At 38.4% G+C, this 141,628-nt stretch overlaps 9 protein-coding genes, 2 long non-coding RNA genes and 1 pseudogene across 18 annotated transcripts in view; 5 read left to right on the top strand and 7 right to left on the bottom strand.

The window, feature by feature from the left end:
- Nucleotides 1-16,556: 16,556 nt before the first annotated feature.
- Nucleotides 16,557-18,259, bottom strand: LOC109093923. The gene is made up of 3 exons (XR_002018457.2): nt 18,183-18,259; nt 17,209-17,318; nt 16,557-17,052 (listed from the first exon to the last, which is right to left on the bottom strand). It is a non-coding gene; the product is annotated as an uncharacterized LOC109093923 (long non-coding RNA).
- Nucleotides 18,260-21,801: 3,542 nt separating this feature from the next.
- pwp2h (PWP2 small subunit processome component) lies at nt 21,802-33,860 on the top strand. The gene is made up of 21 exons (XM_042756468.1): nt 21,802-21,967; nt 22,155-22,267; nt 22,406-22,500; nt 24,199-24,298; nt 24,401-24,544; nt 25,386-25,521; nt 25,654-25,922; nt 26,075-26,218; nt 27,188-27,258; nt 27,345-27,481; nt 27,554-27,702; nt 28,222-28,369; nt 28,680-28,830; nt 28,945-29,125; nt 29,664-29,811; nt 31,102-31,210; nt 31,355-31,420; nt 31,556-31,774; nt 31,871-32,021; nt 32,472-32,546; nt 32,696-33,860. Exons 1-21 carry the CDS (start codon nt 21,950-21,952, stop codon nt 32,874-32,876), a joined length of 2,805 nt encoding a protein of 934 aa, XP_042612402.1. The 5' UTR covers nt 21,802-21,949; the 3' UTR covers nt 32,877-33,860.
- A 427-nt stretch (nt 33,861-34,287) lies between these two features.
- Nucleotides 34,288-36,649, bottom strand: zgc:64002 (uncharacterized protein LOC393330 homolog). 2 transcript variants are annotated; one of them, XM_042756482.1, is made up of 3 exons: nt 36,271-36,649; nt 35,985-36,192; nt 34,288-35,409 (listed from the first exon to the last, which is right to left on the bottom strand). In XM_042756482.1, exons 1-3 carry the CDS (start codon nt 36,617-36,619, stop codon nt 34,983-34,985), a joined length of 984 nt encoding a protein of 327 aa, XP_042612416.1. In that variant the 5' UTR covers nt 36,620-36,649; the 3' UTR covers nt 34,288-34,982. The 2 variants fall into 2 exon arrangements, with proteins under 2 accessions (XP_042612416.1, XP_042612408.1); XM_042756474.1 differs by having other exon boundaries at nt 34,288-35,412; nt 36,271-36,637.
- A 1,501-nt stretch (nt 36,650-38,150) lies between these two features.
- Nucleotides 38,151-51,896, bottom strand: LOC109090334 (glycerol kinase). Of its 5 annotated transcripts, none has more exons than XM_042756434.1 (21): nt 51,705-51,896; nt 49,935-50,008; nt 49,237-49,343; nt 49,065-49,142; nt 46,753-46,832; nt 46,327-46,464; nt 45,947-46,056; nt 45,183-45,249; nt 44,792-44,809; nt 44,126-44,161; nt 43,860-43,927; nt 42,922-42,964; nt 42,712-42,792; nt 42,557-42,635; nt 42,353-42,449; nt 42,053-42,137; nt 41,723-41,843; nt 41,445-41,588; nt 40,779-40,865; nt 40,095-40,181; nt 38,151-39,511 (listed from the first exon to the last, which is right to left on the bottom strand). In XM_042756434.1, the coding sequence occupies exons 1-21, from the start codon at nt 51,795-51,797 to the stop codon at nt 39,498-39,500; spliced, it is 1,707 nt and encodes a 568-aa protein (XP_042612368.1). In that variant the 5' UTR covers nt 51,798-51,896; the 3' UTR covers nt 38,151-39,497. The 5 variants fall into 5 exon arrangements, with proteins under 5 accessions (XP_042612368.1, XP_042612376.1, XP_042612390.1 ...); XM_042756442.1 differs by having other exon boundaries at nt 38,151-39,508; XM_042756456.1 differs by lacking the exon at nt 40,095-40,181.
- Nucleotides 51,897-58,165: 6,269 nt separating this feature from the next.
- Nucleotides 58,166-65,869, bottom strand: timmdc1 (translocase of inner mitochondrial membrane domain containing 1). 2 transcript variants are annotated; one of them, XM_042756426.1, is made up of 8 exons: nt 65,760-65,869; nt 64,876-65,074; nt 64,464-64,629; nt 62,775-62,863; nt 61,161-61,228; nt 60,943-61,021; nt 58,732-58,842; nt 58,166-58,634 (listed from the first exon to the last, which is right to left on the bottom strand). In XM_042756426.1, exons 1-8 carry the CDS (start codon nt 65,767-65,769, stop codon nt 58,487-58,489), a joined length of 870 nt encoding a protein of 289 aa, XP_042612360.1. In that variant the 5' UTR covers nt 65,770-65,869; the 3' UTR covers nt 58,166-58,486. The 2 variants fall into 2 exon arrangements, with proteins under 2 accessions (XP_042612360.1, XP_018963110.2); XM_019107565.2 differs by having other exon boundaries at nt 64,876-65,094; nt 65,760-65,864.
- Nucleotides 65,870-66,570: 701 nt separating this feature from the next.
- On the bottom strand, nt 66,571-72,134 carry LOC109093877 (protein O-glucosyltransferase 1-like). Its single transcript, XM_042756409.1, has 11 exons — nt 71,978-72,134; nt 70,942-71,032; nt 70,713-70,836; nt 70,462-70,617; nt 70,082-70,203; nt 69,917-69,976; nt 69,739-69,838; nt 68,939-68,997; nt 68,663-68,830; nt 68,115-68,171; nt 66,571-67,186 (listed from the first exon to the last, which is right to left on the bottom strand). The coding sequence occupies exons 1-11, from the start codon at nt 72,051-72,053 to the stop codon at nt 67,030-67,032; spliced, it is 1,170 nt and encodes a 389-aa protein (XP_042612343.1). The 5' UTR covers nt 72,054-72,134; the 3' UTR covers nt 66,571-67,029.
- A 2,960-nt stretch (nt 72,135-75,094) lies between these two features.
- On the top strand, nt 75,095-85,596 carry LOC109090329 (calsequestrin-2-like). Its single transcript, XM_042756399.1, has 11 exons — nt 75,095-75,455; nt 76,188-76,272; nt 76,427-76,527; nt 77,031-77,142; nt 82,373-82,446; nt 82,620-82,750; nt 82,847-82,892; nt 83,003-83,057; nt 83,188-83,288; nt 83,379-83,453; nt 85,081-85,596. The coding sequence occupies exons 1-11, from the start codon at nt 75,219-75,221 to the stop codon at nt 85,270-85,272; spliced, it is 1,209 nt and encodes a 402-aa protein (XP_042612333.1). The 5' UTR covers nt 75,095-75,218; the 3' UTR covers nt 85,273-85,596.
- Nucleotides 85,597-87,261: 1,665 nt separating this feature from the next.
- Nucleotides 87,262-89,331, top strand: LOC109062920 (annotated as a pseudogene).
- Nucleotides 89,332-92,640: 3,309 nt separating this feature from the next.
- On the bottom strand, nt 92,641-96,264 carry LOC122144871 (vang-like protein 1). Its single transcript, XM_042756279.1, has 4 exons — nt 95,909-96,264; nt 94,439-94,586; nt 93,595-93,829; nt 92,641-92,868 (listed from the first exon to the last, which is right to left on the bottom strand). Exons 1-4 carry the CDS (start codon nt 95,916-95,918, stop codon nt 92,641-92,643), a joined length of 621 nt encoding a protein of 206 aa, XP_042612213.1. The 5' UTR covers nt 95,919-96,264.
- Nucleotides 96,265-96,347: 83 nt separating this feature from the next.
- Nucleotides 96,348-97,520, top strand: LOC122145049. Its single transcript, XR_006160063.1, has 3 exons — nt 96,348-96,528; nt 96,655-96,712; nt 96,818-97,520. It is a non-coding gene; the product is annotated as an uncharacterized LOC122145049 (long non-coding RNA).
- A 39,182-nt stretch (nt 97,521-136,702) lies between these two features.
- Nucleotides 136,703-137,972, bottom strand: LOC109086291 (helix-loop-helix protein 2-like). Its single transcript, XM_042756376.1, has one exon. The coding sequence runs from the start codon at nt 137,607-137,609 to the stop codon at nt 137,202-137,204; it is 408 nt and encodes a 135-aa protein (XP_042612310.1). The 5' UTR covers nt 137,610-137,972; the 3' UTR covers nt 136,703-137,201.
- A 2,784-nt stretch (nt 137,973-140,756) lies between these two features.
- LOC122145048 overlaps nt 140,757-141,628 on the top strand; it is a 2,256-nt gene continuing 1,384 nt past the window's right edge. Inside the window, exons 1-4 of one of the 2 annotated variants that reach the window (XM_042756366.1) lie at nt 140,757-140,892; nt 140,976-141,163; nt 141,257-141,398; nt 141,546-141,628. The exon at nt 141,546-141,628 is cut by the window's right edge and continues 57 nt beyond it. In XM_042756366.1, coding sequence (XP_042612300.1) covers nt 140,829-140,892; nt 140,976-141,163; nt 141,257-141,398; nt 141,546-141,628 — 477 coding nt within the window. In that variant the 5' untranslated portion in view covers nt 140,757-140,828. Of the gene's footprint in view, nt 140,893-140,975; nt 141,185-141,256; nt 141,399-141,545 lie in introns of both variants that reach the window. The other variant, XM_042756361.1, reaches the window with a different exon arrangement.

The raw sequence follows: 141,628 nt of genomic DNA, 5'->3' as shown, positions 1-141,628 counted from the left end.
TTGCCTGATTACCTGTTATTGAAGTCAGGTGGCCATGCCTCACTATTTAGCAGACCGAAACTGGGCAGTCCCGCGATAGGCAAACGCAAATCCAAGCGCCACTTCAGCACGTATTTACCAGGGTAAGACACATAGTAAATAAAACAAAGTTTCCTAGCAACGACAATCACGCAGTAGTCTAATGGGAAAACGAGGCAAAACACTCGACTGTTTCTTCAGGTGTATAGATTCAGGAAGACACAAAAAAATTTTTGGAAGATAAAATCATAATGAAATCACTCATTATATCTATACATAGTTACATTAGTCATGCTTAGTTACTTTAGTCACATAGAGTGTCATGCTGTCACTCTGCTCATGAACTACATTACCCTGCATCCCACATCATTCCCATCTGCTATCACCTGCACCCAGTGGCATGCACTGGGGTGGAGGGGATTGGGGAGGGGGGGGGTGTGAAAGTGCCCTTTCGGTGTGATTTAGGTACCCTCTCGGAAGTGTCCTTGATTTCTACTGAGGGAGATCCAGGACAGCGATTTCTACTGAGGGGGGCCCCTCCACCCAAACAGCAAATTTGCTCCTCCCCCTCATCAGCACTCCAATCACTTATTTACAAAGTACTTACAGTATTTTGTCTGGCCTCAGCTAGAGATATGGACTAACACTTACCTTGTGATATTTACCGCAGATTTGTCTTGGGTTACTTGACTGTAACCCTTTTCTCTGAAAAAGTGGGAACGAGATCAATAACGTATATGAGAACATTCTTTGTTCGATCAGTTGTGAAGCACGTGTCTCAAACACGCCAAGAATTGACTTAAATAACCCCGGTGGGTGACGTCATTTGATTAAATGCACCTGCGGGGTTATAAATAGAAGTGAACTGGACACACCTTCAGGTTATACCTTTGTCTAAATTGGACGTCCAGGCACACCTACAATATGGCATTGAGGCACAGCATCTTGTTCCCTCTTTTTCAGGGAACAGGGTTACAGTCAAATAACCCGAGTTGTTCCCTTACAAAAGCTACTCTCAATGCTGCGTTTCAACAATGCATATGGGAACGAGAATACCAAAGCCGCCGCACTGGAAGTGTCTGGACCCCTCAAGGTTGTGTAGTGTGGGCACTGAATTGAAGAGGTCTCAGACATGACTTTGGGATGTTGACACAAGGACATGCAAGCCCAGAGTAGCATGGACATCCAAACTATAGAATCTGATAAATGTGTGCGGGGAGGACCAACCTGCCGCATCACACATTTGCTGCAAGGGGACACCTCTTGCCAGAGCCACAGAGGATGCAACCCCCCTGGTTGATTGGGCCCTAACTTACAGAGGTAAAGCTTGACTGTGCGCCTCGTAGGCTAGGGCAATAGCATCCCTTACCCCAAGTTACATAGTTTGGCTCGTGGCAGCCGCCATAGTATATGAAAAGCTGCTCTAACTTACGCTACTAGCTAGTGTGGCAGAAGTAAATCTGAAGAGCACAAACTGGATATAGTAAGTGAAGACTTTTGTTCTGGTGTCGTAAACAGTGGAGGGCAGAAGGCTTCAAGAATGACTGGATTAAAGGTCAAGAATGGAACTTTGGGAAGATAATTAGGATGAGGATGTAAATAGCTTTGACCAGGCCAGGGGCAAAGTCTAAGCAAGGATGGCGAGACTGACAGAGCATGCAAATCCCCAATTCTCTTCAGAGAAGAAAAAGCCATGAGAAAAACCATCTTTTAGAGTCAGAAACCTGACAAGTGCTGACTCTAGTGGTTTGAAAGGGGTCCCAACCAGAACCTCAAGCACTATAGGTAAGTCCCACAAAGGTACTGTCGCTCTGGTGGGCAGCCTCAACCTCTTACCTCCATGAATGAAGTAGGAGACTAGAGGGTGCTTTCCACAGAGACCCAGTCAATCAGAGTGTGGAAATAGCGGCCACATAGACTCTGAGAGTACCAGGACATGTACCTGAGAACAGTTTTTCTTGCAGGAACTCCAGCACAGAAACAACTTGGCAGTGAACTGGGTCTGCATGGTGTGTCATACACCAACTTTCGAAAACGCACCATCTCAGAGCAAAACTTCTTCTAGTGGAGGGAGCCCTATCACTCAGAATAGTCTGTACTACATCATCTGGAAGCCTAGCATCTCTTAGTTGGTCCATTTCAGGGGCCAGATATGAAAGTTTCAGAGTTCAGGCTGGGGATGAAACACCAGGGCTCCAGATTAAAAATAAATAAATAAATAAAAAGGAGCCATTGGCTCCTATAGAATTTTTTAGATGCCAGAGAATAAACGTGTTTTATTTAATTTTTTTAACACTTAACATTTCAGTCATACTGTCATGTCTCATCTTTTCCTGACTAAATTGGGAACTAAATGCCTTTTCCAACTTGAGAAATATACAGTCACAAAGAATTCTTTATTACAGAGAATCTGTGCCAATATCACAGACCATAACCAATGTTCCCTCTAATTTTTTTTCTTGCTGAGCAAAACTTTTCTCCATTTAGCGGCCATTTTGGGCACCTGAGCAAAAACATTCATCTTTAAACCCTGTGTAGCGCACACACAAAAAATTGTGTAACTTTTAACTTTAATGTTCTATATTTGATTTGACCCTTGATGTAACTAAATGATGTACATTTAGGTTACCTGAGAAAACATTTTTTACAGTAAAATACACTGCCTTTCAAAAGTTTATTATGCTTGTTAAGGCTGTAGCCTATCTATTTAATAAAAAATACTGAATATTATTTCAAAAAATAATATTGTGAAATATTATTGCAATTTAAAATAAACATTTTCTACTTTAATATACTTTAAATATAATTAATTCCTGTTAAGCAAAGCTGAATTTTTAGCATCATTACTGCAGTCTTCAGTGTCACATGACCCTTCAGAAATCATTCTAATATGCTGATTTCTAATCAATGTTGGAAACAGTTGTACTACTTAATATTTTTTGGGACCTGTGTAATTTTTGACATATAAAAAGTTAAAAAGAAGTGTTCATTTAAAATAAAGATTTTGTGTTACAATTTACACAATTTAAAAGTTTGGGGTCAAGATTTTATTTTCTTTCTTTTTTAAAGAAACTTAAAAATATTCAAAGAAAGTTAAAGAAACTTTATTCAGCAAGGATGTGTTAAATGGACAAAATTGATAGTAAAGACTTATATTGCTAGAAAATATTTCTATTTTGAATAAATGCTGTTCTTTTTAACTTTTTATTAATCAAAGAAAAAAGTAACAGGTTCCAAAAAAAAAAAAAATATATATATATATATATATATATATATATATATATATATATATATATATATATATATATATATATATATATATATATATATATATATATATACACATTACGCAGCACAACTGTTTCAACAATGATAATAAATCAGCATATTAGAATGATTTCTGAAGGATCATGTGTCACTGAAGACAGGATTAATGATGCTGAAAAATCAGCTTCGCTTCAAATGAAAAAATTATATTTTAAAGTATAGGTATTGAAATAGGAAACCAATATTAGAAATTGCAATAATATTTCATAATATCACTTTTTTTCTGTATTTTTGAAATAAAAACATCCTAGATGAGCAAGAGATTCATAGAATAGAATAGAATAGAAAACAAACTGAAGCAAAACGAAAGCTGAGATCTGTAAGTAAAATAAAACAAATAATAAAAAAACTTGAACAAGTGAATTCTTCTATAGTTGTCTAAACATCACTATGAAGTAGTTTACACAATACACCTGTGTGTGACTGTAGCTAAATGTCTCGGAATGTTGTTACCAATCTTTGTCCGCTATTTCTAGCACTTAATCAAGCCACTGTTCTTTAATACATGATGACACGTTATTGCATTTGCGTTGGCTCTCGTGTTGAGCGCACCACAACCACTGAAGTATTCGGTTTCTACAGCGACTCATTTAGTGCACATCATTCTCTTTCTAAAGCCCCTTTCACACTGAGATTCTGGATAATACATGGGTAATGTGTCCCGGCAATTGTTCCCGGATCGTTAGATTTGGTTCATTCACACTGCCAGTGGTTTCCTGGAATATGTGCGTGCGTTCATACACAACCCGTAAAGGTCCCATAATGACACGTGACATTAGGATGTGATGTGTAATGTACAAGTCGAAAACGCTAGGCACGTTAACTTTCAATTAAGCTGGCGAACGATCTCAGCTTCAGCGTGGATAGTAAGGAACTAACTGATCTTTGCTTCATTACAGTTTGCACATATTTTTTTGTCGCGAACATTGATCTGCCTTCAAAACACCCAGTAAAAGATTTGCACGATAATGTGCGTCATCACTACGACACACCCTATACGGCATTGGTTCTGGCTTTTGTTCACACAGAGCTTGTTCCGGGACTGAACCCGGCAATGTTACTAGGTCCCCAACCCGGGATCGATCCCAGAATCAATCCCAGGACGTGTTTGCATTCACACAGAAGGCGATCTGAAAATTTTCCAGGACCAACATGCAGTGTGAAAGGGGCTTAAGAAACCTGTAAACCGGATTCACCAGTTCTAACTCTATAGCGGTTTGACTGAGCATTGCGATTCTTTCGCTTTTACTAGAATTCAATCAAATAGCTTTCCCAACTAATTTTTTTTGTGTGTGCGCGTCACATTATTTCTTCTGTGCGGCCGTATGTGCGCAGCTTAGAGGGAACATTGACCATAACTATATCAGCATCACTTGGTCATTGTAGTCTGGGGTCCTCCCCAATGCATCCTATAAATGTTGTCTTGTCTTGCACACATCCAGTCTGTTTTTCTCCATCAGTAACATGCAATTTTATAGGAGGTGTTGAATTTTACCTTTAGCTCCTTGTATTCTTTCTTATGCAAAACAGGTTAAGTAAAAAAAAAAAAAATTAATATAGTGCATAATTTTAGCAAAATGCTCATCTTTATAGTTATTTTTTTCGACATGACTAATGAGCTTATGACACCGAATGGTTATTCTGAGGTAAATGTATTTTTACGTGGCATTGTTTAAAAGCTTTACGCGTTTTCCGCAGTTTGAAATACTGAATGTGCGATTACATGAGACATTTGAGTAGCATGTACTGTATCTTATAATGTACCTTTGATGCCCACTCAGGTTCATTTCATACTATAGTTGTCACAGTATGGCATATTAGAGATCAGGCAGGACAACGAAGATAAAGAATACAATACTTTCATAAAACAGGGTAACATCCATAATAACTGACAAACTAGAACAAGAGACAGGAACTAATGTAGGGCAGATAATGAGGGGTGAGCACAATGAAGGTGATTAACTAATAATGAGAACAGGAACAACCAAATAAGGACACAGAGGGAGAAACCACTATCAACAGTCTACAGGGTTGTGACAGATCGCCCCCCTCCCGGAAGGTGCGTTCTCGCGCTGTGGAGATTGAGGGAGGGATGGAGGGGGACTTAGGAGGAGGACAAAGGAGTGGATGTGGGATGGTAACAGAGGAAGGCAAAGGGCTAGCGGAGGACGGACTACCAGGAGGAGTATGATTAACAGAGTCCAGGGTGGTGATGGATTGAGGAGCCAGGAAGACGACTGGAGGGAACTGGAGCAGGAGGAGGAGCCGGGCAAGACCCAGGCCACAGCCATGATAGCAGCCCATGGTGGAGCTGATGGTGGAGGAAGGACTGACAACTCAAAGGATCCAGAGGGCCATGGTGGAGCAGATGGCACCAGTGACCGAGGCAGGGATCCGGAAGGCCGTGGTGGAGCCAGAGCAACAGAGGACTGAGGTGGAAACGGAGGGAAGGAGGAGCCTGAAAGAGCCTGAGGGACGGCTGAGGTGGAGCCGGAGGAGTGAAGTCCCGAGGCGGTGGACGGTCAACGACTGACCAAGGCGAAGCAGGAGGGACGATTGAGCCCGGTGGAGCTGGTGGACTGATGGGCCATGGTGGAGCCACTGTGGTCGAAGGGCCGAGGTGGAGTCAGGGACTCAGAGGCTGGAGGAGGAGAAGAGGGATCCACCAGCCATGATGCCGATGGAGACTGGCAGACCCACGGCGATCCCACCGCACAGATGGTGGGCTGAGGGTGAGCAACAGGGCAGACAGGAAGCAGCGGCAAAGTGGCAGATGATGGCAGGGCTGATGCATCAGTGACAATATGAGGCTGGAGAGGACGGGTGGGTGGGGATTTGTGGGTGTCCACATATAAATCCATGTTTAAGTCCATAGATTCCCCAGAGTTCAGCGGCTGTTCACCCTCAGCGGTGGTGCAGTGGGATTGGTTCTCTTCCAAGCCCTCGTGCTCCCTTGCATCTGCTACCTGCGCACGCTCATTTGCCGGCTCACGCACCTGGTCAGACAGGTCCAGTTCAAGCTCCAAGGCGATCCTCAGCTCGGTCGCTCTCTTCGGCGATGGCTCGTCGGCCGTGGTGGGCTCTAGGTCTGGAGTGGGACTGGTGAGATGCTCCTTGGCAGGTCCATATGTGATTTGTTGCTCACCAGCACCCACTCCACAAAGGCGGCGAATGATTCCCGAGGTCCACCTCTAGACAGCTGCGCTCTGCACTCCTCGTTGAGGCTTGACAGGTAGAATCCACAGAGGCTACTATCTGGGTTGCTGAAATGATTGGCGATCTCTACAAAGATTGCAGAGTGGACCACCAGAGGCATCTCCTTCTAAAGAATTTCCTTCTGCGCCAGCAGCAGGAGGAGGACATCTGGATGGTGGCTGAGTTGAAGGACGGGAAGGAGATCTTTTAAATAATCCATGACTGAAAAATAAAAACTGGAAAAAAAATGGAAACAAAACGGAGAGAAGGGTGTCGCTATTTTATACTTTTTTCAGGGTCGGTAATTCTGCCACGGTATGGTGTGCTAGAGATCAGGCAGGATGACAAAGATGAAGAATATAATAATACTTTAATAAACCCACAAAACACACACACACACACACACACACACACACACACACACACACACACACACACACACACACAGGGTAACATCCATAATAATCAACAAACTAGAACACAAGAGACAGGAACTAATATAGGGCAGATAACGAGGGGCAGACAGGTGAGCACAATGAAGATGATTAACTAATAATGAGAACAGGAATAACCAAATAAGGACACAGAGGGAGAAACCACAATCAACAGTCCACAGGGGTGTGACAATAGTAGTAAAGAGAAAGATATGATGGGTTCATGTGCCACTTGAACTGAGTCACTAAAGCCATTGTTCAAGTTGCCCTGCCTCTGAGATAGGAGATCTCTCCTGACCGAAATCACTCACAGTGAGCCCTTGAGGAGGGATAATAGATCTGAGAACCACACTCTGGTTAGCCAATGAGGTGCTTTTAACAAGAAGCAAGACTCTTGTTGATGACCATGGCCAGGACTCTTGGGAGCACAGCGATCAGGAGAAATGTGTCATGATGCAGCCTGGACCACATATGGTTCATCGTGTCCAGATCCAGGGGAGCCGGAAGAGTCAGAGAAAAGTAGAGGGGACATTGTTATGTTTTTTGTAAAGCAAAGAGGCCCTCCTCTGCTTTGTAAATTTTCTCAAATTTATCTGACTATTTCGGGGTGGACAACTTGTCTGGACTGCAGGTCTGCTCCCACATTAATATATCCCAGAATGTAAATTGCCCTGATAGACAGGAACTTGTCCTGTGCACAAAGCAGAACCTGGTGCACTGGCTGTACAGGCAATTTATGTAACGGACTACTGCAGTGTTGTCCACCTGCACCAGGACATAGAAAGGGTACGAAGCCCCTAGCTTAACCCTTATAGATGAAATCCCTGGCCCTTAGCCACAACTGAAACTGTCTCATGTTCAAGACGCCCAAAGTTTTCACATGGATTCAGTCGCCATGAGTCCTAGAACCTTCTGAAAGTAATGTACAGTAACTTTCTGGCCTTGCCTGAAATCCTTCTGGGTGTTTAGAATGGATTTGACACGTGCAAGAGACAGCTGTGCCCACAGTGCAATCAAATCCAACACAACCCCTTAATACATTGCCTCTGGGCAAGAGAGAAAATGCTCTCCTTAGAGTCTCAACCCCAGAGATTTGAGATGAGCTAGGATGATAACCCGATGTTGAAGCGCAAGCTCTTGAGACTGGGCCAAATCAGCCAGTCATCGATGTAATTTAAAGTGCAGATGCCCTGCAGTCACAGAGGAATCAGTGCTGCATCCATGTACTTTGTGTATGTGCGGGGTGATAAGTCTAGGTCGAATGGAAGAACCCAATACTGGTAAACCTCGCCCCCGAAAGTGAACCTCAGGAACTCCCAGGATTTCTAGGTGAACGTATGTATCCTTGAGGTCGAATGTCACAAACCAATCCCCTGATTGGATCTGAGAAACAATCATTTTGATTCTCAGCATTTTGAACTTGTATGTTCTGAGCGGTTCAACCCACAAAGATCTAAAATTGGACTCAACCCCCCATCTTTCTTGGGAACCAGAAAATACTGTTTGTAATAGCCTGACTCTCTGTCTGGTGGGGGAACATTTTCTATGGCGCCCTTTATCCAGCAGAGCTTGCAATTCCGGTGTCAACAAATGCGGTCCCCTAAGGTTGCCAGGAAGGAGCCCCTACTCTGCTGGATTTTTTTCTGCCCCTCCCTGAGGGGACACACCCCCATGGTCCTGGGTGCTCCACCCTCAGGAGTTCTTTTTAGAGGAGAGGAAGCTCCTCAGGTCTGGCTTCCTAGTTGTGATCTGTGGAGTGCGATGAGCCGTTCCCCAGTCTTTGCTAGGAGGTACACAACTCTTTCTCTTTCTGGGTTTCTCGCCCCAGAGAAACCAGATCTGGTCAGGACTGGGTGGCCAACAATCTTGACGCTTGAGCATGGCAGGGGAGAAACTTTAAAAAAACATCTTAATAACACTTCGCCTCCCAGAACCTACTGAAGACTGTGTTCACAGAGCTGCCAAATAGGCTGGAAGGCAAGATGGGGGCATCAAGGAGAAATGCCTGGTCCCTCCCCTTGATGCATGTGAGATTCCAGGTTCAGATGCCTCTCCGTGGAGACCATAGCATCTATTGAATGGCCGATGATGTGGGCCGTCTGCTAAGTAGCATAGAGAGACAGGTCTGTGGCCCGGTGAAGTTTGGAAAATGCTTCCTAATCAATGCCCCTGCTGAAATCCTTGAGCAGGACAGCATGGTACGCCTGCAAAACCGCCATGCTGTGCAGGGCAACACCAGCCAGACCAGCTGCTTGGAATGCTTTCCCCACCAGCGAGGATGTCATCCCTTGATGGGGAGTGTTGTTTTTTTCAGAGAGGATGAGTACCTAGGGGAGAGATAGCCCGTGAGCGTCTCCTGCCTTTGCATCCATAATGGTCGAATAAATTTATGTCAATGGCACAAAGACACGGGGCAAATAGGGCTTACTCCATGAATGAGATAACTCGTCATGGAGATCACCAAAGAAGGATAGAGACTATCGCTGATGTCCCTCCCCTTTGCCACCTGACAGAAGTCTGCCACCGAGCTCTGAGCATTTGGGGTTATCCTGTTCTTGTGGCCAGTCAAGCTTTAGTCTGTCCGAGTCTCGAGTAACTCCTCATATGCTTTGTCCATGTGAGAGGAGTGCTCTGAGGTGGCGCTCTCAATCTCCATCTCCGCAGAGGCAAGAGATGAAGTGTCGCCCGCCCGTTCTTAAGAAGTGGGCGCGAGGGCCTCTCGATCCAGTGAGAGCATGAGAGAAATGGGTGGACCCATCTCTCGCACCTTAGTCAGATCGACACGCGACCCCCACAATCTCAATGAGGGAGTGGCAGCTCGCTTGTCTTTGAAGCAAGCTGCATTGCGAACCACTTTGATGAGCAAAGTATTGCAGTGCTCGCAATCTCCCTCAAGGGTAGCATGCTCATCACCTAGACACTCAAAGCAAAAGTTATGTGGGTCATTGTCACGGGAAGAGCAAACGACAGACACAGTGGGTATAGTGTCAGGCCTCAGAGAGGCTTTTATTATAAGAAAATCAACATAAAGTCTAAAAAAGGGGTAAAAGTGTCCAAAGGGAAAGAGTGTTCAAAATAAATAGGGGATCTAGTGTCCTCGTAGTGCTGTGGGGTTCATGAAGGTGGGGCAGTGTTCCGGAAGGAAGGGTCCAGGTAAGGGGAGTGAGGGGCTGCGGCTTCTTCCAGTGGCTTCAACCTTCTCTTTGCCCACAGTAAATACTCTACTTCAAAATTTACAAAATTTATTAGCAATATCTGTGGGCTATTAAAGGTGCGGTAGGACATTTTGGAAAAAGCTAACTTTAGCCTGATGGCACTGAAAGCATACGTCCCACCCTCCCTGGAAATCACAGTCCAAAGCCACGCCTCCTGAATGCATGAACACGCACAGACCAGACGACCAGAGACAACATTACTACAATACATCATGTGTCATTCACCGGTGAGAAAACTTTATAGTACAGTTACTAACAGTACTACAATACCAAGGAAGGAAGGAAGGTCAGGTTGTTGTTGTTGTTTGCCTGCCATTCTCACTCTGTCTGCACAGCGTACATGAACTCGCTAATGACGTATCCTGTCTGTGCGAACAGAGTGTGCAGAGGTATGCAAATACATATGTTGACAGGCCGCAAATTTTGATTGAACAAACATTTCTTGGTCCTACTCCTTCCACAGAATATATAAATACATTTAGACCACGTAACTTAATGATTGCTATCGGGATGTGAAAAGACTTTCAACCAGCATAACAAAAAATTTTTTTGAAGACAATCACCTATCGCACCTTTAAGTAAGATATTATGTATAAGCATTGCATTAGTTTATTTAGGCAGACTGAACTTTATACTGAGTACAGACATATATTAATGTGTAGCAAATGATAATTGCTTTTTTCAATATGTTGACATCCAGACAAACAAATGGTTCCTAACATGAGTAAATATGGCGCAAATAATAAACCTCTTAGGGGAGTCACTGGGTAGAGATACAAGAACCCCAATTAAGATCAGATAATTTCTCTGTCTGGTTTTTAAAGCATGGGCATAAATGAGGAGTTAATATCTTGACACATTAAGAGAGTTAACGCTGATATAGGGTCAGCAACACATTAGATGGATCCTAGATTGTGCAGAATGCCTTGTGCTAATTAAAGTCTTCTCGACATGAGGCATGCACCGTTTTAATAACGGCCTGTGGTTAATTAAGCTGCAGTCTCTCTTCCTTGACACTTTTTTCAATGTAATTAACATACATTACATTGTGGCTTGCACTTTAAAGAGGTCCCTGCAAATGTGCTTTGAATATTTTGGTATACTTAAATGCAGCAGTATTTAGCAAGACAAACATAAGCAAAGTGCATAATAATAAGTTTATTATCATGTCCAGTGTGATATGAATAGCCATAGGCTCATCTACCTTCTAACAAGTCAAGCCACCTTTATTTCAATAGCATGTCATACAAAACATTTTCTCAGTGCAGAAGGAAGTGACTGTTTAAAAATTGAGAACAGTGAATGTTTGTGTTGTCATGTATCTATGAGGAAGGAGACAGTTGTTTCAGTGGTCAGCAATGAACAGTATCCCACATACGCACTCCATGCATTGCACTGCAGAGTGAAATTGTAGTTGTTTAAGCAAATGCTGCTGACTCATGGACTTCTAAGAACTAACAATTGCTGCTAATCTTTAGGAGATGCGGTGATGAAGCAGCTTATAATGGTATTGGACTGAGTGAAGCAGACATGTAGTTTTGCAACTCCATAATGGGTGAGTCTCTCACCACAGTACTGGCTTTGAGTCTGTCAAAGCAGTATTATTGATTAGTGTTCCTGACAGTCAGCACATCAGTTCAATACATCAGTGTCCATTCGACAGCTGCTGCACTGATTTATGTTCAGCTGGCAGAGCTTAAGAAAGAACGCTCTGTTTTTGATGTACTGTATCAAAATTGATCTTATATCCTCACACATCACTACAGTATAATACCTGAAAACTCTCTGTGCCTCTCCCATTTTTTTTGGAAATGGTATTAAAAGCGCACACTATAAAAACCATTCAATAGATTTTATTGCATGAGCTGGGATTTCAAAGGCAGGGCAGACAGGGCGGAAAATGTTAATTTTGCAAGCTTAATATTGTGATGAAATCGAAGTTATCAAAAGATTATCAAAAAAGAGGGCGGGTTTTATATGCATCAGTTGTTGATTGGCTGTTGATATGTGCTCACAGTAGTGTTTGCAGATGAGTGTGACTTTGAAGGGACAGAGCTAAAGAACATTAAATGATCAAAGAAGTCCTGTGTACATACCAGAGAAAAGACTGATGTTTCACTTACTGGAAGATCCAGTTATGATGTTCCGATCTAAACACTATGAGGTCAAAAATAAATAAATAAATAAAACAAACAAACCTATGCAGAAATTATTCACAATAAGATCTATAATATGCTTGCAGAAAATAGGGGTAAACTGTTTAGAATGCTCCAACATACCAAAAACAATATACCAAAAAATCTACTATAATGTAAGTAAATATTTGTGATATATTGTTTTTGCCCCCAGAATGATTTAGTTACAGCATGTGGATTACAATGTATTTATGTAATTTTTTCCCCACTAAACCACAAGGTCTTTCTATATACACTCTTAGAAAAGTCTGTAAAAAAATATGGCCCAATGTACTGTTAATATGTTAATATGAATGGATTTTCTGTATCGATATTTTGAATTACACATTGCATTGTATTGTGTTTTAGGGTTAAAGGAAATGTCCATAAACTTAGCAGAAAAGTTACTGGTCATTTGCTCCAAGGACTTTATCTGTTTTTCTCTGTTACTCATAAAACATACATGTGTAGTAGTAGAAAACCAGTACACTGTGGAAGCCAATGATTGAGCAAAACATCTTGGCTGTGGTTATGGTCGTTATTGCATATATTTTACGTTTTGTCTCTTGCTCAAAAGGGAGGCTATAGCAAGCAGAACAAAAGAAACCACAGGAATGATATTGAGTGAGGTCATGCAACACAGCTGTGTAAATGTCATGTCAGTCTATTAACTGTATGATTTGTGTAATAGAACATTGCAATTTGCTGTGGTGTTTCTAGATCAGATGATGAAAAATCCAAATTGACAAAGAATGTTGCTCAAATATGGAATATTTAATCATGCCTTCAATTACCACAGACTGTATTGTTGTTTTGCTATTTACAAGCATAGCGCTTTGTAATCCTGAAATTGTAAACATTGTTAAGACACTCACAACATTACACAACACTAGTCCAGCACATGAATCAGGCAGTTAAATAGAATATGGCTGAGATGAGATGATTCAATTACTTTGAATTCCTTCAAAGAAAAGGCTAATTAACATGTAAGTCATGTAATTCTGGTTACTGTGGAAACAGCAGCAGGCCTCTGTTTACCTTGGCTAATACTGGAAACAACTGTGATCAACAGATGGAATGCAGCAGTGATTGGATATGTTATAGTCTCATATTGGCTGTTTAAGATAATGGAGCCAACCTAATCTCTTATATCTTTTACCTTATTCTACTTAATGAGAACCATGCAACTGTTATTTTGCCTATTTAAAATTTTGCTCATTTAAAATAATATGAAATCCGAAGGTTTGAAATAATCCCCTTGGAGGTCCCTCTCCAATGCACTCTTCATTAAGTCATCCAGCATCCCAAAGGCTCAACTTCATTTGTCTGTCTCAGCCAAGCACTGAGACATGAAAGATCACTGAACCACAATTGTATGTGCAACGGCTTGTGAAAAGCTAAATGGCCTCCCATTGGCTTTAGTCGGGACACACTGGAACGATCAATGGGCCAAACAGGCTGCAGCTTTCTGCTGAGGTCACACAGTGGGGCAGCTTTGAGACTGTGCCTCAACAGATGTCAGTAACAGTTGGGAGAGAGGAGGCTTGATTTTGCATTCCACATAAAAGTACTGTAGGTCACAATATGGATACATATGCAGTTTAAGTTTGCGGCCATGCTTTCTTGGAAAGTGCTCAAGTAATCACACATTTCATAACATTCACAGCATTATACTGTACACCGTTATTCTTCTGCTATCCACCTTATTTTTAATGTAAGAGCAGGGCAAGTCATTTGTAACTTGAATGTGCATGGCTTCTGTTGTCAATCTCTTCCAGTTATTTTAGTTGTACAAAAACAGTCCTTTATGCTGTTTGAAACTGCAAACTGGTATTTCTTATATTATTTTAATTTAATAATCAAAATCATGAACACTGTTTTATATGCCAAATAATAACCCAATCTCGGGACCTTAAATTCCTTCATCTCTCCCCATGTTCAAAATCTGGGTGTGGTGTTTGATAATTCCTTAAAATTTGATAAATAAATTAGTGCTGTAGCAGGTTCTAGCTTCTTCCATCTTTGCTCCCTTTCTAAAACCAAGTCATTTCTCACAAAAAAAAAAAAAAAATCTCTCTAGAGGTTGCTATCCATGCCTTTATTAAGTCTTGGCTGGATAGCAACGTTATTGCAACGCCCTCTATTTTGGTATATCAAAGTCCCAAATCAAACAAGTAGTTCAAAATGCAGCAGCTAGATTCTTGAAGGGGTATTAAAAGTTTGATCATGCCACTCCCCTTTTTGCGATCACTGCATTGGCTGCCAGTTCACTATCGACTTGAGTTTAAAATCTTGCTTCTTGTCAATAAATTACTTAACAATCAAGCTCCAACTTATTTGTCTGATTTATTCCACCCCTACTCTTCGACGAGGGGACTAAGATCAGAGGGCAAATTTCTCCTCCAGACCCCTAGAGCCCTCTTAAAATCCAGAGGATCTAGAGCCTTTGAAGTGGCTGGTCCCACCCTCTGGAACATCTTTTCTCTCTGGCTTTTAGAATGTAGTAATATGTGCCTTTGAATTGTTTTAATCTGCTTTGTTTACTGATTTTCTCCTCATTATATATTATTGTTTGTTGTGCAGCACTTTGGTCAGCCCTGTTTCGTGCTTAAATGTGCTCTAGAAATAAAACTGAACTTGAACTTGAACTTGAAGTTCAAAATCAATTCCACTTTATGGAGAAAACCAATGGCATTTTTACTTCAAGAATCCAACTGTTATACTATTCATTACATTCTCACACAATCATACGGCAAACAGCAGCTTCTTAAACAAAGCCCATAAGGCTTTGTTCAACAGAGTATTCCATTCAATGAATGTACTACAAGTTATGTAGCAGAAGCCCAGAGGAACTAGCCAATAATATACTCTGCTCAAACAGCTATTGACAGATTCTGTGGCATGCCTGAATTTGCACTTAATTTAAGCATCAGGCGTTGGCATTTCTTGTTTTTACCAGGACATGAATGCCTTTTTTTCTGAAATCCTTGTATATGACATGACATATAACTGTTTGGAATTAGAAAGAAGACTTACAGATGCAGAAGAGCTTTATGAATTTATCTGCTTGTAATGCCACTGACATATAATAGACACACAAACACAGAATCTTCTAGCCCATCGCTTCCAACCAGTGCTATTTCCAAGAGATTAATACAGTATTAAGTGTAAATGACTTAACATCAATCCACTTACAAGGGCACATGCTAAAATCATGATGGTTAGTCTGTCAAACAGTTCTACTGCAGAGAAAATCACCAGAGAAGCTGCTTGTTCTATCAAGGCCATTTTAATTTCACATTAAGAGGAAACACTGTGCTGTCCTCTTTAATTGCATGCATAATTAGGCTGTCCATAAAGACAGTTTGGAAAGTAATCATAATAATAACAGTTATGGTGTAGGTTAACAAGTCTAATTATTAATGAGAAAAGCTGATTTTTCAGTGTCAAGATAGAGCTAAAATGGTTTCTACTGTACTGTATGTACTTCTAACATTTTTTTTAAACCAGAGATTTGTTTTTATACTTGTTGATATATGGAATCTGTGTCAGCATGCTAATGTAATTAGGTTTCAGAGGAGACACTAATCCATGGTGCAGAAGGCAGCTTCAGAAATCCCCACCATAAGAGATCATGATCACAAGCAATAGTAATTACATGTTCAGTGAATGAAGGGTGAAATATTTACACATTAGCATTCCCAGCGAACTTGATCTATTTTCAGATCTTGCAAAAGGGCAAATGACAAATTAAGACTAAACAAAGTTTTTTTTTTTTTTTTTTTTTTTACAACGGTTTCGATTTTCCATTATTGATAAATGGTTTGTGGCAATAACATGGTTGCTGAGGTTTAATCCTTTTACAAAACCCAAGAAAAAAAATGATCTACAGCTGAAAGCGATCACATTGCATTTACATTTTGAAAGGTGATAACCACCGTACAAGACAACCAAAGACAGGGTGCGACACAAAGCAACCCCGAAACCACATCAATAAAAAAAAAAAAAAGGGCACAATCAATTAAAATACAACACCGGTCCTTAGAAGTGTTTTCACATCTAGATTGAATTTGCTTTTTTCCTCTTCCTCTTTCTTACCAATAATAATAAAAAAAGCATTTCACTGAAGCAGCACTAACAAGGTGTTAATCATAATTACCAAACATAAAAACCAAAGATTGTGCAGTTTAGTCTAAAATTGAAAAAAAAAAAAAAAAAAAAAAAAAAAAGATGCCATAACTTTGTGAGCTGGTCACTTGTCAACAAAAAGCCACGCCTCAACCGGATGATAAAAATTTGGGGATATCCGCTAGGCCACGCCCCCTTGTCCTATGGCAACAATCGAAACCAATGCAAAACAGCCCACCGTAGCCAGTGGCCACCAGATGAATCCATGCATCATGCTCCTGGAATCAGAAGTGTTCTGTTCTCATCACTGGACTGGACAAGGGAGGCGGTCCGAATGCATCTAGATGTTGCTAGAGGGGTTTGGCTCATCCCATCTGACAGTGATGCAGCTTTAGATTATCTTTTTTTTTTTTCGTTTCATATTTTCTTTTTTGACATTTTGGTTACAAAGTTATACTGCTAAAAGAAGTGAATGAAAAGGCAATGCAGGGAAGGGAGTGTGCACAGTGCATGATGGCAGCTTGAGTTTTCACGAGGCCGCCTGCTTCTCCTGTTCAATGGCTGCAGACAAAGAAGAGAGTAAAATTCAGTTCGATTCTGTGTAAACGTCATTTGATAGCACTCTAAAAGAAAATTATGAATTATAAACTAAGGGCATAGATATCATAGCTTACTGTAGCTATGTAATACCAGCCAGTTTTGTGTTGTAATTCTTACTTTCTTTAGATGGCAGTGGGTTTTTCTCCTGAGTCTCAGTCTTCTTCAGCTTGGTTTTGTCAAAGCTGGTGACCTCCTCAAGGTTTGGTTTGTCAGACATGATTGGTTGTCTGCTCAAGGAACAAAAGAGAATACAAATGTGATATCTTTCTTGTCTGCAAAAAGCTAGAGTTGCTTCTCGAAACACCAGAGGCAATGAAGCTCTAGAATCCTATTGTTCATTTAGTGGAGATTTGCATCACATCCCGCTAATGTTCCTGACACTGCTACACAGCACTGAACAAAACCGCACCCTTTCTGCATGGCGTCTGAGGCAGCAAAAAATGAATATTTACATAACAAAAGCAGTTCCCACGCTGAGGTTACAATATGAATAATTAAATGTGATAGCATTTATGTTTTCTTTCTCTTTCTTTCTTTCTAAGGTAAAAATCCTACATACTTTTGCTCAAGATTCTATTTCTTTCGTGTGCACGGCCAGGCAAAGCATTCTGACTGCCTTTCGCAAAATGTGATTGCATTGTGGAAAACCACCGCCCTGTACTGCTTTATCACCCACAGCACACAATGCTGCCGTTTCTTTCAACGCCCTCTTCACCAATCACACTTTATAACGCATTAACAAACTGTGCTTTTGATACAAGGCAGCAATTGTGCCATATGACATAATGAGTCACATCCTTATTAATGCATTTGCAGCACGAAGAGGCTTAACAAAGAAAATAGGTTAACCGCCTTGATCGCCTTAAGGTATCGAGTTTAAAGCAACATTTGCATATTCTTTATTAATATTTGTAACATTCTGAAGATGTTTGAACACACCGCGTCTTCAAATACAAAAGCATATACTTTTTCCCCAGAATTATTTGGAGAAGAACAGATTTCACGGTCAATAAAAATAGTGCTACAACGATTTGCATTTTTAACACGACACCAGTTGCATTATTTCATATGCGTAACTCTGAAACACGTACCTTTGTAGACGGATTACAGTTTGAAGTCTTCAGCTGAATAACGTTGCAGTACTGTGGCGCGCCAATGCGCAAGCATCTAATATATAGAGGGCGATATGCTAATCAAACGCTGACGTCACTTCTCTCTTCTCTTGGAGAACAGAACAGGGTCAGTTAAAAGGAATTTTACATTATCCGAATTATTCGTTTTAATCAGAGATATTCTTAAACTGAAAGACAGAAGTGACATGGTTTATGACAACGAGATCAATTCATCTATCATTTCTTTTTCCTTTGTTTCTTTTTTGAGTTCTACGTTGAAATGATTTCAGCATCGTGCCAAGACACCATCTGGTGGACACGTTAGAATTTAACTTTACATTTCATGCACAAACTTTATTTATTTAGCATGGACCAAATAACAGCTTACATACGTATGTACGTGATTTTTTAATACATAAAAAGGTGGTTGATTACTATCTACAAATGATAAATTAAAACACATTAAGAGTGAAATATAGTCCATATTCAGTATAAAAATTTTCTTTTTTCTCCACCGTTCGTACCTACTTATTGTCACAATATTTTTATTATATACCTTTCGCAATAACCTTTGGGAGAGCCAACCTCCATAAAACATTCAAAGAAGAAGAAGAACCCTTGGGAGGTAGAAGAAAGTCAAGACAAGAGGAAGGCATGGATAGAGAAGAGGAAAATGGTGACATTCTTAGCAGGGGTAATAAATGCGACATTTGAAATCAAATCAAAAACAGAAAGGATTCAGGTTATTGTTAAAGCAGCTGAACATCATCTGAACATGATTGGATTGAAATGGGAGGGGATAAATGATGAGCTGAGAATGCAGGCCAGTCAAGAATCAGTATGTGGTGGAAGCTAATACTAATGGTGTTCATACTACAATGGAATGCGAGAAGTTTGATAGCTAATGGACAGGATTTTAAACAGTTTGTATTAGAAAGAGAGGAAAGGCCAGATGTTGTATGTATTCAGGAAACGTGGTTAAAGTCAGGATTAGATTTTATACTATATGGATATGTTGCAGTAAGGAAAGATATAAGGAAAGGTAGGGGAGGAGGATGTGCTACATTTATAAAACAGGGAATACCATATAGAATAATAGATGATAGGAATAAACAAGAATGTATAACAGTGAAGGGATGGGCAAGAAATAAAGAAATTATAATAATTCATTATTATAATCCATGCCAGAGATTAGAACTAAAAGAACTAGAGGAAATAGGAAGTCAGAATAATGGTAATATTGTATGGTGTGGTGATTTTAATGGACATAATACATTATTGGGTAGTGAAAGAACAGATAGCAATGGACAGATTTATAGACGAGATATAGATGAGATGAATTTAATATGCTTAAATGATGGTAGGGGCACAAGGATAGATCTCAAGACAGGAAAAGAGTCAATTCTTGATCTTTCACTGGTATCAAGTAGTATAGCAAACCAGAAAACTACATGACAGCCAACTAGAAAACTATAGGCCTATAGCACTGACATCGCATTGTTTGTAAGATAAGATAATGTAAGATAATGGAACATATGATAAATGAAAGATTAATACACTTTCTGGAAGCTACTGTAAGAGCTTAATAGCTACGTACCAAAGTGGTTTTAGGAAAGGAAGAGGCACAATGGATGCAATGTTTTGAGGATGAAGTGAGAAAAGCCCAAATAAAATGGAACACCCCAAGGAAGCGTTTTAAGCCCAACGCTGTTCTCCATTATGATAAATGATGTATTTGCAAATATACCAATAAATATGGGTAGGTCATTGTTTGCTGATGATGGAGCATTATGGAAAAGAGGAAGAAATGTTGAATATGTAGTTAGAAAACTGCAAGATAGAATCAGCCAAGTGGAAAAATGGGGTGACAAATGGGGCTTTAAATTCTCAGTTGAAAAGACTAAGGTTGTGTTTTTCACAAGGAAAAAGGTAGGAGAATACCAGTTAAAGCTGTATGGGAATAACTTAGAGAAGGTTGAATGTTTTCACTTTCTTGGTGTATTTTTTGATGCTAAGCTAACATGGAAGCAACATATAAGACAGGCTGTTGACAAATGTAAGAAAGTAATAAATATCATGGGATGCCTTTCAGGACTACAGTGGGGAGCTAGCATTACAGTTTTGAGCTATATCTACATAGCATTAATAAGGTCAAGACTAGATTATGGATGTATAGCATTAAAGATCAGCATCAAAAACTATACTAAAGGAGTTAGACATAATGCAAGCCCGAGCTTTAAGAATTTGTATAGGAGCAGTAAGAACTACGCCAGTATGTGCAATGCAGGTAGAAGCACTAGAGTTACGCCAAAACCAACTAGCAGCTAACTACTGGATCAACTTAAAAGGACATAGGGACAGCCACCCAACAAAAAAGGTTTTGCAAGCAAGCTGGGAGAAGGAGAAAGTATACAGAGAGAGCTTTGGATGGACATGAGATCAAATAGCAACAGATATGGGAATAAATAACAAAGAATTTGAGGAAAATAATATATGGCCAAATAGACCAGTCTGGATATTAGAATACCCAAAAGTAGATAAAGAATTACTGAATACTAGACAGAGTGATAAGTCATCTGACACAGTAGCAGAGTATTATAGAAGAAGGGATGCCTATATAAGGAGTATATTCAGATTTTTACAGATGGATCAAAAGAAGGAAATGCAACTGGCCTAGGAATGACTGTGCCTACGCACAAGATAGAAATAAGTAAAAGAACATCTGACTATTTAAGTATATATGCAGTAGAAATGTGTGCCATCATGATAGCAGTACAGTGGATTGTAGAAAACGGATACCAAGATTTTATAGTATGTAATGATTCTGTATCAACACTTATGAGCATTGAAGCAGGCGCAGCTAAAAATCATCAGGGCCTACTTTATGAAATTTTATGTAATTACACAACAGCAATCAGACAAGGGAAAGATGTTACATTCATGTGGGTTCCGGCACATTCGGGTATTCAAGGAAATGAGGAAGCAGACAAACTAGCAAACAAAGCAGTAAAAAAGGAAAATGTTGAAATACATATCAAATTAGCCAAGTCAGAGGGAAAGAGCATAGTTTGGAATGAAATAATGCAGAAATGGCAACAGCAGTGGAGAAATGAAACAAAAGGAAGACACTGTTAGGCCTACTCAGTACAAAACAGAGTGGGTGCTATTAAAGGTAAGGGAAGAAACAGAAAAGAGCAAGTCATTTTAAGTAGGTTAAGAATGGGACACAGTAACTTAAATAGCATCCTTCATACTATGGGAAAACATCCAACAGGTTTGTGTAATTATTGTCAGGAAAAGGAGAAGGTGGAACATATCCTCATATCATGTGGGAAATATAAGCTAGAAAGGCAAGAAATGATGGCTCAGCTACAGAGTATAGAACAAATAGAAGGAAATGTTAAAAATATTTTAGATTGTGCGGAGAAGGGACAAGGTACAAAATATTTTTTTGACTATCTAAAAGAAACTGGACTGGATAAGAGAATATAGCATGAGATAAATATGAACAGAAGATGGCAGTAATGCAACAAACTGGATGCCAGCTGCCGTAAAACACCAAAGGAAGAAGAAGAAGAAGAACCCTTGGGAGACTTTTATGTGCCGATGCTGGGTGCTTTTATTTTGGTATTGACCCGGAAGTGCTTTCGAACCCATGTGCGTTCACGTATTTAGAATTTCTCACGTGTGGAACGCAGGACGCATGACGTTTAATGGATAATTTATAATACAGCATCTCAGAAAACATGAAGTTTGCATACAAGGTATTACAGAAACTAATTTACTTTTGATGTTCTTCTCGTGAATAATTGTATTGCTTTTTTATTAGACATTTGTGCGAGACTGCCTGCTGCTTGTTACTGTGACAAAAATAATTAGCAGATTGTTTGTCTTAAAACAGAATGTGTCTGAGAGAATATTTTAATTCAACGTGTTCGTATTTTCTCCTAGTTTTCAAACTTATTGGGGGCATTTTATCGCCATGGGAACCTGTGTTTCTCTAAAGATGGGAATTCTGTCATCAGTCCTGTTGGCAACCGCATCTCCGTCTTTGATCTGAAAAAGTGAGTATCAGCCCTTTTCATAATAACACTGATTTCATTGCCAGACTAACTGCGTTTGTGAGCTGGAAATGCTGTCTCATTAGCAAGTGAAAGTTACGCTGTTTTCAACTGTGGAAATGTTGTAATTCGTTTCTTCAGTAACAAATCAGAAACCTTACCAGTGTCCACCACAAAGAACATCAGCTGTTTGGGAATCTCTCCAGATGGGAATCTTGCCATACTTATAGATGAAGGTATGGAAAAATACACAATTCTCCATACATTTTTTTTTTCCTGTCATAAGCAGTATCGTATCGTGGAGACCATTTTGAAAATAATTCCATCTAATTTAAACCCAAGAGTTAAGGATTATGAAAAGGCTGTGATGTAAAATGTTAATCACAATTTCATAGTTGGAATAATTTCTATGATTTCTCTCTAACAGTGACATTTCAAGCCATATGGCTCTTTATTAGACAATTATTATTATCTTATGTTTTTGGTTAAGCTTTTTGCCTGCTTGACTTTTTGTCAGAATTTGTGCTAATGAAATGTCATATTACTGATTATGCACCTTTTCAGTGTCAACAATCAAGGTAGCAAATATGTGACACTTGCCATTCTTTGTACAGAAGGTCAGATTTCCTTGCTTCCAGTGAAGCACACTATCGTTTTCTGCAGAGCTGCTTTATACCTCAATCAGATTTTGCAGCCTCAACAGTTATTGCAATTAGGGCTGGGCGATATATCTAACGATATAATCATGCGCATCTAGTCAGTAAAGCCGGTTCCTTGATTACCGCTAAATCGCCATCACCTGCTTTCAAATGGAGCGGCATTTAATAGACAGAGCCGTAGATCACTGAAAAGCTACGCAATATCGCGTTCATTATCGAAGGCGATACATCTGCGATAATGAACGCTCCATTTGAAAGCAGGTGATGGCGATTTAGCGCTAATCAGGGAACCGGCTTTACTGACTAGATGCGCATGATTATATCGTTAGATATATCGCCCAGCCCTAATTGCAATTATTGAACTAAATCAAATTAACACTGAGCTGAATAATGACACTATTTTTTTTTTTTTTTTTTTTTTTTAGAGCTGCTTTACTATTTTACTTTACTGTTTTCCTATGCATCACTACAAAGCTGCTATTTTGAAACAATCTGTATTGTATAACTGTATGACTTAACTCTTTGGAACATGCTCAAAGAATTTGATGCTAATATTTTAATTTAATTAACTTTCAATGCGAAAGTGACATGACATACAGCCAAGTATGGTGACCCATACTCAGAATTCGTGCTCTACATTTAACCCATCCAAAGTGAACACACACACACACACACTGTGAACACACAGTTGGAGCAGTGGGCAGCCATTTATGCTGCGGCACCCGGGGAGCAGTTGGGGGTTCGGTGCCTTGCTCAAGGGCACCAAACTAATAATAATTAAATATGCTAATAATAATATAATCTGTAAAGGAAACCAAGTGAAGTAAAGAGAAGTGAAGTGTGGCCAAGTATGGTGACCCATACTCGGAATTTGTGCTCTGCATTTAACCCATCCAAGTGCACACACACAGTAGTTAACACACACACCTGGAGCAGTGGGCAGCCATATTGCTGCAGGGGTTCGGTGCCTTGCTCAAGGGTCTCACCTCAGTCATGGTATTGAGTGTGAGTCCTCCCACTGACAATTCCTGCCAGACATGAGACTCAAACCCGCAACCTTCGGGTTACAAGTCAGACTCTAACCATTAGGCCACAAGTCACGACTGCCCTATAATGAATGAAACAATATAATGAACGAGAAAATATAAGTGTTTCACAAGTTTAATTTTAAACCTCACTGTTTAAGTTGGAAAAAAAATATGGTTTTACAGGTTGTTGGTCAGTTCTTTGCTGAGAGAATTTTGTGTTTAACACTGTTTGATTAATGTGTTTCAGATGGAGCAGCCATACTGGTCAGTTTGGTCACTCGGGCAGTACTTCACCATCATCACTTCCACAGTCCTGTTCACAGTGTGTCCTTCTCCCCTGATGGAAGGTCAGCTATTGCACACAGTGCTTATTATCTTTGTAATATGATTTTATGCATGAACAGCTCTTATTAAATTTTCCCTGGTCTTGTTCCTTTGTTTTTTTAAAGGAAGTTTGTGATAACAAAGGAAAATGTGGCTCTAATGTATCATGCACCAGGAAGAAACCGAGAGTTTAATGCATTTGCATTAGACAAGAGTTATTATGGGCCATTTGATGAGACGACATGTATCGACTGGACAGATGATTCCAAGTGCGTAACAGATTTCCCCCCCATATTTTTTAATGTATGAATACTGCAGCAAAAAGCATTCACTTTTTGTGTGCATTTTATACATCCTTGTACTCTTAAAGGAATAGTTCAGGCAAAAATGAAAATTTCTTGAAAATGTTTTCACTCTCAGGCCATCCAAGATTTAGATGAGTTTGTTTCTTCATGGGAATGGATTTGGAGAAATTTAGCATAACATCACTTTGCTTCGCTTGGTGAAAATCCATCTACTGTTGTCCTCTCATATCAAAATCCACCCGCATATTTGTTTAGACCTGTTTTGGCTTGTAAACACTGCTTGATCTGTTAGATCTCCTGATTCAAACGAGACACATTTTAAACTGGAGAATGTAATATTATGAATAGAGGGCTTCTTATTGGAAACAATAGTTTGAAGTAAAAATGTCTTGATGGATTTGTTTCTTACGGACACTCAACTTTTCGCTTCTGAAGTTTTTATGATCCATTTGAACTTACATTTGATGGCACCCATTCACTGCAGAGGATCCATTGGTGAGTAAGTGATGTAATGCTAAATTTCTCCAAATCTGTCCCATGAAGAAACAAACTCACCTACATCTTCGATTGCCCGAAGGTTAAATATATGTTTAACTGATTTACATTTTTGGTTTAATTGTTCATATTATGGATCTTCATAGAACGCTTTTTAACATAAATTAATATTCCACATGATGCTCTAGCCCTGACTTCTCTATGAATTTCCATAGTAGTGTGTTTGAAATGTAAAGAACTGCAAAAAGTGCCGGTTGGGAATGCACTGTATTTATGTGACTGATTCTTGCTCTTCTTTGCTGATAACTAGGTGCTTTGCTGTGGGTAGTAAGGACATGACCACCTGGATCTTTGGAGCAGAAAGATGGGCGAATCTCATCTACTACTCACTGGGAGGTCATAAGGACATCATAGTGGGCTGCTTCTTTGAGAAGGACAGCTTAGATGTACGTTTGTAATAAAGTGTCTGCTGCATTTGTGTAGCACAGGAGTGAATGTAAAGTTTGTTTTTGCATTGTTGTACTGGCATACCTGAGCTCACATATGCCACCTTTAAGCTGTTTTATTTGTTTTCACAGATGTACACAGTGAGCCAAGAGGGCACTTTGTGTGTATGGGAAAGTGACACTGAGCTTGAGGGCTTACGGAAGGGCCCAAAATACTCTGAGAGAAAGAAGACGGAGGAGGAGAAAAAAAAGAGAGAAGAAGAGGAAAGCAACGAAGATGATGACATTGAGGATATTGTAGGGGAGGATGGAGAGACTAGAGGAGATGTGATTAAAGGAAGCGCAGATACACCCAAACAAGTGGAAGGCATCAAAAATGTCCGCTATTCACAAAGGAGCAAGTGAGTTTTTTTTCCCCCCTCTGAAACTCTCCTTATTTCTTCAATCTGTGGGTCTGTTCTTTAGACCTGTTCACACCAAGATCAATGTTCTGCTTATAAAACATGGCAAAACCTCTAATGTCTCTGTAATTTAAATCTGTCTTTTATTGCAGACACTATTTTAACAAGGAGGGTGATTTCAACAAGTTGACATCTGCAGCTTTCCACAAGAAAACACGTATCCTTGTGACAGGTTTCGCATCTGGAGCATTCCACCTGCATGAGCTGCCAGAATTTGACCTCATTCACTCACTCAGGTTTGTCATATATTTCCAGTGAATCTTGTTTTTGTCAAAAATCTCCAGTAGCTATTTTTTGTGAATCAAGACTGCACCAGAGAATGTCTAATATGGCGAGAAGTTTCACTTTCACTACACTTCCGGCTTCTGAACTGGTTGCAGTTCCACTCTGATTCCATATGAGGGCGCTCACAGTATGAGTGCAGAATGAATGGAGGTCAATGGCGGTATACCCCTCAAAATCCACTTTTCTCAGGATATAATTTTTTGTCTAGTAATTTGAATGTTGTATTCGAAAGGAGATGCAAAGAAATTACACACTGCTGGGTGTTAGATTTTTAATAGACACTTATTTGCTTTAAAAAGTCTTTTAAAATGTCAATGACTTCATACGTTATACGTTCATTAGCAGAATGCTAGCGTGTTATGGGCAACAACAACTCAACCTGTAAGAAATCGAAAGGACATAAGTACTCGTTCATTCAACTTTCGACCGATAACCCATGTTGAACTTGCAAAACTTCCATCAGATCTGAGATTTCTCAACGGCAATCGGGTGAAAGGGACAAATTTAGCCGTCTAGCCCCATAGACTCCCATTCATTTTGCACTCATGGCGATCGCCCCCAGTGGAACTCTGGTGGAACTGCAACCAAAATTCATTACAATGGGACTTATAGGGAGTGGGAAGGCTCTCCGTAGACGGGCTCTGACTGCACTGTTCACAATGTATGTTTTTGTGTGCGGCCCACGGGGGCAATTCAATAGAAAGATGTGTTTTATATAGAATGAAAGAGCTTGGGAGTTTTAAGAAATGATATAGAAGACATTCAGATGAAGATTGCTAAAGTTTTGCCTAGCCCTAACAACCAGAGTATTGTGTATTTAATGTATCTTCAGTCTTAGTCACAAGTGATTCTCGCTACATTGCTGTGGTTTAATTCCATGCATATTATTGAATTGTAATGTAGCATAATATCACATCTAGTATTTCAGATCAGAGGATTTCTACCATTGCTCTGAATCCCACTGGTGACTGGATTGGCTTTGGCTGCTCAGGTATTGTTCTCAACCAGGTTTGTTCATCAGAGCACAACAGTATGCTGTCCTGTGCTGTAATGCCTTGTTTCCGTCCTGTGTTAAAGGTCTGGGCCAGCTGCTGGTCTGGGAATGGCAGAGTGAGTCCTATGTTTTCAAACAGCAGGGACACTTCAACAACATGAACTCTTTGGCTTATTCACCTGATGGTCAGTATCTTGTTACTGGAGGGGATGATGGAAAGGTAAGTCTTCTACCACTAGGTTTTTGTCAAGGGAATAAATAAGAGAGATACAGTTAAACTGTTGTTTTCCAGGTTAAAGTGTGGAATACCAACAGTGGCCTCTGTTTTGTGACCTTCACTGAACACTCCAGCAGTGTCACCAATGTTGCCTTCAACTCCAGTGGCTTTGTGGTGGTCAGCGCCTCACTAGATGGCACTGTTAGAGCATTTGACCTGCACAGGTATCAACTGTTTTCCATTTCCAACTATGTACTCACTGTTGCACAACACTTCATGCTTGAGCTTCCTCTGTTATGTTTACTACTTCAGCCTTTATTTTCATATTCTTTTTTAGTCACTTATGGCATGTAATAAAAATATTATAAATATGTAAATATAAATGTGATTATTTTAAAATATATATTTTTAGGTTTGGTTTTGGTCTAAATGAAAACTCGTTTCGTTTTTAGTGTTTCAAAAAATATCAATTTGATTCATCACTTAAAAAAAAAAAAAGTCTGCCTTGTTTTGTTATTAATCCTATGTTCAAAACATGAGTGTTGAATCCGGTGATTGTGATTTAAAAGTAGACCATTCAAAAATGATTTGCTGATTTCTCTTATTTATAGCTCTCATGTATACTTGTAAAGGTTTTGCTTGTAGAAATATAGCTTGAAGAGAATGTTTCCTATGCACATTCTGCACTGCCGAACACTCTGCTCTCTCTTTATTCTTATTTTGTTCTCATTCTCTTCTCTCAGGTACCGGAACTTCCGTACCATGACGTCTCCACGACCGGCTCAGTTCTCCTCTCTGGCACTGGACAGTAGTGGGGAGTTGGTGTGTGCAGGTTCTCAGGACTCCTTTGAGATCTTCTTATGGTCCATGCAGACAGGACGACTGCTAGAGGTCAGATACCACAGAATTAGGGTGCTCATTTCTGATCATGTGACAAGTGCAATGTCTAATATCCTTCTTTTTTGTATATAGTTAAAAAAATTGTCAATAAACAACAGTATGGTTTGTTGTTAATGGTTGAATATAAGAAATGACAGTTATTGACAAACTTTCAAAATTAGGCTTAAGATTTGGTTTTTGGCCCAGAGGGTCCATAATTTTCCATTTCAGCCAAGACTAATCATTTCAGTGCAAAAATCATTATTGAGCCTCGCAGTTGATATGTAATTGCGTTCTTTGTAACTCTTTACTGCTGGAGCAGGTGCTCAGTGGTCATGAGGGTCCTGTGAGCAACTTGTGCTTCAGTCCAGTCCAGTCTGTGCTCGCCAGTGTGTCATGGGACAAAACAGTCCGCCTGTGGGACATGCTGGACAGCTGGCAGACCAAAGAGACCTTGCGGCTCACCTCTGATGGCAAGTTCCCCAAGTGACCGGTTTATGTGTAACTGTTTAAAGAGAAATAGAGCAGGTGTTTTGGAACGAAAAGGATGTGTTATTTAAAGATGTCTTGCACCTGTCTTTATTCAGGACTCGCTGTTACATATCGTCCTGATGGTCAGGAGTTGGCAGTTGCATCTCTGGATGGTGAGATCACATTCTGGAACCCTCAGACTGGAGGACAGACTGGCTCTATCGCTGGCCGCCATGACCTGCAGATGGGCCGTAAAGAAACCGAAAAGATCACTGCTAAACAGTCTGCCAAGGGAAAGTATGTCACAGATAGTTACATATATAAAATGTGTGTGTGTATGTATTTTGCTTGTATCTGCCTGATAACAACCGTCGTCATTAGCAACTCTGAATAATATACCATAGTAAATATACCAAAGTAAGTTATAGTAAATAGTTATTGACTGTGTTTACTGTGATATGAAACTGGAGGACTTCAGTTTTAATACTAGGCCTGCTGGAGTATTTATTTAAAGCAAATATTGAAGTAAATGTTGTTGCCAGAACAATTTTGTACACTGTAATGGATTTATGATAATAATCGGCTAGGATTTTAAAATGCTTTCTTCTCAAATAACATTTTATGTCCTCATTTTTATTTATGTGTTGAAACTTTTGTGCCTTAAGTAGCCGTGTTGTAAGTGGGATAATGTACATAAACTCTATGGTTTTATTCTGTAATAACAACTGGCTGGATTTACGTTACCCCCCAATAAACCTAATTTACTCTGCTGATCCTAGAAGTACTGTATGTAAAACCAGCATTAATCACTTATTTCCTCTTAACTGATTTGTAGGTCCTTCACCTGCCTGTGCTACTCAGCAGATGGTGAATCGATCCTTGCAGGTGGGCAGTCGAAGTTTGTGTGCATTTATAACATCAAGGAACATGTTCTGATGAAGAAGTTTGAGATCTCCTGTAATCTCTCTCTGGACGCTATGGAGGTACACACACACTTATTAAGCAAACCTACTTTTATTCACTGCAGAAACAGACATAAAAAAAAAAAAAAAACTCTAACCATAAACTCTAACCAAGGGGTGATTTCTTAATAGCACATTGTATTCTGATCATTTATTTATAACATTTAAATGGTGCTAAAAAAATATAGAAGCATACTGTATGTTTTAGAACTCAAAACATCCTCTTTAGTCCAAAAACTGCTTTTATTGAAACCAAGCTCCCAAAATGAACAATTTTCTACTTTGAGTTTTTATTTCCGAAACAGAGGTAACACAAATCAACACCTACTACTTCATAATCACCTCTTTGGCCTGCCTGTTGACGCTTTAGTGAATTGACAGGCATGATAAATGCCACATGGATCACTGGACTACAACTAATGTCTCTTTTTAAATCATCCTAATGTTAGGAGTGTGTCTCTTTATTTTTAACTATGTTAAGCATTATTTGTTCGGGTCATTTTATTGTGGATTATTTGGTAATTGGCAGGTTATGTTTAGGCCCTGGATGTTAGTAATTGTGCAGAAACTGAGTTGTGGTGAGATCATTGTATACATGTATACTCAATAGATATGACTGTGATGATTCAGCTGTAATAGAAGCAAATCTAAACATAATGCAGTGATCAACATTTTTCATGATTATTTTATCTTGGCAGCAGTAATAGAGAAGCATAGTACAATTTCTTAAAAGTGTTACACATACATTTTTCATATGCAGAGATGTTAGCCATCACATCAGTGGGCGTTTACATTGAAGTCTTAAGTCAAGGCAAGTCACCTTTATTTATATAGAGCTTTTAACAATACAGATTGTGTCAAAGAGCTTTACAGTATCAAATAGGAAAATAGTGTGTCAGTGCAAATGGACAATAGTAAATGCTCAATTTTCAGTTAAAGGCAGTTCATCACACATGAATTCAGTGATGTCATCGTCCAGCTCAGTTCAGTTTACGTAGTATCTGTGCAATCAAGTCGACGATATCCCCAACTAAGCAAGCCAGAGGCGACAACGGCAAGGAACCAAAACTCCATCGGTGACAGAAAAGAAGAAACCAATTTAAATGAAGTGTTTTAATCTGGCCTTTTGTTTCTAAATTGACAGTTTTTGATGTAAAAATACACAGAAAATGCAGTTCACGACCCCTTTGAAATTTAGTTTCCTATTTCACATGTAAACCAACCATAATCATGCAGTTTATTAATTAAATTAGCATGTCATTATTTTGCTCTAGCTTATGAAGTAATTCTGCCATGTTCTTCTTTTCTCAGGAGTTCCTTGACAGGCGTAAGATGACTGAGTTTGGTAGTCTCTCTTTAGTGGATGAAGGCACAGGGGATGGAGACGGAGTGGCGCTCAGTCTTCCTGGAGTCAAGAGAGGTGAGTCCTCATCTCACTGTTTAATAAACCTTCCAATCAGTGTAGATGAGCATTTTGTTTTTAAGAGCATTGAATGTATTATTGGATATATAATGTATACTGGCTTTTGCGTGCAACTCTTATGCCTCTCTCCTCATCTGTCAGGTGATATGAGCTCCAGACGCTTTAAACCAGAGATCCGTGTTAGCTCTCTCTGCTTTTCACCTACTGGTAGAGTTTTTGTCTTTACAGCACAACACATTGATAGAGTTTTCAGAATATTTAACTATTCAGAATCATGTTTATTATTATATTTTATTGAACATGGAATTGAATGGTGATGTTTTTGCCTATTTCTCCATTCAGGGCGCAGTTGGGCAGCAGCCTCCACTGAAGGGTTGCTGATCTACTCTCTTGACGCCTCACTGGTGTTTGACCCCTATGATCTAGACATGGATGTCACGCCAGCAAGCATACGGCAGCAGATGAAGAAAAAAGAGTGGGCATCGGCCATTTTGCTGTCTTTTCGGCTAAATGAAATGCCACTCATAAGAGAGGTTCTGGAGGCAGTTCCTTATAACCAAAGTATGTTCCCTCCTAAAATTGTCAAATATATTTTTGTCATATTCAAAATATATCATTTTGATGTCATTCTTTTCATATTATTGTTTGATCTTTTAGTTACGGTGGTATGTAGCTCACTGCCAGATGTGTATGTGGATAAGCTTCTGAACTTTGTGGCCTCAACATTGGAGAAGTCCAACCACCTGCAGTTCTACCTCAGCTGGGCTCAGTGTCTGCTCACCTTACATGGACAAAAGCTCAAGAACCGGTCAGCAGCATAGCTTTTTTCAGAATGAGCTCACACTGGTTTTAAGTTATCAAATTCTTATACTGTATTTGCTTATACTATATTTTTCCTAAGTTGCCCGTTTGGCACAAATAATATGCATAGAGACAGAATTAGCTGTTACATCAATTTATCATACCACTGATAAAAAAGCTAGTTTTAAACACATCAAATGTCTTTATCCCTTTCCCATACAAGGTCTTCTTGATTGTATCCAAAAATGAAAAGCATACAACGAGTCATATATTTGATATTCAGTTAATTGTTGTAAAATCTTTTATTTACTAATGGGAGGAAGATATTAAATGAGTGTATTTAGTTTTTGACACTGCTGGTTTTTACAGAAAAGTAAGGAAAAATGTTTCATGTCCTATTTTGCAGTGTTTTATCTGTTGTTGGTGAGCACTGTAAGACCGTTTATCTCATTTTCAGATCTGGAGCTGTGTTGCCTACTGTACAGCAGCTACTGAAGAGCATCCAAAGACACAGTGATGATCTATCCAAACTGTAAGCTAGACAGAATTCTAAAAAGGATGAATATAGCCATGGTTGCTGATATGGCATTAAAACACAAATAAGTAAATAAATAAATAATTCTAAAAAGAAAACAATGTTAGTTTCTCTAAGTTTAAATCTAACTTTTGTTTTCTTCCCAGTTGCGACTGGAACATCTACAACATTCGTTACGCTGCTGCTCTGTCTAAACAGAGAGGGATGAAAAGAACAGCAGCAGAATCCCTCAGTGATGAAGAGGATGAAGAGGAGGAGGAGGTGGCAATGGACTCCGGAGGTGATGAGGAGAATATAATGAACGAGTCTGTAGTGGTGGAAAACTGATCATGAACAGTTCAGCTGAAACATGGACATTCAGCAGTTATTATGCAGGTTTATGTATTTTGTCAGTGTAGACATGGACAGACAGCACCTACAACCTTGTTAGAAATGACATGACACAGTTTAGATTTTTATATATAAAATATGAGCATTGGCTTAACTGTTGATAAACGTGTTGTTTCTACTTTTTTTTTTATTCTTGTATAAAAGATTTGGAAGCTTTTTTCGGTCAAAAAAAAGGGGGGAAATTTCAACTTATTTTAAAATTCTGACTTTTTTTCTTGCTCTTCCGAAACAGTTTAATCTTTCACAGTTCAAACTTTTTTTTTTCCTCCCAGATGTTTCCTTCCAGATAGAATTTACAAATGATAGGAAAAAGCCTAAATTGTAAGAAGTTGCAATTACCATTTTGGGTGTTGGCTATGGAAGCCCGTTTCTGCCACTGAATAAAAAATAATTGTGACTTTTAATCTCACAATTCTGACTTTATTACTCAGAATTCCGAGAAATAAAGTCGCAATTCTGAGTTTTTTTTTTTCTTGCAATCGCGAGTTTGTATCTTGTAATTCTGACTTTATAACTCGCAATTTTAACTTTATAACTCGCAACTGTGAGTTTATATCACACAACTCTGAGAAAAAATGGCGGAATCACCTTGTTTTATTTTTTATTCAGTGGCAGAAACGGGCTTCCATAGTTGGCACAGTGGTTAACCAGAAAAATTCAAAATGGCAAGTCATGCCGAAAAGGTTGCAGACCCCTGCTTTAGACCTTGCAGGCAGCTGTATATGATTAGCCATTTGTAAATAAATTTTTTGAGTCACCCCATTAATCTACAGCACACACCTTACCCCACTCTCACTTATATCACAAAAGTTAAACTGTGGATTCAATTCAAGATATAGTGAAATTAAATGGTCATTTCAGAGTAGAATGTTTGAATCTGTACTGAAAAGTTGATAAAGGATCTCTTTTACATGCACAAAACTTCAGCAGGTTTCTGTATTTACTTCATGAACTACCACCTTATCTATCTGTGATATCAAACCATCAGAGTGTAAATGTTTTATTTAGCATTTTATATTGAACGTTCAGTGACTTTTGAGTGATTTCACAAGTCTCCTTAAAGGGATAGTTCACCCAAAAATGAAAATGACATTATTTACTCACCCTCATGTTGTTCTAAACCCATATGAAACACAAAATGTGAGATTTTGAACAGTGTCTTGGCCACCGGTTTCAATATTTTTAAACTGAATAACAACTCGATAAGCATTCAAGTTTTCCAAAGCCATATTGTATAAGAAACAGACAGATATTGAAGCTTACTTAAAATGTTGACTTCTGTTCATGAGGGATGTTGTGATTTAAGTTGGATCTTTTTAGTTGGGAAAAAACTGGGTCTAAAACCAAATTAAATCAAACTGCAGTCGTTTATTGTATAATGAGGACAAACAGGCTATAAAGTGTTTTAATCAATGATTGACAGAAGCGTTTGTGTTGAAGTCTGTGAGAGTCACAAATTTCTGCAAGATGAACAAGAACCAATCATTTACAGTTCATTTGTTTTAATCTTCCATTTGGAACACTTACTCTGATACAAAGCAGACTGTCTCATGACATGAAGTCTTACTGTACAATACTACACTAACTTGGTCTTGGTTTATTTCCTTTGTGGCATGTTATTTAAATGGTTCATAGAGAGGAATGTTTGGATGAATTCTCTAATCTTCCTCAAGTGCACAGACGAAGATCTCTTTTGTATTAATTGTGTAAAGAACATAAATCATTTAAATAGATTTCTTATTATTTAACTTAAAAAATGTTATATCTTTATTAGTACATTTAAAAAACCCTAACATTTTAACCAAAATAATTTTCTTTTTATTATCCATCTTTTAAAAGCCTTGCATTATAAAACACATTTAAAAGTGTTGAGATTTATGCATTCAATATTTATCTAAAATGCCAAAACATCTACAGTGGATTTGTTAATAAGCAGGAAAATCAAAGGCCCAGTTAAAGGGAAAAATAAAGGGATTTATTTTGGTGTGCTCTAGCGTTAAGTAATACTGTTTTGCTGTGTTATATAAATTCTTGTTTGATCTGTCACTCGGAGGGTTTTCTCGCTACAAGATGAAAAACTGCCTCAAAGTCAGACACAGAGTTGTTCTCTCTGTCTTCTGCAGGCAGTAAATTAAACTCGTGGATTGAGAAGCCTAAGCCACTGAGCGCTTCCTCAATATTATCCCGACTCAGTCTAAGACAAGAAAAGGGCTGATCATCTACCTTGTAGAAGCTTTCACCCAGAACACCAATCATTACCAAAAGTCCACCAGGACTCAAGAGTTTGGTAAGCCCATGTAACGCACGACAGTATGTTTGAATGTCTTTACATGCTGCTTCCAGACACAGAGATGTAATGACACAGTCAGCTGGTTCCAGTGTGTGTGGATAGAATGGATTCTCCAACCGGACATCACATTTTAAAACTTTTTTGACTCGTTGCTTCAGTGTAGCCTCCAAATCGGATGGGCTGCTACAGTCCAAAGATGAATTAAAAGATGAACAAAATACAAAGAAGTGTTTTAGGAACTTGCTGTATAAAAATGTAGGCCTTGGCATATTTATAATGGGTGTTTCTTCAACTTAAGTTTTCCCAGTGCAATTAGTCTTAGAAAGGCAAAAGAACATGCATTTTAATTCAAAGTCTAAAATGGGATTTAGACCTCCCTCGTGCTATTAAACAATTAAACTTAAATGTTTTTCTAAAGTAAACAAGGCCAACATAGTAGGCCTACTGTAGGCTATGGAAGGCCATTTCCGCCACGGGGAAAAAGTAGGCCTAATTGCAACCTGCCATAATTTTGAGAAACCTTTATATAAATATAAGAAACTATAATAAATAATAAATCTAAAACAAGCAGAGAAAGAGAAGTCCAATTTGTGAGATGTAATTGTGAGGAAAACTGTAAACTAAAAAAGTTAAAACAGTAAGATGTAAACTCAGAATTATGAGGGAGGGGAAACATGAGAATTATTATTATTATTATTATTATAGCCTACTTTAAAAAACACCCAATATACAATATGGAAATAAAATTACCTTACCTTTTGCCCTCCAGTTCACAAACGTACTGCAATATAGGTTTCCAATCTAAACTTCCTTCTATATTGTTCAGCCATTTTTCAATTTCTCTACGATTGTTACTTGCGAAATCAGAGAGCACGATCTCGTCATAATGGTCGCACGCACTTAAGACGCTGTGGATAGATGGTCCACTGCCCACATCGATCAGCCGCTTGCCCTTATGTTCTCCTTTAAAAACAAACATTTGTGTCAAAATTATTTAGGAAAAACAGAACATCTAGCGATTCGACTGATAGGATTGCTAACCCGCTGAGAAAACTCCGCTAAGGCATCTCAAAACGAAAGTAAGAAAATTCTTCTCGTCAGCGTGACCGCTAGGGCAGGCATAGAAATTCTTCACATACGCTCGCGGGTCAAAATGCCCCTCATAGAACTCTCCCTCAGTGAAGGTCGTGCATTCAGTCATAACTACAGCACGTATTGTATGTAAATAAACGACGACTGTTGTAGATACTGTAAGAGCAAACAATACGGTCCTTACTGTAACAACGAAGGCGGAAATGTGGTGTCCCGACTTCAGGGGCGTGTCTATCAATGACACAATATTGATGTGCACATGCAAACCCTGGTAGGACAGGATGAAATTTAAGGACATCGCAACAGGTGTCCTGACATTTTTCCTACAAGAGTTTACTGCGCATGCGCACATCAATATTGCGTCCTTTTTCTCATGCAAACAACATTTATTGTATCTGCATTACTGTAAAGAAAGGTTTAGGGTTGGGGTAGGTAGACTTTAATAAAACACAATCTAATAGGTAGAAAAAAATAATTGTTGGTTTCCTGTAGCTGTATCCCTTCTAGCTACAACCGCGAATATAATACATTACTGTAATACGTAGTGTATCCAAAAATCATGTGTCCAAGCAAGCAGCGACTTATTTATATGAGCGATTAATATACGATTTATATGAGCAATATCACACGAGGCCGCAGGTGATCACAGCGTGCCGATAAACAGCCAGGTCTACGAGTGTGATATTGCGTTTATACAGTTGGACGGCATGAGTGTGTAAAAACAACGACGGAGTGACTTGAACTAGAACTCCTTTACTAATTGGAAAATGTCACTTTAGAACTATTAACTTGAGTTGCTTCATTAAAAGCTTGTATCACTGTATTATGTGGAGTCGAGTATTATGAGAGATTACTGAGCGATTGTGATTACCTGCATTCATTCTTCATCTTAATCTCATATCCACACAAATAAAACATTAGTTTGAAAAGCCACATCTTTGTCCTACTATCCTGTCATCTGTTGAGCTGAGGGGGAGTTCTGATGACAGCACTGCTCAGTGCATTGTTTCAGTCTGTACCGCTGACTCGTAAAATAGTCTCTGGTCGCAATCTAGTGGCGGAAAAATGTAACTAACATCACAATCACGAACACACATACATAACCTTACACTGTTATCCAATACTACCAGGCCTATATAAAATAGTATTCGATATAATAGTAATAGAATCAAAATAAAACACTTACTAAAAAAATGAACTTGACTAGTGACTGGTCTTTGTGTTAATGTCCACAAAACTGGATGACTTTCTGAATGTATATTCGCGCTATGTTTTAGAAAGGAACATTTAAAAGATGGTTAAAAAAAAGAATCAATAAATTATGAATAATTCATTGCTGTTGTGTAAATATGTAATCATGTCATCAATAAAAAAGCAACTGCAGTCTGATTTCGAGTATTTTAAAATGTAATTTAATCTTACTACAAGTACTTTATTTTTGGAATCTGATTACGTAATCCAGATTACATGTAATCATTTACTACCCAGCTCTGTGTGTGTTCATATATACAAAGTCCACCACTTTAGTCCATTTTATCAAACAAAATCGTTTCTTGATAATATCCGGCATGTCGACAGTCTAAAGTAACATACTTTTCTTTTAATCCACAGAAGCAGTTTCAAGACAGTGAAGTACTAAAAGTGTAGTAATGGAAAATTAATTGATGAAAATTTACTTTAAATCCTGGGGAAAGAACTGAAATGCATGAAGATGTGCTAATGAACATCACTACATCACTCACTAACATCTACAACCAAGATGTAACTTTTGTATGCATTCTGATATCTTAATTTTGAATGCTCAACAATCAAAGTCACATACCACGAAGTAAACAAATTACTGAACTTTAATACTGGCTGCTTTTTTGTAAAACAATTTTTGAAATTTTTTTGAATTTCAAGTATTCATGGACACAAATCAATGAAGTACCATTCAGAGTACATTATGCAAACGCTTCTCATCAAACAGATTGGCTTTTTAAAATGCAACCTTGTGCATCGAAGAAGATCGCTATATTGGCAATTGTATCATTAAATTTAGCAAATAATAAAACAAATCATCTGTTTATGTTTACACCTGTTCATAAATTCTTGATTGTAATGGAACTTGATTTCATTACACAGACATCAAGTATGACAGAAAATCAGGTATTAATGGTTTCCTTTCAAGTTAGATATTTAAACAGAAAGGGAACTGAAAGGAAATACTTATCAAATTAATTTTAGATTTTAACATCAGTGCTTCCTTGGGCTGTAATTTACATGCACAATTTAAGAGATTAAATTACAGTGACAATTTAATTTAAGTGCTCTACAGTTGATAACAAAACAGTATGTTTGTTCAAATATATTTACACAGACCTTGTAAGTAATTGTTCAGATGTTGACTCAATACTGCTCAAGTGACATCCTGTTTAATGCTCTCTCTTATAGGAGGCAGAAGCTATGCAGTAGTGCAACTTCTATCAGCAGGGCCACAGTGTTTTGGACTGGTACACACAGTATTTTTGCAGACAAAATGACAACCATTTACAAAAGGCATATGAAATTGTAAAAGAGGAAAACATCACAACATTATGTACATGAGATTATGTAGAGTTCCCTTGCTGTTACACATAACAGCATAATACATTATAAAGTGCAGTAAAACTCTCCTGAATAGGTTTGAGAAGTAACTAAACTGTACTAATAGTATGTCTTGTTCTTTCAAACTTCAAACTAAAACTTTACCACCATACATAGACACATGCCTGTTGATGTCTGTGACTTTTAGTGCCATTAAAAAATTAAATTAAATTGGACAATGACTGATTTGCACAGCCGAGAATTGATTACTATCATTTACAATTCCATTAGAATGTACTGTACATGCAAAATACCAGAAACACAAAGCCACAGCAGCTTCAGTGTGAAAGTATGGAGCTCCTTTCTAGAGAACAGTGTGGGGAAACTACAGTAATCCGGACATGAAAAATGATGTCGTCCTCATACCAAATATGGTCAATAAAACTTTCTGCTACATTTTGAGGTACCATGTCTACAGAAAGCAGTAACAACTGTTTCAATGGAATGTCTTTTGCCAAGGCAACTATAGCACATCTTGAGTTTGAAGGGGTAAGCCATGGACCTTCTTATGACTTCATCTTCAATCTTCTGAAATGCAGAAAGGTTCAAGTCTACTTCTGCCCTGCTTTATTGAGAGGGAAAAAAAGGAATGTTAAAACAGCAAAAACTATATGTCTGCTCAACCGATAAGCAGAGTAGTTTTCAACATGCACACAAATGTTTAAGATAGCGTGGCACTGGATGAGAAGAGAAGAAAAAAGATTGTGAACAAGGGAAAAACAACACTGAATCGAAGTGACGGCAAAAGCAAGTTTGGGACAGACAGGGAGATTCTTAGAACAGGTACCTTTTTCCCACCCAATTCACGAAACCAAGCCATATATTTACAGCCATCTCTTACATTCTCCAATTGATCAAAAATTGGGAACTGTGGATTTTTGTTTTTTTGAGTATATCCCCATCATACATGAATAGGACCTGTTCCATAATTTCCTCCTTACAGACTCGCATGAAATGCTATTCTACACCATTCATTCACACATACTTCAAGACATCTACTGGAAGAAAACTAATGTGTGGTGGTTATCCCATGAGTACACTCACGTTCACCACTCTCTCTCAGGCTGAAGGACTTTAAGGAGGACACACATACAAAAACATGCATCTATCTCTTTAACCATCTCTCATTCACTCGCTCTCACACTGACCTGCGATGTACTTTGCTCCAATTAACATAAACATGCTACCCAGAATGTAAAAGCCCAAGGGAACACTACTGAAGATACTAGTCTCCTCTGTTGATTGTCCAGAACACAGGTCCATGTCACACAAGACAGTGGAAAGAAAGAGAAAACAAGTGGGACAATTAAGTAACTACTGATTTAGTCAAACCAACAGAAACTTTATTCTTCTCCTGGAGACTGAATTTACTTCAGTTTAGTTCTACCTGAACCAGATAATCAATAACTTTGCAGAAGAGTAAACCTCCAGAAACAGAACTTTGTACCCTTGTTAAAAAAAAAAAAAATCTTGCAAAACAATCATTTCCCCTGACTTTGGACATTCTGGGTCAATACCTCTGGGGTTACTGATTACTGTAAACCTACATCATTCTTTGACTACTTTTGTGGGCCTAGTTAAATTTTTTATTTATTTTTCTAATAAAAAACAAATTTGAGCGAAAAGATTCAGAAAAAAAATCCATTACCATGTAATTTTTTTTTTATACTAATTTAAATATAAAACAAGAACATATAATTACATATAACTATTTACTGATTTTGTTATTTATTGCATTTGTGTAAGGTGTTTCTCTCTGATTTGTTGATTGGTCATTTAAGTAAAATCAAAACAAAAAGCAAAAAACAAAACAAACAAACAAAAAAACACACCATTTCCATTGTTGACTGGTTCTGTGGTTTCCCAGTTCATAGCCCTCTGAACAGCTTTCTTCCAGCGAGCATATCGAAGTTCACTCTCTGTGCAGAGAAAAAAAAACTCAAGTTCCATCTGCAACTAGAATCCTAATCAATGGCCAGTTTTAGGGATTTATTTAAGGTGTGTTCACACAAAACCCCTGAAAAGGTGGCTCTCAGTCCGATACTGTATATGAAAGCAACATGGACAAAAGACATGACCTAACCAAACTAACCAAAAAAAGGAAGTGATGTCACAAAATGCGACCTTAAAAAGGGAAGGATGCTCAAGCATACGTCATTCTTCTTGTCATAGGTGCCATGTAACCATATCCTTATGTCTTTTGTTATGTATCTGTAGGTTTTCTGTTTAAAATGACTGTGTAAAACCTAAGAGGACCTGGACTATAATGTATTATTTGGTTTTTCAGTCCAGCCCAAAAGAATCAAGAGAACCAAGTGTGAACACACCTTTAGTCATGAACACAATTTATGGCCTGGAAGAATCCAGTATTACATTGAACCCTGTTGCAAATTAAATAATTTCAGCAAGTGTTATGCACACACACATAAATAAAATAGAATTTCCAGTAGTTTACATACAATTTCCATTAGTTCTGAATGCACTTTAGATTCCTTTACCCTCTGGGTTGATCTGAGGTTCAAATTTTTCTGAAGTGACCTCTGTGAGATCTTCTGGGTTTAGGCTCCACACACTGACTCCCTCAGCTGCTCCTGCTGCCATGGCAGCACCCAATGCTGTGGTCTCAGGCATGGACGGCTTTACTGTAAATAAACACTTATTATATCACATATCTGTCCATCTGCAAACATCAGTAAAATTACATTTATACCAGTGTTTATGTACCAGTGTTTAAAGACTCATATAAAGACTTACAAGATGAAAATGTGCATCTTACCAACTGGGATACACAGTATGTCAGCCTGCAGCTGCATCAGTAACCGGTTGGACGTCATGCCTCCATCAACCTGGAGCTGGGACAGATGAATACCACTGTCCTGGTTCATTGCATCCAGAATCTGAAACAAATTTGAGCATCCTTTAGCATCCTACATCCTTTACACATCTAATTAAATGAGCCAGAAATAAAGATTTGAGTTGAAATTATGTATTCGTTTGCAGAGACCACAGATGCCATGTAGGACACAGAAACATTTCCTTCGACAACGGTTAAATTTCAGAATGTAATAACATATAATAATGCAGATGCCAAATCATGGAGGGATACCTCTCGTGTCTGGAAGCAGACAGCTTCAAGTGCTGCGAAAGCCAAATGACTCCTATTGGTGAACTGTGTTAAACCACAGATGATTCTGTTGTAAGCAAGAGACAGAGGTTCAACGTTGTACATTTCACATGTAATAACACAATCACTCATTGTGAAATTCACAATATAATTTTGTTTGCTTCTTATAAAACTTCTAAAGCCTTTCTCTAATGTGATGCTCATTCTTCTCAGGCTTTAGTGTTTCTACATCGCTTACATCAACTGAAAATTATCTTTTAAATGGATGTATCAGTAACTAACCCTCTAGCACTTGGCTCCCAGTATGGCGCATATAATCCAGAGAATGCAGGGACAAAATAACAGCCATATGATGTGCCAACGTCAGCAGCTAGTTGCTCTGGGGTGAAAAGTGAAATGTTTAAAATGAAATATTCCAAAACTGGGTAATGCTCTTCTATCAGGGTATAAGTATAACTATAAGTATAACCTTTTATCCAAACATACCAAGTTCTGTAGAGGTTTGGATAATTCCAAGATTATTCTTTAGCCAAGGCACAACAGCCCCTGCAATGGCAACAGAACCCTAGAATTGAAAAACTCCAGATTAGCAAGGGTGAGGGATTGGCGTAATAAACAATGTCCACATTCAACAACATTACCTCTAGTGCATAGCAGGCAGGCTTGTCACGCCCTAGTTTATATGCGACTGTTGTCAGGAGTCCATGGTCCGACATTACAGGTTCAAGATATGAAAAAACAACAACAACAACAACAACAACAAAAAAAACAACAACAACAACAACAAAAAAAAAACAATGTAGATTAAATTTTAAAAAACATATTTTTGAAGCAATATGCCTGTTGAATACCTTAGTCCCTACGTTCTTAAGCAGGAAACAACCAGTGCCATAACTGTAAAAAAAAAAAAAAAAAAAACAAGTTACACATTTTAAGCAAATATACACATCACATCTTCTTTAGTCTAAGCACGCATTCTTACATGTTGACACATAAGGCTATGCAGAGAACAATACACTGTGAAAAATGATTTTAACACTAAAAGACTAAAAATGCTACAGTAAAAACCTGTTAATTGGTTAACCGTAAGTTTCCACACCATAAACAGTGAATAACTGTAATTACATTTAATGTAATTTTACAGTAAAATACTATTCAAATTGTTTTGTTTTTTTAAAGAGAAAAAAGTTATTGTATAATTTACAGTTAAAAAACGTAAATTGACACTACCAGAATTCCCTGCATGACACTTCATATTTGATGTATATTCGTTGAAATAACTATTTTTCTTATTTTTTTCTTATCGGTTGTGTACATTTGGGTTTTATCTTGCATTTAATGTTTTTAAATTAATGTTAATTGCATTATTTCAGTATCGTGTGTTACCATGATGGTGTTCAGTATTTGTGTGAATAACACCGTGCACCTTCTATAGAGAAGTATTTCCCCCAGCTTGTGGAAAAGCTATTTGTGATGTGCTTTGATACATCATGTGACTTTCTCATCACCACCTGTTTTTGGTGGTTATCAGTGTATTACAATGGTACAAAACAGATATTAGTACTTCAGTAGGTTGGTATATTAACATTACATCAGTTAATTGTGAATTTAAGTCTGTAAAAACTAAAATGTTGCTACCATATTTTTACAGTACAGTTTTGCAACCACAGCTTCCAGTATTTTACCATAAATGTCCCAGACATTTTTTATTTTTTTTTACAGTGTAGAATCTGTGCAGTGATACAACTGCATATGAAGTGAAAAGACGATTTACAAAACAAAATCATACGTATTTTTGGCTTGTCCGTCCTTGAAGCACATCTGTCCCACCAGTGCAGCAGACTGATCCCCAAGACACTGTAAACAAATGTTAATTTAAAGGAAAAGTGTTATTTCTGAAGATTTGAAGATATTGTACTTTATATGCATTGTGGTCAATTTAACTATTGAGTTAACAACTCAACAAAATAATTCATGACAATATATTATACTTACTTAAGAGCAAGGCAGAAAGAAACTGTAATCTTTCTAATAATAATAATCTATTAATCTTACCCCTGATATGGGGACACCAGTTAAAGGGCCAGATTTCTGTAAGGAAAATGTAATATTAAAAAGTAAAACATTAGGGCAAGAATTTAATAATATACAAATGAATGTAATAACTAACATGCATTATACAGCCCCCTGCTTAGTCAGAACTCAAACACTTGAGTCAGATTAATAATCATAAAATCTAATACTTTAGTGGACATGAGCATCTTTGGCAAATCATCTGCCACTGTGTGCTGCAAATATCTGCTGTAAACATACTCCACAAAAAAAGAAGAATCAGTGACTCTGCAAATATGTGAAAAAAACTTTATTTTCATCACTGCAACTCAAGATGGTGTGGCCTCAGCCATAGTGAATGAATAAAAAAGGCAACAAAGAAGAGGACCGTAGCCATAAAACTAAATGAAAAAAGTTCCTAAATTTCAAGAACTGAAGGACAGGCAGTGCATTGGGTGTCAAGCCAAAACACAATGAAAAGCAATGACGAGATCACCACCTGGTACATTTCCAATGAGACCTTAACTCATGAATATATAAACTGCACTTACAACCAAAATGTGAAAAACAAGTTTGCTCCATATTGGAAATGCACCAATTTCTGTGATAACAACACGACACAGCAAAGTTTTCCCAGACATGACAGTGTGGACAGCTAGAGATACTCACCAGATTAGAGCTGATTTTCTATCAGTCAGCCCGAAGAGATCACAGGACACAAAATATAATCATGGTAAAAAGGGACACACTAAAATCTCCAAAGCATGAAATGACTGCTCCAGAGCAAAATTCAACTTTGGATGGAAATATGTTATTGGGGCTTGTGGATTTTTTGTATGTTCAGTTAAAGAATAAACAGTTACTATTTGACAGGCACTGCTCTGGAGCAAAGATCATTTCTCTCATTTCTCTCTTGCCCTGCATTCAAAGAAATGCTTATATTGCACCCTGAATAGGACACATTATCAGCAATATGACAATTTACCACAACAGAATCCTAACCATGCATTATGTAACATAAGTACAGAAAGCAGTTCTCTATTTGGGGTCAAACACTTACCATTAAACCATAAATCTCTGAAGAACTTCTCACTTTTGGCAGAATTTCCATTGGTATGTCAAAATATCTGTTTAAGAATAAGAAAATATTTGTTTTAAATATGTATTTAAAAACATTGAAGACTGGAATACACTACACAATGTTTGCACAGATTATTGCCTATTTGCTGTTTGGTCACCAGTCTACAGATTCTGAGCAGTCAGAGTTGACATTTTATATTCCATAGAGTGAGAGGATGTCTAACAAATTCATGATGTTTGATATTTTGGGCAGATTTTAGAACAATATTGTTTTCATTTTTGTTTCAGGTGTCTCCTTGCAATGAGGTGCATGTTTCTGGAAGAGTTTGTTGTGTTTGGAATGACTTAAAAGTCTGGTAGTGTGTGATAGTCATTTAATGCATGATGGTCAGTTTTTCTCTGTAACCATTTACAAATTGGCAAGTGTGTAATGTTAATGTGTAGAGTAGATTTTAAAAGCCATTAAGTGTATTCCAGTCTTAAAGGGATACTCCACATCCAAAATGAAAATATTCTCATAATTTACTCCCTATCATGGCATTCCAAATGTATGACTTACATTTTTCAGATGTAACAAAACAAACATAAAGGTGGTCCAAATGAGCCCAGGTTATGAACCAAAGTCTTCTGATTGTAGAATTTTCATTTTTAGGGCAGAGTATTCATTTTGGCTTTTGCATATGCAAATAAGCATTGGTCCAGAAAGACTCATATAAAAATGTGTGAATGCAAATTTGTACGTACTTGCAGAGCTCTGGATCCCAGTCCATTGTATGAATATTGAAGAGCATTGTTCGGCTGGCATTGGTTACATCTGTGCAATGAACACCTCCCTTCTTCCCCCCAGTCAGACTCTGAAAGTTAGGTTTTATCACTGATTAATTAAACAAGTCAAAATATTTACATGATGATCACTTCATACTGATTAGAGCAGTGGTTGTCTGGTTGAGAATCACCAGATTAGAGGATGTGAAAGCAATCCATGACCAAGTGCTTGAGTTTATTTTTGAGTATACTGCCCCCAAGCCATGCACTGATTTCTTCTTTTACCCTCAAACCTCAAAAAACATGTACACAAACACTATAGAAATTAATAAGAGAAACCTCACTGCCACTGTTCTTACCCAGATAAGCCAAGAGTCCACCGTTCCAAACATGGCCCTGTGAGAGAGCACAGCTTCATGGACCTTTTCCACATTATCCATCAGCCAGCGTAACTTCACTGCACTGAAGTATGTGCTGATGGGTAGGCCAGTCTTGTGCTGTATGAAGCAAGAGAAGTAAGAAATATTATTAAGTTTTGCCAAAAGTGTTTTGTGTAAAGTGGCTTGATAAGCACAATTTTTCTCAATGTTTTGATATATTTCTGTCTGAAACAAGAAATCAGGGGGAGGGCTAAAATAGCCAGTCTTTAGCCAAAACTTAAATTTTGATTTCATGGGGACTTTAAAAAAGACTAACTGTCAGACATATTGAACTTTTTTTTTTAACATAATAATGGATTGTGGATATAACTGTACAAGTTTACAAAGAGACACTGTCACTCTCACCTTCAGGTGGTTTTTGTTTCTGCCTGGAGTTTTGTTGATGAGCCTTTCTACTGTTGACTGGGTCCGCAGATCAAGCCAAACTAAACACATCCAAACAAATAAGGAATTATTTGGTTATTTGATTCTGGACTGTAAAGCAGTAGATATGACTACTCATACTTATATACAGGGGTGGACTTGGAGTAAAAAGTTCCCCTAGACTTTCTGGCATAGAGCGGCCCACCACACCTGATCCCCAATACACCACACCGGCTCAATATGAGCAGAGCAATTTTTTTAAATAAAACTTTTTTGTGCTTATTAACATGAATGACTGACATACTTCTTTAAATTATCATTTGTCTATTCTTTCCTGGTGTACATGGCAAATAGAAGAACTTTTACACAGCTCTTTTCTATACAGGGTTGCTAAAGTCGAATTACACCATCAAATCCACTCATTTCACAAAATGCTCTTGTATGGCCTCAGAATTTTCAGAAGATTATATAGTAAATATAGTGCAGAAGTCACATGGACTTTTTTCTCGTGGTTATATTTGTTCTTTTTGGAGCTTGACAGTCCTTAATCCAAACTCACTTCATAACGTCAGTTGAGTGTTTGAAATAAAATCCTTCTGTGAGATGATGTGGCTTCTTACACAAAATAAGGCACGCACACAGAATGAGGAATACATTTTCATAGTATTCTATGCAATAATAAAGGCTATGTCTATTAGCACTGCATTATAAATATACTTTATTATAATAACAATTAGATAAACCATATATTGCCATAGTCGTGCATTTTATTAGTCACTTTTAATCAATGTAAGCAGTTCAGTCTTGTTTATTCATAAGGCTGTGATAGGGATTTCCTGCAACAATGTGTATTACATATTTGGGCATATTTGGTGTTTCAGTGGGAGAGCGCTCTCTGGACTTCGGATAGAGAATTATTTACTACTTATTACAAAACCATGCTTCACTGCCAAGCCGCGCATGAAAAAAATTGCAGTTTCATTTTGATGAATCATGCATTAATTTTTATAGTGAAATGATGTAAGGGTGAGTAAATGATGAATGGTCAATGGTGAATTAACCCTTCCTTTTAAGCACATACCCAAAAGTACAAACCCAAAATAAAATGGCAACAGTTCATGAACCCTGGTCTTATCTCAAAGAAGACACTTGAATTTTTCCAATCCAAAAGAGAGAATTAACTGTAAATACTTAAAGCATAGACTGTAAAAATATGGAGGACAGATCTTCACTCTTTTCCATTGAAGAAAAGTGAAGCACCAATGTCCCACTAGGATGAGGACATATTGCTCTGATTTGGGACCAGGGTCTGCAAAGTCGTGAACTCGGGATTGTTGACCCCACTTTCTTTGATTTGATTGGTCATCTCAATCATTTGTACATACACTGCAGCATTGAGCCTGAGTACGCTAAATAGATGAATGTTTTTGACTCAACAGGGCTGTTATTGTCTTATTGCATCTTAGTGTATCTTCCCCATAAAATTCTTCTAAAATGTCACTAACAATATATTTCTGCCTCATCATTTGACCAAAATCTACATTGGATCGCAGTCAGAAGTTATTACAAACACTCAACGGTGACTGATAGTGACTTTTAAGTAAAAGTGTTGTATTAATTGTTGTGTAGCTTGAAGCTAAATGTAGCTATAATTTCTCTGTTACCCATGTAATGCCAGAGTAATGTAATACCACAACTTTCATAATGCCACAACTTACACATCTGTGTTCAGATCACCTTGTCTCCTGACAAAATCAGTGCAATGGCATTATTTCCATCTCCTGAATGTAAGCTTTTGCATATTCCAAGCTTTCCTGATTAACTGGTGACTTCATGTGCCTGTGCGAGTCATGAAAATGATCAAATAAATCTAGGAATTATTGGGTTATTGGATTTCAAATCAGTAGGGGTTAAGGCATCAAAAGTAAATAAGTACCAAGCTGTTTTATGGATGGCAACGGTAATATTATTACTGAAATATTACTACTAGTTACTGCAAAAAGTCATATTATTACTGTAACTAGTTACTGCCCAACACTGGCCAACACACATTTTTCCTGTTTAACACTCTAATGCTGCTTTGACACAATCTGTATTGTATAAAGCTCTATATAAATAAAGGTGAACTGACTTGACTACCTAGGCCGATGAATGATCATCATTCATTCTTTATACATTTGTGTAACAACAGGACGTCTAGCCACATTGTCCAGTGGCCCACCAAGAAAACACTCGGTACTCCAGATGGCCAGTCCACCCCTGGTCATATGTAATAGGAAGGTAATGTTATTTACCTATAGCATTATAAAGTGGTTCTCCTGTTTCCTTGTCCCAAACAAGGGTGGTTTCCCGCTGATTGGTCACACCAACAGCTGCAGACAGATTAAAACACGTGAAGAAATTAAAATAAACAACCATGAGCATGTAATAACAGTTGAATGGAGAAATAACAAGTTGTCTTAATACCTTTTATGTTCGAGATGTCAATATTGAGCTGGGTCATTTTCTCACAGGTTCTGTCCATGCACTCATACACAGACTGAAGAATCTCTTTTGGATCCTCCTCCACCCAGCTGAGGGAAGACAATAAATCATTTTTAATGGGTTATTATAGTTTACTACTACTAAATCCATAAATGGTTTTGTTATTTTAAATAAAATAAAGTTTAACTGAAATAAAAATAAAAAATAAAAACTTTATTTTATAAAATATTTCTCATTTTCATCTAGTTTAACTTGTTCTACTAAAATAACTAAAACTGAAATAAAAATTAATCAAAACTATATATACATATTTTTAAAAGTAAGAAACATGACAAAAACAACAAAACTACTACAACTCTAATCAAAATTAAAATGAAAACAGAAAATGTAACAAATTCAAAATATTAATAAAAACTACAATAGTATCTCAATGATACTAAAATAACCCTGGTTCTCACTCCAACTAGCCACATTAAATATAGCACACTGTGCATAACCGAATACAGCTGACATCTTTGCAATCAATGTGAATGGAAGAAATCCTATTCAGCTCATCCAGAATAACAGTATGAACCAACAGTGAACTTGTGATTTCAATCACAAGTTATACTCTTACTATATTGCATAATGCATTGCCCCATTGAACTAGCGTGTGTCAATACAAAGGACACAATACTCACCCCTCTTTGGGAAAGCTCTGTTTAATCTCAACCTGATGGTGACTGAGAAGCTCTGCTGTTTTTGCATTGAAAACCTACAAATAAAAGAATAGAGAACTTTTAAGTTAACAAAAACCTTTAAGTTTTTGATAATATATGAGTCAGTTATCTGTTTCCCTCCAATCTGCCCCTATTCAAAATACAGTATTAGAAAGACAGAAATCAGATATATATTTGGGTTAATTAACCGAGAGTTCAGGGTATATGTGACAGTAAGTTAACCTTGCTTTCTGGCAGTATTGCAGTGAAATGTCAGTGATGTTGAAAACTGGAATTTCCAACAATTACAAAGGCATTAATCACAGTGTTTGACCTCATTCTGAGCTCTTATGTTGTGTAACAATTCTGCCCTCAACATTTTAACAATATGAGGAATGTTTTTGTCAGAGCACACCCTCTTTTAACACAAACACACGTTCTTATATACATTTTTGTCTTCCTGATAGACCCAAACAGAGGATATTGAGTTGCATTGTCCACTATTAGTGCCACAACCTTGTCAGATTGAACACATACTGCCCACTGTAGCCAATAGTGACATTTCTAACGGAGCACCACAAGCAGGGTTTCTGCAGGTTTTATGAAGGTAAACTTAAAGGGGTCATATGATGCTTTTTTAAAGATCATTATTTTGTGTATTTGGAGTAACAGAATATGTTGACATGCTTTAATGTTCAAAAAACACAAATGCATCTACTTTCAGAAGGCCAAATAAAGAGCTTTTGTTTTCGCCTAGATACACAGCATCTCCCTGACATGGCTGCTTCAACACTAACTGCGGTTACTGAAACCACGCCTTCCTTACATGAAAATTTGGACGGCATTACGCAAATATTTTCACATAGTGACATAGACATGTGGGGGCGTGTTAGAATGAGCCGTTTTAGGGGGGCGTGGCAGAGTCTTAACTTTTATAAAGAATATCTCTATGGATTTGAGACTTTAGTCTTTGCAACTTTACAGATCTTTCTTTATGCACCAAGAGCTTGTAACACTCCAAAGAGAAAGGAAAATTGAAATTGCATCATATGACCCATTTAAGACCTTCTTAAGAACATTTAAGAATCATTTGAAAAAAAAAAAAAAAAAAAAAAAAGGTTTAAGGCTTGAATAGCTCTGCTGCCAAATACTAGAATATGGAAATAATTTTACTGTACCCTCTGATCTTCCAAAGAAAGAAACAAAAAGTAATGTTCTTACTTAGTATTTCTGCCTGTTTAATCTGTGGAATGGCGTATTAAAACTTTTTTCTAAGACCAGCAGAAATCCGCACAAGACACGATTGGAACCAAAACACCTGACGTTACCCTACCTGGACAATACACTGTATGGAGAGGCTGTCATTTAAAAATATCGGACGCTCAGACAGCATTACAGCTGTCATTATAGTGGGATTTAAAGTATTTTTAGCAAACATTTGAAATCCAAACATTGTGTAAAATTCTTAGCATGATGAATTTAACAGATTCTGAGACACAATCACTGAGCAAACAGTAGGAAGGATTCGGTTAACTTTCAATTAGCATCGTGCGAATGAGCAGATTCAGAAACTGAATTTAATCCATGTGGGTAACTGGCATTACAGTACGTTACTCCAGCTGAACCGGCTCTGGTACATTTACCCGCACATGTTGGCAAGGGCACGGAGGACTCTCCAATCTGTCTGTCTGTATGCGTGCCACTTAAAGCTCCACCACAACACGATGACTTGTCCTTCGAGATGCGACTTACCAGAAAACGTGTTGAACTCGTGCCTTGATCGATAGCAGCTACAAGGGGGCCCAGCATGATCCTGTTCGACGATGCAGCCATGGTGCCGTTCATTGAATCAGTGAGTGACCACAGCAGCCAGAAATATAAGACTGGACACTGGCCTCACTGCTCTGCGCTCCGCCCTTATTCCCGCCTAGACGTCTGCGAGTGCGCGGCACAGACGGCACGTGATGACGTCAACACACGCTGCATTCCAGTAGGAGGGTTTTCCTAGTGAACGTCACTCTGGCATACACTATTTACCGAAGGCATCACACGTTGGAATCTAAACTTTGGAGTTTAAACTTTTTATTATAGAGAATTGTAATAAAGTTTGTAATAAAACTGTACATATGCAATAAATGCAATGTAATGTGATGTTACGATGGGTTTTGTGATTAGTAACGCAACAATTTTTTATACATTACAAATTGCTCATGATTCTAAAATCTAAATTAGGTATCATGATTTATTTATTTATTTTTTTTTTATGTTGAATATAAAATAATGTTTGATTATTATTGGTGCTACATAATATATTATTAATAATAATTTGGACCAATGATCCTGAGAGAAAACGTGCCGGGAATCATTGCACAATTTAGAAACAACAACTAGCTTGAAAACGCTCACTTTTGTTCTGCAGAAACTTCAAGCTTAACTTGTTTGGGGAATAAATCACGTATTCATCAGGCCATTTTAGGGGCGAGCAAAATTACAATTATTAAAATTACAATTATTTAATTCCTTATTATAACCTTATTTAGTGCGGTCAGACAACCCCGCCTCCTTTACCACCCTGATTGTTGGTCTGTATGGAACAGCATATTGATACAAATTATTATGAAACCATAATAAGCCTGTATCTTCCTCTGTTTATTCCAAAACTGCACATGCCTTCTATTTTGCACAATACTAGCATTTTGGATGATGAAGACAACCTACTTTAGCATTCTTCTGACATAGGCTACTGTAGATGAGGGCAGTTTCTGAAAAATGCCAATCTTTTGCTGCTAACAGGGCATGGTTCATTTTCAATAATTCATCCAAGTACATTTCAATTTACAAGCGACTTACAAAAAAGTGTTTGTGGAAGAGATGTGTTAGGCAGCATTAATTAGGTCAACCAGAACCGGGAACACTTCCCATAACACCCAATGTACTTGTTACATTGTAGGAAGAATGCCATCTACACTTCTATTAGTCGGTTTCATTCTTATTCCAAGGTCACTATAGCCACCTGGATCCAGTCCATATCCAGACCAGATGGTGGATCAGCACCTAGAGATGACCACAATATCCCTGAATGTCAGCGGAGACCATGAAAACTAGACGAGCCCCAGAGACAGATCCTCTGCGAAGACCTCGTCGGCCATCGGCTCAAATCATCAGCAAAGACTATGAGAATCAGACGAGTCCTTTGCACAGTCTCATCATACCATGTTGGTTTCTGCCAATGTTTTTATTATCTATTTCTGTCATGACCGACTTTAGGTTCCTTGCCACTGTCACATTTGGCTTGCTTATTTGGGGACACTGATATCAAAGACACTATTGGATGAGAGCTGATCTGAGCTGGACAATGAGATCACTGAATCAATGATGAACTGACTTGGACTGTTTACTATTGTAAATGCTCTACTCCAGCAAAATTGAATTTTTTCTTGTTCAACACTGTAAAGCTGCTTTGATACAATCTGTGTTGTATAAAGTGCTATATAAATAGAGGTGACTTGACTTGACTTGACTTGACATGACATGTGTCTTCAGCTGCTTCTTGAAAGTTGTGATGATCTCGGCAATTTGGATGTAGGTTGGCAGATCATTCCACAAGAGAGGAACAGAGATGAGGAAGGTTTTGGAAAGTGATTTTTTACATCACTGTGAAGGAACATCGAGATGTCGCTCATTCAGTGACCTGAGCTGACAGGAGTAAGAATACACGTGAATTAGTGAATTGAGGTAGGGAGGTGCTGTTTCAGCGGCAGTCATAATAGCCAGTGTCTAAATTTTATATATATATTTATTTATTTAAATATTTTAATTCTGGTCCAAACTGGGAGCCACTGGAGTAAGATCAGAAGGGGTGTGAATTTAGTTATCTTTGGGTAATTAAAGACCAGGTGTGTTACCGCATTCTGGAGTGAGAACATAAAACAATTTGACTGGACTATTGAGAGGCCATAGAGAGTTGGTTGTTGTTATCAGCTTGATTTTTGCCTTGAGAAAACAGAGCAGCAATGGGTAATTTTTGTTCAAATGATTCTGATGTTGGATTCAAGGGCTTCTCTTCCATCATCCATGTTGTCACTGACAACATGAGTACCTTTTTATAGTGGCATCCCATTACTCTTTTTGTTTCTGACATTTGTGAACTAGCTACAGTATTTCATTCACTCAAATGAGAATGGCACAAACTTGACATTGCTTCCTCCTGAGGTCATTTTGTGCAAAAAGGTGCAATTTATAATTTGTACTCATGGTGTTGGTATCGGTCTACCACAGTAATTAAGTGATTGTGTCACATGCATGGAGCACTGAGGAGTCTTGTCTGTGCAGTCAATGTGACTTTTTATTACGATTACAAGTAGTACAGTACATGTTCTCAATGAAATTATTCAGTTTGACTGGAATAATGGGTAACATGAGTAATATATTTCACAAGCATCCAACTTTTCCAGTCAATCAGATGGCTGCATAAATCCATCTAATATCCTCTTCACTTGATATGTAACTGGCTACACTGCACTGGTTTATCAAAACAGAGTATAGTGCTGTGTGTCATCAGCATAGCAATGGTAGGAGAAGCCATGTGTCTGTATGATGGGACCCAGTTTAGTGTATATGGAGAAGAGGAGGGGTCCAAAAACTGATCCCTGAGGAGCCCCAGTGACCAGTTGATGTGCTTTGGATACCTCCCCTCCCCAGGCCACCCTGAAAGACCTACCAGTGAGATAGGATTCAAACCAGCGAAGTGGATTCCCTGTGATGCCCAGTGATGAGAGGGCAGACACGAGGATCTGATGATTGAGAGTGTCAAATGCAGCAGATAGATCCAGCAGAATAAGAACTAATGATTTGGAATCAGCTTTTGCAATCCGCAAGGCTTCCATGACTGACAGTAGCGCAGTGTCAGTTGAATGGCCACTCCTGAAACCTGACTGGTTAGCGTCCAGTTTGTTGTTCTGTGAAAGAAAGAAAGATACCTGGTTAAAAAAACAACTCTTTCAAGGGTTTTCGCTATGAATGGAAGGAGAGAGACGGGTCTGTAGCAGTCTATAAGAGAAGTGTTTAATGTGGGTTTTTTGAGCAGTGGGGTTACCCGATCCTGCTTGAATGCAGAGGGGAAGGTGCCTGAGAGGAGAGATGTGTTGATGATGTGTGTGAGTGCTGGTAAGAGTGTAGGAGAGATTGCTTGGAGAAGGTGTGAGGAGATTGGGTCTAAAGGGCATGTTGTAGGATGGCTGGAAAGGAGAAGTTGTTTACAGAGGAGAGCTAAAGAGCTACAACAATCAGTTTACAGATGAGATATTGTTTACAGAGGCGAGCTAACAGCAGCTGACAAGCTCAAGGCATCATCCCTGCATAAAATGCTGTATTGTCATATAACTATACTCTTTATGACATTTGTGCTTTGACAAAATAAAACCCTATAAAGATCTTAAATCAGAGCATAAATTCATAAATTTGTGGCATTAAATATATTGCAAAAAAAAAAAAAAAAAAAAATCTTGCTCAATGTTTTTGTATACTTTCCAATACAAATATATCCAAAGGTCATTGAATCAAGATACATTTACTTGAAGCAAAATTAAGATTATAGAAAACTGAGTTTTCTATACTTGGTCTTAAAAGAATCTTCATTTTACCTTCATAAAACATGCAGAACCCCTGGTTCTAGCATACGGTTATCTTTAAAAAATGTTGTAATGCCTTGTGCAATAAACGACATTAACAATATTCCTTACTTCATTTGTTAACAGTTCAGAGACATTAAAAATCAGTTTATTATAGTTTCAGCTGTATATAAACTCAGCAAAAACAAAGCATTCTATGACTTTTAACTGCTTTTATTTCCAACAAATATCTTAATTCATATAAAAATATTTGTTTTAACATTAAATTGTTAAAAAAGTCTTAAGTGTCTTACATTAAGGACATTGCTGTTTATTAGCTACATCTGCTGGTGAGCAGGGGCCCTGGCCATCTTTCTTCTGGTGTTTTTCAGTAGAACATTTATATTTAGTCATTTGGCAGATGATTTTATCCAAAGTGACTTAAAGTTGAGGAATACAACAAGCTATGTATCATAAGATGGCAATAAACACAAGTAGTGCCCATTATGCAAGGTTTCAGTCATCATTCAAAATAGTAAAAAGAAAGGACAGGAGGATAATAAGAGAACTGAAAAAGTGAAGGCATAGAATTTTATTATTATTGGAGGCAGTTAGACACTCATGGAAGAGATGAGTTTTCAGTTGTTTCTTGAAGATTGTGAGGGATTCGTCTGTTTGGGTGGAGTTAGGTAGGTCATTCCACCAACAGGGTACGATGAAAGAAAATGTCCTTGAGAGCTATTTTGTGTCTCTCTATGATGGGACTACGAGCCGTTGCTCGTTTACCAACCACAGGCTTCTGGAGTGGACATAGACGCAAAGGAGTGAGTGGAAGTAGGAGGATGTGGTGCCTGTGGCTGTTAGGAAAGCACCAAAGTCTTGAACTTGATACGTACCAAGACTGGAAGCCAGTGGAGAGAGATGAAAAGTGGTGTGACATGGGCTCTCTTGGGCTCAATGAAAACAAGACGTGCTGCTGCATTCTGAATCATTTGCTGAGGTCTGATTGCACATCTTGGAAGTCCAGCCAGAAGAACATTGCAACAGTCCAATCTAGAAATGACAAGGGTCTGGATGAGAAGCTGTGTTGCATGCTCTGTTAGGAAGGGTTTGATCTTCCTGATGTTGTTTAGTGCAAACCTGCATGATCATGCTGTTTTTGCAATGTGATGTGAGCTTAGAAGGTCAGCTGATTATCAAGGACCACCCCAAGATTCATGGCCGAATTCGATAGGATTATCATTGTTGAGCCCAGTTGGATGGTAAACTGGTTCTGTACTCATGGGGTGTTGCACATGCTGGTCTGGAGGAAATATGACAGATATTGTCTAGGAAGATATTTAGTGTAGAAAATAGCATATCTGTGGCACAATTCAAATCTAATGATGAGAAGTGTGTGGGGGTGGGAAGAGAGGATGATACCACAGAGGAAAGTCGAGAAGCAGAAAAAGACCTTAGGTTTTATCTAAACAAAATTGGCCAAGGGGGTTGGTGGTGCAGAAGGTAGATGTAAATTAAAAGTAATGAAGAAATTATCTGAGACATGTAAGGGTTTGACCAAAAATTGTGTATAAAGATGAGGTCGAGCTGGTTACCTGTTTTATGGATACCTGTGGTGTTGCGCCGCCAAAGGTCGAAAGAGTCTGAAGAGTCCATCCAAAACTCTTTTTCCCCACTGTCACCCTCACACAGAAGACACTTGTTGAAGTGCTCCAGAAATTGTTCTATTAACCTCATTTCTAAACATCTCTTCTCAAGGGGGATTTATTTATTTATTTTTGCAGTATCTTTGTTAAGTAAATGTAATATTTTCATTCACAATTTAACTTTGTCTAATATAGTTTTACTGTACATTGACAAAAATGTCCATGTTTCCATATGACAACAATGCTGTACCACTACTGAAAATTATTAGTACATTTAAATAGAAAAAAACAAAAAAATTTTTGACCATTTTCCATTGTGGTACAGCATTGCCATATAACAACGTTTCCCTAAGTATCCCCCCAATTTTTAATTTGAATTTAGCTATTTAATATAATAAAAACCTATTTGAAAAAAATATATTTTATGGTTAGAACATGATGCATACCATAGACTAGAGGGTTAACCCACTTTATAGTGAATACAGCTGTCCATGCCTTTCTAATTAGAATATAGCATGCAAATGACTTGAAATCGGAACTTCTGCCGTACAGTTTGCCACTTAAGCACAAATTAATAGATAGCTAAAAGGGTTTTGTAGATTATAATTACAGCTAAAGGCAAACAACATGCACAATCACCATAAAGTTTTAAATAAAATAAGCAGTAAACTATTCTGGAAAAAATAAAATCCTCCCTACTAGCAGATATGTAATTTAAATGACAGAAACAGAAAACTGGTATTAAGCAAGACACTTATGCATTCTTGCGGTGTCCACTGACAAATCGCTTTAATTTTCTAAGTTATTATAATTGTGGCCTTAACCTGTCCTTAGGACAATGCAGGTGCATGTGCAATAACTGTTTTTGTAAGTATGGAAAATATAACTCAGTGGGATTCTAAAAATTATCTTTAAAATATCTTTTCAGTGTCCTGAAAAAAACGGACATGTTTCTTTCTTTCTTTTGCTGAGTTTTTTATTTGTCACTGATATTTTACATTGGTTAGACCCATCAATTACAATAACACACAAAACATTTGTTACTTGTAAATGCGTCTAATCCAAATACGTCACCCAATTGCATCGACTTCATCTGCAGGTTTTAAAATGCACATAAGTGCAGTAAATAGCATTTGCATTAGAAGATAAGTATTACATTGATAATGATGGTGACTGACAGAAATACTGGGAGCAGGTACCAGGAATTTATAACATCCTAGAAAGATCACAGTCAGAATGTTCAGCAAGTTTTTGTTAACAAATTTTCAAGTATCTGATGTTACTGGCTGTCAGAGCACTTTGCACCTTTCTCATTCCTAGGTTGATTGAGCAGCTCCTCTATTCGCTGAAGGTCATTATCAGTGTCCTGATGTTCCTCACACTTCATTTCTCCAATAAGATCATCTGTAAGCTTGAGACGAGCATTCCTGTAATGAAGACATCAGCTCAATTTTCTGTTCAAAATTACTAGTTTATCAGTTCTGTCCAAGAACAAAAAGATTCTCTTTTCCAGGTAAAACTAACCATTCGGCGACTCTCAGCTCATGTAGCTCTCGTCTTTCCCGTTGTCTCTTGTCATGCATGGTCTCGCCCCCAAGCTTCTGCAGACCAATGATTACAACTCCAGCCGGCAGCCTGTTATAACATCACACATTTGTCTCAGAGCAATTGAGCAATATCACATGAGCGAGATTGCTGCTGTGCTGAATATCAGCACAGATATAAACATAAGGTGCGCAGGTAATCAAGGCCATGCAGATATTTAGAACAAAATCAGACACAATATAGCCATTCGTTTTGTTCATGTTTGTTTCATTAATGAAAATACTTCCAGAAGCCAAAACAGGATGAAACACTGGCATTCTATGTACCACAGGGGTGCAACTCTGGTCTGACAGGTTGGTGGACCAAAACTGAGTGCTGGATAATAGTCAACTTTCATTTCAGTAACAAAATATTATTTTAATATGAAATGGATTATAAACAATAAAACAACAAAAAGAACAACTTTCCAGGAAACTATATGCCAAGAATTTATCTCAAGTGAGCAAAATAAATAAATCTAAATGTTTTGTAGACAAATGTGTGAATGTTTTAAATGTGTCAATTATGCATAATGTGTAACAAAATGTGTAAAAAGAACAAACAACTTCCAACACTTCACGTTGATTTAATACTTATTTTAACTCAGTTAAGAATGTGTTTACAAGGATACTCGCCAAAAATATTTTTGACTTCATTTTGTGCATAGGTCTTCAACCCTGCTCCTGGGGAACACTTTCTTCCTGCAGAGTTCAGCTCCAACGCTAATCAAACACACCTGCACCAGCTCATCAAGGTATTCAGGATCACTTGAAAAGTTAGAGGCTAGGTGTGCCGAAGCAGGTTGGAAATAAACTTTGCAGGACAATGGGTCACCAGGAGCAGGGTTGAAGACTTATGATTTTGTGTATTTGTCCATTACATAACGCAAAATAGAACACAGTTTGGACAGAAACAGCACGTGAGTACCAAATAGAGTTATCTTTTATGTCTTCTTATGCTTAAATGACTTAAAATCATTTGAATGTTAAAATATTCTTGCTCTTTAAAGGGATACTCCACCCAAACATGAAAATTCTCTCATTTACCCTCATGCAGTCCCAGATGTATGACTTTATTTCTTCTGATGAACACAAAGCTTTTAAGTTCATATAATGCAAGTGTACAGGACCACTTCAAAGACTACACAAAGTCAACATGACTGTAAAGTTTAAAATATTAGTCTTTTTCTTACACATGCTTATTTCACTTAAGACATTGATTAATCAAGAGGGGTCTTATGGGTTACCATAGTTTTAGAGATGCCATCTTTGGATGTTCCATACACCTTCATTATAATCTTTGTGTTCATCTGAAGAAAAAAAATATATATATACAATTTAAAGATGTACTTTTTACTTATTCTCAAGCATGTTTTGGCCAGATACTTGTACTTTTAACAGAGTAAAATTTTCCACTCAGTATCTAATTTTGTCTGTCTTTATTGCAGCATTTAGCCTTTACACTGAAATTTAAGCAGGCACAGAGCAGTTTTAACTGTGGAGTCTGCAGCCTGTTCAATCAAATTAGTAGACATAAATTAATTCAGCATGACTCATTATCATTATGAGTAGTAGTGGTAGTATTGTATAGTGTTCATTAATATATTGACAAACTTCAAAAACTAGCCCAACTACAATTTGCAGCCAGCAGTAGTTTTGGAATCATGCAAATGTATTTTTAATGTATGTGTTCACTTTGTGTGCTTTTTATTTTTTTATTTTAGCTTTCATTAATGACAATAACACAGGTGAAATGCTCCATGATCTTTCACAGAACCATTTTTAAGTCCAATAATAGTGAGAATGTTAGCATGTAACAATCTTCACACTACGTAGAGCATAATGTACTATGTATAGCATTTTTCACTTTGTTGCACCTGACTGAGACGTTAGGGTCTGTTTGCAGGCACACTGTGTGCTCCAGGTGAGTGTTAAACAGCTGAGGCTCTTCTAATTAAGAATCTCTGCTAATGAGGGTAAAGAGTGAGAAAGTATTAATGAACCTAAAACAAAAAGAAATATAACAGGAAAGCTGAAAAGAAAAAAATAAGTATATGAAATAAAAGCACATCACAGCTGATAGTTCTTCAGATCGAAGACTTCTGTTTAGCATATTGATAACTCTCTCTCTCTGTGTGTGTGTTCTACTCACCCCAGTACAGCTCCTATGGCTGTACCAGCCAGCAAGCCTCTAAGTCCCAGATTCAGCCGGAACAGTCCTCCTGTGAGAGCTGAATACAAACACGTGTGAATACTGTTATTCTTTCCTGTCATCTTAGAATGACAAGCACACATGCTTTAAAAATCAGTTAACTTGAGGCACAGGCCTACTAAAGAACCATCATCCAGAGGGTGAGTTTGTGAACTTACCACCTGCAACAGCGAAATGGCTCAGAGCATTTTTGTCTCTGTACACTGTCAGTCCAGTACTTACGGTGCTGTAAAAAAGGTATGAACAGCATAAAGCATTTTTCATACACGCGGAAACTGACCGGCTATTAATTTTCCTGCAACAACAATCCTAGTACAGTACTTCTAAACCAATTCTATTCTGTTTTCAGACACAAGCTATATATATTTTTAAAACTCAAATGTGCTGTTATAATATTGCTGCACATTGGAAAGGTGAGTTTGTAATTAGTAAATTAGCAGTGCCTAAAGAAACTGCAAAATAATTACTGTTTTCAAATAGGTTTCCCCATACATGGCTAAACCAGTAGTGTTTTCACAACTTTAGAAAAGTGGAAAAAATAGAGAGATTGACAGCAGAAGAAGAAACAATGTCAAATTTACAGTTAGCCTACTCCCATAGACACTGTATTAGAAACACGCTCATATAGAAGTGTTTACTATTTTTTTTTTTTTTTTTTTTTTTTTTTTTTTTTTGTAATTTGATGCAAAGTAGAATAATATAAGGTGTTGTAAATGTAAATTTAAAAAAAAGACAACTTTGCAGGATTTGCGATGCTGATGACCATTAAAACGCATCATCACAGTCCGTGAAAATGTTCCATGATACATATTTCTTTCAAAAATGGACATATGCTGAGAATGTCCTCACTCAGGCCATCCACACCATAGATGAGTTTGTTTCTTCAAAGGAAATTCAGCATTAGATCACTTGCTCATTAATGGTTCCTCTGCAGTGAATTGGTTCCATCAGAGAACAACAGTTAAAAACATCACAATAATCCACAAGTCACACGACTTGCATGACAGTCCTTTAAATAACGTCTTGTGAAGTGAAAAGCTGAATGTTTGTAAGAAACAAATCCATTATCAAGATATCACTTCCGAATCAGAATCTATAACTTTTGTTCTCTAGTGAAGAAGTCCATCCCTTGTTGTCCTCTCACATCTAAATCAATCAACATATTTGTTTAGAACTGTTTTGGCCTGATGAAGCTTGAGCTGTGCATATTTCACTCCTGATTCAGACAAGATAATTTTTTCACTAGAAAAAAGCAGTATTATGGATTATGAAAAATAAAACAGTCCAAATCAGTTCATGTGGGTGGATTTTGATGTGAAAGTACAACAGGGGATGGACTTTTTTCCACTGGAGGAAGTGATATTATGGATTATAGGCTTGTAATCTAGCTGGAAGCGATGGTTTGAAGTTAAGAAGTCTTAATGATGCATTTGTTTTTTGCAAACATTCAGCTTTACACTTTACAAGATGTCAATTGATAGACTGGAGTCATGTGGATTACTGTAATGTTTTTAATCAGTTGTTTGGACTCTCATTCTGACAGCACACATTCACTGCAGAGGATGCATTGGTGAGAATATGATGTAATGCTAAATATCTCCAAATTTGTTCTGATGAAGAAGCAAACTAATCTACATCTTGAATTGGCTGAGTATGAGTATATTTTCAGCAAATTTTCATTTTTAGGTGATCTATATCTTTGTCTAATACAAGTGCATTTAACCATGTAATGAAATGTCTCACAAATTAAACCTTAACATAACTAAACTTACTTAAACATGGTCACAAAAGCTGCTACCCTCCAACTCCACCTCCAGCCAAAGCGCACAAACCCACGAATAGCTGCATTATGGGCTGAGCGCTGGAGAGACAAAATATATACACATAACATCACTGTGTGTACATTTCAGCTTCATTAAATAATAATGTGCTTTTCTTAGCTATACAAAATGAAAAAACAAAGCAATTGAAGCGTCAAAAAAACATTTTACAGTACTAAAGTATACTGATGCATTATTGGACAATGAGATCAGATGTCTGTGTGAATGAAAATCTGTTGCTACAGTGGGTATATACAGTAAAAGAATCACCCCCTTTAAAATAATCACATTTTGTTCCTTTGCAGCCTGAAATGATGACAGTTTTTGTTTTGTCCAGCTGTATTTACTCAGTGCAACTTATAACATCTGAGTGAAAGATATAAAACCAACATGTCAGAAAAAAAAAAAAAAATCCCACACAGAATCACTGAGTTGGAAAAAGGAGCACCCCCTTGTGTCAGTATTTTGTTGAACCACCTTTTGCTGTAATTACAGTCTTTAGTCTGTTGGGATAAGTCTCTACTACCTTTGCACATCTAGAAATATTTTGGAATATTTGTCCACTCATCTTTGCAGAACTGCTCAAATTCAGTTAAATTTGATGGTGAGCGTTTATGGACTGCAGTCTTCAAGTTATTCCACAGATTTTCAATGGGGTTTCAGTCTGGGCTCTGACTAGAACATGCAATGACATTCACCTTCATTCTCCTTCAACCTCTGTGTGCTCAGTTTTGCTGTGTGCTTTGGGTCACTGTCATGTTGAAAGGTAAACCTTCTTCCCATTGACAACTTTCTGGCAGAGGACAGTAGATTTTCCTCAAGAATTTGATGTTATTTTGCCTCATCCAATTTTCCTTCTATCCTGACAAGAGTTCCAGTCCCTGCTGCACAGAAACACCCCATAACAGGATCTTATCACCTCTATGCTTTACCGTAGGAATGCTGTTATTTGGATGGTAAGTTGCATTGGATTTCTGTCAGACATATCGTTTGGTGTTGAGGCCAAATTATTCAATTTTATTCTCATCTGACCTCAGAATCTTCAAGGTGTGTTTTGGCAAAGCTCAGTCGTGACTGCATGTGGCCTTGCTTGAGGAGTGGCTTGCAACCCTCCCATAAAAGCCACATTTGTTGAGAATTTGTGATATTGTCACATGCACACAGTGATCACTCTTTGTCATAAATTCCTGCAGCTGCTTCAGAGTTGCTGTAGGCCTCTTGGTCGCCTCTCTGATCAGTTTCCTCCTGGTTCTTTCATCCAGTTTGGAGCGACATCCTGATCCAGGGAGGGTCTGTGTGTTACCAAATACCTTCCACTTCTTAATAACAGACTTCACTGTGCTTCAAAGCATTGATAAAGCCTAAGATTTTTTTTTTTTATCCATTTCCTGACTTGTGCCTGTCCACAACTTTATCCCAGAGATCTTTTGACAGTGCTTTGCCACCCATCGTTGATCGTTTACTTCAGCTGCACTACCAAGAACTGAAATGCTCCAGGAAAACTCTTTGAGCTAATCAAAATGACCACAGCTGATCACAGTTGAAAGTCAAATGGCTTTGTTAAATGACTTCTATACCCACTGTACAAAACAGACATAAATATTATACATATATATTTAGGCTCTGTCCTTTTTGTCTTACCACTGCATCCACTCTGTTTTGGTAAATTTCAGCCTGGCTGAGCTGGATGAATCTCTCACGGGCATGTCTTGCTCCTGGTAGGCCTCCATAGACCATCCCAACCACAGCTGCAGCAACGCCACTCTTTACTATATTCCTTAACTCCTCTGAGTACATCTGACCCTCGCTGTGTGGAGAGCAGAGCAGAGTCAAATGCACCATGCCAACAATATTCCATAAGAGTGTCTGATATTGTGTATTACAAATAAGGCATAACATCTGGCCGTGCTTAGATAATTGTGAATTAAATCTTATATTACATGTAGCAAACAAGGCCGGTGAAAGGTAAAGAACTACACATTTAAAGTCCTATTACAACGGCAGAGCAACACAACAGTGTGTTATGTATTGTGGACCCATCACTGATACTTACCCCCTGTAGAAAAGATCTTTGATACGATTCCATCCTGTGTCAGGGAACTCTGGTTTACCTAGGTGCTGTGGTAAGGTCTTTGTGGAGGTACTATCAGATGCATGGACACTAGGAAGACTGAACCCCAGAAGACTCAAATGCGAGCCGTCAAGTCCATGTGCATCTGTCCCCCCACATGTGGGTGATGAATCCAGCCGGCCTGCAGTACGCATCAACAAGCTGTTCAATCACAGAAACACAAATCCAGAGGTATAAGAGCATGTTTATGCATGTTCAACATGCTTTTGGTTAGACGACAAAATCATACAGACAGGCTGCATTTAACATCTGCAGCAACACAGCTGTCAAAAAAAGAGTTTCTGCATCACAGAGGAATAAAGTATGGAAGCTCGTTTCCGCCACGGGATAAAATAAATACATTAAATTTCTTCTCAAAATTGATAGTCATCTTGCAATTCTCTCTTTTTTCAGAAGTCCGAGAAAAAAAAATCCAGTCGTAACGTTACATTCGAAGACGAACATAATTAAACCAAAGGCAATATATGAATTCTGCTTTATAGGATAGTCAAAACTATAGTCAAAACACAAAGTAGAATTCAACATATTATAAACAAGCGCAGTGAAGAGAAGGATGTTTAACGAAGCACAAAATATTCCACATTCTAAGCAAGCACTAAATAGAATTCTAGTCGTACGTAACGTTACTCTAAAATACTGAGTATATTTTACAGTATGCAGGCGACTGTCATCGCTTGACAATTTAGGATCGTTTGTAAAATGCCAAAAGATTAGATTTTCTGACAATAAATGACAGTACATATACAGGAGCAAAGCGTAATATAAATCTATATGGACTTGTTCTCACAAAATCCTATATGTCTCACCTGCTTTCATTGAATGCTCCTTCAGCGACCATTACAATGTCAACATGTTCACTTCCTTACACAATGGTCCTTTTGCGCCATCCGGTGGTGGAGGACCCGACTAACTGTCTAGTTTTGCTCAAAAAAGCGATTTGAAATGTTTTTTAAAGCTAAATTTTAATTGTAAATTCAGTCTCTAATTGCAAGTGTCTAATTTCCACACCGATTGTGTCGTTGCATTAAGAAGTCTCGAGTCTTCCTTCATATTTTATATATTATTTCTTGTTTATCTTGCTTATCAAGGGCATCAAAATATAAAGGAATAAAGAATAATAATAATAATAAAACATTTACAGGGTTTAAAATGATTACCTTTATTGAAACGAATAGTTTGAGATCATATAAAAATGAAAATCTACAGACACTGACAATTATCTGCTGGAATACTAGAACATATTCAACCATTTCTGCTTACATTCAAATGTTCCTCTAATGGCACTTAAGTGTGGAATCAAAATCATCAATACTTTAGAATTAATACTGTTTTACTGAGGTTTTGCTGGTATTGTGCCATTGATCGTGACATAAACGACATGTTAAAAATGGTTCATCCAAAATCACTAATCATCATCTGGATCCAGAGATGATTCTTTCCTGCAAAAAGGCATTCTGCACTTTGTCAAAGTGATCTACTGGCATTGTTTCATGTAACAAATGTATGTGGTCTTATGGCCTAGATGACAGGATTTCTTTGAACTGGCTCCAGTTTGAAGTGAAGTCTGCAAACAAAACTTATGAAAGGAGAAAAAAAACATTGCAGCAACAACTCCACTAAGGCCATGATGAAACCATTAAGGAATTGTTTATGTTGTTTCACAATTATTTTTACAGTGTGTTACACTTGCATCAGATTTAACACCACACTTCAAACTGACTTCTTATGACCTTAAAATTTGTGTAGAGACTGATGAATGCTATGAAGACACCAAGCATAGTTTAGCGGTGTAATATTCCTGACATCAAGAGGATGAGAGTCTGGACAGGTCTTTTTTAAATTATGCAGATCGCTATATGGTAACTTAACTGATTTTAAAACATTCCTTCAGTCTTAACCTTTGAAGCAATATAGACATTCTTGGAGACATTTGGCAGGATTCACTGGATTAACCACACAGAGCTGCCTTTAAACGCTCTTTTCAGCTAGTAAAGATCAGTTTAAAGAGAAAAAGAATGAAGAGCAAGAATAAAGGCAAACAAAAATAATGATCTCCCCCATTATGATTTCCTCAGGTCAGAGTTCAGATCTGCTGGCTTTGTGGATGATCTGATTGTAATTCGTTTTTCTCTTGGGTTTGTATTTGAGCAGCTTGCTGAAGTCAGTGAGGAGCCTTTCCCAGTAACAAGACACGTCCTCCATACGGAGATGATCCAGAATAAAGTTCTGGCCCCTAAAGAAGTACAGAACCATAAATATAACTATTAGCACAGACAATGTCTTTAAGGGATAGTTCAGCCAAAAATGAAAATTCAAATGTTGTTCCAAACCTATATGCACCTTTTATCTTCTGCAGAAAACAAAGGAAGCTAGTCTGAACAATACTGAGCCCCTTTCACACTGCACATTGGACCCGGAAAATTGCCGGAACATTGCTGGGTCTCATTCTGTGTGAACGCAAACACGTCCCGGGATTTATTCCGGGATTGATCCCAGGTTGGGAACCTAGTAACATTGGTTCAGTCCCGGAACGAGCGCTGTGTGAACAAAAGCCAGAACTAATGCCGTGTCGTAGTGATGACGCACATTATCGCACGACTCTTTTAGCATGTTTTGAAGGCAGATCAACACTGGCGACGAAACAAATATGTGCAAACTGTAATGAAGCAGAGATCAGTTAGTTCCTCACTTTCCTCGCTGAAGCTGAGATCGTTCGCCAGCTTAAGTAAAAGTTAACGTGCCTAGCATTTTTGACTCGTACATTACACATCACACACCGATATCACGTGTCTTCACGGGACCTTTACAGGTTGTGTGTGAACGCAAGCACAGATTCTGGGTAATCACTGGCAGTGTGAAAGACCCGGGAACAATTGCCGGGACACATTACCCGTGTATTTTCCGGAACTGCAGTGTGAAAGGGGCTTTGGTAACCAAACTGTTTGGTTTATCATTGACTTCCATTAAGAAACACACTTAAACATTTTTCAAAATATCTTCTTTTATATTCCAGAGAAAAAAAGTTGGATAATAGGTTTTGAACATGAGGGTGAGTGAACCATGACAAATGTCTTTTTTATTTTTTGGTCTCTTTAAAGCTGTATATACCTGACAAACTAGACTGAATGTGAAACTCATTAAAAGGCTGAACAATTTGTTACCTTATAGCAATTTCTTCTGATACAGCATCATTTTCTTTCACGAACTGAAGCAGCTCTCTAACAACAGAAAGAAAAATTGTTTAGATGCAGTTCTCTGCTGGTGTTCTCATTAATATTTCACAAACACATTTCACTTGTTTGTTGATAATTACTTTAATAGGTCTGGAACAATATGAGGGTGAGTAAACAACGACAACATTTCAGCTGAAGATTTTACACAGATCCCTAATTTTTAACATTTCCATTTCCTATTGAAGTAATTATCAAGATTGAATTTGGCACTTTGATTGCTCATGGTCATGTCATTTGATATAGAAATACAGATGTAACATACTTTGTGAAAAGCAAATGGTTTTGAGCACAAACTTTGTCATTGTTACTTGGCCCATTGATAAAGCTTGGCAAAAGTGTTAATGGAGACAAAAATGACTGGAATAACTTACACATGCATGAAAAAACAAAGCCAAATGTTCCAATTTTAAATAACTATTTATTGTATTAAAGAAAAAGGTGAATATCAGTTAGCCAGAGGAAAATGTTAAAGTTACCTGAGATCAGACAAGTCCTGTTTGACAGGAACGTAGTGAACCCAGGGCTTGAGCTGAGGGTAGAAGAACTCAAGCCAGTCCTCGCCGACGTGGAAAACCAGCGATCCACACAGGAACAGATGCTTCAAGCGGAAACTAGCAGCCACACCTCTAAAGTTAAAAAGGTATCTGAGAGATAGGGAGAACAGACAGACAATCTATAACAAAATGTCTAAATGCTGGTTCACGGTTTCTGTGCTATAGCTCATGCAAAAGCAGAAATGAGACAGGTCTTACTTGTATTCACAGTGGTCAACTAAGGGGATTTCTTTGGCAGGGGGTCTACCCAGAGTGTCCTGAGGAAAAACAACAACACAAATAGTAGTTCTGATATGACAAAGTTTAGAGCAAAAAAGATAAAACAAACTGATTTTGAGTCTGCTGAAAATATTAAAGCACCTCTAGCTTGGTCTAGATTAGTATTACCCAAGCCTGTCCTTGTATACCCCTCAAAATCAAAAACAATAACGATACTTATAAAACTGAGGGGATGCGCTGTTGGAATTCAGCTTCACAATAATAAACAGGAAATAGCAGAATCAATGATGCAAACTCAATTAAGTAGACCATTCGGATTCTCCCATAAAGCAGCTCTAAAATAATCATTATTTTTCCTCGTTCCTTTCTGCTACTGTATGTTACATGTGAAATGTTTCCAATGGGATGTGGTATTATACGTGCTATTTGTTGACAATAAAGCATTATTAAAAAAAATTATGTAATTTCAGCTGTAAAGCAGCATTACAGAAGACAAAATTGTCATTATCCAGTTTAATTCAGTTCAAGTTTTGTTCCCATCTGATGGTATCAGTCACTGTCGATACATCTAAAAGTTAAGTGTATTTCAGGCCCCAACTAAGCAAGACAAAGACAAAAACAGCAAGGCACCCAAAGTCCATTAGATGACAGAAATGGAGAAGAAAAAAGGGATGGCGGAAACCAGGCTCAGTCAGGGGACCAGTTCAGTGGCCTAAGTGAATAAATGGTGTGATACTGATCGAGGATGTCTTTAATATGTTAAATAAGGAGAAACAAACCTTCTCTGACTTCCAGGCCTGGTTCTTGGTGTACTCAGCATCCACAAGGTCAGGGGCTTGTCTTGACAGAAGGATCAGAGGGTCCCTTTCTGAACTGGTCCTACAAATATTGGCAAAACTGATCAGATTACCCTGAAAACAACACTGCATTAAAGTGTATGTTGGAGACACAACTGACCTAGAGCCTCTAAAGAATCCTTTCGGATCTTTTTTCTTCCAGGGCCATCGAGCTGCTGATCTGAAGAGTGTGAACTAAACATTAGAATATATCTGGCCTGAAATCAACTGTAATGAAGTTAACTCTCTGTATATTCTCAAGCATTCTTAAATATCTGTTACCTACTTTTTCAGGTCATCCATCATAAGGTCCCATCGGCCCAGTCCAGTGGGGTAAATGGGCCATACAGCAGGACCTCCCTCCCAAAACGTCCATGCAGGGTACATGATGTCCTGGTAGTCTGCTGTCTAAACAATGAACAAAAGTATAACTATGTTAATAGACATTAATACAATTAGAGCCCTACTAATATTAATTGTTACAATTTTGTCGTGGAAATAAATGAACCAAGCAGCTTTTTGAATGTTAAAAATAGGCAGAGGCACAAAGTAACGTAAACTGACCTTAATATAATTAAGCATGATATACCATATCCTACTGATATACCATAAAATCAAATTAGTAGATTATTCAATGGAGATATACTGCGGTGTGGTTGTACACACCTTACTGAAAGAAAGTACAGGCAAGACTGGCTGAACCCATCCAGGAACCTGTGGATAGTCACGCACATTAATCACCACTTCTAAATCTGGCAACCGGTCAATCACTTTTAAGATGAAGTGCTCGACACCACTGCATCTGCCAAGAAAGGATAATGTCTGATATTCAAAATCCATACACACACCATAGAATCATGGTTTAAAAAAAAAAAAAACATGTAACATTAAAAAAAAAAAAAAAAAAAACATGTAACAATATGTATGTGCAACTTGTTCCCGATGATCTGGTAGTGCGTACCAACACCTCTGTGGACCGTGTCTGCCATCAACCCCTCAGATATACCCTTTTTAAATGGCCTAAGGTCATCTTTTAAGACACTGCAATCAAAAGAGCAATGGAAGAAAGTCTACATTATTCAGCTGTATGTATTCTTTGGTAAGATCTGCTATGAACAAGGGCTATTTTATATTTGTGAAGTTGACCTGAGATGACAACTGCAGTTCTCCTGACTGCATGGCAGGTAATTATTTGTGACTTCTGTGATCTTCCTCATGAATGACTGCCAGCGTTTGGCTGATGGAAAGAGAGAGAGAGAGAAAAAAACCTTTCAAAAAATCTTTATTTATCCTAAACACACAGATTGTTGACAACTATAAAAGTAAGACATGCTGTATTTTCAAAACAGCAGTTTTGCAGGTATTATGAAGGTAAATTTAAGACCAAGAAAAGAACATTTAAGGAATAAATTAAATAGAATGCAATATATCAATAGGGTTTCTAAATGTAAATGTCTTATAAGCAATACTTGAAAGTTTGAAAATGCAATTCCAACTGATCTCCATTACTTTTTAATTAATTTTACAAAAAAGAAAGAAAGAAAGAAAGAAAGAAAGAAAGCCCTACACCTTATGTTCACACTGAAAAAAAAAATCAACGTTCTTCCTCGTAAATTTCTCTTGTTTTCCAGCGCAAATGTCTAAATCATGACACACTTACGTGAGAAGCAAAAGGGCAAATGATAAGTCTTGTTTTCTGAGTAGGCTAACTGATCAAAATGAAGTGAGTTTATGATTAAAACAAAATCCAATATTTGCTAATGGTCTTAGAAAAATCAACCTAATTCAAAGCAGAAACTTTTCTTTCTCCATTGAAAGATATTTATTGTTTCAAACATAAACACTTCATTTTTGTTCAAAGAAAACAATTCTTCATATGATCGGTTCACATCGTAAGTAAATGCATCTTCATTTAATGATGTTTGGATTCTATATTGCAAAACACTGAGGAAGATATTTATATTTGCAATGCATAAACATTTAATGCCGTGACTTTATGAATTTAAGACTTCCAAAAACATCAAAAGATTTGTGGGTCTAAAAACTTCGCTAATGCGTTAAGACGCAGGGTACAGAAATCTACAGTACGTTAAGATTCAGATGTGAAAATTAACCAATTAAAGCGCGACCGACCAAAGATAGATAATTGCCAGCATCGAACCAAAATTCTATAAGTTCTCACCGTTATCTGAAAGACACAATCCAACTCCATTCAGCAAAAGGATAAGAGACGGCATGAGCAGCCATGGCAACTCCATTTCCCTGCATCAATTAAGCGTGACTGACTGGCTCGATTTGAGGAGAAGTCGATGAATGTACTAGTATGGTCTGAAACTAGATTAAAAGTCCCCGATTTGACTTAAAGGCTATGATGATACATGATGACATGATATACGATTTTAGTGGATCTCTGAACATTTTAATAACTAGGGAATTTTAGTAAAGTAATAATGCTTTCTAGGGACTCGCAAAGAGTTCCTCAGGGGCTCAAATGTTAAAAAAAGGGCATTTATCACTATGGAGAAATTCAATTATAGCCTAGCAGTTAGTGTATAATTACTACTGTTGCATTATTAACATGCATGTTGTAATGTAAAAAGTCCTGTCTCACGTCGTGATCTCGCTTGTTCTTGCCACAACATCCTAGACTTCACATGGGCCTGTAGGTGGCACCTGGGCTTCATTTACTGGGTGGTTATATCAAACTGAATCAATATGCAATGAAGTAAAAAAGCAATAATTGACCACGGGCCTACACCTCAGATGTGCATTATTTATACAATTTTTATTACCAAATTACTAGTAAGCCCCAAGAATTTTTATTTATTTATGTATTTTTCTCAGAAGTGTAAAGTTAAGCTGTACCCTTTGGGTAAGATGGCCCTCTAAAAATGGCCCCCGGGGATATCTTGCCCCAAAATAACAGGTCACTTGAAAATGTTAAAGTTAAAGTGTTAAAGGGTGACTGTGAGTAAACTGGAGGCATTAGCTTTAGCTTACCTCCACTTCAGGATGAAATAGTCTGAGATAAAAGTTTTATGGGAAATATAAAACTGTGTGTGTCTGTGTGTACATACCATATTTTGGGGACAAATTTGTAAGTGATCTAACCCCTAAAAAAAAAAAAAAAGATAATAATTTTAATTTTTGGGACATACAGGGACATCCTGATTTGTAAAAGCGATATACAAAAATAAAGAAAATAAAAATCTTAAAATTCAGAAAATGTTCAGTGAGGGTTGGGGTTATAGGTTATAGTATTTATAATTAGCTCATTATAAAAACAGAAGTTGTCTATGGAATGTTCAAATTTAGATAACCAAGTAAACGTGTGTGTGTGTGTGTGTGTGTGTGTGTGTGTTTGTGTGTACTGTATATAAGAATTTGTTACTAAAGTTGTTGTTATTTAATAATATTTGTTATTTAATTGTACTTCCTTCGCCAGCTGAGGAAGTTCAACCTGCCACAGGAGCTGCTGAAATAGTTCTACATCACCATCATTGAATCCATCCTCTGCACTTCAATAACTGTTTGGTTCAGCTCAGCTATCAAATCTGACCTCAGAAGACTATGTTGGATAGTTCGGACTGCTGAACGAATCACTGGTACACACCTCCCTTCTCTCCAAGAACTGTACTCATCCAGAGTGAGCAAAAGGGCTAGCAACATCACTCTGGACCCCTCACATCCAGCACACTTCCTCTTTGAACTGTTGGCATCTGGTCAACGCTACAGAGCTCTGAGCACCAGAACGACCAAACACAGGCAATCCATCTCATGAACACTTGACAATAACTGTGGAACACACAACACTATTTATACACTCATACACTTATTTATCTAACACACATATTTGGTCTACACTTCAAATTTGCACATAATATATCTGTACATACAAAACTGTCTATTGTAGTATACCTGCACATACAATTGTCAGTTTGTATATTGTTATTCCTAATTTACTTTTATTATCTATGTTTTTGTCCTGTCGCTGTCATTCTGTTTCACTGCGGAAGCTTCTGTCATGCCATTGCCTTTCCGATACCTCTCTCTGTAACTATACTTCCGTACTTTATTTGTCATTAAGAAATAATCCATTTCAGTAGATGAATTCAAATTACATGGCCAAGATGCCCAGCTTTACCAGTTTAGTTAGGTGTAATTTTTCCACCTGAAAATAAAATTATTAGGATTAATTTGGCCTTTAGATAAAATGTTCTGTAAAGGTCAGATGCCCCTGGGGGGTCATTTTTACCCCAATGGTGGTGCAAGATGCCCCCCTTTCGTGCCATTACAACTAAACTGTTAATTGTTTCCATTTGATTTCCATAATAGTCTGCTGGGTGATGCATAATGATCCTCTACATGCTAAACTTATATGTAAATGTGTTACAGTTTATCATTATGCAGACATTGTTCTTGCCCCATCTTATCCTCCTTAAATAACAACAATCTAAACCTTAATCTGGAGATTATTTATACTATTTTATTTCTTTCTGTTATTCTACCTAACCCTATTTGAATGTTATCTTCCTCTCAGTGTTTTTGACATTTGCTCCTCGTTTGTTGTTTAATTATGCTCTTATTATATTTAAAATTCATGCCTATATCTCTTTTCTTTTTTTAAAGTGCTTCTTTGCACTCCCATTTTCTGTCTTCTTCCCTTTTACTCTCGCATGAGCTGGTACCCATCTTTTAAATCCTATATACAGTATAACTTTTGAAATATTTTATACAAGACGTCTGCTCTTCTGTCAATATGTTCACAGGGTTAACCCCATATTCCCATTACACTCTCAGAAAAAAAAAAATATAAAAGCTGTCTAGTATAAAGATGCCACCTTTTCGAAAGGTATACAAATATGTGCCATTAAGGTGCCAACATATACATTTTAGGTTCTAATATGTACCTTCAAGGTACTTATGCACACTTTAAATAAGGTACAAATGTGTACCTTTTGAAAGGGTATCACTTCAGTGACTGCTTTTGTACCTTTTTCTGAGAGTGTACCGTAACTATGGATATATAGGACTCTTTGTCATGTGTTCAGTTGACCTATATTGTGATTTTGGTCACAATGATTATCATCTACATGTTGAGAGACTGGTACTGTTATTCCCTATGGTACTCATGTCTGTCCTCTTTTTCTTCAGATCATGATTTATTTTTAGCTTTTAAATGACTGGGTCACTAAAAGAGGCCTAAATTCCCCAGAGGAATACTCATTGGAACGTCTATCAAATATCTTATCCTATCATGTCTAATTATTGGAAAGAGGTGAGGTGACAGAATGAGGGAGAGAGCATAAGATGTTTTTTAGTGTTGAAGAACTACACACTCATTGTCTCTCATTGTCCTGCAGGATCGTACCTGGACTCTTTCTATCAGACACTTTTTATTCATCTGTCTAACCATTGGTACTATGTTGTCCATCTGGCTTGTCTTGGTTTCCTGCATAGATTTTGTCTTGTATTCTTCTGCAGAGGAGGGTCTGGTGTTTCCCAGTTTTGATGGCAGGGACAGAGTTCTTAATGTCAATGAGAGGAACTATAAGAAGGCATTAAAGAAGTATGACATGATGTGTTTGCTGTATCACGAACCCCTGCCTTCAGATAAGGAGCTCCAGCAGCAGTTTCACATGAGGGAGATGGTTCTGGAGGTAAGAAATTATTGAGAGAAAGAGGCGACTGAGCAATTTAGGATGAATAAGAACAGACATATTGCATGGTATACTTTTAGAACAGACCATCATATGTATTATGATGAAAATTTATTTGGGTGGGAGGAGGTCTCACATGGTACACACAACATGTGGAAACTGGCAGGATTTTTTTAATGATTAATTTAAAGTTATTTTTAAGGAAATGATATCCAGTTTCATTTTTTTTAACCTAAGCCATCCCTGGAACATGCATAAATACCCCTTGGTTGGAAATCATTAACTTAGAAAATATGCTTGATGATACTAGATCTGAATAAGGCTCTTCAAGATAAGCAGGTGAAGTACTATAACCTAAATATCCAAAATTGTTTAAGATGTTTGCTCCATATAAAATGTATCATAGAGTTACAACTGACTGCACCAGGGTGTCAAGACAGCTGCTTTCTGTGTCTAGACAGTGCCTGATGTGTAATTTAGTGTGAAGACTGACCTGATTTGGAGGCTGACAAAGGCTCCACAAACACCAGTGCTGGGTCTGCTTATGATAAAGTTGATCAAGTATAGTTTCGATTATGCAGATATCAGCCATACATTACACAAAACTGCTCCAGACTCCTTAGATATACTGTGGAAGTGTTGTTCCAGACTGAATTGCTATTATAGACAACAGTTGTGTATATAATTCTCACAGTATGAATGTACTGATATCTCTCTTCCATGCATCACCAGCTTGCTGCTCAAGTTCTCGAAGACAAGGATATTGGTTTTGGATTGGTAGACTCACATAAAGATGCTAAGGTTGCCAAGAAGCTTGGTAAGAGGCTTTGTTCCAATGAGTCACTGTGATTAAATTACTTTTTAGATAAAATTTTCTTTCTTTAGCGTTTCAGTAACAAACACCCAATATGTCTTGGCATTGTTGAGGTTGGACACTCACCTCACTGAATAATGTGCTCTTTGTCCATTAGGTCTGGAGGAGGAAGAAAGCATCTATGTGTTTAAGGATGAAAGAGTGATTGAGTTTGATGGAGAGCTCTCCGCAGATACACTGGTTGAATTCTTGCTGGATGTGAGTGAATTTTCTGGGCTGGATAAGTATCGGGTCTCTGGCTGCAGCTGATTTTGTGATTTCTTAGCAGAGCATATAAGATTATACTTCTTCAATAAAAGTACAAATGTATAATAAGATTACAGTTCTAGATCAGTATTATTGTATTTTATAGTTACTTATTGCAAGAATGTCATTATTAATAGTACAAAGTTTAGGCTAAATAATTTTGTGCATATACTGTGGCTGTGTTTTTTGATATGCTTTACTGCATGGATCCTGCTAATATGGCTCTCTCACTGCAAAAATGGTAACCTGCAATTCTTACTTTAAAGAGTCATTTCTATATTTACCCTATATAAAGTAGTTTTGGTGGTATAAATTTGTGTATTAAAGTTGATTAAGAAAATATTATACATTTACATTTATTTGATTGATATTATATATTTCTCCTATAAATAATATTTTTGACTTCATTTTCCAGTTAATTTTCAGTGCTGTGTGTGTTTCACATTATTTTTCAGCTGCTAGAGGACCCAGTGGAGTTGATCAGTAACCCAATGGAACAACGTGCCTTTGAACGAATGGATGAAGACATACGCCTTATTGGCTACTTTAAGGGAGAAGACTCTGAACGTAAGTTTGTTTCCTAATAAAACTCTACATGTAAAATTATGATTTTGGTGCTATGCTCTAATCAGTGGTGTGTTTAGGCACCATGCAAACTATACAATTGCGTGGGGCCATGTGGGCCACGTAGGCTCCCAGAACATGATTTCTCTATAAAACCTCGATAAATATCTGACAAAGAAAAAGGGAAAGTGTGAATAAACCAACTCAAAGTCCAACTCAAACTCAGATCAAGATGTGATATACCATGACATTACCCCTTTTCTAAACAGTGAGTCCACACTCCTTAACATAAGACCAACAGAGGAGGGAAGGAGGGGGCTTAGGAAGAGGATAAGGAGCTGGTAGATGGGACCTCAAGATCAAGGGAAGAGCAGGGGAAGAGATGATGGCGGAAGGAGCCAAGGAGGAATTGTCAGTGAAGGAGAGACGAGCCATGGTGTAGTCAGGAACCCGACCGACTGAGGTGGAGACGAGGATGGAGAGGATGAGGAGGAGACCCAGGCAGAACTAAAGGCTAATTTATACTTCTGCATCAGACCTACGCCATAGGCTATGCATTAGTTTTCATTTATACTTCTGCGTCGTTGTCCGCGTTGACGTGCAGTACACATGAAAATCGCTAGTCTGCAGTGTCCAAGGGCATGTTGCTGGCGTAACCTGCAGTACCATGACAAAAGCCGAAGAAGAAGATATACGTGATAAGACACATGTTCGTTGCTTTGTTTTATTTTATATAAGAAGGTGTAACATTAAAATATATTAAAGTGCTCATTATAAACACACACCAAACTCAAGTACATACGGAGGAAGGGGTTCTAGCAGACCAATCACAGTGCTTGCGGTCCGTGTAGAATTGACACGCTGTTAGATTTTTGGAGAGGTGCATGTCAGGCTTCGGTGTAGGCTACGACATAGGGTGTGTGTCTATGCGTAGGCTAGGACGTAGGTTCGATGCAGAAGTATAAATCAGCCTTAATGAGCCAAAGACCCAGGGTGACTCCTGAGGCTTTGAGGGCCAAGGCAGAGGCTCAGGCTCACAGGTCTGTGGTGGAGATGGGGGCTCAGCAGGCCAGGCCAGAGCTGGAGGGAGTGAGTACTGAGGTGGAGCCGGAAGGAAAGGGGAGCCACAGCCAAACAAGAGGGATGAGGCACAGCCAAAGGACTGGAAGACGTTGGTGGAGGCAGATTCACAACTGACCAAGCTAGAGCCAGAAGGACAAGGGAGCCTAGTGGAGTCCGAGAATTGATGGATCTCGGTGGAGCTGAGGGAGCGTGAAACCAAGGAGGAGTCGAAGAGTCAGAGGGCCAAGGTGGAGTCCAGGTGCTAGGAGGCCTGAGGTGTAGACAAGGGACAGAGACCTGGAACCCCCAGGTGACTCAGAGCAGCTGGATGGAGGCACTGATGTAGAAACAGTGGAGGCAGAGCTGAAGAACTTGCTGAATTTTCAGTCTCTCAGTGCCTCCATCAGTGCCTCCATCCAGCTGCTCTGAGTCACCTGGGGGTTCCAGGTCTCCAGCTCTGTCCCTTGTCTGGGGGTCTGGGCTGGAGCAATGTCGTCAAATGAGACTTTGTACTGGTTAACGAAGGAGATTCAGGGCTAGATGGATCCAGCGGAGACATAAGAGATTTAGGGTTGGCCGGAACCAGGGAGACATGGGAAATTCAGAGCTGGGTGGAACCAGTGGATAAACAGAAGATTCAGGGCTGGGCACAGCCAGTAGTAATACAGGAGACTTAGGGCTAGGCAGAACCAGTGGGGAAGGGAGGTTTAGGGAAATAAATCCTCATTTAATACTGCAGAGGCCTGCTGCAGCTCAGCCTCAGTGATGGGAGTGTGGGTGTGGCTCCACTCCATGCCCTCAAACTCCATGAGCATGCCCAATGGAACACAAGGTGTTGCTGGCTCATGTACCTGGTAAGACTGGTAGGCCAACTTTGTCCCCTGGGATGGATGTGTCAGCAGGCTTTGCCTTCATAGAGGGCTTTAGCTCTGGCACATTGTCTGTAGTGGGCATCAGCTCTGGTTCTGGTCTGTGGTGGGCTCAATTTCCAAGGAGGGCTCGCTGATTTGCTGGGTGGGCTGGACTGTGGATGGGTAAAGATCCTTCTCTCTCTCGCTGATGGTGAAGGGGATCCACATTGGCGAAGGGCCCAGTCCACATATTCCACAAACGTCTCTTAAGGAGCATTTCTGGGAAGGCTTGCCTTTATCTAAATGCTGATTCCTGCCCCTGCACACAGAGTCTGTCGTCGTCATTACAAGTGAGATGAGCAAGGTCTAGAAGCTGCTAGATCCATGTGTAGAGATCCATCTTTCTGTGACAGCATGGTTGTAGCAGGGATAAAAGAACAGGATCTAAATGCAGCAGTCTCAATTTATTCAAACAATCAAAAAACAAAGTTACTCACGATTCTCAAATATCAAAACACATGAACAGAACAACCAGCAACATGGGACAAGATGGAACAAAGACTGACAGAAAACAGGCTAAATATATACCAACACAAACCAATTAAAGCAATGAGAAACAGGCATGATGAATTAATCAAACAACCATTGTAACAAAAGCAAATGAAGGAAGCAGAACGGGAAACAGTGAAAAACCAACTCAAAGTCAGTCTTATGCCTGAGACACACTGCACGATTTTCGACTGTCTCAGACAAAAGATTGGGATCGTGAAACAATCGTGGCGATTTCTGTGATCGTGGCTCCTAATCAGTGGTCCTATGTTGTACAATGAGAGAGGTTCAAAGATGGCCGTTGTCACAGACTTGCGACCAAAGATAGCCTACGATAATTTTCTGGCAGTGTCAGAAATTCAGCATGTTCATCGCACAGTGTGTTTGTAGTTATGACCCATGATTACTGACCAACCAGTAACAATGTGACATGAAATCAACGCGACATGGCGCTAAAACATAAAACTTCTTACCTCAAGCTTTTATTACTTTCGCCGCTCCCACTTTTTTTCAGCACATATAAAAACTACAACTGTCAAAGTGTGATTCATTATGCTCTTGTTTGTTTACCACTAGCACATGCTAATGACGTTTTATTCTTCTATAGAGTCAATAGGTGTCATCATCTTAAAGTCTACATGCATGTCGTACCCAAGTTTATTATATCCAGTGTGACCAGCAATGATTTTATAGGATTGCTAAAATCATGCAGTGTGTAGAAGGCTTTAAACTCAGCCCAAACGGATACCAAGATACCTAGTGAAAATCAGCAAAAAGTAGAGGAAATGTAATGCAATCATCCATAAACTGTAATTTTGAAAAGTTCACATGATATGGAGTACAGTAAGCTTTAATATCATTCAGAAGACTCGTTAAATTATGTGTTATGATTATAAGTTCTCTGTTGATTATCTGTCCCTTTGGTAGTCTTTGACATGAATTATGGCCACAGCTTTGTTAATCCTTTTTCTACAAAAAAAAGAAAAAAAAAAGGAATTGACTTGAAAAGTTTAAATGGTCCTGAAAAAACAAACAATCGAACAAACAAACAAACAAAAACATAAAAAAGTCGATCTTGTATTGTTCACGGTAAATAAATAAAAAATCCCAAATAATATAATGGAAATAAATCCAAAAAAAAAAACGTGTGATTTTAAGTGTCAAACATGTTGATGTGATCCCAACGACAGCCAATGAGAGCAAGCAAGCGTCACCTACCGGATGTTGCATGCTTCTATAGCTGAAACTTGGCAGCCATAAACATTCCATGAAAGCAGAGAACATCACCCATATTGTTTTTTATACTTTTTCTTCACTGTGAAACAGAATGGGCGCCTGGAGAGCCAGCTGACAACATTGATTAAAATTAGTTTCTGTCTTCTTGTCTGTGGTCTCCCATGGTTTTAAAAATTGGTTAAGATTTGAAAATCGTCTAGTGTGCAGCCAGCACAGGTCCAGTCTAGTCAAATAAGGTATATGAGATTTTATTGCACATCCAAGCAGGTATTGTGTATGTATGCGAGGCTCAAGTATTGTCTTAGGAGTGAGTGCATGTGTGTGATTTCTACAAGGGAACAGAGAAATACAGAGTTTTAGTTCAGAAAATAAGTAAGGGATAATCAACGGTTTGCCTTAGGATTTTAAATGCATGACTTGGAGGCCAAGAACCACCCAACGTGAAATGGTTTATGATGTTAGCAGCGCAATATTTAACCGGAACGGTTAAAAATTAGGTTATTTTTTAGTCAGGCTAGCTCTAGCATTCTCCCAGTTTCAAATCAGATACAGAGATGAAATAGTGCGGTAAGACCACCTTTATTTGAATGTATTATAGCATTTATTTGAACGAATTATCGATCAATCTATCGAGAGCGAGAGAGAGAGAGAGAGAGAGAGAGAGAGAGATGACAGTTGTGTGTGTAAATTACCTGTGTCTGCGCATCTCTCTCTACAAACAAGGAAGCTGTTTAGTTGCTTCGGTTTTACCTTGTTACTGAGGAATATAATGTAGCACCGACAGTAAGTTTCTGTGTCTCCGAAATCTCTCTCCCTTTCACTGTGTTTATGTGCATCACTTAATGCAACGGATTAATATATAATGGTGATTAAACTGACTTGGAACTACCTGTGCATTAAAAGGTTTTAATGCATACCTGCCATCCAGTCAGAATTGAGTATTCAGACAGACCATGGCATAAAGTAATCTAAACAGTACATGAGAATATCTACTCATACTATAAGTTAATCAAATGAACATTTAAATAACTAAAGCACATGCCTAAACAGGAAATATAGCAAGCATGAAAATAAACATATTTAGGCAAAACTTAAGTCATACAAAATACATTTTAAATAAAGGCACTTACAGGGTCAATTATGCACACACAGGAAAGGAGTAAAACTCAGTCCTCTGCACAGTATACAGCCATATGCAACAAATGGCAAGCTGTGGGCACAGGTGCAGCTAATAAAGCCTGTGAGAAAACAAAACAAACAACACAAACAACACCAGAGGGTTAACCAGGAGCTATGATAACCCCAGAGACTATTAAATGCTGCCTAATTGGTCAAAGAAATCAACACAGTTATAGAGCCATTCCCCAAAAAGGCACAGTCACTTTCCCAACAAACCCAATTTCAGCTGGGAAGACTTTGCTGTGACTTCTGGTTATGTTGTGAGAGCAGAAGCTGTGTGGTACTTCAGCACTGCCACCTTTTACCATGTCATTACAGTTTTTTAGATTTTTTTTCATACTTTTTTTATTTTTCAGATTATAAGGCCTTTCAGCTGACTGCAGAGAAGTTCCAACCATATGTGAAGTTTTTTGCCACCTTTGACAAAGGGGTGCGTATAGTACATTCCTTTACGATAACAAGAATGAAACCATGAGAAGTGTTATTCTGGTTTAGAAGAATGTGTATTTATAACCACAAGAATGAGAGGATACTTATGTGTCCTCCATCTTTAAAGAAAAAGGATTATGTATTGTCTTCATTTGTAATTGTTTCATGCTGCAGGTGGCTAAACAACTGACTCTAAAAATGAATGAAATCGATTTCTATGAGCCCTTCATGGACGAGCCTGTCACCATTCCTGGAAAACCCAACACAGAGGAGGAGATAGTGGATTTTGTCAATCAACACAGAAGGTGATATCAGTGGCATCCTCAGAACTTTGCCATTACCAAAGATCATCTAAAATATGAATTTTCATTCTTAAATCACAGTGTTTGATCCTCACTCAGGCCCACTTTGAGAAAGCTTCGTGCTGAGGACATGTTTGAGACTTGGGTGAGCAAGACTGGATTGTAGGAGTATCTGCACAGTAGCCCGATGTTAACTGTCAATTAAATGACTGCTGGTTCTTTGCTTGAAGTTATCTGTCTCTGCTCAATCAACAGGAGGATGACATGGACGGAATCCACATTGTTGCTTTTGCTGAGGAGGAGGATCCAGGTTTTTAATTCCTTACAACAGAGAACAACAAGCTGACTATTTCTTACTGCCATCACCAAGACTTAGTAGTCTAATAGCACTTAATAGCATTTAACATTTATTTTTTGCTTATCTCTTTTTAATTTCATAGACGGTTATGAATTCCTGGAAATTCTAAAGGAGGTTGCAAGGGACAATACTAAAAACCCAGATCTCAGCATAGTTTGGATTGATCCTGATGAATTTCCTCTGGTGAGACAATATTCAATCCATTTCTACACAGTGTTTCTCTGCGTGAATTTAATCATTGTGACAATGTTGTAATGATTCATTTGTCTGCAGTTGACTACATACTGGGAGAAAACCTTTAAGGTGGACCTTTTCAGACCCCAGATTGGGGTGGTGAATGTGACTGATGTAAGTAACTTTGGTTATGATGTTATTCCATACTTTCTGTTTTGCTTTTATAACTTTGTTAAAACACTTTCATTTAAAAATGTCTCTTTATCCTACATTGCAATGTACTATATGACACATCATTCCCTTTTAAGAGAAAGCTTCTCATAACATATTCATGATCTAAAACATAATAAACCATTTAATCACACATTTTACAGACTGCTGAAATACTATTTTACTTTTACAATATTTTTTTTTACAGAATAACATTGCTGCACAAATTTGAAAAGCATATGCTTCGTAATTCATTCATTTATTCATTAGTATGTACACACTCGGCAGATAAACAAATCCTCCTGATTTTTAACGTAAGACCAGTGGCCAGCTGCATAAGTTACTTAGACTAGTCTTGAAAGATAATCATCTATTTTTAAAGTCAGTTAAATAAAAAAGTCTAGTTTAAATTTGAAAAGTAAGACTGTTTAAGACTTGGCTTACTGCTAGTTGATTAAACTAGTTCTTAAAGGGTTAGTTCAGCCAAAAATGAAAATTATGTCATTAATGACTCACCCTCATGTCGTTTCAAACCCTTAAGACCTCCGTTCATCTTCGGAACACAGTTTAAGATATTTTAGATTTAGTCTGAGAGCTTTCTGTCCCTCCATTGAAAATGTATGTATGGTATACTGTCCACGTCCAGAAAGGTAATAAAAACATCATCAAAGTAGTCCATGTGACATCAGAGGGTCCGTTAGAATTTATTGAAGCATTGAAAATACATTTTGCTCCAAAAATAACAAAAATTACGACTTTATTAAGCATTTTCTTCTCTTCCGGGTCTGTTGTGAACGCGACTGCTGTGACTGTTGACGTACGACGCTGCTGATGTGTTCTCTGGTGCGCCCAATAACAAAGATAACACGTCAGCAGCATCGTACGTCAGCGGCGTCACTGCAGTGTTGTGAACACGCTCACAACAGACCCGGAAGAGAAGAAAACGTTGAATAAAGTCATAATTTTTGTTATTTTTGGAGCAAAATGTATTTTCGATGCTTCAATAAATTCTAACGGACCCTCTGATGTCACATGGACTACTTTGATGATGTTTTTATTACCTTTCTGGACATGGACAGTATATCATACATACATTTTCAATGGAGGGTCAGAAAGCTCTCGGACTAAATCTAAAATATCTTAAACTGTGTTCCGAAGATGAACGGAGGTCTTACGGGTTTGGAACAACATGAGGGTGAGTCATTAATGACATAATTTTCATTTTTGGCTGAACTAACCCTTTAAGTTACTGTCTAAACAAAATGGATATGTTTACACAACTGGACCCTGGTTACTGTTTGTAACTTGAATGTCATTCCTCATTCGCTTCTGGATGTTGCTGCTTGATATTGCAAACTAGTATCTCTTAACATGTTAAAGTATTATGATAATCATAAACAAACACAAGCACAATTTTTTTTCGTTTACAGCACTTTGTTACTCTTTAGTTACTCTTAGTTATTTACCTACTTAATCAGAAGTCTCACATGTTCACAGAAAACAGCTTACATTCATGATGCAAAATATGGTACAAAGCCTAAATATTCTGTATTTTTATTTTCTTTTACTTAACTGTGTGTGTGTTGACCAGGCTGACAGTGTGTGGCTGAACATGCCTAATGATGAAGCTCTACCGTCAGCTGAGGAGCTGGAGGACTGGATAGAGGATGTTCTCTCTGGAAAGGTCAACACTGAGGATGATGATGACGATGACGACGATGATGATGATATTGATGATGATAGTAGTGATGAAGACCATTATGGTAGTGATGATGATGATTAAGTGGTATACTGAAAAACTCTAACCACAGAGTTATGTAACAATCTTTCCACAGATTGAGTTATTGTTTATTAATTGGAGAAATTACTTGATTTACTATAGACCTGTCTGCATTGCCAGCAAGAGACATTTAATAATGCAAAACCCAAAAACATATAATGTTAATTACTATTTTGGTGCTGCTTATTCATCTGAAACTGCATATGACTGGAACTTTAATATAGCTACACGAAAAAGGGTGTTCTGTAGTACTACTTATGATTTTTTTCTGGTGGGGGGGGGGGGGCCACTTGAGATGTATCAGCATGTTCAATAAAGAACACACAATATTATTCTGTTATATAGTCTGTTTTTATTAACATTGGTATATGTACCTATAGTAAATCATGTTTGGGGGACAAATTTGTACCTAATAAGTGAGCTATATTTGATTAAACTTCCTTTCGGTGGCATCCAGCAATACCCTAAGTTGTAAAAACAATATATAAAAATACAGTAAGTGTTCTGTTTAGATTAGTTTATAGTATTTATAACTAGCTGTGTATAAAAATATCAGAAGGCTATGGAACGCCCCTATTTAGATAGCTATGTAAATGTGTTTGTGAGGTTTTTATTAAGGGGAGATCAGGGTCTTATAATGATTTTAGAGCCTTTCACATCTAACTTATTTAACATCATTAGCTCAGCAGAATGTATATAAAGCAGTGGAAGAACATCTACAGATGGAGACACAAAGTAATTTAATGTAATTTAACAGAAACTACATCTGTGCTAAGGGATTAAACTGGAACACTTAACTCATCCTCAGTCACCTTCACCTTCATATGGATGCTATTTCCAACCAGATTTATCACATAATCCAGATGCCACCCATAGGACTCATACCCATATGACTCACCCATATGAAGCAGACCAACCATATGACTGATGTGACCTTTGAAGGCAGCCAATATAGCAAAGCTGAGGTAAAAAAAAAATCCAGTGTGGCAAGTTTGAAACTGCAGCTTCACCTTTGTACAGAATCAGAGAAAGGATTCTTGAGTGATTTACTGCCATGGCATGTATTTGCACATACAGTACAGTGTCTCACAGGGTTAAGAGTACACTCTTAACCCTTGTGCATCCTTGAGGACATTTTTGGCTTTTTCAGTTTTGTTTTTTTTGATAACTTTGCCTGTGTTAATGCTAACTGCATTAAAATTTGCCACATGTGTGTATTTTTATTGGAATTTTAATATTTCACCTTCATTTCCTTTAAAAAATCTATTTTCTACTAGGTACACAAAATACTTCCTCTCAGGACCTTTTGGACAAAAATGTCCCCATTGAAACCCATTAAAACTGCAATTTTTAATCCCGGTGCCATTCAACTATAAAATGATGCAATCTTTGTTAACAGTCTTTCATTCTGTTGGCAAGGCTTCAAAATTTAAATTTTTACTATTTTTTACCAGATGGTGCCATTTTTTCAGGTTTGGCATATAAAGCAAATTATCTCTTTATTGTTGTTTTTCTGCTGTTTCGGCTTATGCATATTATAGAGCCATTTAGATATATTATGAAGCTATAATTGTGTGGGTGTGTTGGTATGGATGTCAGAGTGTGGTTTGTATGTGTGTACTGAAAATTTTATGTGTGTGTGTGTGTGAACAGTTTGAATGAAAAAAATATATATTGTACTGGAAATCACAAATCCCACCCCATGTAAATGAGTCATACAGAGTCACAGACCCTGTCATGTGAAAACTGAATAAGGTCAAAAGGTTACTGAGCTTTGAAGATTTTTTTTTCATTCAAACACATTTCTTATTACTTGTTTGCACTTTTTCATTTGTTATTGTTTTTGTTCAAAGATAAAAGGTGAGCTTGATTTTGATGTAGTAGTTCAGAAGCCCCTCAAAACCTTGTTTTTGTTTTCACCTTGAGAAAATGGTGATTGTTTTGTCTGGTAGATTTTAGTTGAGACAGGTGCTTTCAAAGCCAAACCTATAAATATCAGTGGCTTGAGGGCCTTGTCATTTCATAGTTTGCAAGATGAAGAGACGTTTCACAGCAAGGGAAGCTCTGGATCTAGTTGTGGCCACCAACAGTGAGCACCCGGGTACATGTGAAAGTGAGGATGAAGAGTTGACTTCAGAGGATGAAGTTGAGTTTGCATTAGAGTCTGACTCTGATAGCTCTTGTTCCTCTGATGACAGCACTGAGAGTGAGGACACAGAAGAGACTGCAGATCTTCAGTGGAATTCAAAAAATGGGCAGATTCTCTGGTCTTCCACTCACACTGAGACGCTGCGCTACAGTCCTGCCAAGGGTATGACCCCGGGTCCCACACACTATGCAACTGCCCGCATCACAACTTTGCAGTCCTGCTTCGACCTCTTCATCACGGAAGAAATCATTCAGCTTCTTCTGGAGAACACTAATTTACACGGGAGGCGTTTTGTGACGGATTGGATTGATTTCGATTCCACTGACATTCAGGCATACATCGGGCTGCTGATTCTGGCCGGTGTGTACAAGTCCCGAAATGAATCAACAAGAAGCCTGTGGGATGTGGAAAACGGACGTTCCATTTTCCGAACCACCATGTCCCACCGTAAATTCAAGCTCCTGAGCTCCACCCTGAGGTTCGATGACAGGATGACACGACCTGCACGTTACATGCATGACAAGCTGGCTGCATTTCGGACCATCTGGGAGAAGTGGACACATCGCCTTCCCCTGCTGTTTAACCCAGGCCAGGATGTCTGTGTGGATGAGCAGCTCGTCCCTTTCAAAGGCCGATGCAGATTTCGCCAGTACATGCCCAGCAAGCCTGCCAAGTATGGCATAAAAATTTGGGTCACCTGTGATGTCACCACATCCTATGCATGGAAGTTGCAAATTTACACGGGGAAGTCTCCTGGAAGTCCTGCGGAGGTGAACCAAGGAAAAAGGGTCATTCTGGAAATGACGGAGGGGCTCCAGGGGAACACTGTGACCTGCGACAATTTTTTCACCTCCTATAGACTGGCGGAGGAGCTTCTAAAGAGGAAGATGGCCCTAGTCGGCACAATTCGCAGGAACAAGCCAGAGCTTCCCCCACAGCTGCTGCAAATAAAGCATAGAGCACTTCTGTCCTCCCTCTTTGCTTTTACTAAGACGCACACAGCTGTGTCTTACGTACCCAAACGAGGGAAGAATGTGCTGCTCCTTAGCACCAAGCACCGCGAGCCAGCTGTGAGCGACACTGAAAAAAAGAAGCCAGTGATCATCACAGACTACAACCGCTGCAAAGGAGGTGTCGACAACCTGGACAAGGTATGTGTCATTATGCTTCAGTTACACACACATTTATTCTTACTGCATAATGCTTTTATTATTCAGTATATTTTGTGTATATATAATCAGTGTTGTAGTTTTGTGAAAGAGGGGAAGAATATTTTGTTTATTTTTATTCTTACTGCATAGTTTCCTTTATAATTTAGTATTTCATGCATTTCTATACACAATATTATATTTTTGTGAATGATGAGAAGAATATTTAGTTTATTTCTTCTTTTGCAGGTTGTTGGCACCTACAGCTGTAGGAGAAGAACATGTCGGTGGCCAGTGGTTCTATTACAACCTTGTAGATGTGTCTACCTTCAACTCCTTTGTACTGTGGTCAGCCGTGGATCCCTCCTGGAACCAGGGCAAAACATTTAGACGGAGGCTGTTTTTGGAGGAACTGGGGAAAGCACTTGTGATGCCGCAAATTTCACGAAGACAGCGCATCCCCCGCACACCATCTACGTCCACCATGATGGAGGATCAACAGCAGGGAGACCCAAACACCAAAAAGAGGAAGGTCTGCACGTTCTGCACTGACAAAAAGAAAAAAAGTGCTTCCACCTGCAACAAGTGTGGCAAGCATATCTGCAAAGTCCACACAATCACATACTGCAGCTCCTGCTGTGAGTGAATTCCCTCATAGTAGGCAAATGCCTACTATTTCTGTTATCTGTTCTCTACTAATTCCCTCTGTGTAAATGTCTACTATTTCTGTTCTCAGTGTTCTCGAGTTTGGAACAATAAATCTTGTTCTTGTTCAGAGTGATCTTGTATTTTTGCTTTATTTATAGAGCAATATAATATATTTTATCAAAAAGTAAAAACTTTGGAGGATAATAGGAGTAATAAAACTTGGACATTATTGTCCTTTATGGACCTGAGTGGTAGTTTTTATTTTAAATCTAATACTGCATAAAAATATGAAAGCATAAAAATGAATGTTGTTGTTAACCATTGACATATCCAAGGATGTAATATTTAAAGAAAAAAAAAACTGCTTAGCATTTAGTATATGGAAATGTTTATTATTATTATAATTTTTATAAAAATCAACAGTGGCATTATGTAAAGAAACCGGCGTTTAAGGTGTTACAATTCTGAAAATTAATGAATGTTTGGTAATTATGATTAGAATTGATGCTGGAAAAAAATCTAAGACAGTGAAAGTGGAAAAAAATATTAATCTATAATATTTTTATGACACTTTTTTGACAAGGACATTTTTGTCCTTTATGGGCCTGAGTGGTAGTTTTAGTTTTTTTTAAGCTGACATTGCAAAAAAAATATAAATGCATCCAAATTAATATTGTTGTTAATAATTAACATATCAAAGACTGTAATAATCAAAGAAAAAAAAATTCTGCTTAGCATTCACTATATGGAAAATAATAATAATTATTATTATTTTTATTTAAAACAACAGTGGCATTATGTAGAGAAACCAGCATTTAAAGGGTTAAAATTCTGAAAATGAATGAATGTTTGGTAATTATGAATAGAACTGATGCTAGTAAAAAATCTAAGTCAGTGAAAGTGGAAAAAAATATTAATCTATAATATTTTTATGACACTTTTTTGACATGGACATTTTTGTCCTTTATGGACCTGAGAGGTAGCTTTTTTTTATCTGATACTGCATAAAAAATATGAATGCATAAAAATTAATGTTGTTGTTAATCACTGACATATCCAAGGCTGTAATAATCAAAGAAAAAATAATCTGCTTAGCATTTAGTAAATTGAAAATAATTTAAAAAATTTCTTTTTTTCATAAAAAAACAACAGTGGCAATGTGTAAACAAACCAGCATTTAAAGGGTTAAAATTCTGAAAATTAATGAATGTTTGGTCATTATGATTAGAGCTGATTCTGGTTAAAAAAATGGTGTCAGTGAAAGTGGAAAATTTTTTTAATCTATAATATTTTTATGACACTTTTTTGACATGGACATTTTTGTCCTTTATGGACCTGAGAGGTAGCTTTTTTTTAAACCTGATACTGCATAAAAAATATGAATGCATAAAAATTAATGTTGTTGTTAATCATTGACATATCCAAGGCTGTAATAATCAAAGAAAAAAAAAATCTGCTTAGCATTTAGTAAATTGAAAATAATTACAATTTTTCTTTTTTTCATAAAAAAAAAACAACAGTGGCATTATGTAAACAAACCAGCATTTAAAGGGTTAAAATTCTGAAAATTAATGAATGTTTGGTCATTGTGATTAGAGCTGATGCTGGTTAAAAAAATGGCATCAGTGAAAGTGGAAAAAAATATAAATCTATAATATTTTTATGACACTTTTTGGACGTGGACATTTTTGTCCCCTATGAACCTATGTGTAACTTTTTTTAATTGATGCACAAGGGTTAACTTAGAGGGTGTCATTGCTGATTTGTTTACACTTTAATTATTTGCAATCGGAATGAATATTTATAATCTGGCACATATGAGCAATGAGCTCATTAATTAATTCAGAACAAAAGTTGTTATCATGTAATCAAAACATGCCTGTAGTTCAACAACCTAAACAAGTACATATACTTGGCAGTAAGAAAAGTTAGAGATGAATGTCAGTGTTATTAAAAATGTCTGTTTTATTCAAATGTTTGATGTGAGCTTTGAAGCATATTCGTTATAACAAAATCAAGCATACAAACAGTGGACTTCGGCAAGTGCGATGCGAGTTGTAAATTGTGAATGACTTAACACACATACATAAACATACTGTGTAAAAGCAGAGGCAGTCACAGTATGAGTGGTTTACATAAAGTAACTCCATCACTGTCTTAAAAAAGTCTTAATATAAATGTTTTATCAAAAAATTGCATTTGACAAAATTGAGAAAGTCAAGAATAATAACCCATGATAAAAAGCCATAATAAAGTGTAACTTAAGTGCAAAAACAGGTCAATGACAATGTTAACATCCATTTTCCCCTTAAAAAGGTGCTGTGATGGTTAAGTCTTCCAATGACAGAAAAACGTAAAGTGATGAAAAATACAATTCTGCCATCAAACTTGTATGAACAGACTTTCTTCTGTGGAACACAAAAGAAGATATTTTGAGAATTGTCTCAGTGCTTGTTTTGCCCATGTAATGGAAGTCAAAACCGTTTGGTTACAAACAACGATTCAAAAGACCTTTTGTGTGTGTGCGTGTGTATTCCTCAGAAGAAAGTAAATCAAAATAATTGTTTGGGAAATCATCCATTTAACTGATATAGACTTTGTAGGTTTCTAAATAAAAATAAAATAAAATTGTATTTGTACTGTACAGATATGACATGATACTGGAACACTTTTATGTGTGATAATCCTTTGAAATTCCCCACTCAGAAAAAAAATCTGTTTTAGAACAGTTTTGCTTAAAACCAGTTTTGCTGTCCTTAACAAGGGCTGACAGCAACAACAACATTCTAAATCAAGGTAAAATGACCGATGGTCATGACCAATCAATTGTTTCTCAGCAGTATCTCAACACTGGCAGACAAAACTTTCCAGTTCTCTGAGGGGACATTCTTTAATTTCATAGACCTAGATGACATGAGCTGTTCATGACAGTTTTTATAGCTACACTGCTGTGAGGCATAGAATAAGAAACAGGACAGGACACAAGAGATCACACATCATCTCTACTCATCTGAACAGCTTAAATTGAGTCCACGTCTAATTAAAACTCCCTTCAGTCTGCTGTAAAGAGCACCTCTTAAAATATATGACATGCAGGGTACAGGCCAAGCACCTCTTTATTCCCAGAGATGTGGGATTTAAGCATATGGTTTTAGTGATGATATTTCTAATTGTCATGAGGGTAAAGAAAATAATTGTGCCACAAAGCAAAATAGGTACATGTTCTCTCTTAAGTCATGAGAGTATTCTTCAGTACCATTAGCTTAACCGTATTCTTATCCATTTTATCTCACTTTTATCTAATTATCAGCTTCTCATGTCATAAAAAAGTGCCCATTTGAGTCCATCCATTTCTCTGTTGTTCACTGAAAAAGTATTTGTTTGCACCCACTATCCACCATCCTTTAAATTTTCTAAACTGATGTCTCAGACTGCAGTCTTTGGGTCGATGAATTCTTCAGCAAGCTGAATATAAGGTATCTTTTTGGAAGTGACCACTAGGCTAAAGTCAATGAATTTGAGCAGAAAAATGGTCCCATCTTTCAGACCACTGGTAACTGAGGCTTCGCTGATAAGGGTCCACTGCCTAGCAAGCCAGCGGTCCTTTCCATACTGTAGTGTAGGGCCTGTGGTCAGATAACTCTCCAAAAATGCCTGAGAAACAAAAATACACAGCACTTCAGCATTACAGTCATCTAACATTAAAGTTAATGAGAGCTTGAGAAATAATGAGTCAAGCAAACATATCTTTGACTCCACTAAAAGTTCCACTGACTGTTCTGAAGCCTGGCACATTGTATCAGTCTTAATCAATACATATTGCATCCTAGATTCTGCTCAATCATGGCATATTGCTATCAAATATTTGTGCATTATGAGAGCAAAACTATATTTTTCTAGTTTAATGTCTTTCGTAGCACTCACACAATAATACCTGAATACACTTAATGTCTATAGCTGCATCTAAAAGCTTAGAAAGTTGACTTGTTCCCTTGCTGCTCAGTCAAAGTCAGACAATGACTTTGCAGGAGGTGTTTGCGCATGAAGATGCCTCACGAAACTGATTTCAGACAGTTTAATAGTTTAATGATTTAAAACAAAACAGTATAGGTTTGGTGATAACTTTCAGGCACTCTATATTTTTAAGCTCAACTGTGACAGAATGGAACATGCAGAATTGTGCCATATCATAGGCAGCAAAGGATACATTAATGCTGCCTTCAAAAATCAATCAGATGAAAGGATATGACATCATCATTGGATTCAGACATGCCTTCCTATCTCCGTACTGTAGGCTGCCAGACTTTATTGATCACCCTGTCTTTGATTATTTTGTGCTAAAAACCACCTGACTGGGATTCTCACTGTCAGTGGCCTCACCTTGGGTGTCATGTTGTTTGTGATGCAGAAGACCAAGTGCTGCTGTATGCTCTCCATACTGTGGAGGTGTTGTTGTCTGGTGGTGTGGAGGTATTTCTGCAGTGCTCGGGCCATGGAAGGGAAGATGGCTTCAGCCGCTTCACGTGAGTCCATCACGTCACTAGATGCCTTCTTCTGCTCCTCCTCTTGCATGCGATGAATGTGTGTAAACGCCTCCTCAACTGCCACTACCAGCATGGGAAAGAAAGGTTGTCATCACACAGTCCAGATTCAAAATTCCTCTAGTTTCACAATCTTTCAGTTCTCTAGAGCAGTGATTACAGTGTGGGGCACTGTAAACTGGGGAATGCAGCAGACTTACACTAAGAACTCTGTAGTAAAAACCAAACAAAAAACATTGGAATTATTTGTAAAATTTACTAGCAATTTCTGAATGAAAAATATATAGTTTCAAAATAAAATAAAAAATTGGTATAGTTCTACAGTGTTGCCAATATATGTAAAAACAATTGAGGTTTCTGTGCAGTTTATTCTTCTATTATCTTCTTCCTGTTATGTTATGTGCTTATGTAAACTCACATTATCATGTGAGTCAGATTCGAATAGGGGGACAAAAATGTACTGCACTGCTACTTTAAATAGCAGAGTCACCAAACACATGAACACCTCTGCTCTAGAGTAATGTGATTGTGTAATGCAATCTTTTGTCTGATTTAATCACTATAAGAAATGATCCCATTTCATTTTGAGAATCTATTTCTATCATGATTCATTCATGCAGAATTCCCTGTAAGTAAAATTATTTGCCAAATATCTCTAAATCTCTATACCAAAGTTCTCTCACCTAGCCCTGCGTTTGCGACCACGTCTCTCATGCTCGGCCTCTTTGTAGTAGAGTTTGTTATAACTGTCTCTGCGGCAGGCAGCAGCAGCAATCATTGCTCGAGACTGAGACTGGGCTATACCAGCAGCTGCATTATTCCCTCCTGGACCTGACCATGATGGGACACACATGCATTGAGACTGTTTAGTCAAGTCAAGTCACCTTGATTTGTATAGCGCTTTTTACATTTACAGATTGTGGCAGCTTCACAGTGATGAACAAGAAAAACAGCAGAATCAATTATGGAAACTCAACTTTGGAGACAGTTCAGATTCAGCTATAACGCAGTTCTAAAAGACAGCACTGTCATTGCTCAGAACAAGTCAGTTTAGCGTTGGTTCAGCTGAAATCAATAACAGTGTGAATTTGTGAATTTTTTAAAAGGCAGCAATATTGTTATTCAGCTTTAGTCAGTTCAATGTTGATTCAGCTCAGTTTGATAACAGTGTTGATGGTGCAAGATGTGATTCAGATGTGGAGCAGCTCCACAAAAGACAATAGTTGATTCAATTCAAGTGTTTGTTCTCATCTGGTGATGTCAGTTTAATAGGTTTATGCTGAACCACATAGTCCGTAAGTTACTGTGTAGAGAGGTTTCTGATTAGAACAATATAAAAATGCATTTCGTCCTTCGGTATATGGCCAGTTTTCATGCCTGGCAGCAAGTCACTGACATGTTTCCCCCTATTTTTGTTTCTTAGGTTTCAATGCTTTTGATTCACAAAACTGGTATGAATGATTTATTCATGATTTCAGTTTGTTCCACGCACAAATCTTTCATACTGCTTTCAAAGTCTTGAAATACTAAGTTACATGGATTACTTTACACTGCTTTTGACTGTTTGTTAAAGCTTGAAAGCTTCACCACCATTCATTGTAACCGCATGAAAAAATGCTACCAGTAGACTTCTTCCTTTGTGTTACACAGAAGAAAAAGTCATGTGGATTTGGAATGACATTAGGGTAAATAAATATGACACAAGTTCCATTTTGGGATGAACTATGCCTTTAAAATTCCTTCACCTTACTCACTATTTTTAAGGTATTCAAACCCAGCCTAATGTGTGTCTAGATGTTAAAAATCTGTTCCCATATTCATATATGGAAACTTTAAAGACAATATTTTGTGCATGTAACAAATATGCAGATGGTTAATATGCAACAGCAGTGCATATTAACTGCACTGGGTACTGCACTGCTCTCGCAGTTGACTTCTACAACCTCTGTGCCGACATCACCTTGTTAACAAACATTTACAAAATCTTTTTTTTTTTTTTTTTTTTGATTGCGGCAGGCTTGGGCAGTCTGTCTGCCATGGGCTCTGGTGTCTTGTCCATCGTAGTGTGGGAGGTGGCTGGCTGGGCTTTGGGTCTGGAGTGGGGCTGGTCAAACCTTCACAGTGGAGATGGCGAATGGAGATCTGCAACTCACCAGCACCCATTCCACCAATGTAGCATAATCCTCTTGAGGACCAACACTGGGCAGGAGTGCCTTTGTGTACAGGGTGCGATCCGGGTAGTTAGTGTGGCACGTAAGTTGCATAAATCCACTAGTGTGATCCTCAAGAAACTGCTGCTCCTGCTCTAAGCATAGCAGTTAGACGGCTGGTATATCCATATTAGTTTTGGTTCCATCTTCTTTTATGTTACGGTGGCTGCAAATAAGTGCACAACGACAGAGAATCCAAACAGAACAATCGTTAATTAACAAACACTCTGGCGTACCTAGGAAACAGCTCAGGGAAACACAACAACAAACATTAACAAACCATGAACAGTAGGAACTTAGGGCTTAAATTCACAATCAGAGATAATTAACAGAAGTAGGAACAAGTGAGGAACTAATAAACAGCCATGTAAGTGTAGTGGGATTGCCCCTTTAATAAGTCTGCATGGCCCCTTTAAAAATGGCGCACTGATTGCATAAGGTGGGTGGGTACGTCAGGTAATCACGTAGCTATATAGACACAGGTGAAATGTAGTTTCCTCATGACTTTGTATCGATGTGACCTGTTTGCGTAGGTCTTGTATCTCCTTCACTCCTCGGTAAAGGTAGGTTTTGTTCAGCTGGAGAATTATATACATGGAAGGGAATTATAGACTTCGAATATGGGTGTTTGTGGGAATTTAACTTAATTCACATGCTTGATTTAATGTGCTTGTTTGGTGTAATTTTAGATTAGTCAGTTACGTTCGGGCATTGCTAGTGAGCATGTGAGTGTTATGCACGTCAAAGGTAATTTTATTTTTCCCTTCCCCTATTTGTGATTTTTTTTTTTTTTTTTTAAATGGGAGAGGAGTGGGGAGGAAGTAAATGAAAACATCTTTATTTGTTTTACAGAAGTTGCTAGCTGCTGCTTTGCTGTGGCTTAAATGCCGTTTCCAGTTTTGGGACGCAGAATTTTTGTGCGCACGCGATTGCACTGAACGTCTTCGCTGTCGCCTGTATAACATTCGCGTTGGATGCGCTGTAAGACCGTGGCCTTTGATTCTGGCGCCACCTGGTGTTCGCTGGTAACTCCATCGTGTTTGTTTGTTTTGTGTGTTTTGTTTAAGTGTGTGTGTGCAATGGAGTTTGATTGAAATTGACTTTGTTTCAGTTCAAGTTGCTTCATTGTATTTTATTTATTAGGTTTTGTTTATTAACCAATTTATTTAGTTTATATTATTTTGGTTGGTTGTATTTCTTTGTCTTGTTTCACACTGATGCTGCTCCATTACGTAGTTGAGATTGTGGTTTATTTATTTTTGTTCTTTCTGGTTTTGGTTTATTTGGTTGATGTGGGGTGGGTTTAAATTATTGTACTCTTGGTTTGAAGTGTTTTTTTGTATTTTGTTTTATTATGGAGCAGTGAAATGTGTTATGTCAAGACATAATTCCAAAGAAAGAAACCTCCTTGTTAAGTCTATCTGTTTTTGTGAACTGTTTCTTTGTGTATTAGATTTCCTTTTTTTTTTCGTGTGTGTTTGGCCAGTGCAAGGGTGGTTGACCTATGTGAACTGACTAACGATGCCCATTGGGCTGATTCATTCACATTGATTAACGTGTGTTTTTTTTTTTTTTTTTTTTAAATTGACGTTGAGCTCAAGTTGTTTTAATTGAGAAATAAAATTGTAGCTTGTGGTTTGGTCTCTGCTTGTCCTTTTCATTTAGTTGGAAGCCTTGTTATCGGGGAGGTTTCAAAATTGGGGTCTTGAGTACGGGCCTTACTAGTGTAAGTTGATCGAGTCATACGGTCACATAAGAGGTTTTGGAATTGTGTTCTTTGGTGAGTGACTTATTATTGTAAGTTTATGGAGTTTTTTGGTAATGTTTAAGTAAGATTTTTTGTACAATAGGTAAGATTTCCTTGCTTGAATGTACATACTTTTTAGAACATTTCAAATCAAGTTAGATAACATAACACAACAAATGCGGTCATTGGTTTCGGAGGTGGATGCCTCCTGTTTAGGAACGCAGTCATGTAAGACAGTTCTGGGAGGCAATTATACAGAAATACTTTGAACTTAAGGCATTTCAGAATGACCATAACAACATTTCAGATGATGTGCAACGAGATCAGTCCACTGGTTAGTCAGGTTATGCCGTCTCATCATGCAAAGTCACATGATTTTTTTTTATGTGTATGAGGAAATTTTTCCGCAAAATGAATTTCCACCTACCATTATTCGCATTAACCACCTCAAGCGAGTGTAAATTATAATTTTTTGCAAATTAAAGGATTTTTTTTTATTTATTTGTCATTTCCATCATTTGTTTCTGATGCAATACTTCAAAATGTGCATAAAAATAGGGTGATGGAAACATAACTATTGAAAAAACAATACAAAATAGAATTATATTCATGAGGGGTCTTATCAGCTTTTGGAACCCACTGATGCTTGATGATTGCAAATGATAACATACAAAATAACTAAAATGAAATTATTTCCATATTATTTCCACAAATTTCATTAAAAAACTGGAGAGCTAAAGAAATGTTTGGAAAGAATTTGTTAATTTAACCATGCTAATCTCAATGCAAGAGTATATAAACAGCTGTTTAGCTCAATAATGTAAAAGTACATAATTCCATCACCACCCGACTCCTGACAGATTTCATGACTGGTTTCACTACTGAGTAGTTCAGGGAAATCTTTTAGAGTTCAATCTTAAGCACAAGCTCTCTATCTTGGACAGCAAGTCACATCTGTTTACTTAATCATTCTTAAGAATTAAATGAGAAGATGAATATTTGTAAAGAGTCTCTTTCCTAAAATATTGCTATTTAGGCTCTGCATGTTTCTCCATCAACAAATGTAAACATCTGTTGCGATGTCTATGAAGTCTTCCCAGTAAAATCTGGAATGGCTACTTATTTGATTAAGAACAGCAACACAAATAATGTACTGATGAAAAGTAACATTTTGTTAAAGTTATTCTTTTACTGTCTATTTTCTGATATTTAATAATCATTCTTTTTCTTTGGCGAAACAACATTTTAGCTTGTTGTAAATTTTGTGATGTATTTTATTCTCCCTGCACAATCTCTGCATACATGGACAGGGGAGAGAGAGACTCTTCAGTGCAGATGTGATGTCTTTTTCCCCATGTCCTGCTCTAAACTACAACACCAAAACAGTAAGATTATTGATTCAGTGAATCAGAAAGTGATTGAAAGATTGGTGTGGTGGGATTGGCCGTAAAGTGTCTAGGGAGTTTTTTACTTCTTTTACTTCTTTACTTTTGCAGTCTTAAGACCATGACACACCAAACCGACAACAAAGATCTGGCAGTTATGAAAGTTGACTGTGTTGTCACCTCACACCACATGTGTCTGTGATAAAAAGTTGTGTTTAAAACACTGCAAAGACTACAGCCAAAGGTCAAATAGCTTGTACATTCTGTACCTGTGTGAGAGGAAATAACTGTATATATCAGCAAGTGGCAGTAGTCTGTAAACGTCATTCAAAAAGAGACAGCGAAACTAGGACTGCATATATACAAACCCTGAACAAAGCAGTATTTGCATACCATTTTGAATAAGAATCATGTTGATCACTTTCTTCATTCCAGACGGCCACGTGGCCTGAAAATATACGCAAATTCATATGTTCAGGAAAGATGACATAAAATTAGAAGAGCTTCTGTGTGCGTCCTCTTGACTTTATTTGTTTGCTTTTATCACTTTTGTTTTTCTTCTCATGCACTTGTTTGCTAAGCTGAGAAGCCAATCAGAATGATCTCTATCACTGATAGTTGATTTGGCCAAAAACCCCACAGGGGTCCAACCTGTGCTGACGTTTTGAAAAACACTGCAAAAACTGAGCTGACAAACCCTTGACCCATTACAGCTGGCTGACTGACTGCTTGGTATGTCAAAGTCTATATCAGAATACTTACCTGTTGCTTAGAACAAGCCTACAAACTAATGATAACACAACCCAACCATTTCCAATGCAGGACAGAGTGGAATTGTTTGTGGGTATGTTGGAATGTGTGTCTGGTCAAGTACAAGGGATACAGGCAGGAAGACATAAAGATCAAAATCAAAAAGAAGTGTGAAAAAAAGTGTATGGAGTGAAATGTGCTGGAATCACACTTACAGAAATGTATTTTTGGATTTTTTTGTGGAAACCAGTGTAAGAGTTTTCTCTGAGGGCATCTTAAAAGAACAGCAGCCAAAATCACACAAAGAAGAACAGATTGTACTAGAGTGGTAAATTATTCAGCACATATATTTGATTGCCTCAGTCAAACCGCAATTGTATTACACGCTGGAACTGTTTTATCTCATATCAAAAATCTCCGTTAACATTCTTTAATTACCTTTTTTTTCCAGGTGATTGTCACTAAAATTTCAGGTGTGAAACAGGCAATTGCTTTAGAACTATGCATATGAAGCACTGCTTTTTCCTTATAGAGTAATTGCATCAAAAATGTGGCAAAGATATATTTATCCATGTATGTACATTATACATATGTGGGTGTCTTTGAGAACTTTTTTGTCCCCCAGGATGATTACTACAGTGGGTACGGAAAGTATTCAGATTTTTGCAGATTTATTAAAAAAAGAAAAACTGAAATATCACATGGTCCTAAGTATTCAGACCTTTTGCTCAATATTTAGTAGAAGCACCCTTTTGATCTAATACAGCCATGAGTATTTTTTGGGAAAGATGCAACAAGTTTTTTCACACCTGGATTTGGGGATCCTCTGCCATTCCTCGTTGCAGATCCTCTCCAGTTCTGTCAGGTTGGATGGTAAATGTTGGTGGACAGCCATTTTCAGGTCTCTCCAGAAATGCTCAATTGGGTTTAAGTCAGGGCTCTGGCTGGGCCATTCAAGAACAGTCACGGAGTTGTTGTGAAGCCACTTCTTCGTTATTTTAGCTGTGTGCTCAGGGTAATTTTCTTGTTGGAAGGTGAACCTTCGGCCCAGTCTGAGGTCCTGAGCACTCTGGAGAAGGTTTTCGTCCAGGATATCCCTGTACTTGGCCGCATTTATCTTTCCCTCGATTGCAACCCAATCATCCTGTCCCTGCAGCTGAAAAACACCCCCACAGCATGATGCTGACACCACCATGCTTCACTGTTGGGACTGTATTGGACAGGTGATGAGCAGTGCCTGGTTTTCTCCACACATACCGCTTAGAATTAAGGCCAAAAAGTTCTATCTTGGTCTCATCAGACCAGAGAATCTTATTTCTCTGTTTTTTAGCAAACTCATTAGCCGTGGCATTTAAACGATGCCAAATTGGCACTAAGGGGCCTAAAATGTGCCAAGAAAACATCCCCCACACCATTACACGACCACCACCAGCCTGTACAGTGGTAACAAGGCATGATGGATCCATGTTCTCATTCTGTTTACGCCAAATTCTGACTCTACCGTCTGAATGTCTCAACAGAAATCGAGACTCATCAGACCAGGCAACATTTCTTCAACTGTCCAATTTTGGTGAGCTCGTGCAAATTGTAGCCTCTCTTTCCTATTTGTAGTGGAGATGAATGGTACCCGGTGGGGTCTTCTGCTGTTGTAGCCCATCCGACCTCAAGGTTGTGCTGTTGTGTTGTGGCTTCACAAATGCTTTGCTGCATACCTCGGTTGTAACGAGTGGTTATTTCAGTCAAAGTTGCTCTTCTATCAGCTTGAATCAGTCCGCCCATTCTCCTCTGACCTCTAGCATCAACAAGGCATTTTCGTCCACAGGACTGCCGCATACTGGATGTTTTTTCCCTTTTCACACCATTCTTTGTAAACCCTAGAAATGGTTGTGCGTGAAAATCCCAGTAACTGAGCAGATTGTGAAATACTCAGACTGCCCGTCTGGCACCAGCAACCATGCCACGCTCAAAATTGCTTAAATCACCTTTCTTTCCCATTCTGACATTCAGTTTGGAGTTCAGGAGATTGTCTTGACCAGATAACTGCATTAATGAGAAATTAATGTTCCTAATAATCCTTTAGGTGAGTGTATATATACAGTACATACACACATATATATATATATATATATATATATATATATATATATATATATATATATATATATATATATATATATATATATATATATTAGGGGTGGAATGGTTCACAGATGTCATGGTTCGTTATGTACCTCGGTTTGGGGGTCACGGTTCGAAACAATTTCGGTACAACAGGAAAAATTTTTTTTTTTGATTTGTTCTTTTCATTTATTTTCAACAAACAGTAGTACAAATTAAAAAATGTTTCCGCCTAGATGTAAAAATCCTAAATATTATTGCATTGTTATATATATAAAATCTGCAGTACATATTTACATACCAGGAATAAATTCTTGGAATATAATTGATTTAGTTTAGATAAACAAGGGGAAAAAACAGTGCAACACCTAACATAGCCTATATATGCTGAGTTTCAGTTAATTTTTGTGACATGCTCAATTTGTTCACAGAAAGGAAATTCAGATGCCAGAAAGCAACATCCTTTGTTTTCTTTATTTTACAAAAGCACAATGTTTTGTTTTCTCTTGTGAGTGTACACAAATAAAAGCAGACCTTTATACAGTGATCCATTATTAATAAGACAATAAGTGTTTAAAGTTGATTCTGCTGGTATAAGGAAACAGTTGAAGTGACTGCGCCAGTGCACGCACACACACACACACACACACATACACACACACATACACACAAAACACATGATTTAGTGATTTCGCAAGTTTGTGGATATACTTTTTAATTATTGATATATTGAAAGGTGAGTTGGTAATTTGTGAGAACGAATCTGTGTCACAGTTGGAATGCTACTGAAGTACAAAGCCTATAATTTACATGATAAATAATAGTTTAGAATTCAGATATGTTACATCGAAAATATGGAAATATTATGGAATATTTGGGATTTCAGCCGAATGAGAGAGGTAGGATACATGAGCACAAACTCCATTTCACAAACAGTTGAGTGCACAAGCCTTTAAAATATACTCCATTCAGAATCAGCACATGGTCACTGTCTAGTGGGCTTTGTTTTCAAGTGTGCATTTCATGGCATTCGTTGTTGTTCTGCTGGCGGCCAGTTATCAAACAGCATTGCATTGCTGCGGGCGCCCCCTTCTGGACTGGGGGTGAATTGCCTGTATTTGTTGTAAGGCCTCATGCACCGAACCGAGATGTCCGTACCGTGATGGTTCGGTCTGAATACATGTATCGTTCCACTCCTATATGGCTTATGATATGATTGGTTGAATGGTAAGCTCGCATCTGATTGGCTAAAGAGTACGACAAACCCAAGTGGGAATAGAGCTCTGCCAGGAAAGTCTCAAAAACACACACACACAAATCCGAGTGGATTCGTAGTAAATGACGATTTGTACATTCAGACACTCGTACATTTTAAACATTCAAAAGGTTTTTGTGCACAGTTGTATATCTACGAATTGTGTTTTGCATTTGTGAAATGTATTTTATGAATATATAATTTTATTTTGCGCATGTGAATTGCTTTTTGTGAATATATATATTTTTTTCACACACGTGAATTTTTTTTGTGTGGAAGTGAATTAGGTTTCATGCATGTGAAATTGTTTACGCATGTGTGAATCGTGTTTTTTGCGTGAATTATATTTGAGACTAATCTGTCTCCATATATTTTCACTCGCTGAACACTCTGAGCGCTTGAGAGTGCTCCGTCAAGCAATTCAAGGATTCAAAGCATTTATTGTCATATACACAGAGATATGAAATTCTTACTTTGCTGTCGACAATGAATGCCAAGAAACTATACACACACATACACAAACTATACACTATACAAACTATATACAGATACATACAGTCAAGTCAAGTCAAGTCACTTTTATTGTCACATCACCACAGCACATGTGTTCTTGGGAGTGTGCTCCAGAAATTGCAGAAACAATTTACATATAACCATACAGACTTCAACAGATGAAAATGTGCAATATGCACATACATATAGTCAGTACACACAGTGTACTATTAGACCTACTTACAGTTAGCACTACACATTATACGCAATATGTAAATACATACAGTTAGCACTACACATTATACACTATACACATTATGTACACATTTTACATTATGTAGACATATATACTCATAAAAATATGCTAAGGTGCAACGGATTGTACATGAACTGGATACAGAAAATGTCATGGATGTGCATTGGATGGTATCCAGTGGTAGCAGGTAGATTATTGTATTAAATGCAGTGTGTATGTATAGTCCAGTGTTGAACTGTTGAAGGTAAAGTGCAGTGTGTGGCATACCATATTGTGGGAGTATGCTGTAGTGTGCTATAGGGTGTATTAGTTCTGACTGTTCATTAGTCTGATAGCCTGAGGGAAAAAGCTATCCCTCAGTCGGCTTGTGCAGGATTGGATGCTGCGGAGACATCTTCCTGAGGGCAGCAGAGAGAGCAGTCTGTGGGATGGGTGGCTGGATTCACTGATGATCCTCCAGGATTTCCTTATACACCGCCTGGTGTAGATGTCCTGGAGGGAGGGAAGCTCACCTCCAACAATGTGGCTAGCAGTTCCCATGACCCTTTTCAGAGCTTTGTGGTTGCCAGTGGTGCTGTTTCCAAACCCGTCAGGATGCTCTCTATAGTGCAGCTGTAGAATGTTCTGAGGATGCTGCGGCTCATTCCAAACTTCCTCAGCAGTCTCAGGAAGAAGATGCGTTGATGTGCCTTCTTCAGCACTGCATCAGTGTGTGTAGTGTGTGTAGATCCAGGTAAGATCCTCACTGATGTTAATGCTGAGGACCTTAAAGCTGTTTACCTGCTCCACAGGTGTCTTGTCGATGGTGATAGGTGTGTGTTCTCTGCTCTGTCTCCTGAAATCCACCACTAGCTCCTTGATCTTGTTGATGTTGAGTGAGAGGTGGTTCTCCTGACATAATTTAGTCAGGGTGATCACCTCCTCTCTGTAGGCCGTCTCATCGTTGTCGGTGATCAGGCCTATCACTGTTGTGTCGTCAGCGAATTTGACGATGACGCTGGAGCTGTGTGTGGCTGTACAGACATGTGTGTACAGGGAGTACAGGAGTGGGCTGAGGACACAGCCCTGAGGAGCACCAGTGTTGAGGGTCAGCAGGGATTAAGTGTTGTTGTCCATTCTGACCACCTGACTTCTGCCTGTCAGGAAGTCCAGGATCCAGCTGCACAGAGATCTGTTTAGTCCCAGAGTCTGGAGCTTCGCAACAAGTGTGGCAGGCACTATGGTGTTAAATGCTGAGCTGTAGTCCACAAACAGCATTCTCAGGTGTTCTTATTTTCTAGGTGGGAGAGAGCAGTGTGTAGGGTGAAAGCAATAGTGTCGTTTGTAGAACGGTTGCTACGATATGCAAATTGTAGCGGATCCAGTGAGGCCGGCAGCACAGAGCAGATGTAGTCTCTGACAAGTCTCTCAAAACACTTGCTGAAGATGGGTGTAAGAGCAACGGGCCTCCAGTCATTTAAGAATGTGATTTTATTTTTCTTTGGTATGGGCACAATGGTGGATTTTTTGAAGCACGAGGGAACCACAGACAGAGAGAGGGAGAGGTTGAAAATGTCTGTGAAACACCGGCTAGTTGGAATGCGCATGCTCGGAGCACACGGCCTGGGATGCCATCAGGAGCTGCAGCCTTGAGGATATTCACCCATCGGAAGGATCGGGTTACATCCACAACAGAGACGTAAAGTGCACTCACCTCTTCTGCAGCAGCTGTGTGGGTGGTGTTGTGAGCCTCGAAATGAGCATAAAAGTTATTAAGCTCATCCGGTAGAGAGGCGGCAATGCTCACAGTAGCTGGTTAATCCTCTCTAAAATCTGTGATGTTATTGATGCCCTGCCACATGCTTCTTGTATCGGTGGTGATGAATTGTTCTTCAACTTTGTTTTTATATTGTCTTTTTGTGGCTTTGATGGATTTCCTGAGATCGTAACTGGCTTGTTTGCGATCATCAGCATTTCCGGATTAAAAAGTGCATGTCCACGCTGACAAGGCTGCATTAATCCATGGTTTTTGGTTGGGGTAGATGCAGATTTTTTTTGTCGGCACTACATCTTCTACACACTTCCTGATGAAACACGTTACAGTTTCTGACTACGCCTCTATGTCGTCATCAGACGCTGCCCGGAACATGTCCCAGTCTACGTGATCAAAACATTAATGTTGTTTTAGTACAGTATAGCGTCCGATTGATTGAATTGTCCTGAGGGCGGGTGTTCCCGTTTCAGTTTCTGCCTATAAGCAGGCAGGAGCAGAATGGAAGAGTGATCCGATTTGCTGAAAGGTGGGCGGGGGAGAGATTTGTAGGCGTCCCGGAAAGGAGAGTAGCAGTGGTCCAGTGCACGATCACCACGCGTGTTGATGGTGATGTGTTGAAAATATTTTGGAGCTATTGTTCTGAAGTTGTTTTTGTTAAAATCCCCCGTAACAATAAACGCTGCATCTGGCTACACGGTTTCCTGCTCACTTATATTCCCATACAGTTCCTTGAGTGCCTGGTTTGTATTGGCTTGAGGGGGAATGTAAACAGCTGTGATTATGACCGCTGTAAATTCCCTCGGTAGCCAGAATGGTCGACACGGAAGCATATGAAATTCCAGATCAGGGGAGCAGAAGGATTTAATAGAGTGTAGGTTCCTTTCATCACACCATGAGTTGTTGATAAAGAAACAAACGCCCCCACCTCTGCTTTTCCCTGTGAGCTCTTTTGTTCTGTCCGAGTGGTGCACGGAGAACCCCGTAAGCTTGATGGCTGAGTCTGGAACCACTGCAGACATCCAGGTTTCTGTGTGGCAAATAATGCAGCAGTCCCTTGTTTCTTGTTAGTATGAGATATGTTCACAGAGTTTGTTGTCAAGTGACTGAACGTTAGCCAGCAAAATGGTTGGGAGAGGAGGTCTGAGGGGACATGACAAGGATGCCAGCCCTCTTCCCCCTTTTCTGGAGGCGTTTCCTCGGTCGCAACCATATGTCCCAGACAAAGGGCTCTGATGTGGTGTAAACAAAGCGCCAGCGTTGAAGAACTCAAAGTCCGGTTTGCGTTTTGCGACGTAGGAACCTATGTTTAAAAGCGTGTGTCTGTCGTAGACAGTCATACAAACAACATCCAACACGGAGGACAACAAAATAACAAGTAAAACAAATGAAAAACTGCAAAGTTTACTCGGAGCTCGCAACACGGCCACCATGCTCTGCTCCATCTTGGATCAAAATACAATGTAAGAAACATAATAATAAAAACTATGCTGTAGTATTAGGAATATAGACTATGAAATAGAAATAAAGACTATGTATATCTATATCCTCTATCGTATTCTACAACAAAAACAATTTGTTGTCACTAGTTTTATTTTGATTTCCCGAGTCCGCTAGTAGCTTATAGCCCATTAGCATCACCAGCGTGGTTGTCGCTAAACCCGCGTGCATCGCTAATATTCTATTCACACACATTACAATTGCTTTACTCACTGTTACTTGCTTTAATGGCGGATGTTTGTCTACCTTTGAGTGCAGGTGACGACACGTTCGAGCTGCATTCGGTGCAGCTCGAGCTGGAGGCCGTGGAGAAGCAGATTCGGGTCCTGGAGCAGAGGCAGTCCCAGCTGAGAGAGCGGAGAGCCGCGCTGGAAACCTCCCGGGCTGACGCTCACAAGTCCAGGTTCGAGCTGCATTGCGCACTGCTAACAGTCCACCACCTCCACCCCGTGTGTTTCTCTGCACAGGCCTGGTGCACCCAGGACGCGATCTGCCCAGATGTCCTTCACGCCGGCGCCGGGGACACCACGGACCCTGGGTGCATCCGCAGCGGAGGACGCGAGCCAGGCCCTGGGCGACGACTTCTCCCCCTCCGGTCTTCGAGATCTCCACACGGAACCGCTTCTCTCCCCTCCGCGAGACGGAACGCGACGCTGTGATCGTCGGAGACTCCATCGTCCGACACGTCCGTGCTACGTTAGCCGAAGGTAAAGTGCACACTCACTGTTTCCCTGGTGCTCGTGTTCTCGATGTTTCTGCGCAGATACCCGCGATCCTGAAGGCCGACGAGAGCCCCAGAGCGGTCGTGCTTCACGCCGGGGTTAACGACACCATGCAGCGGCAGACGGAGACGCTGAAGAGGGACTTCAGGAGCCTGATCGAGACGGTTCGCAGCACGACGCCCGCGGCGACGATCATCTTGTCAGGACCGCTGCCCACGTATCGACGAGGACATGAAAGGTTCAGCAGACTTTTTTGCTTTAAATGAATGGTTATTGTCATGGTGTAAAGAACAGAAACTGCTCTTTGTTAATAATTGGAATCTTTTCTGGGGAGCGACCTTGGCTTTTTCGCGCTGATGGCCTGCACCCCAGCAGAGTCGGAGCGGAGCTGCTCTCGGACAACATCTCCAGGACTCTACGCTCCATTTGACTAGTAAGCCAATTCTTAAATAACTGCTATGATGGCTTTTGTTCTACCCACTTAAATAGAAGTACTTGCGCTGTCCAATCTATTAAGACTGTGTCTGTTCCCCGAATAGTGAGGTCAAAATATAAATTTAATGTAGGATCTAGAAAAAATCTTATCGTGATTAAACCAGAAAAACGTAAAATAAATAAACAAAAACAATTTTTTAAAGTTTGGGCTCATAAACATTAGATCACTCACACCCAAAGCAGTTATTGTAAATCAAATGATCACAGATAATAGTTTTGATGTACTCTGCTTGACTGAAACCTGGCTAAAACCAAATGATTATATTGGTCTAAATGAGTCTACTCCATCAAACTACTGTTATAAACATGAGCCCCGTCAGACTGGTCGTGGGGGAGGTGTTGCAACAATATATAGTGATATTCTTAGTGTTACCCAGAAAACAGGATACAGGTTTAAATCATTTGAAATACTTATGCTTAATGTTACACTGTCAGATATGCAAAAGAAATCTATCGTATCTCTTTCTCTGGCTACTGTGTATAGACCACCAGGGCCATATACAGAATTCCTAAAAGAATTTGGAGATTTCCTCTCAGACCTGTTGGTTACCGCTGATAAAGCGCTAATTTTCGGAGATTTTAATATTATTGTTTATTTTTTAAATGATGGTTTTGGTATTTAGTTTACTAACTTATTAAACTGTTTTGGAGTAAAGCAAAATGTCACCGGGCCCACTCATCGTTTTAATCTTACGCTAGACTTAATTATATCGCATGGAATCGATATTACTGACATAGATATCGTACCTCAAAGTGATGATGTTACTGACCATTTCCTTGTATCGTGCATTCTGCGTATTAATAATAATAACTATATAGCTTCGCGTTATCGTCCGGGCAGAACTATTGTTCCAGCCACCCAAAGACAGATTCGTAAATAACCTGCCTGATTTATCTCAACTGCTCTGTGTACCCATAAATACACATGAACTAGACAAAATGACTGGCAACATGGGCTATATCTTCTCTAATACATTAGAGGCTGTTGCCCCCATCAAATTGAAAAAAGGTTAGAGAAAAACGTACTGTGCCATGGTATAACAGTAATACCCCACGCTCTCAAGAAAGGAAACTCGTAGTCTTGAGCGCAAATGGAGAAAAACTAACTTGGAAGTTTTTAGAATTGCGTGGAAAAACAGTATGTCCATCTATAGACAGGCTCTAAAAACTGCCAGGGCCGAGCATATCCACAAACTCATAGAAAACAACCAAAACAATCCAAGGTTTTTATTTAGCACAGTGGCTAGATTAACAAATAACCAGACGCCACCCGATCTAAATATTCCCTCACAGTTAAATAGTAATGACTTTATGAATTTCTTCACTGATAAAATAGATAACATCAGAAATACAATAACAAATGTAGATTCTACAGCGTCTAATACTTTAGGTTTATCTATCGCACCCAAAGATAAACTGCAGTGCTTTACAACTATAGGACAGGAAGAGCTAAATAAACTTATCACTGCATCTAAACCAGCAACATGTTTATTAGATCCTGTACCCACTAAATTACTGAAAGAGTTGTTACCTGTAGCAGAAAAACCGCTTCTCAATATTATTAACTCGTCGTTATCTTTAGGTCACGTCCCAATACCATTCAAGCTGGCGGTTATTAAGCCTCTTATTAAGAAACCACAACTAGATCCTAGTGAACTGGCAAATTACAGACCCATTTCAAATCTTCCATTTATGTCTAAAATTTTTGAAAAAGTTGTGTCTGCTCAATTGTGCTCCTACCTGCAAAAAAAAATCATCTCTATGATGAATTTCAGTCGGGTTTCAGGCCCCATCATAGCACAGAAACTGCTCTTGTTAAAATTACAAATGACTTGCTTCTTGCATCAGACCAAGGCTGCATCTCATTGCTAGTTTTACTTGATCTTAGTGATGAGTTGGAAAAAAAAGATCACGACATACTCATAGATAGATTATAAAACTATACAGGTATCCAAGGGCAGGCTTTAAGATGGTTTTAGATCCTACCTGTCCGATCGCTACCACTTTGTTTATCTAAATGGGGAGTCATCTCATTTATCACCAGTAAAAATATGGAGTGCCACAAGGATCTGTCCTAGGTCCTCTGCTATTTTCAATATACATGTTGCCCCTTGGTAATATCATTAGAAAATACGGGATTAGTTTCCACTGTTATGCTGATGATACTCAACTATATATCTCAACAAGACCAGGTGAAACTTCTAAAATATCTAAGCTAACAGAGTGTGTTAAAAATGTAAAAGATTGGATGACCAATAATTTTCTCCTATTAAATTCAGATAAGACAGAGATATTACTTATTGGACCAGAAAACATTACACAGAATCTCGTAGATTACAATTTGCAACTAGACGGATGTACTGTTACTTCCTCTACTGTAAAAAATCTGGGTGTTATATTAGACAGTAACTTGTCTTTTGAAAATCATATTTCCCATGTTACAAAAGACAGCATTCTTCCATCTTAGAAACATTGCCAAGCTACGAAACATGTTACCTGTTCCTGATGCAGAAAAGCTAGTTCATGCATTCATGACCTCTAGACTGGACTATTGTAATGCACTGCTAGGTGGTTGTCCTGCATCCTCAATAAACAAGCTACAGGTAGTCCAAAATGCAGCGGCTAGAGTCCTTACCAGGTCAAGAAAATATTATCATATTACCCCAATACTACAGTCTCTGCACTGGCTACCTATTAAGTTCCGTATCAGTTACAAAATATTATTACTTACTTATAAGGCCCTTAATGGCTTAGCTCCTGCGTACCTAACTAGTCTTCTACCACGCTACAACCCATCACGCTCCCTAAGGTCACAAAACGCTGGACTTTTGATAGTACCTAGCAAAGTCCACTAAAGGAGGTAGAGCTTTTTCGCATTTAGCTCCCAAACTCTGGAATAGCCTTCCTGATAATGTTCGGGGCTCAGACACACTCTCTCTGTTTAAATCTAGATTAAAAACACACCTCTTTGGCCAAGCATTCAAATAATGCATCTCATAATTTTGGGCTGCAGTTATATCTGATCAAATGTGCATTATTATTCTTTAGCTTGGGTTAAACGAATTAATTTTACTTGGCTGGAACAGCAGCTACGCTAATTATGTCTCTATTTTTTTCTCTGCTTTGCCACGGGATTTACATCCCGTGGTAACTAGGATTTAAACAAGCTCCAGTCTGGATCCAGAACACCTGAGAAGAGATGATGCCAGCCCCTCAGAGGACCTCAGATGATGCTAACCCAGAGACAACATACAGAACTACCATATTTTGCTATAAGTTTGATTGCATAATTGCTGTTAATAGTGTTAATCGTCTGTTTGTTTACGTCTTTTTATTGATTTTTCTGAACAATTTCTGCCATATGCACATGAACTTACAGTCACCACTGATAAGCTACTACTAAATATTGTAGAAACTTAATTTTCTGTAAAGTTGCTTTGTAATGATTTGTATCGTAAAAAGCGCTATACAAATAAACTTGAATTGAATTGAATTGAATATGCGAGGATAGAGTAGGAATATAGAAAGTGAAAAATAGAAATATAGACTATGTATATGATATCTATATATGCGAATGTACAGTATTAAGTTGTGCAAAAAATAATAGTGCAGTAACTTGCAAATTGTGTGCAACTACATGATAACAATAGCAGCATTAACAGTAACAGATGTGCAAATTGAGATGAGGCTACATGAGTAATATTAACAAATATTCAATGGTAGTAATAACAGCATTAACATTACAAATGTTCAATGAGATGAAACAATTTGAACCGATTGTTCTCTGAGATAGATAAGTTCACTAGCTAGCTACCTGTTTAAGAGTCTAATAACTGAGGGGAAGAAGGAGTTCTTTAATCTGGAAGTACTGCAATTTATATTCCTATTAGAGGTTGACCAATAGTGGATTTTGCCGATACCGATAGCTAGGTTGGACCACACTGGTCGATACCGATTAATTAACCGATAGTTCTTAAAATGGATACTGAACAAAAACTAAAATATTGCTTTATTTAAAAAAAAAAAAACAGTACTGAATCATACTAGTAGTAGTCGTAATAATAAAAGTAATAATAATAGTAATAGTAAATGTTGAAATTACCACAAAATCTGTTTTATTTTTTCCTTTTTAATCTGTTTATTTTCGTTTTAAGTTTTCTTCACTCCGTTTTAATAGTTAAAGTTTATTAATCAAAAAGCATGTCTAATTAATTAAAACCATGAAACTTATACATTTTCACATCAATTTAATAAAAGTTTTTAATAAATGAATTTTTTAGGGTCCTATGAAATGTTTTATTTTTTCTCACCATATTTTTTATTGCTACCAAATTCTGTGTTTTAGCATGTCTAATTATTTGAATACATAAAACAACTTAATTTATTCATTTTTTTCTTAAAGAAGCTTTATGATTCACCCCCCCCCCCCTCAAAAATTCTGTGTTCTGTATTACAATTTTTTTGGTTATCAAATGAAGGCATGAAACATTAATTTAATTTATCTTTTAATTACTGAAAATTAAGCAAACTTTTTTTTGGCAGACAAAGGGGATTTACTTAAATTAAATTAAAAACATGGAAGAAATGTTGTGTGGTTATTCCTTAAAAAATAATGTTTGTTGTAGGAGTAAGAAGGCTATGTACATTCTACTGAAAAATATTTTTATTTTGACGGGTTGCCGTGAATACCTTTACAGTTCTGTGTATGTGATATGAGGCTAGTTTTACTCAAATCAAATGGTCAGAAGCTCATGAAAGCTCTCTCAGAGCAGTTCTAGAAATGTTGTTCATGTGTTCATGTGTTTACGTCCTCATTTAGAGAGACAACATTAAAAACAATTTGGGGTGAATATAATGTAATTGATTGGAAAAGTATGTGAATGGCGCTCTGTGGCATGGCAGGATTTTCTGTCAGCTGCTTTTAAATCTGGGTATGAAGTTTCTAGCTCTGTTCAGCATGAAGCGTCATGTGTCTAAACAAATAACATGTGCTGTCAGTGATTTCAACCACTAGAGGCCGCTATCGCACTGTATAATGAAAACAGACCCTTTTCAGCTGCTCCAGCAATGGACTCAACCCGGAAAACTATCGGCATGGATTTTTGCTGATAACCGATTTTTCCAGCAATCAACTATCGGTGCCGATTAAATGGCAAAACCGATACATCGGTCGACCTCTAATTCCTATACCTCCGTCCTGAGGGTAGGAGTGTGAACAGTCTGTGTTGGGGGTGGGTGGGGTCTTTAACAATGGATGCAGCTCTTCTGTGGACTCTGCAATGGTAAATGGCCTGCAGAGAGGGCAGTGGAGTCCTGATGATCTTCTCAGCAGTCTTCACAACTCTCTGCAGACGTTTGCGGTCCCTTACAGTAGTGCTGCCATACCACGCAGTGATGCAGCTGGTCAAGACGGTCTCAACTACACAGCTGTAGAAGTTGTTGAGGATCTTAGGTGACATGCCAAACTTCCTCAGCCTCCTCAGGAAGTACAGCCGCTGTTTTGCTTCTTAACCAGCTGGGTGGTGTTGAGTGTCCAGGTGAGGTCCTCACTGATGTGGACCCCCAGGTATTTAAAGTTGCTCACTCTCTCCACTTCAAGCTCTCGGATAAACAGAGGCTGGTGAGTTCTCCTCTTTTTCCTCAAGTCCACTATCATCTCCTTTGTCTCATCCATGTTGAGAGTAAGATTGTTGTCCTCACACCATGTCACAAGACTGGCCACCTCCCTCCTGTAGGCCGCTTCATCCCCATCAGTGATCCGTCCTATCACTGCGGTGTCATCAGCGAACTTCAGTATGATGTTGTCTCTTTGGAAGGCTATACAGTCATGTGTGAACAGTGTGTACAAGATGGGACTGAGAAGACATCCTTGTGGGGTGCCAATGTTTGTAATGACAGTCTCTGAGGTCCTATTTCCAATCCTACCAGTACTGCGTACTGCAGTGAGTCCAATATGTCCGCTATACTGCTCTGAATGTGAGTCAGCACCACTCTCTCAAAACACTTCATAATGATCGGAGTGAGCCCTACTGGCCTGTAGTGGTTCAGGCTGGTCAGGGGCTCTTCTTGGGAAGGGGGACAATGTTCATGGTATTGAAGCAGGTGGGGACGATGCTCTGAATGAGGGAGAGGTTGAAGGTGGAAGTGAGTACATCAGCCAGCTCCACAGAAGAGGCTCTGAGGGCCCATCCAGGGTTGCTGCCTGGCCCTGCTGCTTTGCGGGGGTTGATTTTCCTCAGCTCGTTGTGTACCGCAGCTAATGAGACAGTGGGTGGGTGGGGGGTTGAGTGGTCTGAGTGTGTGTGTGCCTCTTCTCTATGTCGATACTGGAGGTCTCGAAGTGGGCGTAGAAGGTTTTGAGGTCTTCCGGTAGGCTGTATGAGGTGCTGACAGTAGTGCTTGTGGTGGTCCTGTAGTCTGTGATGTGCTGCATGCCATACCACATCTGCCCGGCATGAGCATTAGAGTAGAAACTGTCCAGCATCTCTCTGTACTGTCTTTTAGCCGCTGAAATGGCTTTTCTCAGTCCGTACTTTGCAGCTTTGTACTCTGTCTCGTTGCCTGATGTAAATGCAAGAGATCGAGCACACAGCATGTGGTGTACCTGACTGTTTATCCAGGGCTTCTGATTGGGGAACTTCCTGACTTGTATGGTGGGTACGATGTTATCAACACAAGTGCTTATGTACCCAGTCACATACTCAGCATAATCCTGTATGCTGACAGAAGAGTCCTCCAAAGTGGCTGCAGTTTTAAACACATCCCAGTCTGTCAGAGCAAAACAGTCCTGCAAGATGCCCTCAGTTTGTAGGGTCGCCACTGGTGACTATAGAAATTTACAATAGTCATGATTAATGTTATGACTTTTTTCTGATTGTTTTGTGATCACATCTTTTGTTATGATGACGTTATAAACCGAGATGATACACATCAAAATTTAAGTGGAAAAAAAGACTTTCAAACAGTCCTCATCTCTGCCGAATAGCACTGATGGCACACCTGCTGAAAGCAGCTCCAGCTGTGCAGCATGAGAGACATCGAAACTGACGGATTTGCCAAGCATTGTACAGCTGAGAGACTGCAACGCCTGAAGCTAAAAATCATAATTTGTGTTCTACTGAAAAAACAAAGTCCCCTACATCTTAGATGCCCTGGGGGTAAGCAGATAAACATCAAATTTTCATTTTTGGGTGAACTGTCACTTTAAGAAAAGCTTGTAAATAAAACTAATTTTAGCAAATGTGTTGATTTACTTGATTAGGCTGTGTTATATGAACTTTCAGGTGGATACGGTAGTTAAACTAAACATCTTAAGTAAACCGAACTTAAGAACATCTAGTTCAGTGACATGCAGTTCAGTGATTTTTTTTTTCAGAAAACTTATCAGGGTTTTGGGTCAATTTCCATTCAGCTGTCAATCATGTCAGCTTAGTTAGAGGTTCCCAACCTTTAAAAACCTACGTAAGATAATTTAAATAGAAAAAAAAGCTGAATTAAGAAATAATAATCAGTAGAGAAATGACCAGAAATCATATGAATGAGAGTGAAAAGAATATGTGATGTTGAAGAATGTTACATTTTTTAAACCAACTTATTTTTGATGTATTACATGTAATTTGTTGTTTGATAAAGAAAATATAACTTTTTTGCTTATAAGCTTTTTTCATGATAACTGAGGTCTAGAGGTCTTAGTGTCTTTTCATGAGCTGTTGTGACTTCCATAAAAATGTGATGTCAGAGCTACTCAGTCACCGCCTTCAGACACCACCTCATGTTGCACTGGCCACCGTCCCACCCTCCTTTTGCCAAACCTCCAGACAGCATCGTGTCCATGCCATTGCTGAGCAACAACAACACGGAAGCATGTCAAGAAAACGCTGTTCAGTCAATGGATGTCAGGAAACTACATCATTCCACAGGCTTCCGAAAAACATTAATATAAGAGACCAGTGGCTAATGACCTCAAATCTGCAACTTCTCACACAAGTAGACTTCTCACACAAACATTGTAAAATTGTAAAATAAATTGTAGCACATCAACTTACTGTATCCGTAGGAAAGCAATTAGGGCTGTCGTGATTCGTTTGTTTGTTATTCGACTATTCGATTTTTTTTTTTTTTTTTTTTTCAAATTCTCCACTTCATTTTGCTCGAGTTGACTAACTGGCAAAATACCAGAAGTGGTGCATTTTATGGATCGGAAAGACACATTATTAGACTGTTTCCCAAGGCTGCATGATATATTAAACCCATTTAAAAATCGTAAGTAAGCATAATTGTTAATTCACAAACGCTACAATTTGATTAAATAATTATATGCAATGCAATACAGTATATTCGCTTTAATTATTTACATGCGTGTAGATTAAGTAACGTTACGTGCGTCACACAGCTGCTCCATTCACAGTAGTTCCACGGGAACTGTTATCATTTACATGTGTGGAACGTCTCAAACTTCATCTCTGCATGTTGTTGTGAGTTTGAGTTTATTATAACGTTCATCTGGGAACGCAAAGTGCGCTATTTCATCAGATTTGTGAGGTAAATAATTTATAAATCTACGCAAACTCAGGAGAATACAGGTCCTTCTCAAAAAATTTGCATATTGTGAAAAAGTTCATTATTTTCCATAATGTAATGATAAAATTTTAACTTTCATATATTTTAGATCCATTGCACACCAACTGAAATATTTCAGGCCTTTTATTGTTTTAATACTGATGATTTTGGCATACAGCTCATGAAAACCCAAAATTCCCAAAAAAATCTCAAAAAATTAGCATATCATGAAAAGGTTCTCTAAACGAGCTATTAACCTAATCATCTGAATCAACTAATTAACTCTAAACACCTGCAAAAGATTCCTGAGGCTTTTAAAAAACTCCCAGCCTGGTTCATTACTCAAAACCGCAATCATGGGTAAGACTGCCGACCTGACTGCTGTCCAGAAGGCCATCATTGACACCCTCAAGTGAGAGGGTAAGACACAGAAAGAAATTTCTGAACGAATAGGCTGTTCCCAGAGTGCTGTATCAAGGCACCTCAGTGGGAAGTCTGTGGGAAGGAAAAAGTGTGGCAAAAAAAACACTGCACAACGAGAAGACGGTGACCGGACCCTGAGGAAGATTGTGGAGAAGGACTGATTCCAGACCTTGGGGGACCTGCGGAAGCAGTGGACTGAGTCTGGAGTAGAAACATCCAGAGCCACCGTGCACAGGCGTGTGTGCTTTTGAACCAGAAACAGCGGCAGAAGCGCCTGACCTGGGCTACAGAGAAGCAGCACTGGACTGTTGCTCAGTGGTCCAAAGTACTTTTTTTCGGATGAAAGCAAATTTTGCATGTCATTCGGAAATCAAGGTACCAGAGTCTGGAGGAAGACTGGGGAGAAGGAAATGCCAAAATGCCTGAAGTCCAGTGTCAAGTACCCACAGTTAGTGATGGTCTGGGGTGCCATGTCAGCTGCTGGTGTTGGTCCACTGTGTTTTATCAAGGGCAGGGTCAATGCAGCTAGCTATCAGGAGATTTTGGAGCACTTCATGCTTCCATCTGCTGAAAAGCTTTATGGAGATGAAGATTTCGTTTTTCAGCACGACCTGGCACCTGCTCACAGTGCCAAAACCACTGGTAAATGGTTTACTGACCATGGTATTACTGTGCTCAATTTGCCTGCCAACTCTCCTGACCTGAACCCCATAGAGAATCTGTGGGATATTGTGAAGAGAAAGTTGAGAGACGCAAGACCCAACACTCGAAGCATCCTGGGCCTCCATAACACCTCAGCAGTGCCACAGGCTGATTGCTTCCATGCCACGCCGTATTGAAGCAGTCATTTCTGCAAAAGGATTCCCGACCAAGTATTGAGTGCATAACTGAACATAATTATTTGAAGGTTGACTTTTTTTGTATAAAAAACATTTTTCTTTTATTGGTCGGATGAAATATGCTAATTTTTTGAGATTTATATGCTAAGTTTTCATGAGCTGTATGCCAAAATCATCAGTATTAAAACAATAAAAGACCTGAAATATTTCAGTTGGTGTGCAATTAATCTAAAATATATGAAAGTTTAATTTTTATCATTACATTATGGAAAATAATGAACTTTTTCACAATATGCTAATTTTTTGAGAAGGACCTGTACATCGCGGTTTCAAAATAAAAGCTCAAACCCTCACTCTGAGTTTACACGTTTTGAAGTCCACATATTCTTTTAATTACAGTGGCTATAGCTTTTCTTTCCTAAAGAAATGGGCAAATATTAAAGATTAAGTGGACATTTGAATTAAATGGTGCTTGGTCAATATTAAACAAGTAGATCGCACAGCAATGTATAAAAATAATCATCAGGCCCTCTGCAGGCCTTTGTTGTAATCAGAGCCATATAGAGAGATATCTATATGGCTCTGGTTGTAATGTGCAATGTACATTAGCTCTATTGTTTATAATTCAATATGTATTTTAACAGTTTTGTTCAATAAAACCATATGATTTCTTGCTTTTGATACTTTATTTGAACTAATTATTATCGTCTCATTGCTATTATGTATTTATGTAAATTTAAAGGCTATTGTTCACTTACATCTATTTTCATTACCACAAAAAATATTTATAATTATAGGGCTCTATGAAATCCATTTTATTTCAAATTTAGTTTTTTTCCATTTTCATTTTTCTATACTTTGTCTTTATTATTATTATTATTTTTATTTTTTTAAATTCTCCTAAATAAATTGTGTTAAATAACAATTCTGGTAAATACTCATTTAAAATGGGTTTTATGATTATAATATTATTATTAGTAGACTAGAACACATGGATATGTTGTCATTCTTCCACTATAATACTGAACTTTGATTTCAGTGATTTGGACTATGAGATGGACACTTGCTTCTTGCAGTCTATGTTGCACTTTACTTTTGCTTTATAAAAAGATTTCATAGAAATTTGGATTTCATTTGGTTTAATAAATTATAGTTTAATAAAATATTCTTAAGTAAAATTGTAGTTTTTTTTTTGGTTGGAAATTAACCGTTTAGATTAATTGATTAATCGATAAATTAGTTGATAGATTAATCAAAATTAAAATAGTCGTTAGTGGCAGCCCTAAAAGCAATAGTTACGTAGCTTACTGCATTCGGTGTTTAAAAAAATAAATAAATAACGTTACCATTCTGAAACATCCTGTTGTAAGCACATTTGAGGAGGTGGTTGGTTGGTTGTCTCCTGTCATTGCCGATTCGGGGTCTGAGTTCGGCTCAAACATGTAAGACCGGACAACATTTCCCTCTGCAGTGTTTCTATTGAGCTTACTTGTGAGTATCACAGGGCATACATGACCCTAGTTACCTGTGGTTGGCCTGGCCGTGCTTCACTCAGAAAACAACAGGCCCAATCATAAGAGAGACTCATCAATATTTTCTGAAACGTATAAATTTTTACAAAGCTCATAGCGAGCTGTGCTCTTATTGTCCAGATATCCAGTGCGTTGTGATTGGCTGAATACCTCAAGCGTGTGACAGAAATGTTACGCCCCTTACCATGCTGTGATGTCATCTCCCGGTTCGACAAGACAGAACAATAAAACCCATTACAAATGAGGCATTTATTGCATCCTTTGGGGACATAATTACTGATTTCTGATTACGTGTTGCGTTGCGAATCGCGCTGCGTAAACATAAAACCATGTCTGCATTTGTTATCGCAGAAATGACAAACAACAAGCTCTAACAGTTACTCTACACTGCTCAAAACTCGTGTTTGAATCATCAGTGGCAAATCCTTTACATATGAAAACGTAATTACAGACTGTGAGTCAGGAGTGCCAGATTGTCCTTGCAAAGTTGGAATTGCCCCACTTTATAGAAACCATCACCAGCATTGTAGGCTACTCTCACATGAAACAGTCCTTGTCCTCCACAAAATGCGCTGCACACATCTGAATATTTGGTTTGAACTGTTCTGGAAAAGTGTTGTAAATACAACTTAACCACTGATTTCAAGTTGTGTCCTCTTTTGGAAAGCCAAACAAAGTAGTTTTGCTTTCACAATGAAACACACAGCGTCTCCACAACATGGCAGCTGCGGCAACAGCGAGAATAAAAGTTATGCCTTCTTTCTTTGCGTGAACATTTGGGCGGCGTTATGCAAATATTCCCACACCGTGACGTAGACATGTGGGGGAGTGTGAGAATGAGCCTTTTTAGGTAGGAGTGGTTGACTCTTAACTTTTATAAAGAATATCTCTTTGGATTTCAGACTTTATTCTTTGCAACTTTACAGATCTTCTTTATGAGCCTAACAATCTTATTGTCAGGTTTATGTTCTGTTATGTGGATCGATATTTTGTCATTCTCTTCTGTTTGTGAAGTGACATACAGCCAATTATGGTGACCCATACTCGGAATTCCTGCTCTGCATTTAACCCATCCAAAGTGCACACACACAGCAGTGAACACACACACACACACACACCGTGACAACACACCCGGAGCAGTGGGCAGCCATTTATCCTGCGGTGCCCGGGGAGCAGTTGGGGGTTCGGTACCTTGCTCAAGGGCACCTCAGTCGTGGTATTGCCGGCCAAGACTCGAACCCACCACCTTAGGGTTAGGAGTCAAACTCTCTAACCATTAGGCCATTACTTCCCCACTTTACTTCACTTCCTGTTTCAATGCTAATTGATAGCCTTGATATTTTTAGGTAACCAACCTTTCCAAAAAAAAATAAAAAATTCTATTGGTGTTGATTAAACAGTAAAATCAACATACAGGTATGTCTCTTTTATATCACAAGACCTAGAGGGATCAGACTGAAATCTGTTGTTTTGTTTTTGTTTTTTGGATTGAGGCTGAATAACACTGCATTGCACTGCATGACATCAACCACATCTTAAATTCAACAGCTATGAGAGAGAGGCCAACCTACAGTTTAAAGAGCCATTTCATTGGTGTCTTTCAAAAAAGGGTGTAGCCATTATTAAATTGATTTGAAATTGTAGCTGCATGACAGGTGTGTAAGAGACATTTTCACGGTCCTGTGTAATTCTGTGTAAACACAGATAATAATCATGAAATTTCCAGCCATCAGAGGTTCAAGCACATATATAATCTATATAACTGACTGTTGAATAATTCATAGGATGGTGGGAATCTCATGTTGCTAAATTGTTTTCTCTTTGGTGGCAGGTTGTGCATGTTTTATAACAAAAAAGGCACATCATCACTCAGCATTTTTCTGTATGACAAGGTACAAAGAATTGAGCTTTAGGAAATGACTGCTGGAATGTTTTGGACAGTCAGAGATAAAGAGCTGACAAAGATGACAGATTATTCTGCAGATAAACCGTACAAGCATCAAGTTTATGGTGTTCAGTGAAGCATTAAAGACAGTTTAAAAATGACAAAACATAGATATTAAAAAAAATTATTTATTTAAAAGTTTGCTCCAATTAATCTTACGGAAGATAGTTTCTTATCATGAGAAAGTGTTCTGATATGTTGTTAATGAGCATTTACAGGATTCACAACCATTAATTGACCTCCTTTTCCCCGAAACTGTCAGTTCAGTTTCAACTCTGGTATGGTTCATTTAAGGTGTGAATATGATCCGACCTTGATCTGACCCAACTGCAGAAAGCACTGTGCCTTCTGAGTTAACAGTCTGAAGAAGACGCATAAAAATGCAGATGTGTTCGGCAAGTTCAGCGAAAGGATGTAGGAGAGGAGATTTGAGCGGTCTCCCACAAATTACATTGAGCGGTTTCTTCCCCATAGAAGTCCATTTTAAGGAAACATAACGTGGTTTAACGTACCTTAACGACCAGGGAAAAACAAACTTCTGTCAGATTTTAATTATTATAAACACCATTTTGCATCCATGTAAAACTGTTTCCATATAAGGGACACCTGTTGGGGAGAAAGTTATATTAACTTAATATTAACTTAACGATATTTTTCACTTCATAAGCTGAATAAGACCTCTTTCTTATGAAAGTGGCAAGTGATTATTATCAAAGTAAAACTATACAGATATTTGGTTTTCCACGGTCGTTAAGGTAGGCTATGTTAAACCACGTTAAGCTGTTTCCATATAATGGATTTCTATTGGGGAGAAAACACTTAACGTGATATTTCACTTTATCTGTGGAATAAGGGCTCATTCTTTTGACGGTAGTTAGTGTTTATTACAAGTAAGGTTTGACAGAAATTAGCTTTTCCCTGGTCGGTGTTTACCTTAAGCCACGTTAAGCATTTTAGAATGTCCCCACTTGCCAATGCCTGCCATCGATTTCCTATGCATGCTGTTTTTTTAATATACCTAATCCGTCTTCTGCGCAGTGCCATGGTAGGCGCACATAAGAGCATGCTTTCTCCGCCGGAACCATCTTGTAGCACTTCTTCGTCTTCATAAAATCCTTGTTACAACATCGTATAGATGACATTGTCTCATCTGATGTTCGTAAGTGTCTCCATATTGCGTTTGTATCTAGTTATAGAAAATCGGTAAAATAATAATTGCACTACGAAAAATCTCCATGATTAGCCTGTTTTCGAACTTCCTGATTTTCCCTGCTTGAGAATTTCTGTCCATTGAATAGATGACCCTAGCACACATGTGGTTTTGTTTACAATTTTTGGTTCACTTGCAAAAAGGGCATTGTGAAAGCAAAAAAATAATGTATTTGGTCTGGACCAAAGCAAGTGAACTAGCGGACTTTCCTGGTGTGAATAAACCCTAAATAAAACAGTACAGATAAGATTTGATAGCTGAAGAGAAGACATTGAAACAATGCAAGGTTGTTTATGAGATTTGTAAATTATTCCATTCCTTTTTTACTCACAATTTGTACAGATTCCAAAAAAGTTGGGACACTGTACAAATTGTGAGTAAAAAAGGAATGGAATAATTTACAAATCTCATAAACTTATATTTTATTCACAATAGAATATAGATAACACATCAAATGTTGAAAGTGAGACATTTTGAAATGTCATGCCAAATATTGGCTATTTTGGATTTCATGAGAGCTACACATTCCAAAATAAAGTTGGGACAGGTAGCAATAAGAGGCCGGAAAAGTAAATATACATAAATGTACATATAAGGAACAGCTGGAGGACCAATTTGCAACTTATTAGGTCAATTGGCTACATGATTGGTATAAAAAGAGCCTCTCAGAGTGGCAGTGTCTCTCAGAAGTCAAGATGGGCAGAGGATCACCAATTCCCCCAATGCTGCGGCGAAAAATAGTGGAGCAATATCAGAAAGGAGTTTCTCAGAGTAAAATTGCAAAGAGTTTGAAGTTATCATCATCTACAGTGCATAATATCATCCAAAGATTCAGAGAATCTGGAACAATCTCTGTGCGTAAGGGTCAAGGCCGGAAAACCATACTGGATGCCCTTGATATTTGGGCCCTGAGAAGGCACTGCATCACATACAGGAATGCTACTGTAATGGAAATCACAACATGGGCTCAGGAATACTTCCAGAAAACATTGTCGGTGAACACAATCCACTGTGCCATTCGCCGTTGCCGGCTAAAACTCTATAGGTCAAAAAAGAAGCCATATCTGAACATGATCCAGAAGCGCAGGTGTTTTCTCTGGGCCAAGGCTCATTTAAAATGGACTGCGGCAAACTGGAAAACTGTTCTGTGGTCAGACGAATCAAAATTTTAAGTTCTTTTTGGAAAAATGGGACGCAATGTCATCCGGACTAAAGAGGACAAGGACAACCCAAGTTGTTATCAGTGCTCAGTTCAGAAGCCTGCATCTCTGATGGTATGGGGTTGCATGAGTGCATGTGGCACGGGCAGCTTACACATCTGGAAAGGCACCATCAATGCTGAAAGGTATATCCAAGTTCAAGAAACAACATATGCTCCCATCCAGACATCGTCTCTTTCAGGGAAGACCTTGCATTTTCCAACATTACAATGCCAGACCACATACTGCATCAATTACAACATCATGGCTGCATAGAAGAAGGATCCGCATACTGAAATGGCCAGTCTGCAGTCCAGAACTTTCACCCATAGAAAACATTTGGCACATCATAAAGAGGAAAATGCAACAAAGAAGGACCTAAGACATATATATATATATATATATATATATATATATATATATATATATATATATATATATATATATATATATATATACACAGTGGTGTGAAAGTGTTGGCCCCCTTCCTGATTTCTTTTTTCATGTTTGTCACAGTTTAATGTTTCAGATCATCAAACAAATTTAAATATTAGTCAAAGATAACACAACATGCAGTTTTTAAATGAAGGTTTTTATTATTATTATTATAAGGATTTTTAGGCTGCATTAATTAGGTAAACCGGAACCGGGAACACTTCCCATAACACCCGATGTACTTGCTACATCGTTAGAAGAATGGCATTCAAAGCTCATATTAGTCTGTTTCTCTCTTATTCCGAGGTCACCGTAGCCACCAGATCCAGTCTGTATCCAAGTCAGAGGGTCACTGCAGTCACCCAGATCCAGTATGTATCCAGCCCAGATGGTGGATCAGCACCTAGAAAGGACCTCTACAGCCCTGAAAGACAGCGGAGACCAGGACTAGAGCCCCAGAGACAGATCCCCTGTAAAGACCTTGTCTCAGACGACCACCGGGACAAGACCACAGGAAACAGATGATTCTTCTGCACAATCTGACTTTGCTGCAGCCTGGAATTGAACTGCTGGTTTCGTCTGGCCAGAGGAGAACTGGCCCTCAACTGAGCCTGGTTTCTCCCAAGGTTTTTTTCTCCATTCTGTCACTGATGGAGTTTTGGTCGCCTCTGGCTTGCTTAGTTGGGTACACTTCATTTACCGTGATATCATTGACTTGATTGCAAATTATTCCACAGATACTATTTAAACTGAACTGAGCTGCATGATGACATCACTGAATTCAATGATGAACTGCCTTTAACTGTCATTTTGCATTATTGACACACTGCTTTCCTAATTGATGTTGTTCAGTTGCTTTGACGCAATCTTTTTTGTTTAAAGCGCTATATAAATAAAGATGACTTGACTTGACTTATTAAGGGAAAACAAAATCCAAAACTACATGGCCCTGTGTGAAGAAGTGTTTGCCCCCCTGTTAAAATTGTGGTTTTTCACACCTGAGTTCAATTTCTCTAGCCACACCCAGGCCTGATTACTGCCCCACCTGTTCGCAATCAAGAAATCTCTTAAATAGGACCTGCCTGACAAAGTGAAGTAGCCCAAAATATCCTCAAAAGCTAGACATCTCATGCTGAGATCAAAAGAAATTCAGAAACCAATGAAAAAAAGTAATTGAGATCAGTCTGGAAAAGGTTACAAAGCCATTTCTAAAGCTTTGGGACTCCAGCAAACCACAGTGAGAACCATTGTTCACAAATTGCAAAAACATGGAACAGTGGAGAACCTTCCCAGGATTGGCCGGCCGACCAAAATTACCACAAGAGCACAGCGACGACTCACAAAAGACCCCACAACAACATCCAAAGAATTGCAGGCCTCACTTGCCTCAGTTAAGGTCAGTGTTCATGACCACCAAGAAAGAGACTGGGCAAAAATGGTCTGCATGGCACAGTTCCAAGATGAAAACCGCTGCTGAGCAAAAAGAACATAAAGGCTCATCTCAGTTTTGCCAGAAAACATCTTGATGATCCCCAAGACTTTTGGGAAAATACTCTGTGGACTGACGAGACAAAAGTTGAACTTTTTGGAAGGTGTGTGTCCCATTAACTCTGGCGTAAAAGTAACACCGCATTTCCGAAAAAGAACATCATACCAACAGTAAAATATGGTGGTGGTAGTGTGATGGTCTGTGGCTGTTTTGCTGCTTCGGGACCCGGAAGACTTGCTGTGATAAATGGAAACATGAATTCTGCTGTTTACCAAAAAATCCTGAAGGAGAATGTCCGGCCATCTGTTCGTTACTTCAAGCTGAAGAGAACTTGGGTTCTGCAGCAGGACAATGATCCAAAACACACCAGCAAGTTCACCTCTGAATGGCTGAAGAAAAACAAAATGAAGACTTTGGATTGGCCTAGTCAAAGTCCTGACCTGAATCCTATTGAGATGCTGTGGCGTGACCTTACAAAGGCAGTTCATGCTTGAAAACCCTCCAATGTGGCTGAATTACAACAATTCTGCATAGATGAGTGGACCAAAATCCTCCACAGCGATGTAACAGATTCATTGCAAGTTATCGCAAACGCTTGATTGCAGTTGTTGCTGCTAAGGGTGGCCCAACCAGTTATTAGGTTTAGGGGGCAAACACTTCTTCACACAGGGCCATGTAGTTTTGGATTTTGTTTTTCCTTAATAATAAAAACTGCATGTTCATTTAAAAACTGCATGTTGTGTTCACTTGTGTTATCTTTTACTAATATTTAAACTTGTTTGATGATCTGAAACATTAATAGATATTCACAGACATGAAATGGGTGTGTCAGACAAAGGACACATGCAAACTGTGCAGTGTTGGGGGTCCTCCAGGAATGTGGTTGAAAACCACTGTTCTACACTTAGTGAGCATAAGATACTTTCCAAAAAGAAAAAAAATATATGAAATTTTGAAAATATTTTTCTCTACTAAAGGAGGGCCCGGCAGAAAAAGTTTGGCCACTTTTTGAGAATAACACGATAAAAAATAAATTAATAAAATAAAAACTTTTCAGGTCTATGTCAAATCCCTCACGTTTTCTAGTTATATAAGGTTAATATATTTTGTCTGTAATTTTTTTTTTCTCATATCGCAATATAATATTTATATCATCTGGACAGTGTAAAATATCATGATATGAATTTTTGCTCATATCGCCCACCCCTAATACAGGTCCTTCTCAAAAAATTTGCATATTGTGAAAAAGTTCATTATTTTCCATAATGTAATGATAAAAATTAAACTTTCATATATTTTAGATTCATTGCACACCAACTGAAATATTTCAGGTCTTTTATTGTTTTAATACTGATGATGATTTTGGCATACAGCTCATGAAAACCCAAAATTCCTATCTCAAAAAATTTCATCCGACCAATAAAAGAAAAGTGTTTTTAATACAAAAAAGTCAACCTTCAAATAATTATGTTCAGTTATGCACTCAATACTTGGTCGGGAATCCTTTTGCAGAAATGACTGCTTCAGTGCGCCGTGGCATGGAGGCAATCAGCCTGTGGCACTGCTGAGGTGTTATGGAGGCCCAGGATGCTTCGATAGCAGCCTTAAGCTCATCCAGAGTGTTGGGTCTTGCGTCTCTCAACTTTCTCTTCACAATATCCCACAGATTCTCTATGGGGTTCAGGTCAGGAGAGTTGGCAGGCCAATTGAGCACAGTAATACCGTGGTCAGTAAACCATTTACCAGTGGTTTTGGCACTGTGAGCAGGTGCCAGGTCGTGCTGAAAAACGAAATCTTCATCTCCATAAAGCTTTTCAGCAGATGGAAGCATGAAGTGCTCCAAAATCTCCTGATAGCTAGCTGCATTGACCCTGCCCTTGATAAAACACAGTAGACCAACACCAGCAGCTGACATGGCACCCCAGACCATCACTGACTGTGGGTACTTGACACTGGACTTCAGGCATTTTGGCATTTCCTTCTCCCCAGTCTTCCTCCAGACTCTGGCACCTTGATTTCGAATGACATGCAAAATTTGCTTTCATCCGAAAAAAAGTACTTTGGACCACTGAGCAACAGTCCAGTGCTGCTTCTCTGTAGCCCAGGTCAGGCGCTACTGCCGCTGTTTCTGGTTCAAAGGACATGCCTGTGCACGGTGGCTCTGGATGTTTCTACTCCAGACTCAGTCCACTGCTTCCGCAGGTCCCCCAAGGTCTGGAATCGGTCCTTCTCCACAATCTTTCTCAGGGTCCGGTCACCTCTTCTCGTTGTGCAGCGTTTTTTGCCACACTTTTTCCTTCCCACAGACTTCCCACTGAGGTGCCTTGATACAGCACTCTGGGAACAGCCTATTCGTTCAGAAATTTCTTTCTGTGTCTTACCCTCTCGCTTGAGGGTGTCAATGATGGCCTTCTGGACAGCAGTCAGGTCGGCAGTCTTACCCATGATTGCGGTTTTGAGTAATGAACCAGGCTGGGAGTTTTTAAAAGCCTCAGGAATCTTTTGCAGGTTGTTTAGAGTTAATTAGTTTGATTCAGATGATTAGGTTAATAGCTCGTTTAGAGAACCTTTCATGATATGCTAATTTTTTTGAGATAGGAATTTTGGGTTTTCATGAGCTGTATGCCCAAAATCATCAGTATTAAAACAATAAAAGACCTGAAATATTTCAGTTAGTGTGCAATGAATCTAAAATATATGAAAGTTTAATTTTATCATTACATTATGGAAAATAATGAACTTTTTCACAATATGCTAATTTTTTTGAGAAGGACCTGTATATGTGTATGTGTATATGTGTGTATATAGTATATATATATATATATATATATATATATATTATATATATATATATCACACACACACACACACACACACACACACACACACACACGTATTTAGTAGTCAACATTTGAAATGGATCAAAAAGAATTCATCAAAGTTGTCCTAAGACGAGAACGGGTATTGTTTTGGTTTTAGGACAACTGATGAAAGGTTTCGATCCACTTCAAATGCTGACTAGACGAACTGCAAGCTTTCAATGCTTATATCTTCTAAATGTGAATTTTGTCACTGTTTTGGAGCACACTGCCTTATAGATAACCTTAAGATACTAACACCCAAAAAACATTAATTTTGATTTCATGGGGACTTTAAGGTTGCTAATATTGTTTTATGAGTCTCCTATTTATATATAACATATAACGCATTGATTAAAAATACATCATATGAGGAATGAATATAATTTCACATATGGCCTATGTAAACACACGCAACATGAGCTTTATGTTCTATGCATTTTTAAAATATATTTTCAACATATATTTCAATATATTTAACGGTGCTTCACGTGTGAATGTATTACCTTTCCTTATGGGATACAAATGAGTAATTAAGCAGGCACAATATGTTCTATTATAATTGTAATTTTAGAACAGTTACCGACCATTTTTAAACTTCTTTTTGTATTATATCAATATGACAGCATTGACTGAAACCATTGGATGAGAACAAAACTTGAACTGAATTAAGCTGGATGATGGCACTAGTGTTTTTTTATTTATTTTTTGTTGTAGAGCTGCTTTATAGCTAAAACACATCTTGCAACATCAAAACTAATATTGAACTAAATCAACATTGAACTGACTCAAACTGAATAATAACATTGCTGCCTATTGTAGAACTACCTTTTGCTGATTGTTTAACTGCACCCTGTTATTAATATGCACTAACCATAAGAATGACACTTTTGTCTTTTAGAGCTGTTTTACAGCAGAACTGTCTCCATAGTAAAGAAGAGTTTTAATTATTTCTTCTGCTATTTCCTGTTTATTTCTGTGAAGCTGCTTTGAAACAATCTGTATGGTATAAAACACTATAGAAATAAGGTGATGACTTGATTTCACTGTAGGCATAAATCAACATATGACAAATGCAACAAATAATGGCTTTAATGATAACACTAAAAGCTTGTGGTCATATTTCTGTCAGCTGACGCAAGCATTCAGATGCTTTTTACTCAGTGTCATTTTTTACTCATTTAATGCACAACACTAAAGATTAATAAGGTCACGGGGGTCATGTTGTGTTCATGACCTTTGACTTAGACCTTTTTCTGGCTCCCTGGGTCTACACAAACATGGCGAGACCAGTTGCATTACAGTTATTGCATTATTCATGCCAAGTCTCTGGCAAAATTCTTGAGGCTATTGAATGGTTACTTGTGAATGGAATGAACTCTATAAATGGTAACTTAATTGAAGCAGAGTTACAGCAGTTTCAGCCATTCAACTTATTTTTTTTTTCTTTTTTGAAAACAACGTTCAAGCATCAATTTATTTGTTTGTAAACATATTAGAATTATTGGTTAATACACACCTATCACTTATGTGAAGAAACGTATCTCGCTTTCATAAGCAAAGATCACTACCTTGTGGTAATGTAGTGCACGTCTATTTTCAGAGCATAGCGCTTGAATATGCAACAACTGAAAGTTACCGACAGAGGGCGATGCAATTTCAGAAAGATCTATGTCTTGATAGTTTATGTCCTTATATCTTTGAAGTGACAAATATAGCAATACACTGTAAGAACAACGTTTGAATAACGTTTGAATGTAAACAACGTCTTGTTTTTCTGAAAGGATGTGCAGGGGGTCTAAAACATAAGTGTCTTTCCAGTTTTAAGAAGTCATTGTGCAGAGGGTCGCTATTCAGCACACCTCTTTGGGCCTCTGAAATCATTCAGTTTGGAGTCTGAGGGATAGATGGCTTGTGTTAACAAGTTGTATACCGTTTAGTGAAAATGTGTTTAAAAAAAAAAAACTTAAAATCTCTTCATTTATTATATTGCTCTGTGCTGAACAAAAAATAAATTGCAATACAAAAAACTACAAACAGTACTAACAGACATAAACAGTAAGCATACTTTTAAAATTGTCACTTGATTCAGATTTAGTGATATAGTTATAGAGCTTGTTAGGTACTTAAATATATGAAGTTGACTGCTGTCACTGTGTATGTGTAAATGCATGTGTGCTGTGTGTACAGATGGCCTGAGCATGAGCTTGAATAAGACAGAGCCTATCCGACACTGCCGTATTGTGAGCGTGTCGCTCTCAATATGTGAGGTAATGAGAACAGACTGACTTCTTTTTTTCTGTATCCCCTTTCTTCGTTTCACTCCTTCTCTCCCACTCTCTCTACTCTAGTGTATTTCCATCTGTTTGGAGACAAAGGGCCATGAGCCAGCTCCAGCCTGGGTCCCTGCTGGTGAAGTGGGCAAGCATAATGTGGCCCATCCCAGGGGCCACATTTCAACACATGGATCTGTCTTTGTACTTCACTGCTAGTATAACACTCACTTTACAACACAGACCTATGATGGATATCTAGGGAATGAGTGAAAGGGGTAGATTGAAGGTGCAAATGGAGATTGGCTCTAGGATATTGAATATGAGCACAACTGTAATGGAAAGATGCAAACACTCCCTTCTGCCTTTTAAATGCTGTGTAAGTCCTGTGGACATATGGCTGCTTTTTCTTGTGTTTCTCTAGTCAGTAAAACAAGAAGCTCCATCTGGAACAAATGGGAATGTGCCCCTGCCTATATTGGATCTAGAAAAGTGTACCTGAATGATGATGGCGGTAGAACCCACAAACAGGACAATAGTGAGTAGGATTCTGGGCCGTCTGAACACTTCCTGACATATGGTCACTTGTAGGTCTTTGTCATTACATAATCCATGGTGAACAGAGAGGCAATATGGCTTTTTCTCATACACAAACACACATGCAGGCTGCATTCACTGTCTGTTACCCACTCAAAACAGGACTACAGCTGGCAGCTTTAAATTAGGGTTTGTTTTGGAGCTGCAGCATGGACAAAAAGTAAAGTGAATGGATAGGCTATATACCATGCATACTCCTCAATAAGTTAAAAACTATTGTTAGTTGGTGATGCAATTGTTCATGTGATGTATCTGGAATAAATTTAGAGCATTTTAGAGTGTTTTGCATTTCATTCATTTTAATTTCAGTCACATTTAAAATCATTGGCAAAATGAAAACCCCACAGAATAATAGAAAATGCATTAACAACAATTTTGACAGAGAATTATGTAAGATGATCATTTTCATTCTTTGCTTCTGAAATCAAAATCAAATATGCTGCTGTAATGATGAGTCCACTAAAGATGAGCGTTGTGAGAACCCAAGTAAAGTTTTATTAATAAACATAAACAGAACAAACCAAAACATGATACAAAACAGACATGAACTAAACAAGATCTTGACATGATCATTAACAAAACTCACCAACAGTGAAGTTAAGGTGGAACAGGGGGAGGGATGGAGGGCCAGGTCCATGCAGGGTAACAGGACCTGGATCATGGCAAGGACTCTGGAGCGGTGGCCATGATGTGACGAGGCTCTGGCATGGCAGCCATCTTGACTGATGACTCAGGCATGGCAGCCATCTTGACTGATGACTCGGGCATGGTGGCCACCTTGACTGATGACTCAGGCATGGTGGCATGTCGTGAAAAGACTTTGGCTTTGACGAGGATGGTCCCCAAGTGAATTTCACCGCCTTTGTGGAGTGGACACTGGCGAGAAATGGATCTCACCTGTTCCCAGGGATTGATTGCTAGTGCCACTCCCGACCCAGAGCCTAACCCACCATCTCCCCACGGTACAGAGCATAAGCCCGACCCCACCGATGATGGAGAGTCAGAGCCCAACCTGTCAGACCAGGTGCGAGAGCCGGTGACAGTGCCCACCACGAGGGAGCAAGCACTGGATGGTGTGAGCGTGGAGAGGAGCTTCACCCCCTGCACTGCGGCTGAGGGTGACAGACTAGGGTACATCAAAAGGGCCTAAATGAGGAGGATGATCTTATTGATTGGGAATCTGAACTGGAGGTTGAACTGCCCCCTCCTCTCTCCATCGTCTCCTCAGGTCCCATCCAGCCCTCCTTTGTCCTTGGTTTCCTTGTCCAGTCCTAAGGGGGCTTCCAATCCTCCAGTGCCTGCACCGCCTTGGCCGGGCGTCAACCCGCGATCGCCTCTGGACTCCTCTCAACTGGCTGCGACGAGTCGCTCCATCCCAGCAGCTCCGTTGGGCTCCTTCCTCCCACCAGCTCTGGCTCCACCGCGGATCTCTGGATCTCTGCCTCCACCTCGGTCGCCAGAGTCCTCGGCTCCACTCTGGCCCCCGGATCCTCTGCATCCCCCTGGCTCCCTGGCTCCTCCCTCTGTCGTCTCCTACCTGGATACTCCCTCCGTGGTCTCTGTCTGCCGGCCCCCTCCCAGGGGTCTGTCCTCCACCGGAGCCTCCTCCCAAGCTACCACCTATGCCTCCTCCTGTTGTTGCCTACGGTGCGAGGACGCACCTTCCTGGAGGGGGGCAAAATGTCAGGATTATGGACCTGTCTCTGTATGTTTTGCTCCTGTGACCCAGTTTCTGTCTCCCATGGTTTGTTAATTTGACTCCGGGTGTGTCTAGTTTCTTCCCCATGTGTTTCATGTCCCCGTTAATTTAGTCATTCCATACACCTGTTTTTCCCCTTTTATCCTGCCTTTATAACCCATGTCCTTTCAGTTCAGTTTTGTCGGGTCTACAAGTCAAGTACATGTGTCTTCCTCCATTTTCCTTCCGGCACAGTAGTGTGACAGTTGGCTATATGACACAGTATTTATGTTATAATGCACTACAACTTGTACTGTCAAATCCTTTTAGAGACATCAGCCTATAGTAGACACAAAGTTAATTATCGTCTAGAAAAAGCATGTTAATCCCTGGATTAAAAGAAAAGCTCTTTTAAATCCTTTCTGGTGGTCTCAAGACATTACAAAGTTGCATTATCCATTATCATTCAATCACTATGCCAGTGTTTGAAGTTGAGTGTGGTTGTATAAGTATAAAATGTTATTTTATTGCCAGTAAGTGAAGAGAAATTCAAATTAAACAGATATTAAATAAAAATCTTTGATCAAGGAAAGTGGTTATTCTAAAACCACTGAGTGTGAACATATAAGGGTAAAAACACTGGTCAGAGACAACTGAGGTTTTGGATGAGTGATAATCAAACATGCATAGTGGATTGCAACTATTAGCTTGTTGATTCCTTTTGGATGTGAGAAATCAGTTAGTTTGTTTATATATATATATATATATATATATATATATATATATATATATATATATATAGTGGCAAGAATAAGTTTGTGAACTCTTTGAAAATATCTGAATTTTTGCATTGTTTACTCATAAACTGAGGTCTGATCTTCATAGAAGTCATTATCAGTCGGACTAAATTAATAACACACAAACAATTGTGCTTTTCAAAATTTTATTAAAGATCATCGGCAGGTCAGATTGAACAAAGTAAGTGAACCTCCATGTTACACTGAAAAAAAAGGTAAAATCTAAATTATCTGGTTTTATTGAAGTGAAACATTATTTAACACCCCTTAATCAACCCAAATCCATTAATTTATTCAAACAAAACTATTTTTTTATGCAAATCAGGTAGAAATATCTCTTTAAAGGTTACAGTTGCAAGTCATTTTTTACAGTGTAATTGTTCTCTTCAAGCATCCTGGAGACGTTGCCACAGTTCTTCTGGATTTAGTCTGTCTCAGTTTGTTCTGTTTCTTTATGTCATTCCATGGTGAGACTGAATAATAATTAATTCCTTACATTTATATAGCGCTTTTCTGGGCACTCAAAGCACTTTACATAGAAGGGGGTAATCTCCTCAACCACCACCAGTGTGCAGCATCCACCTGGATGATGTGACGGCAGCCATATTGTGCCAGAACGCCCACCACACACCAGCTTATTGGTGGAGAGGAGACAGAGTAATGAAGCCAATCAGTGTATAGGGATGGGGGTGGTTAGGAGGCCATGATGGTCAGAGGCCAATGGGCAAATTTGGACAGGATGCAGGGGTTACACCCCTACTCTTTTTCGAAGGACATCCTAGGATTTTTAATGACCACAGAGAGTCAGGACCTTGGTTTAATGTCTCATCCGAAAGACGGATGATAGTGAGATCAGACCTCTGTGTGAGGCACTGGCTGTTGTCAGACTCCTTGTACAAAAATCTCACTGGATTATTACAATTAATGGCAAAATGAATGTTTGGAAATGTAAACTGATATTTCCTACTGACACACTACAGTAAGAAAAAACTGACTTAAAACAACTGACTTAAAACAATTTTTAGTTGGTGAAAATACAAGTGTTCTAATAATTTTGGCCATATACACACACACACACATACATACATCTGGTAAATACCTCTCTCTCTCTCTCTCTCTCTCTCTCTCTCTCTCTCTCTCTGTTTCCCACGGGAGGTGCCAGACGGCCAGTAATTTGGTTGCTTTGGCTCGTCTGGAGTAACACCTGCCCCCTCTCTAGGGAAACGGCCTTTCAGCCAAGAGGGAGAACGAGGAGCAAACACACGGAGAGCAAAACCTACACGACAACGCTTACCGCGACTGACCACTCTCCATCATTTCCTCTGCGCTTCTGACTTAATTCGCATCTCTTGGTACGTCAATTAATCGGAATATCTTAAAGCAAATTAAATCACAAACAATTATAGCCTACAAATATGTTACTGCTAATAAAGAATAAAATTTGCATGGCGTATCAGTCAGAAGCACAAATTTAATCTGTAGGCAACCTTTTTAAGCTTTAAATAAGACAATATTATTTTATTATTCGGCATTTGTGATTAAACAATCAAACATTTTTTATTGCTATTTTATTTAACAAACAACAACAACAACAACAAAAAAAAACGAATCAACATTAAAACATGAAAAACAAAATACTTTGATAAAAACAAAAACAAAACAAAACAAACAAACAAACAAACAAAAAAACAAAGCTGTCACAGCAACTTTACTACAAAATATATGCATAAAGAAATAAAGGGCACGACCCTGAAAATACAAGATAGATCTTTGGATATCAGATGTGTTTTTCACTAAAAATCAACTCTCTATAACTTAATCTAACTTAATTTGTCGGATGATTTAGGGGGGTTATGAACATAAACCTCAGACATCGGCACGTGAACACTCAGAAAAAGAAAATGTAAAATTTACGATGTAATTTTTGGTCATAAAATGAATTGCCAGTCTATTTCTCATAAATCACATGCCTACAATTCAAATGACATTAATAGATAATTGATTTAAATATCTGTTATTCAAAAAGGTTTCTTTGTCATGAATTTGTTGTTCTAATACAAATTGATAAGCAAAAACAGGCAATTTAACTAATTGCATCACAAAAAAAAAATATATATAGATATATTAAATCCATAAACACTAAAGGTGCAAGTTGATGTTTAACACTTTCATCTCATCATTGCTGAATGACAAGGTCTAACACACATGGTAACTTTTCTTTAAGTCACATACAACCAACGCACATTAATCTAAACAACAATCTTTCAACAAATAAAAATGACGTGAAACATATTAAAATATATTCAAGGAGTATAATAAATAACAAATAAATAGTTAAATACGAGTGGTTATGGTCACGATGTCTTAACTCGAGCGGCACTTATTTCGGCACAATTTCCTCCTGATTAAACAACTACTAACCAGATCTATCAAGCAGCTATTAGAGGGGGAGAGGGGCTGATTTATTCTTCACTGTTCTACAGAGTGATGCAACGGGTTTTCTCTGTACTGACCTGCAATAAAAACGCTCTACACTCGTGTGTCCACATACACAAATAACAACATAGGTTATTCGATTTTTTTAAAGTCCCAGTCTCGACCTTATTGCATCATTTATTCTGTGTATAGCTTAAAGCAGGGACCACAGTCTATTAAATGGTTCACGACTCTTTGAGCAATCGCCATTTTTGGCTGAATGGGGTATTATCTTCGCTCTAAGCTATTATATCTCATTAAAATTCATTCATACCTGTCTAAAGTCTAAGGAACACTTGATAGCCATCTTATGGCGTTTCAGTCTCTTCCAAGTGCACTTCCAATGTAAGTAGCGCAAAGAGCTGCAAACTGCGAAATTAGGAGACCGTGTTGTTTACTGCAAACAGGTCCCCATGTGTCCTTGGAGTGCGTTACTCATCATGAAGAGGGACATGTGCTAAACATCCAACACATGATTTAGATAAGAAATGTAACAAATAGCTAGTCTCAGAATTTCAATTTTGGACAGTTTTTTGTCAGGGGGCAGTGTAGGTAACAGCTTCCTCAGTTCGGCAAAGGCAACATTGAAGGCTTCGACCCGGATTCTCTCGCGGGTGGCGTGGGCTGAACGGTATTTCGCTGTGGCGCGCCTGCGCCTCCTCCTTTCCTCCCTGCTGAGGGATTGCGGGGCCAGAGACTTCGTCTTGCCCTCTCCCTCCATGGGCTCGTCCGTGATGCAGCCAACCTTGATATCGTTCAGCATTGTTTCAGCGTCTGACTGGCTCCACGGTAGATCTGAATCAGTTTGTTCTGGACTCAGCATCATTTTCAGTTTCGACTTAGTCCTAAAACACAAATATTTCATAATTACAATTGGGTTAATAAAGAAAACAAAAGACTTTTAGTTTTACATAGTTTTTAATGATTCTTTATCTGTCGTTTCGTTGTTTCCATGTTTATGTTCCACAAAATATACATATTCTGTATCCTCTTTGCACACTATACGAAGATATTTGCAAGACAAATACTAACACTACCATACCAGCTCTCACACTAAATTCATTGTACATGACACTGTATTTGCTTAATAGGCTATACAGCGCAAACATCATGGTAGGCTACATTTTAAAACATTTTATACCAGCTTTTGGGGGAAATTCATATTTTCCATTTTGAGCATCTGAAATTCAATAAAATTAAGTTTTTAAAATTTTAGCATTGCTAATAACACTATGTGTATACTGTGCTAAAAACACAGTTTAAAATACACAACTTCTTTTATTGTCCTTCCTATATACAATATTAAGTGCAAATATTGTGTATACTGTGCTATTTGGGTTATTTTGTGCAACTCTTGCGTTGAGTCAAAATCCATCAACCCAACTTATATCGGTTGACCCAGCACGTGGGTTGTTTGTGCTTCGAACCTCATCACCTCGTCATCACCAGAGTCCACACACCGAGCGCTCGTCACAGCAGAGAACCTGACTGACTGGTCATGCAGCGAGGCCAATAAATAATAAAAGGTATGTGTACACTACATGTCTAATTCACTTTGTCTGTGTTGCATTACCAATTAAAGTAGTGTCTTTATATTGTCGAGGCTAGTTGGTTGGTTGGATAACGTTAGCCATTATCATGGAAGCACGGATAGCCTACAACTTACCCGTTTGGTCTGAATTATATTAATGAATTAATTAAACAAATTCATAAAGCCCATGGGCATATAGTCATGTTTATTTAATTCGCCAGGCTAATTTGCCAGCTAGTTTCAAGCTAGCTAGGTGATTTGCCAGTTAACTAGTTTACTAGCCAACAGGCCGTCAGTTAGTTGCTTTGCTAGCTGTATTATTTTAACTGGCTATAAACGAACGCACTTGTTTTCCCTGAAGCTTTTAATGTGACATTTGAAGGCATAACACAGTGTTTGACTGATTAAAATATGTAAAAACAGTGAGATAATCTGATACGTCTTGTTATGTAACGTTAGTGACCAAATTCTTATTTAAAATGGCGGCCTGGCCACTCGGTGAAGGGTTGATGTGACACCCCAAAGTATGTGCACATTTTGTGTAAAGGTGTTATACTTTAAGCAAAAGTTTCTTTTTATTCATGTGAATTGTAAGAAATGTGGGACTTGAAAGTAAATCAGTACAGGGTTAATCTAAGAATAGTCTGTCGTGGTGAGAAACCAGGACTCTTATTTTGAAAACTGAAAGGAGGACTCTGATATAGGAGCTGTGTGCGCACCCGCGCCCTTACATCTGCTGAGCACTTGGTGCGACGTGACACGGATTTTCCTCATCAATTTTTCCTGTTATTTTGCAGGTATTATTGTTACAACAACTTGATAATATGCACACGAGATCTGTAATACAAATGTATATGTTCATACCGCAGATATTTTGGGTATCTTAATGACGTTAGTGGTTGTGAATATGTTGATATGCAGACTGCTCGCCATTTTTGTGAACGCTGTAACACGAGGTGATTGTGAACTGCGTTTAATTCGATTCAAATTGACTCCATTTACAAGGTTCTAGTGTTCATTATGAGTTTACTTCAAATTTGTGTTTGGTTTATTAAGTTATGTATACATATAAAGATCGGATGCACTTATTTTGCAGAACTGTCTTATCTGTCTAACGTTACTTGGGCTTCTGCGCGGGGTCTGTGACATCAAGAAATATATCATATATTTCTGTGCCCTGAAGGCTATGCTGTGAGCAGCCACAAATATTCTTGTGCAGTAAAAACAGAGACATCTTACATGTATGCAATTTGTCATGAATTGTATAGAGGGAGGATTGTTTTCTCTATATTTTGTGATGCTAAATAAAATGGCTGGTATCTTCACATTGTTTTACATTTCTGCTGCTATAGTCTGCATTGCTTTTGCATGGTGACATATGAATAGTTAATACAATAGCAATTGTATTTTTGCTCAAGCTCTTTTTGTGTTTGTTTCAGATATCAAAAAGGCACTGGCATTGGGTTTGGTTCAGTCATTTGCCTGTTTGAAAGACTCCTCAAGCAGTGGCAGCGTAAGTGTTTTTTTTTAAATAAAAATGTCTCCTCTCACTCACTCACCCACTCACAACTCTCTCTATGCTCATACGCTAGATATTCATTTTTTCACATCTTTTACCGCGTGCAGTGTGAACGTTCTGATCCATTAACATGGGCTCGGAAAAAATACGCATCACAGACAGAGTGTGTGAACCTGGAGTTAGGCATATGCCCATTCTGTTCTGTTCTCGCGCTCCACTTAGGTGCGCTGCATTCTGATTGGATCGGATAGCATACTGCGGGAGGTCAGGACCGCAGAAAATCATACTATAAAGCGATTTAGAAATTGCGCACGCTCAAAACGTGATTTTATTACGATTTCAATTAATCGCACAGCCCTAGTTGTCATGATCCTTAAACTGATTCAGTTAGATTTTTAAGGTTCCAATTCGATTTTCAATTTAAACTTTACTTGGTTAACTGGAATCAGCCGAGGGCTCTATACCAGGCCCCCCTCTGTTTTTGCTAGATTTGCAATGTAGATCTCCTGTTTTTGGTGAATCCTCACCAAAGAGTTCGTACATGTGAAAATTATTTTCCCGCAGGTCCTTTAAAAAGTTTTAAATAAATAATTGGGAATTTGAGGCCTTAAATTTGGCTGGAAATCACAACCTCGACGCACTGTGAGCCTGTAGGTCTGCTGTTTTTGGCAACAGAGCGTGGAGAAGCATAAATTGAGCTTAAAAGCTAAAACAGACAGTTAACAGACACAATACAGCTCACTCCTCCTTGAAACACTTCTGTGCTGTTTGATGTTTGCTGTTATGCACTAAGCAGCAGGAACAATAATTGATCTACTTCTCTGAGGACAGACAGACGTACAGACAAACTCTGTTCTAACCAAAGCCCATGCTGTCAGTCAAACGTGCCTCTTCTCTATTCATTAAAGATTTTGATTTCTTGGCAGGAAATATGGTACACCCCAGGACGGAGCCAACGGCCAGCCACTGGATTCCTGGAGGAAAGGCTGCAGAATGTCAGGAAGCGGCTGAGATCAACCAGCAAGTCGCGGAGCATGGCACAGACGACACCAGCACAAATGCCAAATGATGGCGCTCTTGCCAGGGCTCTCATACCAGGTAATTATTAAGCGGAAAAATTATTTGATGAAGCAAAACATCCATATTTCGGTGACTGACAACTTTGTTGTTCTTTTTTACAGAATGTACCATATCAGATGAATGTGTGTCACAGTTTAAAGAATGGTTGAGAAAAAATTCTCAGCCCCTCCGCCAGATAGAGACCTACATGCAGAACACGGCAGTCTACAGGGCCAAGTGGATTAGGGACAACAATTGGACCATCGATCAGATCCTCGAAGAGTTCCCTCGCTTAATGACCAAAGGCATGGTAGGTATAGGGAAATATGAGGTAAAATTGTTTATAACGTTTATTAGTGTGCCACATTAAAATGGTTTTAAAAATGTGATTTCCATTTTATAGATTGCACAGGACTTTCTTGTCCTATATGGGGATGCTGCATCAAAGTTGTTTGAAACTTGGCTACCCATTTATGCTGAGAAGATCCTGTACCTGGCAAGACAGGAGGGGAAGCTAACATTGCCCCTGGATGGATTAACACCAGGTAATATTCTTGTCAGCAGATCTTGTAAATGCAGGGAATGCGATGGACTATGTGGGATATTTATGCAATTTTATGCGATGAAATTGCAGGGATTGTGAAATCAGGTATGCCATTTCACATCGTATTGACACCTGTGTCTTCCTACAGATGGTGTTGGGGAACTCGCCCTGAGACAGTTGCCAGCCTTGCTTCCACCTACAACTTACAAAGTTGGCCGTGGCCGCGGTGTG

Source organism: Cyprinus carpio, chromosome A1 (assembly GCF_018340385.1).
Source record: "Cyprinus carpio isolate SPL01 chromosome A1, ASM1834038v1, whole genome shotgun sequence".
Lineage (NCBI taxonomy): Eukaryota > Metazoa > Chordata > Actinopteri > Cypriniformes > Cyprinidae > Cyprinus > Cyprinus carpio.
Note: the sequence above shows the minus strand (reverse complement) of the source record. Positions and strands in the feature narration are given on the sequence as shown.

Coding starts and splice junctions, on each gene's coding strand:
- zgc:64002 (XM_042756474.1), bottom strand. CDS start 36,619: ATGTCCTTAAATTTCATCCTGTCCTACCAGGGTTTGCATGTGCACATC. Junction 36,193..36,270: donor TAGCGGAGTTTTCTCAGCGG/GTTAGCAATCCT, acceptor TTGTTTTTAAAG/GAGAACATAAGGGCAAGCGG. Junction 35,413..35,984: donor TGTGAACTGGAGGGCAAAAG/GTAAGGTAATTT, acceptor TTTGGACTGTAG/CAGCCCATCCGATTTGGAGG.
- LOC122144871 (XM_042756279.1), bottom strand. Junction 93,830..94,438: donor GGTCGCAAACGCAGGGCTAG/GTGAGAGAACTT, acceptor TTTCTTTCCCAT/GCTGGTAGTGGCAGTTGAGG. Junction 92,869..93,594: donor CAAACAACATGACACCCAAG/GTGAGGCCACTG, acceptor TTTGTTTCTCAG/GCATTTTTGGAGAGTTATCT.
- LOC109086291 (XM_042756376.1), bottom strand. CDS start 137,609: ATGAAATATTTGTGTTTTAGGACTAAGTCGAAACTGAAAATGATGCTG.
- pwp2h (XM_042756468.1), top strand. Junction 22,268..22,405: donor TCCGTCTTTGATCTGAAAAA/GTGAGTATCAGC, acceptor TCGTTTCTTCAG/TAACAAATCAGAAACCTTAC. Junction 28,370..28,679: donor AGACAGGACGACTGCTAGAG/GTCAGATACCAC, acceptor CTGCTGGAGCAG/GTGCTCAGTGGTCATGAGGG.
- LOC109093877 (XM_042756409.1), bottom strand. CDS start 72,053: ATGGAGTTGCCATGGCTGCTCATGCCGTCTCTTATCCTTTTGCTGAAT. Junction 68,831..68,938: donor GTTGACCACTGTGAATACAA/GTAAGACCTGTC, acceptor CCTATCTCTCAG/ATACCTTTTTAACTTTAGAG. Junction 67,187..68,114: donor TCAGAAGAAATTGCTATAAG/GTAACAAATTGT, acceptor GTACTTCTTTAG/GGGCCAGAACTTTATTCTGG.
- LOC109090329 (XM_042756399.1), top strand. CDS start 75,219: ATGTTGTCCATCTGGCTTGTCTTGGTTTCCTGCATAGATTTTGTCTTG. Junction 76,273..76,426: donor TAAGGTTGCCAAGAAGCTTG/GTAAGAGGCTTT, acceptor TTTGTCCATTAG/GTCTGGAGGAGGAAGAAAGC. Junction 76,528..77,030: donor TGGTTGAATTCTTGCTGGAT/GTGAGTGAATTT, acceptor ATTATTTTTCAG/CTGCTAGAGGACCCAGTGGA.
- LOC109090334 (XM_042756434.1), bottom strand. CDS start 51,797: ATGAACGGCACCATGGCTGCATCGTCGAACAGGATCATGCTGGGCCCC. Junction 50,009..51,704: donor CGAGTTCAACACGTTTTCTG/GTAAGTCGCATC, acceptor TTTTATTTGTAG/GTTTTCAATGCAAAAACAGC. Junction 43,928..44,125: donor CTGGTGTCCCCATATCAGGG/GTAAGATTAATA, acceptor ATTTGTTTACAG/TGTCTTGGGGATCAGTCTGC.
- timmdc1 (XM_019107565.2), bottom strand. CDS start 65,791: ATGGTCGCTGAAGGAGCATTCAATGAAAGCAG. Junction 64,630..64,875: donor AAAGATCTTTTCTACAGGGG/GTAAGTATCAGT, acceptor CTCTCCACACAG/CGAGGGTCAGATGTACTCAG. Junction 58,843..60,942: donor GCCATAGGAGCTGTACTGGG/GTGAGTAGAACA, acceptor ATGTTATAACAG/GCTGCCGGCTGGAGTTGTAA.